Raw genomic sequence first — 144,179 nt, forward strand, 5'->3', positions numbered from 1 at the left:
CAATTTTGGCCACTGTGAGGGTTTAAAAAGTGGTTATTCAACATGAGGCCCTATCCAAATGAGATTTTGAATCATTTTTGGTAGAGCCCAAAAAATCAATTTTATGATGAAAAACGATGACCCCGGACCAGTCGAACGTACAAAAAATTGTCAATATTGATGAAATTTTAACATTTAATCTTTTGACTTTAAATTACTGTTGGATGTGAATTATTACTTTTTCAACTCAAATAAGTGTGTTTAAAGTAATTTCTGTGCCTGAAATTGGTCAAAATTGAAGCTTTTGAGTAAGCGAAAACTCTGTAAAAATGGCAATTTTGGTCACTGTGAGGGTTCAAAAAGTGGTTATTCAACATGAGGCCCGATCCAAATGAGATTTTGAATCATTTTTGGTAGAGCCCAATAAATCAATTTTATGATCAAAAACGATGACCCCCGACCAGTTGAACGTACAAAAAATTGTCAATATTGATGACATTTTAACATTTAATCTTTTGACTTTAAATGACTGTTGGATGTGAATTATTACTTTTTCAACTAAAATATGTGTGTTTAAAGTCATTTCTGTGCCTGAAATTGGTCAAAATTGAAGCTTCTGAGTAAGCAAAACTCTGTAAATATGACAAATTTGGTAACTGTGAGGGTTTAAAAAGTGGTTATAACATGAGGCCCGATCCAAATGACATTTTGAATTATTTTTGGTAGAGCCCAAAAAATCAATTTTATGATGAAAAACGATGACCCCGGACCAGTCGAACGTACAAAAAATTGTCAATATTGATGAAATTTTAACATTTAATCTTTTGACTTTAAATTACTGTTGGATGTGAATTATTACTTTTTCAACTCAAATAAGTGTGTTTAAAGTCATTTCTGTGCCTGAAATTGGTCAAAATTGAAGATTTTGAGTAAGCGAAAACTCTGTAAAAATGGCAATTTTGGTCACTGTGAGGGTTTAAAAAGTGGTTATTCAACATGAGGCCCGATCCAAATGACATTTTGAATTATTTTTGGTAGAGCCCAAAAAATCAATTTTATGATGAAAAACGATGACCCCGGACCAGTCGAACGTACAAAAAATTGTCAATATTGATGAAATTTTAACATTTCATCTTTTGACTTTAAATTACTGTTGGATGTGAATTATTACTTTTTCAACTCAAATAAGTGTGTTTAAAGTCATTTCTGTGCCTGAAATTGGTCAAAATTGAAGATTTTGAGTAAGCGAAAACTCTGTAAAAATGGCAATTTTGGTCACTGTGAGGGTTTAAAAAGTGGTTATTCAACATGAGGCCCGATCCAAATGACATTTTGAATTATTTTTGGTAGAGTCCCAAAAATCAATTTTATGATGAAAAACTATGACCCCGGACCAGTCGAACGTTCAAAAAAGTGGTCAATATTGATAAAATTTTAACATTTAATCTTTTGACTTTAAATGACTGTTGGATGTGAATTATTACTTTTTCAACTAAAATATGTGTATTTAAAGTCATTTCTGTGCCTGAAATTGGTCAAAATTGAAGCTTCTGAGTAAGCAAAACTCTGTAAATATGACAAATTTGGTAACTGTGAGGGTTTAAAAAGTGGTTATTCAACATGAGGCCCGATCCAAATGACATTTTGAATTATTTTTGGTAGAGCCCAAAAAATCAATTTTATGATGAAAAACGATGACCCCGGACCAGTCGAACGTACAAAAAATTGTCAATATTGATGACATTTTAACATTTAATCTTTTGACTTTAAATTACTGTTGGATGTGAATTATTACTTTTTCAACTCAAATAAGTGTGTTTAAAGTCATTTCTGTGCCTGAAATTGGTCAAAATTGAAGATTTTGAGTAAGCGAAAACTCTGTAAAAATGGCAATTTTGGTCACTGTGAGGGTTTAAAAAGTGGTTATTCAACATGAGGCCCGATCCAAATGACATTTTGAATTATTTTTGGTAGAGTCTCAAAAATCAATTTTATGATGAAAAACTATGACCCAGGACCAGTCGAACGTTCAAAAAAGTGGTCAATATTGATAAAATTTTAACATTTAATCTTTTGACTTTAAATTACTGTTGGATGTGAATGATTACTTTTTCAACTAAAATATGTGTGTTTAAAGTCATTTCTGTGCCTGAAATAGGTAAAAATTGAAGCTTCTGAGTAAGCAAAACTCTGTAATAAATGGCAATTTTGGTCACTGTGAGGGTTTAAAAAGTGGTTAATACAACATGAGGCCCGATCCAAATGACATTTTGAATCATTATTTGGTCGTCCAAAAAAAATCAATTTTATGATGAAAAACGATGACCCCGGACCAGTCGAACGTTCAAAAAATTGTCAATATTTATCAAATTTTAACATTTAATCTTTTGACTTTAAATTACTGTTGGATGTGAATTATTACTTTTTCAACTAAAATATGTGTGTTTAAAGTCATTTCTGTGCCTGAAATTGGACAAAATTGTAGCTTCTGAGTAAGCAAAACTCTGTAAAAATGGCAATTTTGGCCACTCTGAGGGTTTAAAAAGTGGTTATTCAACATGAGGCCCGATCCAAATGAGATTTTGAATCATTTTTGGTAGAGCCCAATAAATCAATTTTATGATGAAAAACGATGACCCCCGACCAGTTGAACGTACAAAAAATTGTCAATATTGATGACATTTTAACATTTAATCTTTTGACTTTAAATTACTGTTGGATGTGAATTATTACTTTTTCAACTGAAATAAGTGTGTTTAAAGCCATTTCTGTGCCTGAAATTGGTCAAAATTGAAGCTTTTGAGTAAGCGAAAACTCTGTAAAAATGGCAATTTTGGTCACTGTGAGGGTTTAAAAAGTGGTTATTCAACATGAGGTCCTTTCCAAATGAGATTTTGAATCATTTTTGGTAGATCCCAATAAATCAATTTTATGATGAAAAACGATGACCCCGGACCAGTCGAACGTACAAAAAATTGTCAATATTGATGAAATTTTAACATTTAATCTTTTGACTTTAAATGACTGTTGGATGTGAATTATTACTTTTTCAACTGAAATATGTGTGTTTAAAGTCATTTCTGTGCCTGAAATTGGTCAAAATTGAAGCTTCTGAGTAAGCAAAACTCTGTAAATATGACAAATTTGGTAACTGTGAGGGTTTAAAAAGTGGTTATTCAACATGAGGCCCGATCCAAATGACATTTTGAATTATTTTGGTAGAGCCCAAAAAATCAATTTTATGATGAAAAACGATGACCCCGGACCAGTCGAACGTACAAAATATTGTCAATATTGATGAAATTTTAACATTTAATCTTTTGACTTTAAATTACTGTTGGATGTGAATTATTACTTTTTCAACTCAAATAAGTGTGTTTAAAGTCATTTCTGTGCCTGAAATTGGTCAAAATTGAAGATTTTGAGTAAGCGAAAACTCTGTAAAAATGGCAATTTTGGTCACTGTGAGGGTTTAAAAAGTGGTTATTCAACATGAGGCCCGATCCAAATGACATTTTGAATTATTTTTGGTAGAGTCCCAAAAATCAATTTTATGATGAAAAACTATGACCCCGGACCAGTCGAACGTTAAAAAAAGTGGTCAATATTGATAAAATTTTAACATTTAATCTTTTGACTTTAAATTACTGTTGGATGTGAATTATTACTTTTTCAACTAAAATATGTGTGTTTAAAGTCATTTCTGTGCCTGAAATAGGTCAAAATGGAAGCTTCTGAGTAAGCAAAACTCTGTAATAAATGGCAATTTTGGTCAATGTGAGGGTTTAAAAAGTAGTTATTCAACATGAGGCCCGATCCAAATGACATTTGGAATCATGTTTGGTAGAGTCCAAAAAATCAATTTTATGATGAAGAACGATGACCCCGGACCAGTCTAACGTTCAAAAAAGTGGTCAATATTGATGAAATTTTAACATTTAATCTTTTGACTTTAAATGACTGTTGGATGTGAAGTATTACTTTTTCAACTAAAATAAGTGTGTTTAAAGTGATTTCTGTGCATGAAATTGGTCAAAATTGAAGCTTCTGAGTAAGCAAAACTCTGTAAATATGACAATTTTGGTAACTGTGAGGGTTTAAAAAGTGGTTATTCTACATGTGGCCCGATCCAAATGACATTTTGAATCATTTTTGGTAGAGCCCAAAAAATGAATTTTATGATGAAAAACGATGACCCCGGACCAGTCGAACGTTAAAAAAAGTGGACAATATTGATGAAATTTTAAATTTTAATCTTTTGACTTTAAATGACTGTTGGATGTGAATTATTACTTTTTCAACTAACATAAGTGTGTTTAAAGTGATTTCTGTGCCTGAAATTGGACAAAATAGAAGCTTCTGAGTAAGCAAAACTCTGTAAAAATGGCAATTTTGGCCACTGTGAGGGTTTAAAAAGTGGTTATTCAACATGAGGCCCTATCCAAATGAGATTTTGAATCATTTTTGGTAGAGCCCAAAAAATCAATTTTATGATGAAAAACGATGACCCCGGACCAGTCGAACGTACAAAAAATTGTCAATATTGATGAAATTTTAACATTTAATCTTTTGACTTTAAATTACTGTTGGATGTGAATTATTACTTTTTCAACTCAAATAAGTGTGTTTAAAGTAATTTCTGTGCCTGAAATTGGTCAAAATTGAAGCTTTTGAGTGAGCGAAAACTCTGTAAAAATGGCAATTTTGGTCACTGTGAGGGTTCAAAAAGTGGTTATTCAACATGAGGCCCGATCCAAATGACATTTTGAATCATTTTTGGTAGAGCCCAAAAAATCAATTTTATGATGAAAAACGATGACCCCGGACCAGTTGAACGTTCAAAAAAGTGGACAATATTGATGAAATTTTAAAATGTAATCTTCTGACTTTAAATGACTGTTGGATGTGAATTATTACTTTTTCAACTAAAATTAGTGTGTTTAAAATGATTTCTGTGCCTGAAATTGGTCAAAATTGAAGCTTCTGAGTAAGCTAAACTCTGTAAATATGACATTTTTGGTAACTGTGAGGGTTTAAAAAGTGGTTATTCTACATGAGGCCCGATCCAAATGACATTTTGAATCATTTTTGGTAGAGCCCAAAAAATCAATTTTATGATGAAAAACGATGACCCCGGACCAGTCGAACGTACAAAAAATTGTCAATATTGATGAAATTTTAACATTTAATCTTTTGACTTTAAATTACTGTTGGATGTGAATTATTACTTTTTCAACTCAAATAAGTGTGTTTAAAGTAATTTCTGTGCCTGAAATTGGTCAAAATTGAAGATTTTGAGTAAGCAAAACTCTGTAAAAATGGCAATTTTGGCCACTGTGAGGGTTTAAAAAGTGGTTATTCAACATGAGGCCCAATCCAAATGAGATTTTGAATCATTTTTGGTAGAGCCCAAAAAATCAATTTTATGATGAAAAACGATGACCCCGGACCAGTCGAACGTACAAAAAATTGTCAATGTTGATGAAATTTTAACATTTAATCTTTTGACTTTAAATGACTGTTGGATGTGAATTATTACTTTTTCAACTAAAATATGTGTGTTTAAAGTCAATTCTGTGCCTGAAATTGGTCAAAATTGAAGCTTCTGAATAAGCAAATTTCTGTAAATATGACAAATTTGGTAACTGTGAGGGTTTAAAAAGTGGTTATTCAACATGAGGCCCTATCCAAATGACATTTTGAATTATTTTTGGTAGAGTCCCAAAAATCAATTTTATGATGAAAAACTATGACCCCGGACCAGTCGAACGTTAAAAAAAGTGGTCAATATTGATAAAATTTTAACATTTAATCTTTTGACTTTAAATTACTGTTGGATGTGAATTATTACTTTTTCAACTAAAATATGTGTGTTTAAAGTCATTTCTGTGCCTGAAATAAGTCAAAATTGAATCTGAGTAAGCAAAACTCTGTAATAAATGGCAATTTTGGTCAATGTGAGGGTTTAAAAAGTAGTTATTCAACATGAGGCCCGATCCAAATGACATTTGGAATCATGTTTGGTAGAGTCCAAAAAATCAATTTTATGATGAAAAACGATGACCCCGGACCAGTCTAACGTTCAAAAAAGTGGTCAATATTGATGAAATTTTAACATTTAATCTTTTGACTTTAAATGACTGTTGGATGTGAAGTATTACTTTTTCAACTCAAATAAGTGTGTTTAAAGTGATTTCTGTGCATGAAATTGGTCAAAATTGAAGCTTCTGAGTAAGCAAAACTCTGTAAATATGACAATTTTGGTAACTGTGAAGGTTTAAAAAGTGGTTATTCTACATGTGGCCCGATCCAAATGACATTTTGAATCATTTTTGGTAGAGCCCTAAAAATCAATTTTATGATGAAAAACGATGACCCCGGACCAGTTCAACGTTCAAAAAAGTGGACAATATTGATGAAATTTTAAAATTTAATCTTTTGACTTTAAATGACTGTTGGATGTGAATTATTACTTTTTCAACTAACATAAGTGTGTTTAAAGTGATTTCTGTGCCTGAAATTGGACAAAATAGAAGCTTCTGAGTAAGCAAAACTCTGTAAAAATGGCAATTTTGGCCACTGTGAGGGTTTAAAAAGTGGTTATTCAACATGAGGCCCTATCCAAATGAGATTTTGAATCATTTTTGGTAGAGCCCAAAAAATCTATTTTATGATGAAAAACGATGACCCCGGACCAGTCGAACGTACAAAAAATTGTCAATATTGATGAAATGTTAACATTTAATCTTTTGACTTTAAATTACTGTTGGATGTGAATTATTACTTTTTCAACTCAAATAAGTGTGTTTAAAGTCATTTCTGTGCCTGAAATTGGTCAAAATTGAAGCTTTTGAGTAAGCGAAAACTCTGTAAAAATGGCAATTTTGGTCACTGTGAGGGTTTAAAAAGTGGTTATTCAACATGAGGTCCTTTCCAAATGAGATTTTGAATCATTTTTGGTAGAGCCCAAAAAATCAATTTTATGATGAAAAACGATGACCCCGGACCAGTCGAACGTACAAAAAATTGTCAATATTGATGAAATTTTAACATTTAATCTTTTGACTTTAAATTACTGTTGGATGTGAATTATTACTTTTTCAACTCAAATAAGTGTGTTTAAAATGATTTCTGTGCCTGAAATTGGTCAAAATTGAAGCTTCTGTGTAAGCTAAACTCTGTAAATATGACATTTTTGGTAACTGTGAGGGTTTAAAAAGTGGTTATTCTACATGAGGCCCGATCCAAATGACATTTTGAATCATTTTTGGTAGAGCCCAAAAAATCAATTTTATGATGAAAAACGATGACCCCGGACCAGTCGAACGTACAAAAAATTGTCAATATTGATGAAATTTTAACATTTAATCTTTTGACTTTAAATTACTGTTGGATGTGAATTATTACTTTTTCAACTCAAATAAGTGTGTTTAAAGTCATTTCTGTGCCTGAAATTGGTCAAAATTGAAGATTTTGAGTAAGCAAAACTCTGTAAAAATGGCAATTTTGGCCACTGTGAGGGTTTAAAAAGTGGTTATTCAACATGAGGCCCAATCCAAATGAGATTTTGAATCATTTTTGGTAGAGCCCAAAAAATCAATTTTATGATGAAAAACGATGACCCCGGACCAGTCGAACGTACAAAAAATTGTCAATGTTGATGAAATTTTAACATTTAATCTTTTGACTTTAAATGACTGTTGGATGTGAATTATTACTTTTTCAACTAAAATATGTGTGTTTAAAGTCAATTCTGTGCCTGAAATTGGTCAAAATTGAAGCTTCTGAATAAGCAAAACTCTGTAAATATGACAAATTTGGTAACTGTGAGGGTTTAAAAAGTGGTTATTCAACATGAGGCCCTATCCAAATGACATTTTGAATTATTTTTGGTAGAGTCCCAAAAATCAATTTTATGATGAAAAACTATGACCCCGGACCAGTCGAACGTTAAAAAAAGTGGTCAATATTGATAAAATTTTAACATTTAATCTTTTGACTTTAAATTACTGTTGGATGTGAATTATTACTTTTTCAACTAAAATATGTGTGTTTAAAGTCATTTCTGTGCCTGAAATAAGTCAAAATTGAAGCTTCTGAGTAAGCAAAACTCTGTAATAAATGGCAATTTTGGTCAATGTGAGGGTTTAAAAAGTAGTTATTCAACATGAGGCCCGATCCAAATGACATTTGGAATCATGTTTGGTAGAGTCCAAAAAATCAATTTTATGATGAAAAACGATGACCCCGGACCAGTCTAACGTTCAAAAAAGTGGTCAATATTGATGAAATTTTAACATTTAATCTTTTGACTTTAAATGACTGTTGGATGTGAAGTATTACTTTTTCAACTAAAATAAGTGTGTTTAAAGTGATTTCTGTGCATGAAATTGGTCAAAATTGAAGCTTCTGAGTAAGCAAAACTCTGTAAATATGACAATTTTGGTAACTGTGAAGGTTTAAAAAGTGGTTATTCTACATGTGGCCCGATCCAAATGACATTTTGAATCATTTTTGGTAGAGCCCTAAAAATCAATTTTATGATGAAAAACGATGACCCCGGACCAGTTGAACGTTCAAAAAAGTGGACAATATTGATGAAATTTTAAAATTTAATCTTTTGACTTTAAATGACTGTTGGATGTGAATTATTACTTTTTCAACTAACATAAGTGTGTTTAAAGTGATTTCTGTGCCTGAAATTGGACAAAATAGAAGCTTCTGAGTAAGCAAAACTCTGTAAAAATGGCAATTTTGGCCACTGTGAGGGTTTAAAAAGTGGTTATTCAACATGAGGCCCTATCCAAATGAGATTTTGAATCATTTTTGGTAGAGCCCAAAAAATCTATTTTATGATGAAAAACGATGACCCCGGACCAGTCGAACGTACAAAAAATTGTCAATATTGATGAAATGTTAACATTTAATCTTTTGACTTTAAATTACTGTTGGATGTGAATTATTACTTTTTCAACTCAAATAAGTGTGTTTAAAGTCATTTCTGTGCCTGAAATTGGTCAAAATTGAAGCTTTTGAGTAAGCGAAAACTCTGTAAAAATGGCAATTTTGGTCACTGTGAGGGTTTAAAAAGTGGTTATTCAACATGAGGTCCTTTCCAAATGAGATTTTGAATCATTTTTGGTAGAGCCCAAAAAATCAATTTTATGATGAAAAACGATGACCCCGGACCAGTCGAACGTACAAAAAATTGTCAATATTGATGAAATTTTAACATTTAATCTTTTGACTTTAAATTACTGTTGGATGTGAATTATTACTTTTTCAACTCAAATAAGTGTGTTTAAAGTCATTTCTGTGCCTGAAATTGGTCAAAATTGAAGCTTTTGAGTAAGCGAAAACTCTGTAAAAATGGCAATTTTGGTCACTGTGAGGGTTTAAAAAGTGGTTATTCAACATGAGGCCCGATCCAAATGACATTTTGAATCATTTTTGGTAGAGGCCAAAAAATCAATTTTATGATGAAAATCGATGACCCCGGACCAGTCGAACGTACAAAATATTGTCAATATTGATGAAATTTTAACATTTAATCTTTTGACTTTAAATTACTGTTGGATGTGATTTATTACTTTTTCAACTCAAATAAGTGTGTTTAAAGTCATTTCTGTGCCTGAAATTGGTCAAAATTGAAGATTTTGAGTAAGCGAAAACTCTGTAAAAATGGCAATTTTGGTCACTGTGAGGGTTTAAAAAGTGGTTATTTAACATGAGGCCCGATCCAAATGACATTTTGAATTATTTTTGGTAGAGTCCCAAAAATCAATTTTATGATGAAAAACTATGACCCCGGACCAGTCGAACGTTAAAAAAAGTGGTCAATATTGATAAAATTTTAACATTTAATCTTTTGACTTTAAATTACTGTTGGATGTGAATTATTACTTTTTCAACTAAAATATGTGTGTTTAAAGTCATTTCTGTGCCTGAAATAGGTCAAAATTGAAGCTTCTGAGTAAGCAAAACTCTGTAATAAATGGCAATTTTGGTCAATGTGAGGGTTTAAAAAGTAGTTATTCAACATGAGGCCCGATCCAAATGACATTTGGAATCATGTTTGGTAGAGTCCAAAAAATCAATTTTATGATGAAAAACGATGACCCCGGACCAGTCTAACGTTCAAAAAAGTGGTCAATATTGATGAAATGTTAACATTTAATCTTTTGACTTTAAATGACTGTTGGATGTGAAGTATTACTTTTTCAACTAAAATAAGTGTGTTTAAAGTGATTTCTGTGCATGAAATTGGTCAAAATTGAAGCTTCTGAGTAAGCAAAACTCTGTAAATATGACAATTTTGGTAACTGTGAGGGTTTAAAAAGTGGTTATTCTACATGTGGCCCGATCCAAATGACATTTTGAATCATTTTTGGTAGAGCCCAAAAAATCAATTTTATGATGAAAAACGATGACCCCGGACCAGTTGAACGTTCAAAAAAGTGGACAATATTGATGAAATTTTAAAATTTAATCTTTTGACTTTAAATGACTGTTGAATGTGAATTATTACTTTTTCATCTAACATAAGTGTGTTTAAAGTGATTTCTGTGCCTGAAATTGGACAAAATAGAAGCTTCTGAGTAAGCAAAACTCTGTAAAAATGGCAATTTTGGCCACTGTGAGGGTTTAAAAAGTGGTTATTCAACATGAGGCCCTATCCAAATGAGATTTTGAATCATTTTTGGTAGAGCCCAAAAAATCTATTTTATGATGAAAAACGATGACCCCGGACCAGTCGAACGTACAAAAAATTGTCAATATTGATGAAATTTTAACATTTAATCTTTTGACTTTAAATTACTGTTGGATGTGAATTATTACTTTTTCAACTCAAATAAGTGTGTTTAAAGTCATTTCTGTGCCTAAAATTGGTCAAAATTGAAGCTTTTGAGTAAGCGAAAACTCTGTAAAAATGGCAATTTTGGTCACTGTGAGGGTTTAAAAAGTGGTTATTCAACATGAGGTCCTTTCCAAATGAGATTTTGAATCATTTTTGGTAGAGCCCAAAAAATCAATTTTATGATGAAAAACGATGACCCCGGACCAGTCGAACGTACAAAAAATTGTCAATATTGATGAAATTTTTACATTTAATCTTTTGACTTTAAATTACTGTTGGATGTGAATTATTACTTTTTCAACTCAAATAAGTGTGTTTAAAGTAATTTCTGTGCCTGAAATTGGTCAAAATTGAAGCTTTTGAGTAAGCGAAAACTCTGTAAAAATGACAATTTTGGTCACTGTGAGGGTTTAAAAAGTGGTTATTCAACATGAGGCCCGATCCAAATGACATTTTGAATCATTTTTGGTAGAGCCCAAAAAATCAATTTTATGATGAAAAACGATGACCCCGGACCAGTTGAACGTTCAAAAAAGTGGACAATATTGATGAAATTTTAAAATTTAATCTTCTGACTTTGAATGACTGTTGGATGTGAATTATTACTTTTTTAACTAAAATTAGTGTGTTTAAAGTGATTTCTGTGCCTGAAATTGGTCAAAATTGAAGCTTCTGAGTAAGCTAAACTCTGTAAATATGACATTTTTGGTAACTGTGAGGGTTTAAAAAGTGGTTATTCTACATGAGGCCCGATCCAAATGACATTTTGAATCATTTTTGGTAGAGCCCAAAAAATCAATTTTATGATGAAAAACGATGACCCCGGACCAGTCGAACGTACAAAAAATTGTCAATATTGATGAAATTTTAACATTTAATCTTTTGACTTTAAATTACTGTTGGATGTGAATTATTACTTTTTCAACTCAAATAAGTGTGTTTAAAGTCATTTCTGTGCCTGAAATTGGTCAAAATTGAAGATTTTGAGTAAGCGAAAACTCTGTAAAAATGGCAATTTTGGTCACTGTGAGGGTTTAAAAAGTGGTTATTCAACATGAGGCCCGATCCAAATGACATTTTGAATTATTTTTGGTAGAGTCCCAAAAATCGATTTTATGATGAAAAACTATGACCCCGGACCAGTCGAACGTTAAAAAAAGTGGTCAATATTGATAAAATTTTAACATTTAATCTTTTGACTTTAAATTACTGTTGGATGTGAATTATTACTTTTTCAACTAAAATATGTGTGTTTAAAGTCATTTCTGTGCCTGAAATAGGTCAAAATTGAAGCTTCTGAGTAAGCAAAACTCTGTAATAAATGGCAATTTTGGTCAATGTGAGGGTTTAAAAAGTAGTTATTCAACATGAGGCCCGATCCAAATGACATTTGGAATCATGTTTGGTAGAGTCCAAAAAATCAATTTTATGATGAAAAACGATGACCCCGGACCAGTCTAACGTTCAAAAAAGTGGTCAATATTGATGAAATTTTAACATTTAATCTTTTGACTTTAAATGACTGTTGGATGTGAAGTATTACTTTTTCAACTAAAATAAGTGTGTTTAAAGTGATTTCTGTGCATGAAATTGGTCAAAATTGAAGCTTCTGAGTAAGCAAAACTCTGTAAATATGACAATTTTGGTAACTGTGAGGGTTTAAAAAGTGGTTATTCTACATGTGGCCCGATCCAAATGACATTTTGAATCATTTTTGGTTGTCCAAAAAAAATCAATTTTATGATGAAAAACGATGACCCCGGACCAGTCGAACGTACAAAAAATTGTCAATATTGATGAAATTTTAACATTTAATCTTTTGACTTTAAATTACTGTTGGATGTGAATTATTACTTTTTCAACTGAAATATGTGTGTTTAAAGTCATTTCTGTGCCTGAAATTGGTCAAAATTGAAGCTTCTGAGTAAGCAAAACTCTGTAAATATGACAAATTTGGTAACTGTGAGGGTTTAAAAAGTGGTTATTCAACATGAGGCCCGATCCAAATGACATTTTGAATTATTTTGGTAGAGCCCAAAAAATCAATTTTATGATGAAAAACGATGACCCCGGACCAGTCGAACGTACAAAATATTGTCAATATTGATGAAATTTTAACATTTAATCTTTTAAATTTAAATTACTGTTGGATGTGAATTATTACTTTTTCAACTCAAATAAGTGTGTTTAGTCATTTCTGTGCCTGAAATTGGTCAAAATTGAAGATTTTGAGTAAGCGAAAACTCTGTAAAAATGGCAATTTTGGTCACTGTGAGGGTTTAAAAAGTGGTTATTCAACATGAGGCCCGATCCAAATGACATTTTGAATTATTTTTGGTAGAGTCCCAAAAATCAATTTTATGATGAAAAACTATGACCCCGGACCAGTCGAACGTTAAAAAAAGTGGTCAATATTGATAAAATTTTAACATTTAATCTTTTGACTTTAAATTACTGTTGGATGTGAATTATTACTTTTTCAACTAAAATATGTGTGTTTAAAGTCATTTCTGTGCTGAAATAGGTCAAAATGGAAGCTTCTGAGTAAGCAAAACTCTGTAATAAATGGCAATTTTGGTCAATGTGAGGGTTTAAAAAGTAGTTATTCAACATGAGGCCCGATCCAAATGACATTTGGAATCATGTTTGGTAGAGTCCAAAAAATCAATTTTATGATGAAGAACGATGACCCCGGACCAGTCTAACGTTCAAAAAAGTGGTCAATATTGATGAAATTTTAACATTTAATCTTTTGACTTTAAATGACTGTTGGATGTGAAGTATTACTTTTTCAACTAAAATAAGTGTGTTTAAAGTGATTTCTGTGCATGAAATTGGTCAAAATTGAAGCTTCTGAGTAAGCAAAACTCTGTAAATATGACAATTTTGGTAACTGTGAGGGTTTAAAAAGTGGTTATTCTACATGTGGCCCGATCCAAATGACATTTTGAATCATTTTTGGTAGAGCCCAAAAAATCAATTTTATGATGAAAAACGATGACCCCGGACCAGTCGAACGTTAAAAAAAGTGGACAATATTGATGAAATTTTAAATTTTAATCTTTTGACTTTAAATGACTGTTGGATGTGAATTATTACTTTTTCAACTAACATAAGTGTGTTTAAAGTGATTTCTGTGCCTGAAATTGGACAAAATAGAAGCTTCTGAGTAAGCAAAACTCTGTAAAAATGGCAATTTTGGCCACTGTGAGGGTTTAAAAAGTGGTTATTCAACATGAGGCCCTATCCAAATGAGATTTTGAATCATTTTTGGTAGAGCCAAAAAAATCAATTTTATGATGAAAAACGATGACCCCGGACCAGTCGAACGTACAAAAAATTGTCAATATTGATGAAATTTTAACATTTAATCTTTTGACTTTAAATTACTGTTGGATGTGAATTATTACTTTTTCAACTCAAATAAGTGTGTTTAAAGTAATTTCTGTGCCTGAAATTGGTCAAAATTGAAGCTTTTGAGTAAGCGAAAACTCTGTAAAAATGGCAATTTTGGTCACTGTGAGGGTTCAAAAAGTGGTTATTCAACATGAGGCCCGATCCAAATGAGATTTTGAATCATTTTTGGTAGAGCCCAATAAATCAATTTTATGATGAAAAACGATGACCCCCGACCAGTTGAACGTACAAAAAATTGTCAATATTGATGACATTTTAACATTTAATCTTTTGACTTTAAATTACTGTTGGATGTGAATTATTACTTTTTCAACTCAAATAAGTGTGTTTAAAGTCATTTCTGTGCCTGAAATTGGTCAAAATTGAAGCTTTTGAGTAAGCGAAAACTCTGTAAAAATGGCAATTTTGGTCACTGTGAGGGTTTAAAAAGTGGTTATTCAACATGAGGCCCGATCCAAATGACATTTTGAATTATTTTTGGTAGAGTCTCAAAAATCAATTTTATGATGAAAAACTATGACCCCGGACCAGTCGAACGTTCAAAAAAGTGGTCAATATTGATAAAATTTTAACATTTAATCTTTTGACTTTAAATTACTGTTGGATGTGAATGATTACTTTTTCAACTAAAATATGTGTGTTTAAAGTCATTTCTGTGCCTGAAATAGGTCAAAATTGAAGCTTCTGAGTAAGCAAAACTCTGTAATAAATGGCAATTTTGGTCACTGTGAGGGTTTAAAAAGTGGTTAATTCAACATGAGGCCCGATCCAAATGAGATTTTGAATCATTTTTGGTAGAGCCCAATAAATCAATTTTATGATGAAAAACGATGACCCCCGACCAGTTGAACGTACAAAAAATTGTCAATATTGATGAAATTTTAACATTTAATCTTTTGACTTTAAATGACTGTTGGATGTGAATTATTACTTTTTCAACTAAAATATGTGTGTTTAAAGTCATTTCTGTGCCTGAAATTGGTCAAAATTGAAGCTTCTGAGTAAGCAAAACTCTGTAAATATGACAAATTTGGTAACTGTGAGGGTTTAAAAAGTGGTTATTTAACATGAGGCCCGATCCAAATGACATTTTGAATTATTTTTGGTAGAGCCCAAAAAATCAATTTTATGATGAAAAACGATGACCCCGGACCAGTCGAACGTACAAAAAATTGTCAATATTGATGAAATTTAACATTTAATCTTTTGACTTTAAATTACTGTTGGATGTGAATTATTACTTTTTCAACTCAAATAAGTGTGTTTAAAGTCATTTCTGTGCCTGAAATTGGTCAAAATTGAAGATTTTGAGTAAGCGAAAACTCTGTAAAAATGGCAATTTTGGTCACTGTGAGGGTTTAAAAAGTCGTTATTCAACATGAGGCCCGATCCAAATGACATTTTGAATTATTTTTGGTAGAGTCCCAAAAATCAATTTTATGATGAAAAACTATGACCCCGGACCAGTCGAACGTTCAAAAAAGTGGTCAATATTGATAAAATTTTAACATTTAATCTTTTGACTTTAAATGACTGTTGGATGTGAATTATTACTTTTTCAACTAAAATATGTGTGTTTAAAGTCATTTCTGTGCCTGAAATTGGTCAAAATTGAAGCTTCTGAGTAAGCAAAACTCTGTAAATATGACAAATTTGGTAACTGTGAGGGTTTAAAAAGTGGTTATTCAACATGAGGCCCGATCCAAATGACATTTTGAATTATTTTTGGTAGAGCCCAAAAAAATCAATTTTATGATGAAAAACGATGACCCCGGACCAGTCGAACGTACAAAAAATTGTCAATATTGATGAAATTTTAACATTTAATCTTTTGACTTTAAATTACTGTTGGATGTGAATTATTACATTTTCAACTCAAATAAGTGTGTTTAAAGTCATTTCTGTGCCTGAAATTGGTCAAAATTGAAGATTTTGAGTAAGCGAAAACTCTGTAAAAATGGCAATTTTGGTCACTGTGAGGGTTTAAAAAGTGGTTATTCAACATGAGGCCCGATCCAAATGACATTTTGAATTATTTTTGGTAGAGTCCCAAAAATCAATTTTATGATGAAAAACTATGACCCCGGACCAGTCGAACGTTAAAAAAAGTGGTCAATATTGATAAAATTTTAACATTTAATCTTTTGACTTTAAATTACTGTTGGATGTGAATTATTACTTTTTCAACTAAAATATGTGTGTTTAAAGTCATTTCTGTGCCTGAAATAGGTCAAAATGGAAGCTTCTGAGTAAGCAAAACTCTGTAATAAATGGCAATTTTGGTCAATGTGAGGGTTTAAAAAGTAGTTATTCAACATGAGGCCCGATCCAAATGACATTTGGAATCATGTTTGGTAGAGTCCAAAAAATCAATTTTATGATGAAGAACGATGACCCCGGACCAGTCTAACGTTCAAAAAAGTGGTCAATATTGATGAAATTTTAACATTTAATCTTTTGACTTTAAATGACTGTTGGATGTGAAGTATTACTTTTTCAACTAAAATAAGTGTGTTTAAAGTGATTTCTGTGCATGAAATTGGTCAAAATTGAAGCTTCTGAGTAAGCAAAACTCTGTAAATATGACAATTTTGGTAACTGTGAGGGTTTAAAAAGTGGTTATTCTACATGTGGCCCGATCCAAATGACATTTTGAATCATTTTTGGTAGAGCCCAAAAAATCAATTTTATGATGAAAAACGATGACCCCGGACCAGTCGAACGTTAAAAAAAGTGGACAATATTGATGAAATTTTAAATTTTAATCTTTTGACTTTAAATGACTGTTGGATGTGAATTATTACTTTTTCAACTAACATAAGTGTGTTTAAAGTGATTTCTGTGCCTGAAATTGGACAAAATAGAAGCTTCTGAGTAAGCAAAACTCTGTAAAAATGGCAATTTTGGCCACTGTGAGGGTTTAAAAAGTGGTTATTCAACATGAGGCCCTATCCAAATGAGATTTTGAATCATTTTTGGTAGAGCCCAAAAAATCAATTTTATGATGAAAAACGATGACCCCGGACCAGTCGAACGTACAAAAAATTGTCAATATTGATGAAATTTTTACATTTAATCTTTTGACTTTAAATTACTGTTGGATGTGAATTATTACTTTTTCAACTCAAATAAGTGTGTTTAAAGTAATTTCTGTGCCTGAAATTGGTCAAAATTGAAGCTTTTGAGTGAGCGAAAACTCTGTAAAAATGGCAATTTTGGTCACTGTGAGGGTTCAAAAAGTGGTTATTCAACATGAGGCCCGATCAAATGACATTTTGAATCATTTTTGGTAGAGCCCAAAAAATCAATTTTATGATGAAAAACGATGACCCCGGACCAGTTGAACGTTCAAAAAAGTGGACAATATTGATGAAATTTTAAAATGTAATCTTCTGACTTTAAATGACTGTTGGATGTGAATTATTACTTTTTCAACTAAAATTAGTGTGTTTAAAATGATTTCTGTGCCTGAAATTGGTCAAAATTGAAGCTTCTGAGTAAGCTAAACTCTGTAAATATGACATTTTTGGTAACTGTGAGGGTTTAAAAAGTGGTTATTCTACATGAGGCCCGATCCAAATGACATTTTGAATCATTTTTGGTAGAGCCCAAAAAATCAATTTTATGATGAAAAACGATGACCCCGGACCAGTCGAACGTACAAAAAATTGTCAATATTGATGAAATCTTAACATTTAATCTTTTGACTTTAAATTACTGTTGGATGTGAATTATTACTTTTTCAACTCAAATAAGTGTGTTTAAAGTCATTTCTGTTCCTGAAATTGGTCAAAATTGAAGATTTTGAGTAAGCAAAACTCTGTAAAAATGGCAATTTTGGCCACTGTGAGGGTTTAAAAAGTGGTTATTCAACATGAGGCCCAATCCAAATGAGATTTTGAATAATTTTTGGTAGAGCCCAATAAATCAATTTTATGATGAAAAACGATGACCCCGGACCAGTCGAACGTACAAAAAATTGTCAATGTTGATGAAATTTTAACATTTAATCTTTTGACTTTAAATGACTGTTGGATGTGAATTATTACTTTTTCAACTAAAATATGTGTGTTTAAAGTCAATTCTGTGCCTGAAATTGGTCAAAATTGAAGCTTCTGAATAAGCAAAACTCTGTAAATATGACAAATTTGGTAACTGTGAGGGTTTAAAAAGTGGTTATTCAACATGAGGCCCGATCCAAATGACATTTTGAATTATTTTTGGTAGAGTCTCGAAAATCAATTTTATGATGAAAAACTATGACCCCGGACCAGTCGAACGTTCAAAAAAGTGGTCAATATTGATAAAATTTTAACATTTAATCTTTTGACTTTAAATTACTGTTGGATGTGAATGATTACTTTTTCAACTAAAATATGTGTGTTTAAAGTCATTTCTGTGCCTGAAATAGGTCAAAATTGAAGCTTCTGAGTAAGCAAAACTCTGTAATAAATGGCAATTTTGGTCACTGTGAGGGTTTAAAAAGTGGTTAATTCAACATGAGGCCCGATCCAAATGACATTTTGAATCATTATTTGGTCGTCCAAAAAAAATCAATTTTATGATGAAAAACGATGACCCCGGACCAGTCGAACGTTCAAAAAATTGTCAATATTTATCACATTTTAACATTTAATCTTTTGACTTTAAATTACTGTTGGATGTGAATTATTACTTTTTCAACTAAAATATGTGTGTTTAAAGTCATTTCTGTGCCTGAAATTGGACAAAATTGTAGCTTCTGAGTAAGCAAAACTCTGTAAAAATGGCAATTTTGGCCACTGTGAGGGTTTAAAAAGTGGTTATTCAACATGAGGCCCGATCCAAATGAGATTTTGAATCATTTTTGGTAGAGCCCAATAAATCAATTTTATGATCAAAAACGATGACCCCCGACCAGTTGAACGTACAAAAAATTGTCAATATTGATGACATTTTAACATTTAATCTTTTGACTTTAAATGACTGTTGGATGTGAATTATTACTTTTTCAACTAAAATATGTGTGTTTAAAGTCATTTCTGTGCCTGAAATTGGTCAAAATTGAAGCTTCTGAGTAAGCAAAACTCTGTAAATATGACAAATTTGGTAACTGTGAGGGTTTAAAAAGTGGTTATAACATGAGGCCCGATCCAAATGACATTTTGAATTATTTTTGGTAGAGCCCAAAAAATCAATTTTATGATGAAAAACGATGACCCCGGACCAGTCGAACGTACAAAAAATTGTCAATATTGATGAAATTTTAACATTTAATCTTTTGACTTTAAATTACTGTTGGATGTGAATTATTACTTTTTCAACTCAAATAAGTGTGTTTAAAGTCATTTCTGTGCCTGAAATTGGTCAAAATTGAAGATTTTGAGTAAGCGAAAACTCTGTAAAAATGGCAATTTTGGTCACTGTGAGGGTTTAAAAAGTGGTTATTCAACATGAGGCCCGATCCAAATGACATTTTGAATTATTTTTGGTAGAGCCCAAAAAATCAATTTTATGATGAAAAACGATGACCCCGGACCAGTCGAACGTACAAAAAATTGTCAATATTGATGAAATTTTAACATTTCATCTTTTGACTTTAAATTACTGTCGGATGTGAATTATTACTTTTTCAACTCAAATAAGTGTGTTTAAAGTCATTTCTGTGCCTGAAATTGGTCAAAATTGAAGATTTTGAGTAAGCGAAAACTCTGTAAAAATGGCAATTTTGGTCACTGTGAGGGTTTAAAAAGTGGTTATTCAACATGAGGCCCGATCCAAATGACATTTTGAATTATTTTTGGTAGAGTCCCAAAAATCAATTTTATGATGAAAAACTATGACCCCGGACCAGTCGAACGTTCAAAAAAGTGGTCAATATTGATAAAATTTTAACATTTAATCTTTTGACTTTAAATGACTGTTGGATGTGAATTATTACTTTTTCAACTAAAATATGTGTATTTAAAGTCATTTCTGTGCCTGAAATTGGTCAAAATTGAAGCTTCTGAGTAAGCAAAACTCTGTAAATATGACAAATTTGGTAACTGTGAGGGTTTAAAAAGTGGTTATTCAACATGAGGCCCGATCCAAATGACATTTTGAATTATTTTTGGTAGAGCCCAAAAAATCAATTTTATGATGAAAAACGATGACCCCGGACCAGTCGAACGTACAAAAAATTGTCAATATTGATGAAATTTTAACATTTAATCTTTTGACTTTAAATTACTGTTGGATGTGAATTATTACTTTTTCAACTCAAATAAGTGTGTTTAAAGTCATTTCTGTGCCTGAAATTGGTCAAAATTGAAGATTTTGAGTAAGCGAAAACTCTGTAAAAATGGCAATTTTGGTCACTGTGAGGGTTTAAAAAGTGGTTATTCAACATGAGGCCCGATCCAAATGACATTTTGAATTATTTTTGGTAGAGTCTCAAAAATCAATTTTATGATGAAAAACTATGACCCAGGACCAGTCGAACGTTCAAAAAAGTGGTCAATATTGATAAAATTTTAACATTTAATCTTTTGACTTTAAATTACTGTTGGATGTGAATGATTACTTTTTCAACTAAAATATGTGTGTTTAAAGTCATTTCTGTGCCTGAAATAGGTAAAAATTGAAGCTTCTGAGTAAGCAAAACTCTGTAATAAATGGCAATTTTGGTCACTGTGAGGGTTTAAAAAGTGGTTAATACAACATGAGGCCCGATCCAAATGACATTTTGAATCATTATTTGGTCGTCCAAAAAAAATCAATTTTATGATGAAAAACGATGACCCCGGACCAGTCGAACGTTCAAAAAATTGTCAATATTTATCAAATTTTAACATTTAATCTTTTGACTTTAAATTACTGTTGGATGTGAATTATTACTTTTTCAACTAAAATATGTGTGTTTAAAGTCATTTCTGTGCCTGAAATTGGACAAAATTGTAGCTTCTGAGTAAGCAAAACTCTGTAAAAATGGCAATTTTGGCCACTCTGAGGGTTTAAAAAGTGGTTATTCAACATGAGGCCCGATCCAAATGAGATTTTGAATCATTTTTGGTAGAGCCCAATAAATCAATTTTATGATGAAAAACGATGACCCCCGACCAGTTGAACGTACAAAAAATTGTCAATATTGATGACATTTTAACATTTAATCTTTTGACTTTAAATTACTGTTGGATGTGAATTATTACTTTTTCAACTGAAATAAGTGTGTTTAAAGCCATTTCTGTGCCTGAAATTGGTCAAAATTGAAGCTTTTGAGTAAGCGAAAACTCTGTAAAAATGGCAATTTTGGTCACTGTGAGGGTTTAAAAAGTGGTTATTCAACATGAGGCCCGATCCAAATGACATTTTGAATTATTTTTGGTAGAGTCTCAAAAATCAATTTTATGATGAAAAACTATGACCCCGGACCAGTCGAACGTTCAAAAAAGTGGTCAATATTGATAAAATTTTAACATTTAATCTTTTGACTTTAAATTACTGTTGGATGTGAATGATTACTTTTTCAACTAAAATATGTGTGTTTAAAGTCATTTCTGTGCCTGAAATAGGTCAAAATTGAAGCTTCTGAGTAAGCAAAACTCTGTAATAAATGGCAATTTTGGTCACTGTGAGGGTTTAAAAAGTGGTTAATTCAACATGAGGCCCGATCCAAATGAGATTTTGAATCATTTTTGGTAGAGCCCAATAAATCAATTTTATGATGAAAAACGATGACCCCCGACCAGTTGAACGTACAAAAAATTGTCAATATTGATGAAATTTTAACATTTAATCTTTTGACTTTAAATGACTGTTGGATGTGAATTATTACTTTTTCAACTAAAATATGTGTGTTTAAAGTCATTTCTGTGCCTGAAATTGGTCAAAATTGAAGCTTCTGAGTAAGCAAAACTCTGTAAATATGACAAATTTGGTAACTGTGAGGGTTTAAAAAGTGGTTATTTAACATGAGGCCCGATCCAAATGACATTTTGAATTATTTTTGGTAGAGCCCAAAAAATCAATTTTATGATGAAAAACGATGACCCCGGACCAGTCGAACGTACAAAAAATTGTCAATATTGATGAAATTTAACATTTAATCTTTTGACTTTAAATTACTGTTGGATGTGAATTATTACTTTTTCAACTCAAATAAGTGTGTTTAAAGTCATTTCTGTGCCTGAAATTGGTCAAAATTGAAGATTTTGAGTAAGCGAAAACTCTGTAAAAATGGCAATTTTGGTCACTGTGAGGGTTTAAAAAGTGGTTATTCAACATGAGGCCCGATCCAAATGACATTTTGAATTATTTTTGGTAGGTCCCAAAAATCAATTTTATGATGAAAAACTATGACCCCGGACCAGTCGAACGTTCAAAAAAGTGGTCAATATTGATAAAATTTTAACATTTAATCTTTTGACTTTAAATGACTGTTGGATGTGAATTATTACTTTTTCAACTAAAATATGTGTGTTTAAAGTCATTTCTGTGCCTGAAATTGGTCAAAATTGAAGCTTCTGAGTAAGCAAAACTCTGTAAATATGACAAATTTGGTAACTGTGAGGGTTTAAAAAGTGGTTATTCAACATGAGGCCCGATCCAAATGACATTTTGAATTATTTTTGGTAGAGCCCAAAAAAATCAATTTTATGATGAAAAACGATGACCCCGGACCAGTCGAACGTACAAAAAATTGTCAATATTGATGAAATTTTAACATTTAATCTTTTGACTTTAAATTACTGTTGGATGTGAATTATTACATTTTCAACTCAAATAAGTGTGTTTAAAGTCATTTCTGTGCCTGAAATTGGTCAAAATTGAAGATTTTGAGTAAGCGAAAACTCTGTAAAAATGGCAATTTTGGTCACTGTGAGGGTTTAAAAAGTGGTTATTCAACATGAGGCCCGATCCAAATGACATTTTGAATTATTTTTGGTAGAGTCCCAAAAATCAATTTTATGATGAAAAACTATGACCCCGGACCAGTCGAACGTTAAAAAAAGTGGTCAATATTGATAAAATTTTAACATTTAATCTTTTGACTTTAAATTACTGTTGGATGTGAATTATTACTTTTTCAACTAAAATATGTGTGTTTAAAGTCATTTCTGTGCCTGAAATAGGTCAAAATGGAAGCTTCTGAGTAAGCAAAACTCTGTAATAAATGGCAATTTTGGTCAATGTGAGGGTTTAAAAAGTAGTTATTCAACATGAGGCCCGATCCAAATGACATTTGGAATCATGTTTGGTAGAGTCCAAAAAATCAATTTTATGATGAAGAACGATGACCCCGGACCAGTCTAACGTTCAAAAAAGTGGTCAATATTGATGAAATTTTAACATTTAATCTTTTGACTTTAAATGACTGTTGGATGTGAAGTATTACTTTTTCAACTAAAATAAGTGTGTTTAAAGTGATTTCTGTGCATGAAATTGGTCAAAATTGAAGCTTCTGAGTAAGCAAAACTCTGTAAATATGACAATTTTGGTAACTGTGAGGCTTTAAAAAGTGGTTATTCTACATGTGGCCCGATCCAAATGACATTTTGAATCATTTTTGGTAGAGCCCAAAAAATCAATTTTATGATGAAAAACGATGACCCCGGACCAGTCGAACGTTAAAAAAAGTGGACAATATTGATGAAATTTTAAATTTTAATCTTTTGACTTTAAATGACTGTTGGATGTGAATTATTACTTTTTCAACTAACATAAGTGTGTTTAAAGTGATTTCTGTGCCTGAAATTGGACAAAATAGAAGCTTCTGAGTAAGCAAAACTCTGTAAAAATGGCAATTTTGGCCACTGTGAGGGTTTAAAAAGTGGTTATTCAACATGAGGCCCTATCCAAATGAGATTTTGAATCATTTTTGGTAGAGCCCAAAAAATCAATTTTATGATGAAAAACGATGACCCCGGACCAGTCGAACGTACAAAAAATTGTCAATATTGATGAAATTTTAACATTTAATCTTTTGACTTTAAATTACTGTTGGATGTGAATTATTACTTTTTCAACTCAAATAAGTGTGTTTAAAGTAATTTCTGTGCCTGAAATTGGTCAAAATTGAAGCTTTTGAGTGAGCGAAAACTCTGTAAAAATGGCAATTTTGGTCACTGTGAGGGTTCAAAAAGTGGTTATTCAACATGAGGCCCGATCAAATGACATTTTGAATCATTTTTGGTAGAGCCCAAAAAATCAATTTTATGATGAAAAACGATGACCCCGGACCAGTTGAACGTTCAAAAAAGTGGACAATATTGATGAAATTTTAAAATGTAATCTTCTGACTTTAAATGACTGTTGGATGTGAATTATTACTTTTTCAACTAAAATTAGTGTGTTTAAAATGATTTCTGTGCCTGAAATTGGTCAAAATTGAAGCTTCTGAGTAAGCTAAACTCTGTAAATATGACATTTTTGGTAACTGTGAGGGTTTAAAAAGTGGTTATTCTACATGAGGCCCGATCCAAATGACATTTTGAATCATTTTTGGTAGAGCCCAAAAAATCAATTTTATGATGAAAAACGATGACCCCGGACCAGTCGAACGTACAAAAAATTGTCAATATTGATGAAATCTTAACATTTAATCTTTTGACTTTAAATTACTGTTGGATGTGAATTATTACTTTTTCAACTCAAATAAGTGTGTTTAAAGTCATTTCTGTTCCTGAAATTGGTCAAAATTGAAGATTTTGAGTAAGCAAAACTCTGTAAAAATGGCAATTTTGGCCACTGTGAGGGTTTAAAAAGTGGTTATTCAACATGAGGCCCAATCCAAATGAGATTTTGAATAATTTTTGGTAGAGCCCAATAAATCAATTTTATGATGAAAAACGATGACCCCGGACCAGTCGAACGTACAAAAAATTGTCAATGTTGATGAAATTTTAACATTTAATCTTTTGACTTTAAATGACTGTTGGATGTGAATTATTACTTTTTCAACTAAAATATGTGTGTTTAAAGTCAATTCTGTGCCTGAAATTGGTCAAAATTGAAGCTTCTGAATAAGCAAAACTCTGTAAATATGACAAATTTGGTAACTGTGAGGGTTTAAAAAGTGGTTATTCAACATGAGGCCCGATCCAAATGACATTTTGAATTATTTTTGGTAGAGTCTCGAAAATCAATTTTATGATGAAAAACTATGACCCCGGACCAGTCGAACGTTCAAAAAAGTGGTCAATATTGATAAAATTTTAACATTTAATCTTTTGACTTTAAATTACTGTTGGATGTGAATGATTACTTTTTCAACTAAAATATGTGTGTTTAAAGTCATTTCTGTGCCTGAAATAGGTCAAAATTGAAGCTTCTGAGTAAGCAAAACTCTGTAATAAATGGCAATTTTGGTCACTGTGAGGGTTTAAAAAGTGGTTAATTCAACATGAGGCCCGATCCAAATGACATTTTGAATCATTATTTGGTCGTCCAAAAAAAATCAATTTTATGATGAAAAACGATGACCCCGGACCAGTCGAACGTTCAAAAAATTGTCAATATTTATCACATTTTAACATTTAATCTTTTGACTTTAAATTACTGTTGGATGTGAATTATTACTTTTTCAACTAAAATATGTGTGTTTAAAGTCATTTCTGTGCCTGAAATTGGACAAAATTGTAGCTTCTGAGTAAGCAAAACTCTGTAAAAATGGCAATTTTGGCCACTGTGAGGGTTTAAAAAGTGGTTATTCAACATGAGGCCCGATCCAAATGAGATTTTGAATCATTTTTGGTAGAGCCCAATAAATCAATTTTATGATCAAAAACGATGACCCCCGACCAGTTGAACGTACAAAAAATTGTCAATATTGATGACATTTTAACATTTAATCTTTTGACTTTAAATGACTGTTGGATGTGAATTATTACTTTTTCAACTAAAATATGTGTGTTTAAAGTCATTTCTGTGCCTGAAATTGGTCAAAATTGAAGCTTCTGAGTAAGCAAAACTCTGTAAATATGACAAATTTGGTAACTGTGAGGGTTTAAAAAGTGGTTATAACATGAGGCCCGATCCAAATGACATTTTGAATTATTTTTGGTAGAGCCCAAAAAATCAATTTTATGATGAAAAACGATGACCCCGGACCAGTCGAACGTACAAAAAATTGTCAATATTGATGAAATTTTAACATTTAATCTTTTGACTTTAAATTACTGTTGGATGTGAATTATTACTTTTTCAACTCAAATAAGTGTGTTTAAAGTCATTTCTGTGCCTGAAATTGGTCAAAATTGAAGATTTTGAGTAAGCGAAAACTCTGTAAAAATGGCAATTTTGGTCACTGTGAGGGTTTAAAAAGTGGTTATTCAACATGAGGCCCGATCCAAATGACATTTTGAATTATTTTTGGTAGAGCCCAAAAAATCAATTTTATGATGAAAAACGATGACCCCGGACCAGTCGAACGTACAAAAAATTGTCAATATTGATGAAATTTTAACATTTCATCTTTTGACTTTAAATTACTGTCGGATGTGAATTATTACTTTTTCAACTCAAATAAGTGTGTTTAAAGTCATTTCTGTGCCTGAAATTGGTCAAAATTGAAGATTTTGAGTAAGCGAAAACTCTGTAAAAATGGCAATTTTGGTCACTGTGAGGGTTTAAAAAGTGGTTATTCAACATGAGGCCCGATCCAAATGACATTTTGAATTATTTTTGGTAGAGTCCCAAAAATCAATTTTATGATGAAAAACTATGACCCCGGACCAGTCGAACGTTCAAAAAAGTGGTCAATATTGATAAAATTTTAACATTTAATCTTTTGACTTTAAATGACTGTTGGATGTGAATTATTACTTTTTCAACTAAAATATGTGTATTTAAAGTCATTTCTGTGCCTGAAATTGGTCAAAATTGAAGCTTCTGAGTAAGCAAAACTCTGTAAATATGACAAATTTGGTAACTGTGAGGGTTTAAAAAGTGGTTATTCAACATGAGGCCCGATCCAAATGACATTTTGAATTATTTTTGGTAGAGCCCAAAAAATCAATTTTATGATGAAAAACGATGACCCCGGACCAGTCGAACGTACAAAAAATTGTCAATATTGATGAAATTTTAACATTTAATCTTTTGACTTTAAATTACTGTTGGATGTGAATTATTACTTTTTCAACTCAAATAAGTGTGTTTAAAGTCATTTCTGTGCCTGAAATTGGTCAAAATTGAAGATTTTGAGTAAGCGAAAACTCTGTAAAAATGGCAATTTTGGTCACTGTGAGGGTTTAAAAAGTGGTTATTCAACATGAGGCCCGATCCAAATGACATTTTGAATTATTTTTGGTAGAGTCTCAAAAATCAATTTTATGATGAAAAACTATGACCCAGGACCAGTCGAACGTTCAAAAAAGTGGTCAATATTGATAAAATTTTAACATTTAATCTTTTGACTTTAAATTACTGTTGGATGTGAATGATTACTTTTTCAACTAAACTATGTGTGTTTAAAGTCATTTCTGTGCCTGAAATAGGTAAAAATTGAAGCTTCTGAGTAAGCAAAACTCTGTAATAAATGGCAATTTTGGTCACTGTGAGGGTTTAAAAAGTGGTTAATACAACATGAGGCCCGATCCAAATGACATTTTGAATCATTATTTGGTCGTCCAAAAAAAATCAATTTTATGATGAAAAACGATGACCCCGGACCAGTCGAACGTTCAAAAAATTGTCAATATTTATCAAATTTTAACATTTAATCTTTTGACTTTAAATTACTGTTGGATGTGAATTATTACTTTTTCAACTAAAATATGTGTGTTTAAAGTCATTTCTGTGCCTGAAATTGGACAAAATTGTAGCTTCTGAGTAAGCAAAACTCTGTAAAAATGGCAATTTTGGCCACTCTGAGGGTTTAAAAAGTGGTTATTCAACATGAGGCCCGATCCAAATGAGATTTTGAATCATTTTTGGTAGAGCCCAATAAATCAATTTTATGATGAAAAACGATGACCCCCGACCAGTTGAACGTACAAAAAATTGTCAATATTGATGACATTTTAACATTTAATCTTTTGACTTTAAATTACTGTTGGATGTGAATTATTACTTTTTCAACTGAAATAAGTGTGTTTAAAGCCATTTCTGTGCCTGAAATTGGTCAAAATTGAAGCTTTTGAGTAAGCGAAAACTCTGTAAAAATGGCAATTTTGGTCACTGTGAGGGTTTAAAAAGTGGTTATTCAACATGAGGTCCTTTCCAAATGAGATTTTGAATCATTTTTGGTAGATCCCAATAAATCAATTTTATGATGAAAAACGATGACCCCGGACCAGTCGAACGTACAAAAAATTGTCAATATTGATGAAATTTTAACATTTAATCTTTTGACTTTAAATGACTGTTGGATGTGAATTATTACTTTTTCAACTGAAATATGTGTGTTTAAAGTCATTTCTGTGCCTGAAATTGGTCAAAATTGAAGCTTCTGAGTAAGCAAAACTCTGTAAATATGACAAATTTGGTAACTGTGAGGGTTTAAAAAGTGGTTATTCAACATGAGGCCCGATCCAAATGACATTTTGAATTATTTTGGTAGAGCCCAAAAAATCAATTTTATGATGAAAAACGATGACCCCGGACCAGTCGAACGTACAAAATATTGTCAATATTGATGAAATTTTAACATTTAATCTTTTGACTTTAAATTACTGTTGGATGTGAATTATTACTTTTTCAACTCAAATAAGTGTGTTTAAAGTCATTTCTGTGCCTGAAATTGGTCAAAATTGAAGATTTTGAGTAAGCGAAAACTCTGTAAAAATGGCAATTTTGGTCACTGTGAGGGTTTAAAAAGTGGTTATTCAACATGAGGCCCGATCCAAATGACATTTTGAATTATTTTTGGTAGAGTCCCAAAAATCAATTTTATGATGAAAAACTATGACCCCGGACCAGTCGAACGTTAAAAAAAGTGGTCAATATTGATAAAATTTTAACATTTAATCTTTTGACTTTAAATTACTGTTGGATGTGAATTATTACTTTTTCAACTAAAATATGTGTGTTTAAAGTCATTTCTGTGCCTGAAATAGGTCAAAATGGAAGCTTCTGAGTAAGCAAAACTCTGTAATAAATGGCAATTTTGGTCAATGTGAGGGTTTAAAAAGTAGTTATTCAACATGAGGCCCGATCCAAATGACATTTGGAATCATGTTTGGTAGAGTCCAAAAAATCAATTTTATGATGAAGAACGATGACCCCGGACCAGTCTAACGTTCAAAAAAGTGGTCAATATTGATGAAATTTTAACATTTAATCTTTTGACTTTAAATGACTGTTGGATGTGAAGTATTACTTTTTCAACTAAAATAAGTGTGTTTAAAGTGATTTCTGTGCATGAAATTGGTCAAAATTGAAGCTTCTGAGTAAGCAAAACTCTGTAAATATGACAATTTTGGTAACTGTGAGGGTTTAAAAAGTGGTTATTCTACATGTGGCCCGATCCAAATGACATTTTGAATCATTTTTGGTAGAGCCCAAAAAATGAATTTTATGATGAAAAACGATGACCCCGGACCAGTCGAACGTTAAAAAAAGTGGACAATATTGATGAAATTTTAAATTTTAATCTTTTGACTTTAAATGACTGTTGGATGTGAATTATTACTTTTTCAACTAACATAAGTGTGTTTAAAGTGATTTCTGTGCCTGAAATTGGACAAAATAGAAGCTTCTGAGTAAGCAAAACTCTGTAAAAATGGCAATTTTGGCCACTGTGAGGGTTTAAAAAGTGGTTATTCAACATGAGGCCCTATCCAAATGAGATTTTGAATCATTTTTGGTAGAGCCCAAAAAATCAATTTTATGATGAAAAACGATGACCCCGGACCAGTCGAACGTACAAAAAATTGTCAATATTGATGAAATTTTAACATTTAATCTTTTGACTTTAAATTACTGTTGGATGTGAATTATTACTTTTTCAACTCAAATAAGTGTGTTTAAAGTAATTTCTGTGCCTGAAATTGGTCAAAATTGAAGCTTTTGAGTGAGCGAAAACTCTGTAAAAATGGCAATTTTGGTCACTGTGAGGGTTCAAAAAGTGGTTATTCAACATGAGGCCCGATCCAAATGACATTTTGAATCATTTTTGGTAGAGCCCAAAAAATCAATTTTATGATGAAAAACGATGACCCCGGACCAGTTGAACGTTCAAAAAAGTGGACAATATTGATGAAATTTTAAAATGTAATCTTCTGACTTTAAATGACTGTTGGATGTGAATTATTACTTTTTCAACTAAAATTAGTGTGTTTAAAATGATTTCTGTGCCTGAAATTGGTCAAAATTGAAGCTTCTGAGTAAGCTAAACTCTGTAAATATGACATTTTTGGTAACTGTGAGGGTTTAAAAAGTGGTTATTCTACATGAGGCCCGATCCAAATGACATTTTGAATCATTTTTGGTAGAGCCCAAAAAATCAATTTTATGATGAAAAACGATGACCCCGGACCAGTCGAACGTACAAAAAATTGTCAATATTGATGAAATTTTAACATTTAATCTTTTGACTTTAAATTACTGTTGGATGTGAATTATTACTTTTTCAACTCAAATAAGTGTGTTTAAAGTAATTTCTGTGCCTGAAATTGGTCAAAATTGAAGATTTTGAGTAAGCAAAACTCTGTAAAAATGGCAATTTTGGCCACTGTGAGGGTTTAAAAAGTGGTTATTCAACATGAGGCCCAATCCAAATGAGATTTTGAATCATTTTTGGTAGAGCCCAAAAAATCAATTTTATGATGAAAAACGATGACCCCGGACCAGTCGAACGTACAAAAAATTGTCAATGTTGATGAAATTTTAACATTTAATCTTTTGACTTTAAATGACTGTTGGATGTGAATTATTACTTTTTCAACTAAAATATGTGTGTTTAAAGTCAATTCTGTGCCTGAAATTGGTCAAAATTGAAGCTTCTGAATAAGCAAATTTCTGTAAATATGACAAATTTGGTAACTGTGAGGGTTTAAAAAGTGGTTATTCAACATGAGGCCCTATCCAAATGACATTTTGAATTATTTTTGGTAGAGTCCCAAAAATCAATTTTATGATGAAAAACTATGACCCCGGACCAGTCGAACGTTAAAAAAAGTGGTCAATATTGATAAAATTTTAACATTTAATCTTTTGACTTTAAATTACTGTTGGATGTGAATTATTACTTTTTCAACTAAAATATGTGTGTTTAAAGTCATTTCTGTGCCTGAAATAAGTCAAAATTGAATCTGAGTAAGCAAAACTCTGTAATAAATGGCAATTTTGGTCAATGTGAGGGTTTAAAAAGTAGTTATTCAACATGAGGCCCGATCCAAATGACATTTGGAATCATGTTTGGTAGAGTCCAAAAAATCAATTTTATGATGAAAAACGATGACCCCGGACCAGTCTAACGTTCAAAAAAGTGGTCAATATTGATGAAATTTTAACATTTAATCTTTTGACTTTAAATGACTGTTGGATGTGAAGTATTACTTTTTCAACTCAAATAAGTGTGTTTAAAGTGATTTCTGTGCATGAAATTGGTCAAAATTGAAGCTTCTGAGTAAGCAAAACTCTGTAAATATGACAATTTTGGTAACTGTGAAGGTTTAAAAAGTGGTTATTCTACATGTGGCCCGATCCAAATGACATTTTGAATCATTTTTGGTAGAGCCCTAAAAATCAATTTTATGATGAAAAACGATGACCCCGGACCAGTTGAACGTTCAAAAAAGTGGACAATATTGATGAAATTTTAAAATTTAATCTTTTGACTTTAAATGACTGTTGGATGTGAATTATTACTTTTTCAACTAACATAAGTGTGTTTAAAGTGATTTCTGTGCCTGAAATTGGACAAAATAGAAGCTTCTGAGTAAGCAAAACTCTGTAAAAATGGCAATTTTGGCCACTGTGAGGGTTTAAAAAGTGGTTATTCAACATGAGGCCCTATCCAAATGAGATTTTGAATCATTTTTGGTAGAGCCCAAAAAATCTATTTTATGATGAAAAACGATGACCCCGGACCAGTCGAACGTACAAAAAATTGTCAATATTGATGAAATGTTAACATTTAATCTTTTGACTTTAAATTACTGTTGGATGTGAATTATTACTTTTTCAACTCAAATAAGTGTGTTTAAAGTCATTTCTGTGCCTGAAATTGGTCAAAATTGAAGCTTTTGAGTAAGCGAAAACTCTGTAAAAATGGCAATTTTGGTCACTGTGAGGGTTTAAAAAGTGGTTATTCAACATGAGGTCCTTTCCAAATGAGATTTTGAATCATTTTTGGTAGAGCCCAAAAAATCAATTTTATGATGAAAAACGATGACCCCGGACCAGTCGAACGTACAAAAAATTGTCAATATTGATGAAATTTTAACATTTAATCTTTTGACTTTAAATTACTGTTGGATGTGAATTATTACTTTTTCAACTCAAATAAGTGTGTTTAAAATGATTTCTGTGCCTGAAATTGGTCAAAATTGAAGCTTCTGTGTAAGCTAAACTCTGTAAATATGACATTTTTGGTAACTGTGAGGGTTTAAAAAGTGGTTATTCTACATGAGGCCCGATCCAAATGACATTTTGAATCATTTTTGGTAGAGCCCAAAAAATCAATTTTATGATGAAAAACGATGACCCCGGACCAGTCGAACGTACAAAAAATTGTCAATATTGATGAAATTTTAACATTTAATCTTTTGACTTTAAATTACTGTTGGATGTGAATTATTACTTTTTCAACTCAAATAAGTGTGTTTAAAGTCATTTCTGTGCCTGAAATTGGTCAAAATTGAAGATTTTGAGTAAGCAAAACTCTGTAAAAATGGCAATTTTGGCCACTGTGAGGGTTTAAAAAGTGGTTATTCAACATGAGGCCCAATCCAAATGAGATTTTGAATCATTTTTGGTAGAGCCCAAAAAATCAATTTTATGATGAAAAACGATGACCCCGGACCAGTCGAACGTACAAAAAATTGTCAATGTTGATGAAATTTTAACATTTAATCTTTTGACTTTAAATGACTGTTGGATGTGAATTATTACTTTTTCAACTAAAATATGTGTGTTTAAAGTCAATTCTGTGCCTGAAATTGGTCAAAATTGAAGCTTCTGAATAAGCAAAACTCTGTAAATATGACAAATTTGGTAACTGTGAGGGTTTAAAAAGTGGTTATTCAACATGAGGCCCTATCCAAATGACATTTTGAATTATTTTTGGTAGAGTCCCAAAAATCAATTTTATGATGAAAAACTATGACCCCGGACCAGTCGAACGTTAAAAAAAGTGGTCAATATTGATAAAATTTTAACATTTAATCTTTTGACTTTAAATTACTGTTGGATGTGAATTATTACTTTTTCAACTAAAATATGTGTGTTTAAAGTCATTTCTGTGCCTGAAATAAGTCAAAATTGAAGCTTCTGAGTAAGCAAAACTCTGTAATAAATGGCAATTTTGGTCAATGTGAGGGTTTAAAAAGTAGTTATTCAACATGAGGCCCGATCCAAATGACATTTGGAATCATGTTTGGTAGAGTCCAAAAAATCAATTTTATGATGAAAAACGATGACCCCGGACCAGTCTAACGTTCAAAAAAGTGGTCAATATTGATGAAATTTTAACATTTAATCTTTTGACTTTAAATGACTGTTGGATGTGAAGTATTACTTTTTCAACTAAAATAAGTGTGTTTAAAGTGATTTCTGTGCATGAAATTGGTCAAAATTGAAGCTTCTGAGTAAGCAAAACTCTGTAAATATGACAATTTTGGTAACTGTGAAGGTTTAAAAAGTGGTTATTCTACATGTGGCCCGATCCAAATGACATTTTGAATCATTTTTGGTAGAGCCCTAAAAATCAATTTTATGATGAAAAACGATGACCCCGGACCAGTTGAACGTTCAAAAAAGTGGACAATATTGATGAAATTTTAAAATTTAATCTTTTGACTTTAAATGACTGTTGGATGTGAATTATTACTTTTTCAACTAACATAAGTGTGTTTAAAGTGATTTCTGTGCCTGAAATTGGACAAAATAGAAGCTTCTGAGTAAGCAAAACTCTGTAAAAATGGCAATTTTGGCCACTGTGAGGGTTTAAAAAGTGGTTATTCAACATGAGGCCCTATCCAAATGAGATTTTGAATCATTTTTGGTAGAGCCCAAAAAATCTATTTTATGATGAAAAACGATGACCCCGGACCAGTCGAACGTACAAAAAATTGTCAATATTGATGAAATGTTAACATTTAATCTTTTGACTTTAAATTACTGTTGGATGTGAATTATTACTTTTTCAACTCAAATAAGTGTGTTTAAAGTCATTTCTGTGCCTGAAATTGGTCAAAATTGAAGCTTTTGAGTAAGCGAAAACTCTGTAAAAATGGCAATTTTGGTCACTGTGAGGGTTTAAAAAGTGGTTATTCAACATGAGGTCCTTTCCAAATGAGATTTTGAATCATTTTTGGTAGAGCCCAAAAAATCAATTTTATGATGAAAAACGATGACCCCGGACCAGTCGAACGTACAAAAAATTGTCAATATTGATGAAATTTTAACATTTAATCTTTTGACTTTAAATTACTGTTGGATGTGAATTATTACTTTTTCAACTCAAATAAGTGTGTTTAAAGTCATTTCTGTGCCTGAAATTGGTCAAAATTGAAGCTTTTGAGTAAGCGAAAACTCTGTAAAAATGGCAATTTTGGTCACTGTGAGGGTTTAAAAAGTGGTTATTCAACATGAGGCCCGATCCAAATGACATTTTGAATCATTTTTGGTAGAGGCCAAAAAATCAATTTTATGATGAAAAACGATGACCCCGGACCAGTCGAACGTACAAAATATTGTCAATATTGATGAAATTTTAACATTTAATCTTTTGACTTTAAATTACTGTTGGATGTGAATTATTACTTTTTCAACTAAAATATGTGTGTTTAAAGTCATTTCTGTGCCTGAAATTGGACAAAATTGTAGCTTCTGAGTAAGCAAAACTCTGTAAAAATGGCAATTTTGGCCACTCTGAGGGTTTAAAAAGTGGTTATTCAACATGAGGCCCGATCCAAATGAGATTTTGAATCATTTTTGGTAGAGCCCAATAAATCAATTTTATGATGAAAAACGATGACCCCCGACCAGTTGAACGTACAAAAAATTGTCAATATTGATGACATTTTAACATTTAATCTTTTGACTTTAAATTACTGTTGGATGTGAATTATTACTTTTTCAACTGAAATAAGTGTGTTTAAAATGATTTCTGTGCCTGAAATTGGTCAAAATTGAAGCTTCTGTGTAAGCTAAACTCTGTAAATATGACATTTTTGGTAACTGTGAGGGTTTAAAAAGTGGTTATTCAACATGAGGCCCGATCCAAATGACATTTTGAATCATTTTTGGTAGAGCCCAATAAATCAATTTTATGATCAAAAACGATGACCCCCGACCAGTTGAACGTACAAAAAATTGTCAATATTGATGACATTTTAACATTTAATCTTTTGACTTTAAATGACTGTTGGATGTGAATTATTACTTTTTCAACTAAAATATGTGTGTTTAAAGTCATTTCTGTGCCTGAAATTGGTCAAAATTGAAGCTTCTGAGTAAGCAAAACTCTGTAAATATGACAAATTTGGTAACTGTGAGGGTTTAAAAAGTGGTTATAACATGAGGCCCGATCCAAATGACATTTTGAATTATTTTTGGTAGAGCCCAAAAAATCAATTTTATGATGAAAAACGATGACCCCGGACCAGTCGAACGTACAAAAAATTGTCAATATTGATGAAATTTTAACATTTAATCTTTTGACTTTAAATTACTGTTGGATGTGAATTATTACTTTTTCAACTCAAATAAGTGTGTTTAAAGTCATTTCTGTGCCTGAAATTGGTCAAAATTGAAGATTTTGAGTAAGCGAAAACTCTGTAAAAATGGCAATTTTGGTCACTGTGAGGGTTTAAAAAGTGGTTATTCAACATGAGGCCCGATCCAAATGACATTTTGAATTATTTTTGGTAGAGCCCAAAAAATCAATTTTATGATGAAAAACGATGACCCCGGACCAGTCGAACGTACAAAAAATTGTCAATATTGATGAAATTTTAACATTTCATCTTTTGACTTTAAATTACTGTCGGATGTGAATTATTACTTTTTCAACTCAAATAAGTGTGTTTAAAGTCATTTCTGTGCCTGAAATTGGTCAAAATTGAAGATTTTGAGTAAGCGAAAACTCTGTAAAAATGGCAATTTTGGTCACTGTGAGGGTTTAAAAAGTGGTTATTCAACATGAGGCCCGATCCAAATGACATTTTGAATTATTTTTGGTAGAGTCCCAAAAATCAATTTTATGATGAAAAACTATGACCCCGGACCAGTCGAACGTTCAAAAAAGTGGTCAATATTGATAAAATTTTAACATTTAATCTTTTGACTTTAAATGACTGTTGGATGTGAATTATTACTTTTTCAACTAAAATATGTGTATTTAAAGTCATTTCTGTGCCTGAAATTGGTCAAAATTGAAGCTTCTGAGTAAGCAAAACTCTGTAAATATGACAAATTTGGTAACTGTGAGGGTTTAAAAAGTGGTTATTCAACATGAGGCCCGATCCAAATGACATTTTGAATTATTTTTGGTAGAGCCCAAAAAATCAATTTTATGATGAAAAACGATGACCCCGGACCAGTCGAACGTACAAAAAATTGTCAATATTGATGAAATTTTAACATTTAATCTTTTGACTTTAAATTACTGTTGGATGTGAATTATTACTTTTTCAACTCAAATAAGTGTGTTTAAAGTCATTTCTGTGCCTGAAATTGGTCAAAATTGAAGATTTTGAGTAAGCGAAAACTCTGTAAAAATGGCAATTTTGGTCACTGTGAGGGTTTAAAAAGTGGTTATTCAACATGAGGCCCGATCCAAATGACATTTTGAATTATTTTTGGTAGAGTCTCAAAAATCAATTTTATGATGAAAAACTATGACCCAGGACCAGTCGAACGTTCAAAAAAGTGGTCAATATTGATAAAATTTTAACATTTAATCTTTTGACTTTAAATTACTGTTGGATGTGAATGATTACTTTTTCAACTAAAATATGTGTGTTTAAAGTCATTTCTGTGCCTGAAATAGGTAAAAATTGAAGCTTCTGAGTAAGCAAAACTCTGTAATAAATGGCAATTTTGGTCACTGTGAGGGTTTAAAAAGTGGTTAATACAACATGAGGCCCGATCCAAATGACATTTTGAATCATTATTTGGTCGTCCAAAAAAAATCAATTTTATGATGAAAAACGATGACCCCGGACCAGTCGAACGTTCAAAAAATTGTCAATATTTATCAAATTTTAACATTTAATCTTTTGACTTTAAATTACTGTTGGATGTGAATTATTACTTTTTCAACTAAAATATGTGTGTTTAAAGTCATTTCTGTGCCTGAAATTGGACAAAATTGTAGCTTCTGAGTAAGCAAAACTCTGTAAAAATGGCAATTTTGGCCACTCTGAGGGTTTAAAAAGTGGTTATTCAACATGAGGCCCGATCCAAATGAGATTTTGAATCATTTTTGGTAGAGCCCAATAAATCAATTTTATGATGAAAAACGATGACCCCCGACCAGTTGAACGTACAAAAAATTGTCAATATTGATGACATTTTAACATTTAATCTTTTGACTTTAAATTACTGTTGGATGTGAATTATTACTTTTTCAACTGAAATAAGTGTGTTTAAAGCCATTTCTGTGCCTGAAATTGGTCAAAATTGAAGCTTTTGAGTAAGCGAAAACTCTGTAAAAATGGCAATTTTGGTCACTGTGAGGGTTTAAAAAGTGGTTATTCAACATGAGGTCCTTTCCAAATGAGATTTTGAATCATTTTTGGTAGATCCCAATAAATCAATTTTATGATGAAAAACGATGACCCCGGACCAGTCGAACGTACAAAAAATTGTCAATATTGATGAAATTTTAACATTTAATCTTTTGACTTTAAATGACTGTTGGATGTGAATTATTACTTTTTCAACTGAAATATGTGTGTTTAAAGTCATTTCTGTGCCTGAAATTGGTCAAAATTGAAGCTTCTGAGTAAGCAAAACTCTGTAAATATGACAAATTTGGTAACTGTGAGGGTTTAAAAAGTGGTTATTCAACATGAGGCCCGATCCAAATGACATTTTGAATTATTTTGGTAGAGCCCAAAAAATCAATTTTATGATGAAAAACGATGACCCCGGACCAGTCGAACGTACAAAATATTGTCAATATTGATGAAATTTTAACATTTAATCTTTTGACTTTAAATTACTGTTGGATGTGAATTATTACTTTTTCAACTCAAATAAGTGTGTTTAAAGTCATTTCTGTGCCTGAAATTGGTCAAAATTGAAGATTTTGAGTAAGCGAAAACTCTGTAAAAATGGCAATTTTGGTCACTGTGAGGGTTTAAAAAGTGGTTATTCAACATGAGGCCCGATCCAAATGACATTTTGAATTATTTTTGGTAGAGTCCCAAAAATCAATTTTATGATGAAAAACTATGACCCCGGACCAGTCGAACGTTAAAAAAAGTGGTCAATATTGATAAAATTTTAACATTTAATCTTTTGACTTTAAATTACTGTTGGATGTGAATTATTACTTTTTCAACTAAAATATGTGTGTTTAAAGTCATTTCTGTGCCTGAAATAGGTCAAAATGGAAGCTTCTGAGTAAGCAAAACTCTGTAATAAATGGCAATTTTGGTCAATGTGAGGGTTTAAAAAGTAGTTATTCAACATGAGGCCCGATCCAAATGACATTTGGAATCATGTTTGGTAGAGTCCAAAAAATCAATTTTATGATGAAGAACGATGACCCCGGACCAGTCTAACGTTCAAAAAAGTGGTCAATATTGATGAAATTTTAACATTTAATCTTTTGACTTTAAATGACTGTTGGATGTGAAGTATTACTTTTTCAACTAAAATAAGTGTGTTTAAAGTGATTTCTGTGCATGAAATTGGTCAAAATTGAAGCTTCTGAGTAAGCAAAACTCTGTAAATATGACAATTTTGGTAACTGTGAGGGTTTAAAAAGTGGTTATTCTACATGTGGCCCGATCCAAATGACATTTTGAATCATTTTTGGTAGAGCCCAAAAAATGAATTTTATGATGAAAAACGATGACCCCGGACCAGTCGAACGTTAAAAAAAGTGGACAATATTGATGAAATTTTAAATTTTAATCTTTTGACTTTAAATGACTGTTGGATGTGAATTATTACTTTTTCAACTAACATAAGTGTGTTTAAAGTGATTTCTGTGCCTGAAATTGGACAAAATAGAAGCTTCTGAGTAAGCAAAACTCTGTAAAAATGGCAATTTTGGCCACTGTGAGGGTTTAAAAAGTGGTTATTCAACATGAGGCCCTATCCAAATGAGATTTTGAATCATTTTTGGTAGAGCCCAAAAAATCAATTTTATGATGAAAAACGATGACCCCGGACCAGTCGAACGTACAAAAAATTGTCAATATTGATGAAATTTTAACATTTAATCTTTTGACTTTAAATTACTGTTGGATGTGAATTATTACTTTTTCAACTCAAATAAGTGTGTTTAAAGTAATTTCTGTGCCTGAAATTGGTCAAAATTGAAGCTTTTGAGTGAGCGAAAACTCTGTAAAAATGGCAATTTTGGTCACTGTGAGGGTTCAAAAAGTGGTTATTCAACATGAGGCCCGATCCAAATGACATTTTGAATCATTTTTGGTAGAGCCCAAAAAATCAATTTTATGATGAAAAACGATGACCCCGGACCAGTTGAACGTTCAAAAAAGTGGACAATATTGATGAAATTTTAAAATGTAATCTTCTGACTTTAAATGACTGTTGGATGTGAATTATTACTTTTTCAACTAAAATTAGTGTGTTTAAAATGATTTCTGTGCCTGAAATTGGTCAAAATTGAAGCTTCTGAGTAAGCTAAACTCTGTAAATATGACATTTTTGGTAACTGTGAGGGTTTAAAAAGTGGTTATTCTACATGAGGCCCGATCCAAATGACATTTTGAATCATTTTTGGTAGAGCCCAAAAAATCAATTTTATGATGAAAAACGATGACCCCGGACCAGTCGAACGTACAAAAAATTGTCAATATTGATGAAATTTTAACATTTAATCTTTTGACTTTAAATTACTGTTGGATGTGAATTATTACTTTTTCAACTCAAATAAGTGTGTTTAAAGTAATTTCTGTGCCTGAAATTGGTCAAAATTGAAGATTTTGAGTAAGCAAAACTCTGTAAAAATGGCAATTTTGGCCACTGTGAGGGTTTAAAAAGTGGTTATTCAACATGAGGCCCAATCCAAATGAGATTTTGAATCATTTTTGGTAGAGCCCAAAAAATCAATTTTATGATGAAAAACGATGACCCCGGACCAGTCGAACGTACAAAAAATTGTCAATGTTGATGAAATTTTAACATTTAATCTTTTGACTTTAAATGACTGTTGGATGTGAATTATTACTTTTTCAACTAAAATATGTGTGTTTAAAGTCAATTCTGTGCCTGAAATTGGTCAAAATTGAAGCTTCTGAATAAGCAAATTTCTGTAAATATGACAAATTTGGTAACTGTGAGGGTTTAAAAAGTGGTTATTCAACATGAGGCCCTATCCAAATGACATTTTGAATTATTTTTGGTAGAGTCCCAAAAATCAATTTTATGATGAAAAACTATGACCCCGGACCAGTCGAACGTTAAAAAAAGTGGTCAATATTGATAAAATTTTAACATTTAATCTTTTGACTTTAAATTACTGTTGGATGTGAATTATTACTTTTTCAACTAAAATATGTGTGTTTAAAGTCATTTCTGTGCCTGAAATAAGTCAAAATTGAATCTGAGTAAGCAAAACTCTGTAATAAATGGCAATTTTGGTCAATGTGAGGGTTTAAAAAGTAGTTATTCAACATGAGGCCCGATCCAAATGACATTTGGAATCATGTTTGGTAGAGTCCAAAAAATCAATTTTATGATGAAAAACGATGACCCCGGACCAGTCTAACGTTCAAAAAAGTGGTCAATATTGATGAAATTTTAACATTTAATCTTTTGACTTTAAATGACTGTTGGATGTGAAGTATTACTTTTTCAACTCAAATAAGTGTGTTTAAAGTGATTTCTGTGCATGAAATTGGTCAAAATTGAAGCTTCTGAGTAAGCAAAACTCTGTAAATATGACAATTTTGGTAACTGTGAAGGTTTAAAAAGTGGTTATTCTACATGTGGCCCGATCCAAATGACATTTTGAATCATTTTTGGTAGAGCCCTAAAAATCAATTTTATGATGAAAAACGATGACCCCGGACCAGTTGAACGTTCAAAAAAGTGGACAATATTGATGAAATTTTAAAATTTAATCTTTTGACTTTAAATGACTGTTGGATGTGAATTATTACTTTTTCAAATAACATAAGTGTGTTTAAAGTGATTTCTGTGCCTGAAATTGGACAAAATAGAAGCTTCTGAGTAAGCAAAACTCTGTAAAAATGGCAATTTTGGCCACTGTGAGGGTTTAAAAAGTGGTTATTCAACATGAGGCCCTATCCAAATGAGATTTTGAATCATTTTTGGTAGAGCCCAAAAAATCTATTTTATGATGAAAAACGATGACCCCGGACCAGTCGAACGTACAAAAAATTGTCAATATTGATGAAATGTTAACATTTAATCTTTTGACTTTAAATTACTGTTGGATGTGAATTATTACTTTTTCAACTCAAATAAGTGTGTTTAAAGTCATTTCTGTGCCTGAAATTGGTCAAAATTGAAGCTTTTGAGTAAGCGAAAACTCTGTAAAAATGGCAATTTTGGTCACTGTGAGGGTTTAAAAAGTGGTTATTCAACATGAGGTCCTTTCCAAATGAGATTTTGAATCATTTTTGGTAGAGCCCAAAAAATCAATTTTATGATGAAAAACGATGACCCCGGACCAGTCGAACGTACAAAAAATTGTCAATATTGATGAAATTTTAACATTTAATCTTTTGACTTTAAATTACTGTTGGATGTGAATTATTACTTTTTCAACTCAAATAAGTGTGTTTAAAATGATTTCTGTGCCTGAAATTGGTCAAAATTGAAGCTTCTGTGTAAGCTAAACTCTGTAAATATGACATTTTTGGTAACTGTGAGGGTTTAAAAAGTGGTTATTCTACATGAGGCCCGATCCAAATGACATTTTGAATCATTTTTGGTAGAGCCCAAAAAATCAATTTTATGATGAAAAACGATGACCCCGGACCAGTCGAACGTACAAAAAATTGTCAATATTGATGAAATTTTAACATTTAATCTTTTGACTTTAAATTACTGTTGGATGTGAATTATTACTTTTTCAACTCAAATAAGTGTGTTTAAAGTCATTTCTGTGCCTGAAATTGGTCAAAATTGAAGATTTTGAGTAAGCAAAACTCTGTAAAAATGGCAATTTTGGCCACTGTGAGGGTTTAAAAAGTGGTTATTCAACATGAGGCCCAATCCAAATGAGATTTTGAATCATTTTTGGTAGAGCCCAAAAAATCAATTTTATGATGAAAAACGATGACCCCGGACCAGTCGAACGTACAAAAAATTGTCAATGTTGATGAAATTTTAACATTTAATCTTTTGACTTTAAATGACTGTTGGATGTGAATTATTACTTTTTCAACTAAAATATGTGTGTTTAAAGTCAATTCTGTGCCTGAAATTGGTCAAAATTGAAGCTTCTGAATAAGCAAAACTCTGTAAATATGACAAATTTGGTAACTGTGAGGGTTTAAAAAGTGGTTATTCAACATGAGGCCCTATCCAAATGACATTTTGAATTATTTTTGGTAGAGTCCCAAAAATCAATTTTATGATGAAAAACTATGACCCCGGACCAGTCGAACGTTAAAAAAAGTGGTCAATATTGATAAAATTTTAACATTTAATCTTTTGACTTTAAATTACTGTTGGATGTGAATTATTACTTTTTCAACTAAAATATGTGTGTTTAAAGTCATTTCTGTGCCTGAAATAAGTCAAAATTGAAGCTTCTGAGTAAGCAAAACTCTGTAATAAATGGCAATTTTGGTCAATGTGAGGGTTTAAAAAGTAGTTATTCAACATGAGGCCCGATCCAAATGACATTTGGAATCATGTTTGGTAGAGTCCAAAAAATCAATTTTATGATGAAAAACGATGACCCCGGACCAGTCTAACGTTCAAAAAAGTGGTCAATATTGATGAAATTTTAACATTTAATCTTTTGACTTTAAATGACTGTTGGATGTGAAGTATTACTTTTTCAACTAAAATAAGTGTGTTTAAAGTGATTTCTGTGCATGAAATTGGTCAAAATTGAAGCTTCTGAGTAAGCAAAACTCTGTAAATATGACAATTTTGGTAACTGTGAAGGTTTAAAAAGTGGTTATTCTACATGTGGCCCGATCCAAATGACATTTTGAATCATTTTTGGTAGAGCCCTAAAAATCAATTTTATGATGAAAAACGATGACCCCGGACCAGTTGAACGTTCAAAAAAGTGGACAATATTGATGAAATTTTAAAATTTAATCTTTTGACTTTAAATGACTGTTGGATGTGAATTATTACTTTTTCAACTAACATAAGTGTGTTTAAAGTGATTTCTGTGCCTGAAATTGGACAAAATAGAAGCTTCTGAGTAAGCAAAACTCTGTAAAAATGGCAATTTTGGCCACTGTGAGGGTTTAAAAAGTGGTTATTCAACATGAGGCCCTATCCAAATGAGATTTTGAATCATTTTTGGTAGAGCCCAAAAAATCTATTTTATGATGAAAAACGATGACCCCGGACCAGTCGAACGTACAAAAAATTGTCAATATTGATGAAATGTTAACATTTAATCTTTTGACTTTAAATTACTGTTGGATGTGAATTATTACTTTTTCAACTCAAATAAGTGTGTTTAAAGTCATTTCTGTGCCTGAAATTGGTCAAAATTGAAGCTTTTGAGTAAGCGAAAACTCTGTAAAAATGGCAATTTTGGTCACTGTGAGGGTTTAAAAAGTGGTTATTCAACATGAGGTCCTTTCCAAATGAGATTTTGAATCATTTTTGGTAGAGCCCAAAAAATCAATTTTATGATGAAAAACGATGACCCCGGACCAGTCGAACGTACAAAAAATTGTCAATATTGATGAAATTTTAACATTTAATCTTTTGACTTTAAATTACTGTTGGATGTGAATTATTACTTTTTCAACTCAAATAAGTGTGTTTAAAGTCATTTCTGTGCCTGAAATTGGTCAAAATTGAAGCTTTTGAGTAAGCGAAAACTCTGTAAAAATGGCAATTTTGGTCACTGTGAGGGTTTAAAAAGTGGTTATTCAACATGAGGCCCGATCCAAATGACATTTTGAATCATTTTTGGTAGAGGCCAAAAAATCAATTTTATGATGAAAAACGATGACCCCGGACCAGTCGAACGTACAAAATATTGTCAATATTGATGAAATTTTAACATTTAATCTTTTGACTTTAAATTACTGTTGGATGTGATTTATTACTTTTTCAACTCAAATAAGTGTGTTTAAAGTCATTTCTGTGCCTGAAATTGGTCAAAATTGAAGATTTTGAGTAAGCGAAAACTCTGTAAAAATGGCAATTTTGGTCACTGTGAGGGTTTAAAAAGTGGTTATTTAACATGAGGCCCGATCCAAATGACATTTTGAATTATTTTTGGTAGAGTCCCAAAAATCAATTTTATGATGAAAAACTATGACCCCGGACCAGTCGAACGTTAAAAAAAGTGGTCAATATTGATAAAATTTTAACATTTAATCTTTTGACTTTAAATTACTGTTGGATGTGAATTATTACTTTTTCAACTAAAATATGTGTGTTTAAAGTCATTTCTGTGCCTGAAATAGGTCAAAATTGAAGCTTCTGAGTAAGCAAAACTCTGTAATAAATGGCAATTTTGGTCAATGTGAGGGTTTAAAAAGTAGTTATTCAACATGAGGCCCGATCCAAATGACATTTGGAATCATGTTTGGTAGAGTCCAAAAAATCAATTTTATGATGAAAAACGATGACCCCGGACCAGTCTAACGTTCAAAAAAGTGGTCAATATTGATGAAATGTTAACATTTAATCTTTTGACTTTAAATGACTGTTGGATGTGAAGTATTACTTTTTCAACTAAAAAAAGTGTGTTTAAAGTGATTTCTGTGCATGAAATTGGTCAAAATTGAAGCTTCTGAGTAAGCAAAACTCTGTAAATATGACAATTTTGGTAACTGTGAGGGTTTAAAAAGTGGTTATTCTACATGTGGCCCGATCCAAATGACATTTTGAATCATTTTTGGTAGAGCCCAAAAAATCAATTTTATGATGAAAAACGATGACCCCGGACCAGTTGAACGTTCAAAAAAGTGGACAATATTGATGAAATTTTAAAATTTAATCTTTTGACTTTAAATGACTGTTGAATGTGAATTATTACTTTTTCATCTAACATAAGTGTGTTTAAAGTGATTTCTGTGCCTGAAATTGGACAAAATAGAAGCTTCTGAGTAAGCAAAACTCTGTAAAAATGGCAATTTTGGCCACTGTGAGGGTTTAAAAAGTGGTTATTCAACATGAGGCCCTATCCAAATGAGATTTTGAATCATTTTTGGTAGAGCCCAAAAAATCTATTTTATGATGAAAAACGATGACCCCGGACCAGTCGAACGTACAAAAAATTGTCAATATTGATGAAATTTTAACATTTAATCTTTTGACTTTAAATTACTGTTGGATGTGAATTATTACTTTTTCAACTCAAATAAGTGTGTTTAAAGTCATTTCTGTGCCTAAAATTGGTCAAAATTGAAGCTTTTGAGTAAGCGAAAACTCTGTAAAAATGGCAATTTTGGTCACTGTGAGGGTTTAAAAAGTGGTTATTCAACATGAGGTCCTTTCCAAATGAGATTTTGAATCATTTTTGGTAGAGCCCAAAAAATCAATTTTATGATGAAAAACGATGACCCCGGACCAGTCGAACGTACAAAAAATTGTCAATATTGATGAAATTTTTACATTTAATCTTTTGACTTTAAATTACTGTTGGATGTGAATTATTACTTTTTCAACTCAAATAAGTGTGTTTAAAGTAATTTCTGTGCCTGAAATTGGTCAAAATTGAAGCTTTTGAGTAAGCGAAAACTCTGTAAAAATGGCAATTTTGGTCACTGTGAGGGTTTAAAAAGTGGTTATTCAACATGAGGCCCGATCCAAATGACATTTTGAATCATTTTTGGTAGAGCCCAAAAAATCAATTTTATGATGAAAAACGATGACCCCGGACCAGTTGAACGTTCAAAAAAGTGGACAATATTGATGAAATTTTAAAATTTAATCTTCTGACTTTAAATGACTGTTGGATGTGAATTATTACTTTTTTAACTAAAATTAGTGTGTTTAAAGTGATTTCTGTGCCTGAAATTGGTCAAAATTGAAGCTTCTGAGTAAGCTAAACTCTGTAAATATGACATTTTTGGTAACTGTGAGGGTTTAAAAAGTGGTTATTCTACATGAGGCCCGATCCAAATGACATTTTGAATCATTTTTGGTAGAGCCCAAAAAATCAATTTTATGATGAAAAACGATGACCCCGGACCAGTCGAACGTACAAAAAATTGTCAATATTGATGAAATTTTAACATTTAATCTTTTGACTTTAAATTACTGTTGGATGTGAATTATTACTTTTTCAACTCAAATAAGTGTGTTTAAAGTCATTTCTGTGCCTGAAATTGGTCAAAATTGAAGATTTTGAGTAAGCGAAAACTCTGTAAAAATGGCAATTTTGGTCACTGTGAGGGTTTAAAAAGTGGTTATTCAACATGAGGCCCGATCCAAATGACATTTTGAATTATTTTTGGTAGAGTCCCAAAAATCGATTTTATGATGAAAAACTATGACCCCGGACCAGTCGAACGTTAAAAAAAGTGGTCAATATTGATAAAATTTTAACATTTAATCTTTTGACTTTAAATTACTGTTGGATGTGAATTATTACTTTTTCAACTAAAATATGTGTGTTTAAAGTCATTTCTGTGCCTGAAATAGGTCAAAATTGAAGCTTCTGAGTAAGCAAAACTCTGTAATAAATGGCAATTTTGGTCAATGTGAGGGTTTAAAAAGTAGTTATTCAACATGAGGCCCGATCCAAATGACATTTGGAATCATGTTTGGTAGAGTCCAAAAAATCAATTTTATGATGAAAAACGATGACCCCGGACCAGTCTAACGTTCAAAAAAGTGGTCAATATTGATGAAATTTTAACATTTAATCTTTTGACTTTAAATGACTGTTGGATGTGAAGTATTACTTTTTCAACTAAAATAAGTGTGTTTAAAGTGATTTCTGTGCATGAAATTGGTCAAAATTGAAGCTTCTGAGTAAGCAAAACTCTGTAAATATGACAATTTTGGTAACTGTGAGGGTTTAAAAAGTGGTTATTCTACATGTGGCCCGATCCAAATGACATTTTGAATCATTTTTGGTTGTCCAAAAAAAATCAATTTTATGATGAAAAACGATGACCCCGGACCAGTCGAACGTACAAAAAATTGTCAATATTGATGAAATTTTAACTTTTAATCTTTTGACTTTAAATTACTGTTGGATGTGAATTATTACTTTTTCAACTCAAATAAGTGTGTTTAAAGTAATTTCTGTGCCTGAAATTGGTCAAAATTGAAGCTTTTGAGTAAGCGAAAACTCTGTAAAAATGGCAATTTTGGCCACTGTGAGGGTTTAAAAAGTGGTTATTCAACATGAGGCCCGATCCAAATGACATTTTGAATAATTTTTGGTAGAGCCCAAAAAATCAATTTTATGATGAAAAACGATGACCCCGGACCAGTTGAACGTTCAAAAAAGTGGACAATATTGATGAAATTTTAAAATTTAATCTTCTGACTTTAAATGACTGTTGGGTGTGAATTATTACTTTTTCAACTAAAATTAGTGAGTTTAAAGTGATTTCTGTGCCTGAAATTGGTCAAAATTGAAGCTTCTGAGTAAGCTAAACTCTGTAAAAATGGCAATTTTGGCCACTGTGAGGGTTTAAAAAGTGGTTATTCAACATGAGGCCCTATCCAAATGAGATTTTGAATCATTTTTGGTAGAGCCCAAAAAATCAATTTTATGATGAAAAACGATGACCCCGGACCAGTCGAACGTACAAAAAATTGTCAATATTGATGAAATTTTAACATTTAATCTTTTGACTTTAAATTACTGTTGGATGTGAATTATTAATTTTTCAACTAAAATATGTGTGTTTAAAATCATTTCTGTTCCTGAAATTGGTCAAAATTGAAGCTTCTGAGTAAGCAAAACTCTGTAATAAATGGCAATTTTGGTCACTGTGAGGGTTTAAAAAGTGGTTATTCAACATGAGGCCCGATCCAAATGACATTTTGAATCATTTTTGGTTGTCCAAAAAAAATCAATTTTATGATGAAAAACGATGACCCCGGACCAGTCGAACGTTCAAAAAATTGTCAATATTGATCAAATTTTAATATTTAATCTTTTGACTTTAAATTACTGTTGGATGTGAATTATTACTTTTTCAACTCAAATAAGTGTGTTTAAAGTAATTTCTGTGCCTGAAATTAGTCAAAATTGAAGCTTTTGAGTAAGCGATAACTCTGTAAAAATGGCAATTTTGGTCACTGTGAGGGTTTAAAAAGTGGTTATTCAACATGAGGCCCGATCCAAATGACATTTTGAATCATTTTTGGTAGAGGCCAAAAAATCAATTTTATGATGAAAAACGATTACCCTGGACCAGTCGAACGTACAAAAAATTGGCAATATTGATGACATTTTAACATTTAATCTTTTGACTTTAAATTACTGTTGGATGTGAATTATTACTTTTTCAACTAAAATATGTGTGTTTAAAGTCATTTCTGTGCCTGAAATCGGTCAAAATTGAAGCTTCTGAGTAAGCAAAACTCTGTAATAAATGACAATTTTGGTCAATGTGAGGGTTTAAAAAGTAGTTATTCAACATGAGGCCCGATCCAAATGACATTTGGAATCATGTTTGGTAGAGTCCAAAAAATCAATTTTATGATGAAAAACGATGACCAGTCGAACGTTAAAAAAATTGTCAATATTGATGAAATTTTAACATTTAATCTTTTGACTTTAAATGACTGTTGGATGTGAATTATTACTTTTTCAACTAAAATATGTGTATTTAAAGTCATTTCTGTGCCTGAAATTGGTCAAAATTGAAGCTTCTGAGTAAGCAAAACTCTGTAAATATGACAAATTTGGTAACTGTGAGGGTTTAAAAAGTGGTTATTCAACATGAGGCCCGATCCAAATGACATTTTGAATTATTTTTGGTAGAGCCTAAAAAATCAATTTTATGATGAAAAACGATGACCCGGGACCAGTCGAACATTCAAAAAAGTGGACAATATTGATGACATTTTAAAATTTAATCTTTTGACTTTAAATGACTGTTGGATGTGAATTATTACTTTTTCAACTAAAATTACTGTGTTTAAAGTGATTTCTGTGCCTGAAATTGGTCAAAATTGAAGCTTCTGAGTAAGCAAAACTCTGTAAAAATGGCAATTTTGGCTACTGTGAGGGTTTAAAAAGTGGTTATTCAACATGAGGCCCGATCCAAATGACATTTTGAATTATTTTTGGTAGAGCCCAAAAAATCAATTTTATGATGAAAAACGATGACCCCGGACCAGTCGAACGTTCAAAAAAGTGGACAATATTGATGAAATTTTAAAATTTAATCTTTTGACTTTAAATGACTGTGGATGTGAATTATTACTTTTTCAACCAACATAAGTGTGTTTAAAGTGATTTTTGTGCCTGAAATTTGAAAAAATTAAAGCTTCTGAGTAAGCAAAACTCTGTAAAAATGGCAATTTTGGCCACTGTGACGGTTTAAAAAGTGGTTATTCAACATGAGGCCCGATCCAAATGAGATTTTGAATCATTTTTGGTAGAGCCCAATAAATCAATTTTATGATGAAAAACGATGACCCCGGACCAGTCGAACGTACAAAAAATTGTCAATATTGATGAAATTTTAACATTTAATCTCTTGACTTTAAATGACTGTTGGATGTGAATTATTACTTTTTCAACTAAAATATGTGTGTTTAAAGTCATTTCTGTGCCTGAAATTGGTCAAAATTGAAGCTTCTGAGTAAGCAAAACTCTGTAAATATGACAATTTTGGTAACTGTGAGGGTTTAAAAAGTGGTTATTCTACATGAGGCCCGATCCAAATGAGATTTTGAATCATTTTTGGTAGAGCCCAATAAATCAATTTTATGATGAAAAACGATGACCCCGGACCAGTCGAACGTACAAAAAAGTGGTCAATATTGATGAAATTTTAACATTTAATCTTTTGACTTTAAATTACTGTTGGATGTGAAGTATTACTTTTTCAACTCAAATAAGTGTGTTTAAAGTGATTTCTGTGCATGAAATTGGTCAAAATTTAAGCTTCTGAGTAAGCAAAACTCTGTAAATATGACAATTTTGGTAACTGTGAGGGTTTAAAAAGTGGTTATTCTACATGAGGCCCGATCCAAATGACATTTTGAATCATTTTTGGTAGAGCCCAAAAAATCTATTTTATGATGAAAAACGATGACCCCGGACCAGTTGAACAGTCAAAAAAGTGGACAATATTGATGAAATTTTAAAATTTAATCTTTTGACTTTAAATGACTGTTGGATGTGAATTATTACTTTTTCAACTAACATAAGTGTGTTTAAAGTGATTTCTGTGCCTGAAATTGGACAAAATAGAAGCTTCTGAGTAAGCAAAACTCTGTAAAAATGGCAATTTTGGCCACTGTGAGGGTTTAAAAAGTGGTTATTCAACATGAGGCCCTATCCAAATGAGATTTTGAATCATTTTTGGTAGAGCCCAAAAAATCAATTTTATGATGAAAAACGATGACCCCGGACCAGTCGAACGTACAAAAAATTGTCAATATTGATGAAATTTTAACATTTAATCTTTTGACTTTAAATTACTGTTGGATGTGAATTATTACTTTTTCAACTCAAATAAGTGTGTTTGAAGTCATTTCTGTGCCTGAAATTGGTCAAAATTTAAGCTTTTGAGTAAGCGAAAACTCTGTAAAAATGGCAATTTTGGTCACTGTGAGGGTTTAAAAAGTGGTTATTCATTATGAGGCCCTTTCCAAATGAGATTTTGAATCATTTTTGGTAGAGGCCAAAAAATCTATTTTATGATGAAAAACGATGACCCTGGATCAGTCGAACGTACAAAATTAGTGGTCAATATTGATGAAATTTTAACATTTAATCTTTTGACTTTAAATGACTGTTGGATGTGAATTATTACTTTTTCAACTAAAATTAGTGTGTTTAAAGTGATTTCTGTGCCTGAAATTGGTCAAAATTGAAGCTTCTGAGTAAGCTAAACTCTGTAAATATGACATTTTTGGTAACTGTGAGGGTTTAAAAAGTGGTTATTCTACATGAGGCCCGATCCAAATGACATTTTGAATCATTTTTGGTAGAGCCCAAAAAATCAATTTTATGATGAAAAACGATGACCCCGGACCAGTCGAACGTACAAAAAATTGTCAATATTGATGAAATTTTAACACTTAATCTTTTGACTTTAAATTACTGTTGGATGTGAATTATTACTTTTTCAACTAAAATATGTGTGTTTAAAATCATTTCTGTTCCTGAAATTGGTCAAAATTGAAGCTTCTGAGTAAGCAAATCTCTGTAATAAATGGCAATTTTGGTCACTGTGAGGGTTTAAAAAGTGGTTATTCAACATGAGGCCCGATCCAAATGACATTTTGAATCATTTTTGGTTGTCCAAAAAAAAACAATTTTATGATGAAAAACGATGACCCCGGACCAGTCGAACGTTCAAAAAATTGTCAATATTGATCAAATTTTAATATTTAATCTTTTGACTTTAAATTACTGTTGGATGTGAATTATTACTTTTTCCACTCAAATAAGTGTGTTTAAAGTAATTTCTGTGCCTGAAATTGGTCAAAATTGAAGCTTTTGAGTAAGCGATAACTCTGTAAAAACGGCAATTTTGGTCACTGTGAGGGTTTAAAAAGTGGTTATTCAACATGAGGCCCGATCCAAATGACATTTTGAATTATTTTTGGTAGAGTCCCAAAAATCAATTTTATGATGAAAAACTATGACCCCGGACCAGTCGAACGTTCAAAAAAGTGGTCAATATTGATAAAATTTTAACATTTAATCTTTTGACTTTAAATTACTGTTGGATGTGAATTATTACTTTTTCAACTAAAATATGTGTGTTTAAAGTCATTTCTGTGCCTGAAATAGGTCAAAATTGAAGCTTCTGAGTAAGCAAAACTCTGTAATAAATGGCAATTTTGGTCAATGTGAGGGTTTAAAAAGTAGTTATTCAACATGAGGCCCGATCCAAATGAGATTTTGAATCATTTTTGGTAGAGCCCAAAAAATCAATTTTATAATGAAAAACGATCTCCGTGGCCTCAGCTTGGATGGACTTCACGCTTTCTATCGTGTCCTCACATATTCCAACCTCACCAGTCCATTTTTCAGGGCTCGCAACATACATTCGGCTCATCACATTCTTTGCAGTTTCCTTAGCGGTTTCATCAGCAAATGCATTTCCATGACCAACATCATCAGTCACCTTCTTGTGAGCACTACATTTCACGATCGCTATTTGCAGGGGCAACGTCAGTGATTCAAGAAGCTCATTCACCAACTGACCATGCTGAATCTTAGTTCCATGCGAAGTCAGGAACCCGCTTTCTCTCCACAATCGTCCAAAACTGTGAGCCACTCCAAATGCATACTGACTGTCAGTGTAGACAGTCACTCTCATTCCTTTAGACAACACACATGCTCTCGTAAGTGCTACTAGTTCTGCGGCTTGAGCTGAACCATGTGGTATTCGTGCAGTTTCAACGACTGTGTGCAAAGTTGTGACAGCATATGCTGCAGTCACATTCCCATTTGGGAGCTTAAAGCATGAACCATCTACTCATAATGTACCATCACATTCAGCAAGAGGAGTGTCGAACAAATCCACTCTCCCTTTTGTCTCTTCCTCTGTTGTGAGGAAACAATCGTGCTGTTCTAAAGCATCTGATTCTTCTGCAATTGGTAACAATGTGGCTAGGTTCAAGGTACTGCACCTTTTTATGTGCACATGGCTCGCTAGTAGCGTCAACTCGTAACTGGACAGTCGAGCACTCGTTAAGTGCTGTGTCTTGGTCCTATTTAGCAATGTGTCTACTGCATGCGGGACCATCACGATTAGTGTATTATTCATTACTAGACCAGCAGACTGTCGAATGGAAACAGCTGCTGCTGCTGTGGCCCTTAAACAACTTGGCAATGCTCGTGCTACCGGATCCAAAGTTGACGAAAAATAGGCGCATGGCCGCTGTCTATCTTCGAATAACTGAGTCAGCACAGACAATGCACAGCCCTCCTTCTCGTGGACATACAATGTGAAAGGCTTACTGTAGTTGGGGGTACCTAACACAGGGGCCGAACATAATGCTGTGCGTAATTCTAGAAAACTTTTCTGACACTCTTCAGACCAAGGAATGGGATTGGATGTATTTTTACACGTTAATGCCACCAAGGGTTTGGCCAATAACGAAAAATGTGTCTACAGTACGATGTAATGCCCAAGAAAGCACGTACTTCTCTCTGTGTTCTTGGCACACTCAATTTCGCTATTGCCTGAATTCTTTCTGGGGTCAGTTTCCTTCCCTCCTTCGACAAGAGATGACCTAAGTAGGTCACCTCTTGTCGGCAATATTGAAGTTTGGAAAGTGACACCTTGTGATGCAGATCACATAGATGACGCAATAATGACAATGTGGCCATTTTACAAATTTTCTCAGTATCCGCAGCGATGAGCAAATCGTCCACGTACTGTACGAGAGTGGCACCTTTAGGCAAAACAATCGTGTCAAGCTGGGCTTTCAGAGCTTGACTGTATATTGAGGGGCTTTCACAGTAGCCTTGAGGAGCGCGTTTAAAGCGGAAGCTTCGACCTCCTAGACTAAAGAAAAAAATATCCCTGCTTTCCTCAGCAATCGGGATACTGAAGAAAGCATTCTTCAGGTCAATCACCGAAAACCAGGAGGCAGAGGCTGGAATCATAGTGAATAATGTGGTAATGTCGGGGACAACTGGGAATTGTGGCACAACAATTCTATTCACCTCTCTAAGGTCAATCACGAATCTGTACACAGGTGGCTGAGAAGGGTCAGTTTGTTTTAAAACAGGCAGGACAGGACTATTGCAAACATTGCCTCGTGTTTCTTCAATCACATCCTTTTCAATCAATTCGTAAACAATTGCTAGCAAAGCTTTTTCACCCTCATTAGATATTCTGTATTGGGGAATTCGTGGCATTTTGACATTTGACTTCAATGTTACAACATATGGTGGAATTTCTAAAAGATCTACATCATTCGGACCAGTAGCCCAAAGAATATCTGGGAGAATCGACAATTCTGCTGGAAGTGCATCTCTCGACAAATAAATGGGAGAAACCACTTTCTTACCTAAAGTAAGTTGTACTCCTGAAGGAGAACAGTACAAAGTCGCATATAATCTTTTTAGCAAATCTAATCCTAGCAAATTTTCACCACAACCTGTTGTCAAAATAAGGGGTGCTTCGAATTCACAAGGACCAACAGAAAGAGATAAAGGGTCAGAAATCGGATTTCTAACTGGGGCGCCAGAAAAACCTACAGAAACGTTCATTTCGCCAGACAAAGGTGCGCCAGGGAGTTTGGAGTGCATAATAGAACTCTTTGTAGCACCAGTATCCAACAGAAAAGGTTCTGACACACCTGATGTAATCACCTCAACGTAAGGTCCGCTCTGATCTACTGGAACTGAAACAACTCCCTCTCTTTGTCTATGGCTGTCCTAGCAATCCTCATTCTCCCACTGCTCATTTTCTGTGTAATACTCATCAACGTAGTATTGAGCTGTCCTGTCCGATACGTTATTTTGCTGATCAAACCTGTTCATAGAGTTTTGTGGTGGAAGGGGACGTGTGTCCTGTCGTTTCCACGCCCTCTACCTCTAGGCGCTTGCTGACTGCCACGACCTCTTACACCAGAAATTCCATTTGCACGTTGTGATAGGGCAGGACAGTTATACTTGTAATGACCCTCCTGTTTGCAATATAAACACTGGTTAGGACCTACAGGGGGTTGAGTGTAATCGAATCTTTGCAAGTTTCTCTGATATTGTTGAGGCTGCTGAAAAGTATTCTGGTAGTGATTCTGGCCATTATTATGTTGATTACCACCACCACGTGGCGGATAGGCTTGCTGTAGCAAAACCTTAGTTTTGAGTTCTCTAGTTTTCTTTTCTACTTTATCTTTCTCATCTTTGTCTCTATTCTCGTAGTACTGTGCAGTAGCTAATATCTGGGCTGAAGATGAGACTGCCCAAGAACTTTCTGAATCTTTCAATTTTCTACACAATTCTGGAAGCAGATTGTGCACGAATTTATCGACAAACAATCTCTGACCACCTTCTGTGGTCATATCTTGACCGCTGTGGTCAATGAATGTTTCTTCAAATCTGGTGAAGAAATCTGAAACAGTTTCTTCTTTCTTTTGCTTGCATGCAGACAACTTATCCCAATTTACGCGTATTGCAGGCATTATCGTTTTCATGTAATCTACTATTCTACCAGGTAGTTCTGCTATCAAAGGTTCGGGTTTGGCACCACCAACTTGGCGGGCATCTGCAGCAGTAATATTAGCCCACGTGTCACCTAATTCCTGGTCATGATCTACATGACGAATTTTACCCCATAAAGGCTGTGGAACAACGTTCCCAAATAGCATATCGATATCGGCCAAATTCATTATACATGACCCAGCAGTTTGTGACAATTCTTTATAGTACCCTGCAGGATTTTTACGCGGATCTGGTAATGTTTGTTTGAGTGCTAAAACTTCAGCTCGCTTCCATGGGACATGTACCCATACACGCTGGAAGTGTGGCAAAACAGGTGGGACAGCAGTCGCGTCACCCTCTCTCCACTGTGGGGGAACTTCTCTCATAGGGTATTGTCGTGCCTTTTTCCTACTGGATGTATTACATTCAGATGGTGACCCAGAACTGTTTCCCTTACTCCGATATGATAATAACATTTCAACTGCCTTCTCCACATCTGGACCTACAATCATACCCTCTCCGAACTTAAACCGTACACAACACATTTCTTGTGGGATGCATTCTTGATCATTGTCTTCCAAATCCTCGCCAAGAAAGACACACATCTGTTCAAAAACATATCTCTGTGTCGCTGCTTCCCATTGATGGAAGACTTCCATGACAGACTGTACATCATATTTTGCAGTGTCCATGACCCATTTCCGAGCTAAACTATTCAGGGAATCTCTCTCTTGATAATCAGGCAGTTGACTTCGCAACTGTCTTCTTCCTATGTTAGGGGTCGTAGCAGGCGACCCGAAAAGAGGTAAAAGAAGATTAGTAACATGCTGGCCATTTTCTGCCGAATGGAAGGTGAAACTGAAGGACAAACAGATGGAAAAACGGGGTGAGATAAGGCGGGAGTAGAGATGGCAGAAGAGGTATCAGGGAAAATAGAGGTGGTACTAGGCAGAATCGTAGAGGGAGCATTAGGAGATGTAAAAAGTACAGTAGGCAAAATCGTAGAAAACACAGGTGAAACAGGAGTGGTCGGTGGGCCTGGAGGAGGCTGCACCGAAGAAGTAGGAGCCAGCTGAAGAACAGCTGGTGTGTGCTGTGGAAGAGCAGGAGGCGCAGCTTGTGCAACTAAAGGTTGCGGGGGTGCTGTGGCATTCTGCGCATAGGGGGGTGGTGAAGTTAATAATTGCGACATTAATGGGTCTTTTTCACGCTCTTTTGCTGCCTCTTGCTGAAGATACGGCAAAACTGGGTAACACTTATCTATTGCCATTTTACGTTGCCTGTGCAACTGTTCATTTATCTGCTCTTCCTCATTATCATTAAACTGCACGGCAGCTTGCATTACCGAAAGTCCCCCTTCTCTCTTATTTTTCTTAGCTAATTTAATTTCTTTTTGTTTGGCGAAAAGAGTCAAACATCGCCGGCCGGGCTTTCTTTTTAAAGAGTTTAACTTCAAGGTTGTCTAATATTTCAGAATCAAAGCTACCATATTGGGGCCATTTTAAAACACCATCTTTCCTAGTGTATTTAATCCATACTTCGTTGTAAACGATGGGGCCTACCCCATGTTTAACATATAGCTCGTAAGTCGGAGTTCCAACTGGAGGAACCGGACATGAGTCCTCCAATCGGGAGTCCCTAATATTACCAAGACAAAATAAATTCCCAAGTCTAAGACTAAGCATCCTCGCTCTCTAGTCTAGTTCCAAAACTTCAAAGTATTATCGATTACGATATTTCTCGTGAATTCACGAGTCCTTCGCTTATGGTGCTTGCAAGTACCAATACAAAACCTTTTTGTATCCCAAAGATACCACAAAGTAAGTCCAACTAAGGACTGGGAGACGCTCCACTTATACTTAACTGAAAATATCGATGGCGTCACCAGAAGACTCGTCTCAGTGTTTCGCTCTACCAAAAACTTCAAGGGTCCAACATCAGGGCGATAGCCAGGGCAGCAGTCCTTGTAGCCGTCGGGAAGCGGTGAACCTCGCAGCAAAGACCTTCGGACCACGTCGACATGCAGGGGTCGATGAGGTGGTGGGCCCTCCTCCGGAATTTCCACACGAAGCTCCTCACGATCTTCAGGCTGACTGGTACTACTGGAATCGCCCCAAACGCTGGGCGCCAACTGAGGTACTGGGTTTTTAAGAACCGGCACAGAACCGGTAACCCAGCGGTGTCAGGGAATCAACACCCAGAGACCTCGGGTTCTTCCTGATTCAGACCTACAGAAACTCAGAGTCTTCCAGGTGAAGTCAAAGATTAGTTTATTGGCTGCAACCAAGGTAACAGGGTCCTAGAAGTACAATACGGGTATATTCTCAGGAGACTGCACACTTTCACGAAGTCAGGCTTCTCTCTTTATACGTGATATTCGGCCTTGGGCAAACATTCTTTGAATTCGTGGTATTTCATTTATAGTTACTGGTTACAAAAGAAAAGCAGAGTCATGATGACATGTACATATTTCACGTCGTGCTGCCCATAACAAATCATCCGGCAAGGCCCAACATTTCATCAGATATCGCTGGACCCCCAATAAAAACGGTCACCTCCCCATCATAAAGCAAGTGAAGAAAAGGAATGGAGGAAAGATGTGAGCGAGATATGGCAGGTGTGCGCGCTGAAATGGTTTTATGGCTGGTTGAGCCTAGATGCTATCTTGCTCGGCCAGTGGGAGGGAACTGACCTAACGAGTTCGGCCTGGGGCAATGGTTCTAACTTGTACTGAGGTCAGGGGGAAGTTGATTAAGGAGTATGTGTCCTTGTGGAATCAAATTCAACTGGATTAAGGCGTATGTAAAGGGCAACATATAAATGGGAGCCAAGGGTTCAGAATGTAAATGACGATTTCGAGGTGAAATCGTCACTCGAACACGCCGAAAATACATGTACATGATGTACTCGTCATTCTCGGTCTTTTGATACCAAATTCGTCATATTTCGACGAAGTTTTATTTCGCGAGTCCCGAACTTATTATATGTATCCAGATTTTCAGAACCACAAGTACTGATCCTGTAAGGCGTTTCCAACTCCACTTACAAGTGAAACTTGCTAAAATGTGCCTGGCTGCTCTTCACTAAAAAGCTGGTCCTGCATACATTTTTAGCATACGTTTGCTCCTGCTGGGTCAGCCGAGCTGCAAATTTCTACCTAACCACCTGCTATCATGAGAGACATCAGGGCTGCATCTTTTGAGCCCAGTACTGAGCCTGAAAGGCGTTTCCAACCCCACTTACAAGTGAATATTACTAAAATGTGCCTGGCTCCACTTCACTGAAAAGCTGGTTCTGCATAAATTTTTAGCATACGTTTGCTCCTGCTGGGTCAGCCAAGCAGCGAATTTCTACTTAACCACCTGCTATCATGTGAGACATCAGGGCTGCATCTTTTGAGCCCAGTACTGATCCTGAAAGGCGTTAACAACCCCACTTACAAGTGAAACGTGCTAAAATGTGCCTGGCTGCTCTTCACTGAAAAGCTTGGTTCTGCATACATTTTTGGCATACATTTGCTCTTGCTGCGTCAGCCGAGCAGCAAATTTCTACTTAACCACGTGCTATCATGAGAGACATCAGGGCTGCATCTTTTGAGCCCAGTACTGAGCCTGAAAGGCGTTTCCAACCCCACTTACAAGTGAAACTTGCTAAAATGTGCCTGGCTGCTCTTCACTGAAAATCTGGTTCTGCATACATTTTTAGCATACGTTTGCTCCTGCTGGGTCAGCCGAGCAGCGAATTCCTACTTAACCACCTGCTATCATGAGAGATATCAGGACTGCATCTTTTGAGCCCAGTGCTGAGCCTGAAAGGCGTTTCCAACCCCACTTACAAGTGAAACTTGCTAAAATGTGCCTGGCTGCTCTTCACTGAAAATCTGGTTCTGCATACATTTTTAGCATACGTTTGCTCCTGCTGGGTCAGCCGAGCAGCGAATTTCTACTTAACCACCTGCTATCATTAGAGATATCAGGGCTGCATCTTTTGAGCCCAGTACTGAGCCTGAAAGGCGTTTCCAACCCCACTTACAAGTGAAACTTGCTAAAATGTGCCTGGCTGCTCGTCACTGAAAAGCTTGGTTCTGCATACATTTTTGGCATATGTTTGCTCCTGCTGGGTCAGCCGGGCAGCGATTTCTACTTAACCACCTGCTATCATGAGAGACATAAGGGCTGCATCTTTTGAGCCCAGTATTGAGCCTGAAAGGCGTTTCCAACTCCACTTACAAGTGAAACTTGCTAAAATGTGCCTGGCTGCTCTTCACTGAAAAGCTGGTTCTGCATACATTTTTGGCATACGTTTGTTTCTGCTGGGTCAGCCGAGCAGCAAATGTCTACTTAACCACCTGCTATCATGAGAGACATCAGGGCTGCATCTTTGGAGCCCAGTACTGAGCCTGAAAGGTGTTTCCAACCCCACTTACAAGTGAAACTTGCTAAAATGTGCCTGGCTGCTCTTCACTGAAAGGCTGGTTCTGCATACATTTTTGGCATACGTTTGCTCCTGCTGAGTCAGCCGAGCAGCGAATTTCTACTTTCTACTTCTGCTATCATGAGAGACATGAGGGCTGCATCTTTTGAGCCCAGTATTGAGCCTGAAAGGCGTTTCCAACCCCACGTACAAGTGAAACTTGCTAAAATGTGCCTGGCTGCTCTTCACTGAAAAGCTGGTTCTGCATACATTTTTGGCATACGTTTGCTCCTGCTGGGTCAGCCGAGCAGCGATTTCTACTTAACCACCTGCTATCATGAGAGGCATCAGGGCTGCATCTTTTGAGCCCAGTACTGAGCCTGTAAGGCGTTTCCAACCCCACTTACAAGTGAAACTTGCTAAAATGTGCCTGGCTGCTCTTCACTGAAAAGCTGGTTCTGCATAAATTTTTGGCATACGTTTGCTCCTGCTGGGTCAGCCGAGCAGTGATTTCTACTTAACCACCTGCTATCATGAGAGACATCAGGGCTGCATGTTTTGAGCCCAGTAGTGAGCCTGAAAGGCGTTTCCAACCCCACTTACAAGTGAAACTTGCTAAATTGTACCTGGCTCCACTTCACTGAAAATCTGGTTCTGCATACATTTTTGGCATACGTTTGCTCCTGCTGGGTCAGCCGAGCAGCGAATTTCTACTTAACCACCTGCTATCATGAGAGACATCAGGGCTGCATCTTTTGAGCCCAGTACTGATCCTGAAAGGCGTTTACAACCCCACTTACAAGTGAAACGTGCTAAAATGTGCCTGGCTGCTCTTCACTGAAAAGCTTGGTTCTGCATACCATTTTTGGCATACGTTTGCTCTTGCTGGGTCAGCCGAGCAGCAAATTTCTACTTAACCACGGACTATCATGAGAGACATCAGGTTGCATCTTTTGAGCCCAGTACTCAGCCTGAAAGGCGTTTCCAACCCCACTTACAAGTATAACTTGCTAAAATGTGCCTGGCTGCTCTTCACTGAAAAGCTGGTTCTGCATACATTTTTGGCATACGTTTGCTCCTGCTGGGTCAGCCGAGCAGCAAATGTCTACTTAACCACCTGCTATCATGAGAGACATCAGGGCTGCATCTTTTGAGCCCAGTACTGAGCCTGAAAGGTGTTTCCAACCCCACTTACAAGTGAAACTTGCTAAAATGTGCCTGCTCTTCACTGAAAATCTGGTTCTGCATAAATTTTTAGCATACGTTTGCTCCTGCTGGGTCAGCCGAGCAGCGAATTTCTACTTTCTACTTCTGCTATGATGAGAGACATCAGGGCTGCATCTTTTGAGCCCAGTACTGAGCCTGACAGGCGTTTCCAACCCCACTTACAAGTGAAAATTACAAAAATGTGCCTGGCTCCACTTTACTGAAAAGCTGGTTCTGCATACATTTTTAGCATACGTTTGCTCCTGCTGGGTCAGCCAAGCAGCAAATTTCTACTTAACCACCTGCTATCATGAGAGACATCAGGGCTGCATGTTTTGAGCCCAGTAGTGAGCCTGAAAGGCGTTTCCAAACCCACTTAAAAGTGAAACTTGCTAAAATGTGCCTGGCTCAGCTTCACTGAAAATCTGGTTCTGCATACATTTTTGGCATACGTTTGCTCCTGCTGGGTCAGCCGAGCAGCGAATTTCTACTTAACCACCTGCTATCATGAGAGACATCAGGGCTGCATCTTTTGAGCCCAGTACTGATCCTGAAAGGCGTTTACAACCCCACTTACAAGTGAAACGTGCTAAAATGTGCCTGGCTGCTCTTCACTGAAAAGCTTCGTTCTGCATACATTTTTGGCATACGTTTGCTCTTGCTGGATCAGCCGAGCAGCAAATTTCTACTTAACCACGTGCTATCATGAGAGACATAAGGGCTGCATGTTTTGAGCCCAGTACTGAGCCTGAAAAGCATTTCCAACCCCACTTACAAGTGAAACTTGCAAAAATATGCCTGGCTGCTCTTCACTAAAAAGCTGGTTCTGCATACATTTTTGGCATATGTTTGCTCATGCTGCGTCAGCCGAGCAGAAAATTTCTACTTAACCACCTGCTATCACGAGAGACATCAGGGCTGCATGTTTTGAGCCCAGTATTGAGCCTGAAAGGCGTTTCCAACCCCACTTACAAGTGAAACTTGCTAAAATGTGCCTGGCTGCTCTTCACTGAAAAGATGGTTTTGCATACATTTTTAGCATACGTTTGCTCCTGCTGGGTCAGCCGAGCAGCAAATTTCTACTTAACCACGTGCTATCATGAGAGACATCAGGGCTGCATCTTTTGAGCCCAGTACTGATCCTGAAAGGCGTTTACAACCCCACTTACAAGTGAAATGTGCTAAAATGTGCCTGGCTGCTCTTCACTGAAAAGCTTGGTTCTGCATACATTTTTGGCATACGTTTGCTCTTGCTGGGTCAACCGAGCAGCAAATTTCTACTTAACCACGTGCTATCATGAGAGACATAAGGGCTGCATGTTTTGAGCCCAGTACTGAGCCTGAAAAGCGTTTCCAACCCCACTTACAAGTGAAACTTGCTAAAATGTGCCTGGCTGCTCTTCACTGAAAAGCTGGTTCTGCACACATTTTTGGCATACGTTTGCTCCTGCTGGGTCAGTCGAGCAGCAAATTTCTACTTAACCACCTGCTATCATGAGAGGCATCAGGGCTGCATCTTTTGAGCCCAGTACTGAGCCTGAAAGGCGTTTTAAACCCCACTTACAAGTGAAACTTGCTAAAATGTGCCTGGCTCCACTTCACTGAAAAGCTGGTTCCGCATACATTTTTGGCATACGTTTGCTCCTGCTGGGTCAGCCGAGCAGCAAATGTCTACTTAACCACCTGCTATCATGAGAGACATCAGGGCTGCATCTTTTGAGCCTAGTACTGAGCCTGAAAGGCGTTTCCAACCCCACTTACAAGTGAAACTTGCTAAAATGTGCCTGGCTGCTCTTCACTGAAAAGCTGGTTCTGCATACATTTTTAGCATACGTTTGCTCCTGCTGGGTCAGCCGAGCAGCAAATTTCTACTTAACCACCTGCTATCATGAGAGATATCAGGGCTGCATCTTTTGAGCCCAGTACTGAGCCTGAAAGGCGTTTCCAACCCCACTTACAAGTGAAACTTGCTAAAATGTGCCTGGCTGCTCTTCACTGAAAATCTGGTTCTGCATACATTTTTAGCATACGTTTGCTCCTGCTGGGTCAGCGGAGCAGCGAATTTCTACTTAACCACCTGCTATCATGAGAGATATCAGGGCTGCATCTTTTGAGCCCAGTAAGGAGCCTGAAAGGCGTTTCCAACCCCACTTACAAGTGAAACTTGCTAAAATGTGCCTGGCTGCTCTTCACTGAAAAGCTTGGTTCTGCATACATTTTTGGCATATGTTTGCTCCTGCTGGGTCAGCCGGGCAGCGATTTCTACTTAACCACCTGCTATCCTGAGAGACATAAGGGCTGCATCTTTTGAGCCCAGTAGTGAGCCTGAAAGGCGTTTCCAACCCCACTTACAAGTGAAACTTGCTAAAATGTTCCCGGCTCTACTTCACTGAAAAGCTGGTTCTGCATACATTTTTGGCATACGTTTGCTCCTGCTGGGTCAGCCCAGCAGAAAATTTCTACTTAACCACCTGCTATCATGAGAGACATAAGGGCTGCATGTTTTGAGCCCAGTACTGAGCCTGAAAAAGGTTTCCAACGCCACTTACAAGTGAAACTTGCTAAAATGTGCCTGGCTGCTCTTCACTGAAAAGCTGGTTCTGCATACATTTTTGGCATACGTTTGCTCCTGCTGGGTCAGCCGAGCAGCAAATTTCTACTTAACCACCTGCTATCATGAGAGACATCAGGGCTGCATCTTTTGAGCCCAGTACTGAGCCTGAAAGGCGTTTCCAACTCCACTTACAAGTGAAACTTGCTAAAATGTGCCTGGCTGCTCTTCACTAAAAAGCTGGTTCTGCATACATTTTTAGCATACGTTTGCTCCTGCTGGGTCAGCCGAGCTGCAAATTTCTACCTAACCACCTGCTATCATGAGAGACATCAGGGCTGCATCTTTTGAGCCCAGTACTGAGCCTGAAAGGCGTTTCCAACCCCACTTACAAGTGAAAATTACTAAAATGTGCCTGGCTCCACTTCACTGAAAAGCTGGTTCTGCATACATTTTTAGCATACGTTTGCTCCTGCTGGGTCAGCCGAGCAGCAAATTTCTACTTAACCACCTGCTATCATGAGAGACATCAGGGCTGCATGTTTTGAGCCCAGTAGTGAGCCTGAAAGGCGTTTCCAACCCCACTTACAAGTGAAACTTGCTAAAATGTGCCTGGCTGCTCTTCACTGAAAAGCTGGTTTTGCATACATTTTCAGCAGACGTTTGCTCCTGCTGGGTCAGCCGAGCAGCAAATTTCTACTTAACCACGTGCTATCATGAGAGACATCAGGGCTGCATGTTTTGAGCCCAGTACTGAGCCTGAAAGGCGTTTCCAACCCCACTTACAAGTGAAACGTGCTAAAATGTGCCTGGCTGCTCTTCACTGAAAAGCTTGGTTCTGCATACATTTTTGGCATACGTTTGCTCTTGCTGGGTCAGCCGAGCAGCAAATTTCTACTTAACCACGTGCTATCATGAGAGACATCAGGGCTGCATGTTTTGAGCCCAGTACTGAGCCTGAAAGGCGTTTCCAACCCCACTTACAAGTGAAACTTGCTAAAATGTGCCTGGCTCCACTTCACTGAAAAGCTGGTTCCGCATACATTTTTGGCATACGTTTGCTCCTGCTGGGTCAGCCGAGCAGCAAATGTCTACTTAACCACCTGCTATCATGGCTGCATCAGGGCTGCATCTTTTGAGCCCAGTACTGAGCCTGAAAGGCGTTTACAACCCCACTTACAAGTGAAACGTGCTAAAATGTGCCTGGCTGCTCTTCACTGAAAAGCTTGGTTCTGCATACATTTTTGGCATACGTTTGCTCTTGCTGGGTCAGCCGAGCAGCAAATTTCTACTTAACCACGTGCTATCATGAGAGACATCAGGGCTGCATCTTTTGAGCCCAGTACTGAGCCTGAAAGGCGTTTCCAACCCCACTTACAAGTGAAACTTGCTAAAATGTGCCTGGCTCCACTTCACTGAAAAGCTGGTTCCGCATACATTTTTGGCATACGTTTGCTCCTGCTGGGTCAGCCGAGCAGCAAATGTCTACTTAACCACCTGCTATCATGAGAGACATCAGGGCTGCATCTTTTGAGCCCAGTACTGAGCCTGAAAGGCGTTTCCAACCCCACTTACAAGTGAAACTTGCTAAAATGTGCCTGGCTGCTCTTCACTGAAAAGCTGGTTCTGCATACATTTTTAGCATACGTTTGCTCCTGCTGGGTCAGCCGAGCAGCAAATTTCTACTTAAGCACCTGCTATCATGAGAGACATAAGGGCTGCATCTTTTGAGCCCAGTACTGATCCTGAAAGGCGTTTACAACCCCACTTACAAGTGAAACGTGCTAAAATGTGCCTGGCTGCTCTTCACTGAAAAGCTTCGTTCTGCATACATTTTTGGCATACGTTTGCTCTTGCTGGATCAGCCGAGCAGCAAATTTCTACTTAACCACGTGCTATCATGAGAGACATAAGGGCTGCATGTTTTGAGCCCAGTACTGAGCCTGAAAAGCATTTCCAACCCCACTTACAAGTGAAACTTGCTAAAATGTGCCTGGCTGCTCTTCACTGAAAAGCTGGTTCTGCATACATTTTTGGCATACGTTTTCTCCTGCTGGATCAGTCGAGCAGCAAATTTCTACTTAACCACCTGCTATCATGAGAGGCATCAGGGCTGCATCTTTTGAGCCCAGTACTGAGCCTGTAAGGCGTTTCCAACTCCACTTACAAGTGAAACTTGCTAAAATGTTCCCGGCTCTACTTCACTGAAAAGCTGGTTCTGCATACATTTTTAGCATACGTTTGCTCCTGCTGGGTCAGCGGAGCAGCGAATTTCTACTTAACCACCTGCTATCATGAGAGATATCAGGGCTGCATCTTTTGAGCCCAGTAAGGAGCCTGAAAGGCGTTTCCAACCCCACTTACAAGTGAAACTTGCTAAAATGTGCCTGGCTGCTCTTCACTGAAAAGCTTGGTTCTGCATACATTTTTGGCATATGTTTGCTCCTGCTGGGTCAGCCGGGCAGCGATTTCTACTTAACCACCTGCTATCCTGAGAGACATAAGGGCTGCATCTTTTGAGCCCAGTAGTGAGCCTGAAAGGCGTTTCCAACCCCACTTACAAGTGAAACTTGCTAAAATGTTCCCGGCTCTACTTCACTGAAAAGCTGGTTCTGCATACATTTTTGGCATACGTTTGCTCCTGCTGGGTCAGCCCAGCAGAAAATTTCTACTTAACCACCTGCTATCATGAGAGACATAAGGGCTGCATGTTTTGAGCCCAGTACTGAGCCTGAAAAAGGTTTCCAACCCCACTTACAAGTGAAACTTGCTAAACTGTGCCTGGCTGCTCTTCACTGAAAAGCTGGTTCTGCATACATTTTTGGCATACGTTTGCTCCTGCTGGGTCAGCCGAGCAGCGATTTCTACTTAACCACCTGCTATCATGAGAGGCATCAGGGCTGCATCTTTTGAGCCCAGTACTGAGCCTGTAAGGCGTTTCCAACTCCACTTACAAGTGAAACTTGCTAAACTGTGCCTGGCTGCTCTTCACTAAAAAGCTGGTTCTGCATACATTTTTAGCATACGTTTGCTCCTGCTGGGTCAGCCGAGCTGCAAATTTCTACCTAACCACCTGCTATCATGAGAGACATCAGGGCTGCATCTTTTGAGCCCAGTACTGAGCCTGAAAGGCGTTTCCAACCCCACTTACAAGTGAAAATTACTAAAATGTGCCTGGCTCCACTTCACTGAAAAGCTGGTTCTGCATACATTTTTAGCATACGTTTGCTCCTGCTGGGTCAGCCGAGCAGCAAATTTCTACTTAACCACCTGCTATCATGAGAGACATCAGGGCTGCATGTTTTGAGCCCAGTAGTGAGCCTGAAAGGCGTTTCCAACCCCACTTACAAGTGAAACTTGCTAAAATGTGCCTGGCTGCTCTTCACTGAAAAGCTGGTTTTGCATACATTTTCAGCATACGTTTGCTCCTGCTGGGTCAGCCGAGCAGCAAATTTCTACTTAACCACCTGCTATCATGAGAGACATCAGGGCTCATTGTTTTGAGCCCAGTAGTGAGCCTGAAAGGCGTTTCCAACCCCACTTACAAGTGAAACTTGCTAAAATGTGCCTGGCTCCACTTCACTGAAAATCTGGTTCTGCATACATTTTTGGCATACGTTTGCTCCTGCTGGGTCAGCCGAGCAGCGAATTTCTACTTAACCACCTGCTATCATGAGAGACATCAGGGCTGCATCTTTTGAGCCCAGTACTGATCCTGAAAGGCGTTTACAACCCCACTTACAAGTGAAACGTGCTAAAATGTGCCTGGCTGCTCTTCACTGAAAAGCTTGGTTCTGCATACATTTTTGGCATACGTTTGCTCTTGCTGGGTCAGCTGAGCAGCAAATTTCTACTTAACCACGTGCTATCATGAGAGACATCAGGGCTGCATCTTTTGAGCCCAGTACTGAGCCTGAAAGGCGTTTCCAACCCCACTTACAAGTGAAACTTGCTAAAATGTGCCTGGCTCCACTTCACTGAAAAGCTGGTTCCGCATACATTTTTGGCATACGTTTGCTCCTGCTGGGTCAGCCGAGCAGCAAATGTCTACTTAACCACCTGCTATCATGAGAGACATCAGGGCTGCATCTTTTGAGCCCAGTACTGAGCCTGAAAGGCGTTTCCAACCCCACTTACAAGTGAAACTTGCTAAAATGTGCCTGGCTGCTCTTCACTGAAAAGCTGGTTCTGCATACATTTTTAGCATACGTTTGCTCCTGCTGGGTCAGCCGAGCAGCAAATTTCTACTTAAGCACCTGCTATCATGAGAGACATAAGGGCTGCATCTTTTGAGCCCAGTACTGATCCTGAAAGGCGTTTACAACCCCACTTACAAGTGAAACGTGCTAAAATGTGCCTGGCTGCTCTTCACTGAAAAGCTTCGTTCTGCATACATTTTTGGCATACGTTTGCTCTTGCTGGATCAGCCGAGCAGCAAATTTCTACTTAACCACGTGCTATCATGAGAGACATAAGGGCTGCATGTTTTGAGCCCAGTACTGAGCCTGAAAAGCATTTCCAACCCCACTTACAAGTGAAACTTGCTAAAATGTGCCTGGCTGCTCTTCACTGAAAAGCTGGTTCTGCATACATTTTTGGCATACGTTTTCTCCTGCTGGGTCAGTCGAGCAGCAAATTTCTACTTAACCACCTGCTATCATGAGAGGCATCAGGGCTGCATCTTTTGAGCCCAGTACTGAGCCTGTAAGGCGTTTCCAACTCCACTTACAAGTGAAACTTGCTAAAATGTGCCTGGCTGCTCTTCACTGAAAAGCTGGATCTGCATACATTTTTAGCATACGTTTGCTCCTGCTGGGTCAGCCGAGCAGCGAATTTCTACTTTCTACTTCTGCTATGATGAGAGACATCAGGGCTGCATCTTTTGAGCCCAGTATTGAGCCTGAAAGGCATTTACAACCCCACTTACAAGTGAAACTTGCAAAAATATGCCTGGCTGCTCTTCACTAAAAAGCTGGTTCTGCATACATTTTTGGCATATGTTTGCTCCTGCTGCGTCAGCCGAGCAGAAAATTTCTACTTAACCACCTGCTATCACGAGAGACATCAGGGCTGCATGTTTTGAGCCCAGTATTGAGCCTGAAAGGCGTTTCCAACCCCACTTACAAGTGAAACTTGCTAAAATGTGCCTGGCTGCTCTTCACTGAAAAGATGGTTTTGCATACATTTTTAGCATACGTTTGCTCCTGCTGGGTCAGCCGAGCAGCACATTTCTACTTAACCACCTGCTATCATGAGAGACATCAGGGCTGCATGTTTTGAGCCCAGTAGTGAGCCTGAAAGGCGTTTCCAAACCCACTTAAAAGTGAAACTTGCTAAAATGTGCCTGGCTCAGCTTCACTGAAAATCTGGTTCTGCATACATTTTTGGCATACGTTTGCTCCTGCTGGGTCAGCCGAGCAGCGAATTTCTACTTAACCACCTGCTATCATGAGAGACATCAGGGCTGCATCTTTTGAGCCCAGTACTGATCCTGAAAGGCGTTTACAACCCCACTTACAAGTGAAACGTGCTAAAATGTGCCTGGCTGCTCTTCACTGAAAAGCTTCGTTCTGCATACATTTTTGGCATACGTTTGCTCTTGCTGGATCAGCCGAGCAGCAAATTTCTACTTAACCACGTGCTATCATGAGAGACATAAGGGCTGCATGTTTTGAGCCCAGTACTGAGCCTGAAAAGCATTTCCAACCCCACTTACAAGTGAAACTTGCAAAAATATGCCTGGCTGCTCTTCACTAAAAAGCTGGTTCTGCATACATTTTTGGCATATGTTTGCTCATGCTGCGTCAGCCGAGCAGAAAATTTCTACTTAACCACCTGCTATCACGAGAGACATCAGGGCTGCATGTTTTGAGCCCAGTATTGAGCCTGAAAGGCGTTTCCAACCCCACTTACAAGTGAAACTTGCTAAAATGTGCCTGGCTGCTCTTCACTGAAAAGATGGTTTTGCATACATTTTTAGCATACGTTTGCTCCTGCTGGGTCAGCCGAGCAGCAAATTTCTACTTAACCACGTGCTATCATGAGAGACATCAGGGCTGCATCTTTTGAGCCCAGTACTGATCCTGAAAGGCGTTTACAACCCCACTTACAAGTGAAATGTGCTAAAATGTGCCTGGCTGCTCTTCACTGAAAAGCTTGGTTCTGCATACATTTTTGGCATACGTTTGCTCTTGCTGGGTCAACCGAGCAGCAAATTTCTACTTAACCACGTGCTATCATGAGAGACATAAGGGCTGCATGTTTTGAGCCCAGTACTGAGCCTGAAAAGCGTTTCCAACCCCACTTACAAGTGAAACTTGCTAAAATGTGCCTGGCTGCTCTTCACTGAAAAGCTGGTTCTGCACACATTTTTGGCATACGTTTGCTCCTGCTGGGTCAGTCGAGCAGCAAATTTCTACTTAACCACCTGCTATCATGAGAGGCATCAGGGCTGCATCTTTTGAGCCCAGTACTGAGCCTGAAAGGCGTTTTAAACCCCACTTACAAGTGAAACTTGCTAAAATGTGCCTGGCTCCACTTCACTGAAAAGCTGGTTCCGCATACATTTTTGGCATACGTTTGCTCCTGCTGGGTCAGCCGAGCAGCAAATGTCTACTTAACCACCTGCTATCATGAGAGACATCAGGGCTGCATCTTTTGAGCCTAGTACTGAGCCTGAAAGGCGTTTCCAACCCCACTTACAAGTGAAACTTGCTAAAATGTGCCTGGCTGCTCTTCACTGAAAAGCTGGTTCTGCATACATTTTTAGCATACGTTTGCTCCTGCTGGGTCAGCCGAGCAGCAAATTTCTACTTAACCACCTGCTATCATGAGAGATATCAGGGCTGCATCTTTTGAGCCCAGTACTGAGCCTGAAAGGCGTTTCCAACCCCACTTACAAGTGAAACTTGCTAAAATGTGCCTGGCTGCTCTTCACTGAAAATCTGGTTCTGCATACATTTTTAGCATACGTTTGCTCCTGCTGGGTCAGCGGAGCAGCGAATTTCTACTTAACCACCTGCTATCATGAGAGATATCAGGGCTGCATCTTTTGAGCCCAGTAAGGAGCCTGAAAGGCGTTTCCAACCCCACTTACAAGTGAAACTTGCTAAAATGTGCCTGGCTGCTCTTCACTGAAAAGCTTGGTTCTGCATACATTTTTGGCATATGTTTGCTCCTGCTGGGTCAGCCGGGCAGCGATTTCTACTTAACCACCTGCTATCCTGAGAGACATAAGGGCTGCATCTTTTGAGCCCAGTAGTGAGCCTGAAAGGCGTTTCCAACCCCACTTACAAGTGAAACTTGCTAAAATGTTCCCGGCTCTACTTCACTGAAAAGCTGGTTCTGCATACATTTTTGGCATACGTTTGCTCCTGCTGGGTCAGCCCAGCAGAAAATTTCTACTTAACCACCTGCTATCATGAGAGACATAAGGGCTGCATGTTTTGAGCCCAGTACTGAGCCTGAAAAAGGTTTCCAACGCCACTTACAAGTGAAACTTGCTAAAATGTGCCTGGCTGCTCTTCACTGAAAAGCTGGTTCTGCATACATTTTTGGCATACGTTTGCTCCTGCTGGGTCAGCCGAGCAGCAAATTTCTACTTAACCACCTGCTATCATGAGAGACATCAGGGCTGCATCTTTTGAGCCCAGTACTGAGCCTGAAAGGCGTTTCCAACTCCACTTACAAGTGAAACTTGCTAAAATGTGCCTGGCTGCTCTTCACTAAAAAGCTGGTTCTGCATACATTTTTAGCATACGTTTGCTCCTGCTGGGTCAGCCGAGCTGCAAATTTCTACCTAACCACCTGCTATCATGAGAGACATCAGGGCTGCATCTTTTGAGCCCAGTACTGAGCCTGAAAGGCGTTTCCAACCCCACTTACAAGTGAAAATTACTAAAATGTGCCTGGCTCCACTTCACTGAAAAGCTGGTTCTGCATACATTTTTAGCATACGTTTGCTCCTGCTGGGTCAGCCGAGCAGCAAATTTCTACTTAACCACCTGCTATCATGAGAGACATCAGGGCTGCATGTTTTGAGCCCAGTAGTGAGCCTGAAAGGCGTTTCCAACCCCACTTACAAGTGAAACTTGCTAAAATGTGCCTGGCTGCTCTTCACTGAAAAGCTGGTTTTGCATACATTTTCAGCAGACGTTTGCTCCTGCTGGGTCAGCCGAGCAGCAAATTTCTACTTAACCACGTGCTATCATGAGAGACATCAGGGCTGCATGTTTTGAGCCCAGTACTGAGCCTGAAAGGCGTTTCCAACCCCACTTACAAGTGAAACGTGCTAAAATGTGCCTGGCTGCTCTTCACTGAAAAGCTTGGTTCTGCATACATTTTTGGCATACGTTTGCTCTTGCTGGGTCAGCCGAGCAGCAAATTTCTACTTAACCACGTGCTATCATGAGAGACATCAGGGCTGCATGTTTTGAGCCCAGTACTGAGCCTGAAAGGCGTTTCCAACCCCACTTACAAGTGAAACTTGCTAAAATGTGCCTGGCTCCACTTCACTGAAAAGCTGGTTCCGCATACATTTTTGGCATACGTTTGCTCCTGCTGGGTCAGCCGAGCAGCAAATGTCTACTTAACCACCTGCTATCATGGCTGCATCAGGGCTGCATCTTTTGAGCCCAGTACTGAGCCTGAAAGGCGTTTACAACCCCACTTACAAGTGAAACGTGCTAAAATGTGCCTGGCTGCTCTTCACTGAAAAGCTTGGTTCTGCATACATTTTTGGCATACGTTTGCTCTTGCTGGGTCAGCCGAGCAGCAAATTTCTACTTAACCACGTGCTATCATGAGAGACATCAGGGCTGCATCTTTTGAGCCCAGTACTGAGCCTGAAAGGCGTTTCCAACCCCACTTACAAGTGAAACTTGCTAAAATGTGCCTGGCTCCACTTCACTGAAAAGCTGGTTCCGCATACATTTTTGGCATACGTTTGCTCCTGCTGGGTCAGCCGAGCAGCAAATGTCTACTTAACCACCTGCTATCATGAGAGACATCAGGGCTGCATCTTTTGAGCCCAGTACTGAGCCTGAAAGGCGTTTCCAACCCCACTTACAAGTGAAACTTGCTAAAATGTGCCTGGCTGCTCTTCACTGAAAAGCTGGTTCTGCATACATTTTTAGCATACGTTTGCTCCTGCTGGGTCAGCCGAGCAGCAAATTTCTACTTAAGCACCTGCTATCATGAGAGACATAAGGGCTGCATCTTTTGAGCCCAGTACTGATCCTGAAAGGCGTTTACAACCCCACTTACAAGTGAAACGTGCTAAAATGTGCCTGGCTGCTCTTCACTGAAAAGCTTCGTTCTGCATACATTTTTGGCATACGTTTGCTCTTGCTGGATCAGCCGAGCAGCAAATTTCTACTTAACCACGTGCTATCATGAGAGACATAAGGGCTGCATGTTTTGAGCCCAGTACTGAGCCTGAAAAGCATTTCCAACCCCACTTACAAGTGAAACTTGCTAAAATGTGCCTGGCTGCTCTTCACTGAAAAGCTGGTTCTGCATACATTTTTAGCATACGTTTGCTCCTGCTGGGTCAGCCGAGCAGCAAATTTCTACTTAAGCACCTGCTATCATGAGAGACATAAGGGCTGCATCTTTTGAGCCCAGTACTGATCCTGAAAGGCGTTTACAACCCCACTTACAAGTGAAACGTGCTAAAATGTGCCTGGCTGCTCTTCACTGAAAAGCTTCGTTCTGCATACATTTTTGGCATACGTTTGCTCTTGCTGGATCAGCCGAGCAGCAAATTTCTACTTAACCACGTGCTATCATGAGAGACATAAGGGCTGCATGTTTTGAGCCCAGTACTGAGCCTGAAAAGCATTTCCAACCCCACTTACAAGTGAAACTTGCTAAAATGTGCCTGGCTGCTCTTCACTGAAAAGCTGGTTCTGCATACATTTTTGGCATACGTTTTCTCCTGCTGGATCAGTCGAGCAGCAAATTTCTACTTAACCACCTGCTATCATGAGAGGCATCAGGGCTGCATCTTTTGAGCCCAGTACTGAGCCTGTAAGGCGTTTCCAACTCCACTTACAAGTGAAACTTGCTAAAATGTTCCCGGCTCTACTTCACTGAAAAGCTGGTTCTGCATACATTTTTAGCATACGTTTGCTCCTGCTGGGTCAGCGGAGCAGCGAATTTCTACTTAACCACCTGCTATCATGAGAGATATCAGGGCTGCATCTTTTGAGCCCAGTAAGGAGCCTGAAAGGCGTTTCCAACCCCACTTACAAGTGAAACTTGCTAAAATGTGCCTGGCTGCTCTTCACTGAAAAGCTTGGTTCTGCATACATTTTTGGCATATGTTTGCTCCTGCTGGGTCAGCCGGGCAGCGATTTCTACTTAACCACCTGCTATCCTGAGAGACATAAGGGCTGCATCTTTTGAGCCCAGTAGTGAGCCTGAAAGGCGTTTCCAACCCCACTTACAAGTGAAACTTGCTAAAATGTTCCCGGCTCTACTTCACTGAAAAGCTGGTTCTGCATACATTTTTGGCATACGTTTGCTCCTGCTGGGTCAGCCCAGCAGAAAATTTCTACTTAACCACCTGCTATCATGAGAGACATAAGGGCTGCATGTTTTGAGCCCAGTACTGAGCCTGAAAAAGGTTTCCAACCCCACTTACAAGTGAAACTTGCTAAAATGTGCCTGGCTGCTCTTCACTGAAAAGCTGGTTCTGCATACATTTTTGGCATACGTTTGCTCCTGCTGGGTCAGCCGAGCAGCGATTTCTACTTAACCACCTGCTATCATGAGAGGCATCAGGGCTGCATCTTTTGAGCCCAGTACTGAGCCTGTAAGGCGTTTCCAACTCCACTTACAAGTGAAACTTGCTAAACTGTGCCTGGCTGCTCTTCACTAAAAAGCTGGTTCTGCATACATTTTTAGCATACGTTTGCTCCTGCTGGGTCAGCCGAGCTGCAAATTTCTACCTAACCACCTGCTATCATGAGAGACATCAGGGCTGCATCTTTTGAGCCCAGTACTGAGCCTGAAAGGCGTTTCCAACCCCACTTACAAGTGAAAATTACTAAAATGTGCCTGGCTCCACTTCACTGAAAAGCTGGTTCTGCATACATTTTTAGCATACGTTTGCTCCTGCTGGGTCAGCCGAGCAGCAAATTTCTACTTAACCACCTGCTATCATGAGAGACATCAGGGCTGCATGTTTTGAGCCCAGTAGTGAGCCTGAAAGGCGTTTCCAACCCCACTTACAAGTGAAACTTGCTAAAATGTGCCTGGCTGCTCTTCACTGAAAAGCTGGTTTTGCATACATTTTCAGCATACGTTTGCTCCTGCTGGGTCAGCCGAGCAGCAAATTTCTACTTAACCACCTGCTATCATGAGAGACATCAGGGCTCATTGTTTTGAGCCCAGTAGTGAGCCTGAAAGGCGTTTCCAACCCCACTTACAAGTGAAACTTGCTAAAATGTGCCTGGCTCCACTTCACTGAAAATCTGGTTCTGCATACATTTTTGGCATACGTTTGCTCCTGCTGGGTCAGCCGAGCAGCGAATTTCTACTTAACCACCTGCTATCATGAGAGACATCAGGGCTGCATCTTTTGAGCCCAGTACTGATCCTGAAAGGCGTTTACAACCCCACTTACAAGTGAAACGTGCTAAAATGTGCCTGGCTGCTCTTCACTGAAAAGCTTGGTTCTGCATACATTTTTGGCATACGTTTGCTCTTGCTGGGTCAGCTGAGCAGCAAATTTCTACTTAACCACGTGCTATCATGAGAGACATCAGGGCTGCATCTTTTGAGCCCAGTACTGAGCCTGAAAGGCGTTTCCAACCCCACTTACAAGTGAAACTTGCTAAAATGTGCCTGGCTCCACTTCACTGAAAAGCTGGTTCCGCATACATTTTTGGCATACGTTTGCTCCTGCTGGGTCAGCCGAGCAGCAAATGTCTACTTAACCACCTGCTATCATGAGAGACATCAGGGCTGCATCTTTTGAGCCCAGTACTGAGCCTGAAAGGCGTTTCCAACCCCACTTACAAGTGAAACTTGCTAAAATGTGCCTGGCTGCTCTTCACTGAAAAGCTGGTTCTGCATACATTTTTAGCATACGTTTGCTCCTGCTGGGTCAGCCGAGCAGCAAATTTCTACTTAAGCACCTGCTATCATGAGAGACATAAGGGCTGCATCTTTTGAGCCCAGTACTGATCCTGAAAGGCGTTTACAACCCCACTTACAAGTGAAACGTGCTAAAATGTGCCTGGCTGCTCTTCACTGAAAAGCTTCGTTCTGCATACATTTTTGGCATACGTTTGCTCTTGCTGGATCAGCCGAGCAGCAAATTTCTACTTAACCACGTGCTATCATGAGAGACATAAGGGCTGCATGTTTTGAGCCCAGTACTGAGCCTGAAAAGCATTTCCAACCCCACTTACAAGTGAAACTTGCTAAAATGTGCCTGGCTGCTCTTCACTGAAAAGCTGGTTCTGCATACATTTTTGGCATACGTTTTCTCCTGCTGGGTCAGTCGAGCAGCAAATTTCTACTTAACCACCTGCTATCATGAGAGGCATCAGGGCTGCATCTTTTGAGCCCAGTACTGAGCCTGTAAGGCGTTTCCAACTCCACTTACAAGTGAAACTTGCTAAAATGTGCCTGGCTGCTCTTCACTGAAAAGCTGGATCTGCATACATTTTTAGCATACGTTTGCTCCTGCTGGGTCAGCCGAGCAGCGAATTTCTACTTTCTACTTCTGCTATGATGAGAGACATCAGGGCTGCATCTTTTGAGCCCAGTATTGAGCCTGAAAGGCATTTACAACCCCACTTACAAGTGAAACTTGCAAAAATATGCCTGGCTGCTCTTCACTAAAAAGCTGGTTCTGCATACATTTTTGGCATATGTTTGCTCCTGCTGCGTCAGCCGAGCAGAAAATTTCTACTTAACCACCTGCTATCACGAGAGACATCAGGGCTGCATGTTTTGAGCCCATTATTGAGCCTGAAAGGCGTTTCCAACCCCACTTACAAGTGAAACTTGCTAAAATGTGCCTGGCTGCTCTTCACTGAAAAGATGGTTTTGCATACATTTTTAGCATACGTTTGCTCCTGCTGGGTCAGCCGAGCAGCACATTTCTACTTAACCACCTGCTATCATGAGAGACATCAGGGCTGCATGTTTTGAGCCCAGTAGTGAGCCTGAAAGGCGTTTCCAAACCCACTTAAAAGTGAAACTTGCTAAAATGTGCCTGGCTCAGCTTCACTGAAAATCTGGTTCTGCATACATTTTTGGCATACGTTTGCTCCTGCTGGGTCAGCCGAGCAGCGAATTTCTACTTAACCACCTGCTATCATGAGAGACATCAGGGCTGCATCTTTTGAGCCCAGTACTGATCCTGAAAGGCGTTTACAACCCCACTTACAAGTGAAACGTGCTAAAATGTGCCTGGCTGCTCTTCACTGAAAAGCTTCGTTCTGCATACATTTTTGGCATACGTTTGCTCTTGCTGGATCAGCCGAGCAGCAAATTTCTACTTAACCACGTGCTATCATGAGAGACATAAGGGCTGCATGTTTTGAGCCCAGTACTGAGCCTGAAAAGCATTTCCAACCCCACTTACAAGTGAAACTTGCAAAAATATGCCTGGCTGCTCTTCACTAAAAAGCTGGTTCTGCATACATTTTTGGCATATGTTTGCTCATGCTGCGTCAGCCGAGCAGAAAATTTCTACTTAACCACCTGCTATCACGAGAGACATCAGGGCTGCATGTTTTGAGCCCAGTATTGAGCCTGAAAGGCGTTTCCAACCCCACTTACAAGTGAAACTTGCTAAAATGTGCCTGGCTGCTCTTCACTGAAAAGATGGTTTTGCATACATTTTTAGCATACGTTTGCTCCTGCTGGGTCAGCCGAGCAGCAAATTTCTACTTAACCACGTGCTATCATGAGAGACATCAGGGCTGCATCTTTTGAGCCCAGTACTGATCCTGAAAGGCGTTTACAACCCCACTTACAAGTGAAATGTGCTAAAATGTGCCTGGCTGCTCTTCACTGAAAAGCTTGGTTCTGCATACATTTTTGGCATACGTTTGCTCTTGCTGGGTCAACCGAGCAGCAAATTTCTACTTAACCACGTGCTATCATGAGAGACATAAGGGCTGCATGTTTTGAGCCCAGTACTGAGCCTGAAAAGCGTTTCCAACCCCACTTACAAGTGAAACTTGCTAAAATGTGCCTGGCTGCTCTTCACTGAAAAGCTGGTTCTGCACACATTTTTGGCATACGTTTGCTCCTGCTGGGTCAGTCGAGCAGCAAATTTCTACTTAACCACCTGCTATCATGAGAGGCATCAGGGCTGCATCTTTTGAGCCCAGTACTGAGCCTGAAAGGCGTTTTAAACCCCACTTACAAGTGAAACTTGCTAAAATGTGCCTGGCTCCACTTCACTGAAAAGCTGGTTCCGCATACATTTTTGGCATACGTTTGCTCCTGCTGGGTCAGCCGAGCAGCAAATGTCTACTTAACCACCTGCTATCATGAGAGACATCAGGGCTGCATCTTTTGAGCCTAGTACTGAGCCTGAAAGGCGTTTCCAACCCCACTTACAAGTGAAACTTGCTAAAATGTGCCTGGCTGCTCTTCACTGAAAAGCTGGTTCTGCATACATTTTTAGCATACGTTTGCTCCTGCTGGGTCAGCCGAGCAGCAAATTTCTACTTAACCACCTGCTATCATGAGAGATATCAGGGCTGCATCTTTTGAGCCCAGTACTGAGCCTGAAAGGCGTTTCCAACCCCACTTACAAGTGAAACTTGCTAAAATGTGCCTGGCTGCTCTTCACTGAAAATCTGGTTCTGCATACATTTTTAGCATACGTTTGCTCCTGCTGGGTCAGCGGAGCAGCGAATTTCTACTTAACCACCTGCTATCATGAGAGATATCAGGGCTGCATCTTTTGAGCCCAGTAAGGAGCCTGAAAGGCGTTTCCAACCCCACTTACAAGTGAAACTTGCTAAAATGTGCCTGGCTGCTCTTCACTGAAAAGCTTGGTTCTGCATACATTTTTGGCATATGTTTGCTCCTGCTGGGTCAGCCGGGCAGCGATTTCTACTTAACCACCTGCTATCCTGAGAGACATAAGGGCTGCATCTTTTGAGCCCAGTAGTGAGCCTGAAAGGCGTTTCCAACCCCACTTACAAGTGAAATTGGACAAAATTGAAGCTTCTGAGTAAGCAAAACTCTGTAAAAATGGCAATTTTGGCCACTGTGAGGGTTTAAAAAGTGGTTATTCAACATGAGGCCCGATCCAAATGACATTTTGAATTCTTTTTGGTAGAGACCAAAAAATCAATTTTATGATGAAAAACGATGACCCCGGACCAGTCGAACGTTCAAAAAAGTGGACAATATTGATGAAATTTTAAAATGTAATCTTTTGACTTTAAATGACTGTTGGATGTGAATTATTACTTTTTCAACTAACATAAGTGTGTTTAAAGTGATTTCTGTGCCTGAAATCGGTCAAAATTGAAGCTTCTGAGTAAGCAAAACTTTGTATTAAATGGCAATTTTGGCCACTGTGAGGGTTTAAAAAGTGGTTATTCAACATGAGGCCCGATCCAAATGACATTTTGAATCATTTTTGGTAGTCCAAAAAAAATCAATTTTATGATGAAAAACGATGACCCCGGACCAGTCCAACGTTCAAAAAATTGTCAATATTGATCAAATTTTAACATTTAATCTTTTGACTTTAAATTACTATTGGATGTGAATTATTACTTTTTCAACTCAAATAAGTGTGTTTAAAGTCATTTCTGTGCCTGAAATTGGTCAAAATTTAAGCTTCTGAGTAAGCCAAACTATGTAAATATGACAATTTTGGTAACTGTGAGGGTTTAAAGAGTGGTTATTCTACATGAGGCCCGATCCAAATGACATTTTGAATCATTTTTGGTAGAGCCCAAAAAATCATTTTTTTGATGAAAAACGATGACCCCGGACCAGTCGAACGTACAAAAAATTGTCAATATTGATGAAATTTTAACATTTAATCTTTTGACTTTAAATTACTGTTGGATGTGAATTATTACTTTTTCAACTAAAATATGTGTGTTTAAAGTCATTTCTGTTCCTGAAATTGGTCAAAATTGAAGCTTCTGAGTAAGCAAAACTCTGTAATAAATGGCAATTTTGGTCACTGTGAGGGTTTAAAAAGTGGTTATTCAACATGAGGCCCGATCCAAATGACATTTTGAATCATTTTTGGTAGTCCAAAAAAAATCAATTTTATGATGAAAAACGATGACCCCGGACCAGTCGAACGTTCAAAAAAGTGGACAATATTGATGAAATTTTAAAATTTAATCTTTTGACTTTAAATGACTGTTGGATGTGAATTATTACTTTTTCAACTAACATAAGTGTGATTAAAGTGATTTCTGTGCCTGAAATTGGACAAAATTGAAGCTTCTGAGTAAGCAAAACTCTGTAAAAATGGCAATTTTGGCCACTGTGAGGGTTTAAAAAGTCGTTATTCAACATGAGGCCCGATCCAAATGAGATTTTGAATCATTTTTGGTAGAGCCCAAAAAATCAATTTTATGATGAAAAACGATGACCCCGGACCAGTCGAACGTACAAAAAATTGTCAATATTGATGAAATTTTAACATTTAATCTTTTGACTTTAAATTACTGTTGGATGTGAATTATTACTTTTTCAACTCAAATAAGTGTGTTTAAAGTCATTTCTGTGCCTGAAATTGGTCAAAATTGAAGCTTCTGAGTAAGCAAAACTCTGTAATAAATGGCAATTTTGGTCAATGTGAGGGTTTAAAAAGTAGTTATTCAACATGAGGCCCGATCCAAATGACATTTGGATCATGTTTGGTAGAGTCCAAAAAATCAATTTTATGATGAAAAACGATGACCCCGGACCAGTCGAACGTTCAAAAAAGTGGTCAATATTGATGAAATTTTAACATTCAATCTTTTGACTTTAAATGACTGTTGGGTGTGAATTATTACTTTTTCAACTAAAATTAGTGTGTTTAAAGTGATTTCTGTGCCTGAAATTGGTCAAAATTGAAGCTTCTGAGTAAGCAAAACTCTGTAATAAATGGCAATTTTGGTCACTGTGAGGGTTTAAAAAGTGGTTATTCAACATGAGGCCCGATCCAAATGACATTTTGAATCATTTTTGGTAGTCCAAAAAAAATCAATTTTATGATGAAAAACGATGACCCCGAACCAGTCGAACGTTCAAAAAATTGTCAATATTGATCAAATTTTAACATTTAATCTTTTGACTTTAAATTACTATTGGATGTGAATTATTACTTTTTCAACTCAAATAAGTGTGTTTAAAGTCATTTCTGTGCCTGAAATTGGTCAAAATTGAAGCTTCTGAGTAAGCCAAACTATGTAAATATGACAATTTTGGTCACTGTGAGGGTTTAAAAAGTAGTTATTCAACATGAGGCCCGATCCAAATGACATTTGGAATCATATTTGGTAGAGTCCAAAAAATCAATTTTATGATGAAAAACGATGACCCCGGACCAGTCGAACGTTCAAAAAAGTGGTCAATATTGATGAAATTTTAACATTTAATCTTTTTACTTTAAATGACTGTTGGATGTGAATTATTACTTTTTCAACTAAAATTAGTGTGTTTAAAGTGATTTCTGTGCCTGAAATTGGTCAAAATTGAAGCTTCTGAGTAAGCAAAACTCTGTAATAAATGGCAATTTTGGTCACTGTGAGGGTTTAAAAAGTGGTTATTCAACATGAGGCCCGATCCAAATGACATTTTGAATCATTTTTGGTAGTCCAAAAAAAATCAATTTTATGATGAAAAACGATGACCCCGGACAAGTCCAACGTTCAAAAAATTTTCAATATTGATCAAATTTTAACATTTAATCTTTTGACTATAAATTACTATTGGATGTGAATTATTACTTTTTCAACTCAAATAAGTGTGTTTAAAGTCATTTCTGTGCCTAAAATTGGTCAAAATTGAAGCTTCTGAGTAAGCCAAACTCTGTAAAAATGGCAATTTTGGTAACTGTGAGGGTTTAAAAAGTGGTTATTCTACATGAGGCCCGATCCAAATGACATTTTGAATCATTTTTGGTAGTCCAAAAAAATTCAATTTTATGATGAAAAACGATGACCCCGGACCAGTCCAACGTTCAAAAAATTGTCAATATTGATCACATTTTAACATTTAATCTTTTGACTTTAAATTACTATTGGATGTGAATTATTACTTTTTCAACTCAAATAAGTGTTTTTAAAGTCATTTCTGTGCCTGAAATTGGTCAAAATTGAAGCTTCTGAGTAAGCCAAACTCTGTAAATATGACAATTTTGGTAACTGTGAGGGTTTAAAAAGTGGTTATTCTACATGAGGCCCGATCCAAATGACATTTTGAATCATTTTTGGTAGAGCCCAAAAAATCAATTTTATGATGAAAAACGATGACCCCGGACCAGTCGAACATACAAAAAATTGTCAATATTGATGAAATTTTAACATTTAATCTTTTGACTTTAAATTACTGTTGGATGTGAATTATTACTTTTTCAACTCAAATAAGTGTGTTTAAAGTCATTTCTGTGCCTGAAATTGGTCAAAATTGAAGCTTTTGAGTAAGCGAAAACTCTGTAAAAATGGCAATTTTGGTCACTGTGAGGATTTAAAAAGTGGTTATTCAACATGAGGCCCGATCCAAATGACATTTTGAATCATTTTTGGTAGTCCAAAAAAAATCAATTTTATGATGAAAAACGATAACCCCGGACCAGTCGAACGTTCAAAAAATTGTCAACATTGATCAAATTTTAACATTTAATCTTTTGACTTTAAATTACTGTTGGATGTGAATTATTACTTTTTCAACTAAAATAAGTGTGTTTAAAGTCATTTCTGTGCCTGAAATTGGTCAAAATTGAAGCTCTGAGTAAGCAAAACTCTGTAAATATGACAAATTTGGTAACTGTGAGGGTTTAAAAAGTGGTTATTCAACATGAGGCCTGATCCAAATGACATTTTGAATTATTTTTGGTAGAGCACAAAAAATCTATTTTATGATGAAAAACGATGACCCCGGACCAGTCGAACGTTCAAAAAAGTGGACAATATTGATGAAATTTTAAAATTTAATCCTTTGACTTTAAATGACTGTTGGATGTGAATTATTACTTTTTCAACTAACATAAGTGTGTTTAAAGTGATTTCTGTGCCTGAAATTGGACAAAATTGAAGCTTCTGAGTAAGCAAAACTCTGTAAAAATGGCAATTTTGGCCACTGTGAGGGTTTAAAAAGTGGTTATTCAACATGAGGCCCGATCCAAATGACATTTTGAATTATTTTTGGTAAAGGCCAAAAAATCAATTTTATGATGAAAAACGATGACCCCGGACCAGTCGAACGTTCAAAAAAGTGGACAATATTGATGAAATTTTAAAATTTAATCTTTTGACTTTAAATGACTGTTGGATGTGAATTATTACTTTTTCAACTAACATAAGTGTGTTTAAAGTGATTTCTGTGCCTGAAATCGGTCAAAATTGAAGCTTCTGAGTAAGCAAAACTCTGTATTAAATGGCAATTTTGGCCACTGTGAGGGTTTAAAAAGTGGTTATTCAACATGAGGCCCGATCCAAATGACATTTTGAATCATTTTTGGTAGTCCAAAAAAATCAATTTTATGATGAAAAACGATGACCCCGGACCAGTCGAACGTTCAAAAAATTGTCAATAAACAATGACATTTTGAATCATTTTTGGTAGAGCCCAAAAAATCAATTTTATGATGAAAAACGATGACCCCGGACCAGTCGAACGTACAAAAAATTGTCAATATTGATGAAATTTTAACATTTAATCTTTTGACTTTAAATTACTGTTGGATGTGAATTATTACTTTTTCAACAAAAATTAGTGTGTTTAAAGTGATTTCTGTGCCTGAAATTGGTCAAAATTGAAGCTTCTGAGTAAGCAAAACTCTGTAATAAATGGCAATTTTGGTCACTGTGAGGGTTTAAAAAGTGGTTATTCAACATGAGGCCCGATCCAAATGACATTTTGAATCATTTTTGGTAGTCCAAAAAAAATCAATTTTATGATGAAAAACGATGACCCCGGACCAGTCCAACGTTCAAAAAATTGTCAATATTGATCAAATTTTAACATTTAATCTTTTGACTTTAAATTACTATTGGATGTGAATTATTACTTTTTCAACTCAAATAAGTGTGTTTAAAGTCATTTCTGTGCCTGAAATTGGTCAAAATTGAAGCTTCTGAGTGAGCCAAACTTTGTAAATATGACAATTTTGGTAACTGTGAGGGTTTAACCCCTTCCACGCTCATGACGAGCTGGGCTCGTCATGAGGTAGCCTCCTCGCACGCTCATGACGAGCCCAGCTCGTCATGAATAAAGGGAATATGCAAATCTCAGCACAGGAGGGGAATATGCTGAGCATCGATCTGGTTAAAGAGTGGCTAAAATGTTCCCGGCTCTACTTCACTGAAAAGCTGGTTCTGCATACATTTTTGGCATACGTTTGCTCCTGCTGGGTCAGCCCAGCAGAAAATTTCTACTTAACCACCTGCTATCATGAGAGACATAAGGGCTGCATGTTTTGAGCCCAGTACTGAGCCTGAAAAAGGTTTCCAACGCCACTTACAAGTGAAACTTGCTAAAATGTGCCTGGCTGCTCTTCACTGAAAAGCTGGTTCTGCATACATTTTTGGCATACGTTTGCTCCTGCTGGGTCAGCCGAGCAGCAAATTTCTACTTAACCACCTGCTATCATGAGAGACATCAGGGCTGCATCTTTTGAGCCCAGTACTGAGCCTGAAAGGCGTTTCCAACTCCACTTACAAGTGAAACTTGCTAAAATGTGCCTGGCTGCTCTTCACTAAAAAGCTGGTTCTGCATACATTTTTAGCATACGTTTGCTCCTGCTGGGTCAGCCGAGCTGCAAATTTCTACCTAACCACCTGCTATCATGAGAGACATCAGGGCTGCATCTTTTGAGCCCAGTACTGAGCCTGAAAGGCGTTTCCAACCCCACTTACAAGTGAAAATTACTAAAATGTGCCTGGCTCCACTTCACTGAAAAGCTGGTTCTGCATACATTTTTAGCATACGTTTGCTCCTGCTGGGTCAGCCGAGCAGCAAATTTCTACTTAACCACCTGCTATCATGAGAGACATCAGGGCTGCATGTTTTGAGCCCAGTAGTGAGCCTGAAAGGCGTTTCCAACCCCACTTACAAGTGAAACTTGCTAAAATGTGCCTGGCTGCTCTTCACTGAAAAGCTGGTTTTGCATACATTTTCAGCAGACGTTTGCTCCTGCTGGGTCAGCCGAGCAGCAAATTTCTACTTAACCACGTGCTATCATGAGAGACATCAGGGCTGCATGTTTTGAGCCCAGTACTGAGCCTGAAAGGCGTTTCCAACCCCACTTACAAGTGAAACGTGCTAAAATGTGCCTGGCTGCTCTTCACTGAAAAGCTTGGTTCTGCATACATTTTTGGCATACGTTTGCTCTTGCTGGGTCAGCCGAGCAGCAAATTTCTACTTAACCACGTGCTATCATGAGAGACATCAGGGCTGCATGTTTTGAGCCCAGTACTGAGCCTGAAAGGCGTTTCCAACCCCACTTACAAGTGAAACTTGCTAAAATGTGCCTGGCTCCACTTCACTGAAAAGCTGGTTCCGCATACATTTTTGGCATACGTTTGCTCCTGCTGGGTCAGCCGAGCAGCAAATGTCTACTTAACCACCTGCTATCATGGCTGCATCAGGGCTGCATCTTTTGAGCCCAGTACTGAGCCTGAAAGGCGTTTACAACCCCACTTACAAGTGAAACGTGCTAAAATGTGCCTGGCTGCTCTTCACTGAAAAGCTTGGTTCTGCATACATTTTTGGCATACGTTTGCTCTTGCTGGGTCAGCCGAGCAGCAAATTTCTACTTAACCACGTGCTATCATGAGAGACATCAGGGCTGCATCTTTTGAGCCCAGTACTGAGCCTGAAAGGCGTTTCCAACCCCACTTACAAGTGAAACTTGCTAAAATGTGCCTGGCTCCACTTCACTGAAAAGCTGGTTCCGCATACATTTTTGGCATACGTTTGCTCCTGCTGGGTCAGCCGAGCAGCAAATGTCTACTTAACCACCTGCTATCATGAGAGACATCAGGGCTGCATCTTTTGAGCCCAGTACTGAGCCTGAAAGGCGTTTCCAACCCCACTTACAAGTGAAACTTGCTAAAATGTGCCTGGCTGCTCTTCACTGAAAAGCTGGTTCTGCATACATTTTTAGCATACGTTTGCTCCTGCTGGGTCAGCCGAGCAGCAAATTTCTACTTAAGCACCTGCTATCATGAGAGACATAAGGGCTGCATCTTTTGAGCCCAGTACTGATCCTGAAAGGCGTTTACAACCCCACTTACAAGTGAAACGTGCTAAAATGTGCCTGGCTGCTCTTCACTGAAAAGCTTCGTTCTGCATACATTTTTGGCATACGTTTGCTCTTGCTGGATCAGCCGAGCAGCAAATTTCTACTTAACCATGTGCTATCATGAGAGACATAAGGGCTGCATGTTTTGAGCCCAGTACTGAGCCTGAAAAGCATTTCCAACCCCACTTACAAGTGAAACTTGCTAAAATGTGCCTGGCTGCTCTTCACTGAAAAGCTGGTTCTGCATACATTTTTGGCATACGTTTTCTCCTGCTGGATCAGTCGAGCAGCAAATTTCTACTTAACCACCTGCTATCATGAGAGGCATCAGGGCTGCATCTTTTGAGCCCAGTACTGAGCCTGTAAGGCGTTTCCAACTCCACTTACAAGTGAAACTTGCTAAAATGTTCCCGGCTCTACTTCACTGAAAAGCTGGTTCTGCATACATTTTTAGCATACGTTTGCTCCTGCTGGGTCAGCGGAGCAGCGAATTTCTACTTAACCACCTGCTATCATGAGAGATATCAGGGCTGCATCTTTTGAGCCCAGTAAGGAGCCTGAAAGGCGTTTCCAACCCCACTTACAAGTGAAACTTGCTAAAATGTGCCTGGCTGCTCTTCACTGAAAAGCTTGGTTCTGCATACATTTTTGGCATATGTTTGCTCCTGCTGGGTCAGCCGGGCAGCGATTTCTACTTAACCACCTGCTATCCTGAGAGACATAAGGGCTGCATCTTTTGAGCCCAGTAGTGAGCCTGAAAGGCGTTTCCAACCCCACTTACAAGTGAAACTTGCTAAAATGTTCCCGGCTCTACTTCACTGAAAAGCTGGTTCTGCATACATTTTTGGCATACGTTTGCTCCTGCTGGGTCAGCCCAGCAGAAAATTTCTACTTAACCACCTGCTATCATGAGAGACATAAGGGCTGCATGTTTTGAGCCCAGTACTGAGCCTGAAAAAGGTTTCCAACCCCACTTACAAGTGAAACTTGCTAAAATGTGCCTGGCTGCTCTTCACTGAAAAGCTGGTTCTGCATACATTTTTGGCATACGTTTGCTCCTGCTGGGTCAGCCGAGCAGCGATTTCTACTTAACCACCTGCTATCATGAGAGGCATCAGGGCTGCATCTTTTGAGCCCAGTACTGAGCCTGTAAGGCGTTTCCAACTCCACTTACAAGTGAAACTTGCTAAACTGTGCCTGGCTGCTCTTCACTAAAAAGCTGGTTCTGCATACATTTTTAGCATACGTTTGCTCCTGCTGGGTCAGCCGAGCTGCAAATTTCTACCTAACCACCTGCTATCATGAGAGACATCAGGGCTGCATCTTTTGAGCCCAGTACTGAGCCTGAAAGGCGTTTCCAACCCCACTTACAAGTGAAAATTACTAAAATGTGCCTGGCTCCACTTCACTGAAAAGCTGGTTCTGCATACATTTTTAGCATACGTTTGCTCCTGCTGGGTCAGCCGAGCAGCAAATTTCTACTTAACCACCTGCTATCATGAGAGACATCAGGGCTGCATGTTTTGAGCCCAGTAGTGAGCCTGAAAGGCGTTTCCAACCCCACTTACAAGTGAAACTTGCTAAAATGTGCCTGGCTGCTCTTCACTGAAAAGCTGGTTTTGCATACATTTTCAGCATACGTTTGCTCCTGCTGGGTCAGCCGAGCAGCAAATTTCTACTTAACCACCTGCTATCATGAGAGACATCAGGGCTCATTGTTTTGAGCCCAGTAGTGAGCCTGAAAGGCGTTTCCAACCCCACTTACAAGTGAAACTTGCTAAAATGTGCCTGGCTCCACTTCACTGAAAATCTGGTTCTGCATACATTTTTGGCATACGTTTGCTCCTGCTGGGTCAGCCGAGCAGCGAATTTCTACTTAACCACCTGCTATCATGAGAGACATCAGGGCTGCATCTTTTGAGCCCAGTACTGATCCTGAAAGGCGTTTACAACCCCACTTACAAGTGAAACGTGCTAAAATGTGCCTGGCTGCTCTTCACTGAAAAGCTTGGTTCTGCATACATTTTTGGCATACGTTTGCTCTTGCTGGGTCAGCTGAGCAGCAAATTTCTACTTAACCACGTGCTATCATGAGAGACATCAGGGCTGCATCTTTTGAGCCCAGTACTGAGCCTGAAAGGCGTTTCCAACCCCACTTACAAGTGAAACTTGCTAAAATGTGCCTGGCTCCACTTCACTGAAAAGCTGGTTCCGCATACATTTTTGGCATACGTTTGCTCCTGCTGGGTCAGCCGAGCAGCAAATGTCTACTTAACCACCTGCTATCATGAGAGACATCAGGGCTGCATCTTTTGAGCCCAGTACTGAGCCTGAAAGGCGTTTCCAACCCCACTTACAAGTGAAACTTGCTAAAATGTGCCTGGCTGCTCTTCACTGAAAAGCTGGTTCTGCATACATTTTTAGCATACGTTTGCTCCTGCTGGGTCAGCCGAGCAGCAAATTTCTACTTAAGCACCTGCTATCATGAGAGACATAAGGGCTGCATCTTTTGAGCCCAGTACTGATCCTGAAAGGCGTTTACAACCCCACTTACAAGTGAAACGTGCTAAAATGTGCCTGGCTGCTCTTCACTGAAAAGCTTCGTTCTGCATACATTTTTGGCATACGTTTGCTCTTGCTGGATCAGCCGAGCAGCAAATTTCTACTTAACCACGTGCTATCATGAGAGACATAAGGGCTGCATGTTTTGAGCCCAGTACTGAGCCTGAAAAGCATTTCCAACCCCACTTACAAGTGAAACTTGCTAAAATGTGCCTGGCTGCTCTTCACTGAAAAGCTGGTTCTGCATACATTTTTGGCATACGTTTTCTCCTGCTGGGTCAGTCGAGCAGCAAATTTCTACTTAACCACCTGCTATCATGAGAGGCATCAGGGCTGCATCTTTTGAGCCCAGTACTGAGCCTGTAAGGCGTTTCCAACTCCACTTACAAGTGAAACTTGCTAAAATGTGCCTGGCTGCTCTTCACTGAAAAGCTGGATCTGCATACATTTTTAGCATACGTTTGCTCCTGCTGGGTCAGCCGAGCAGCGAATTTCTACTTTCTACTTCTGCTATGATGAGAGACATCAGGGCTGCATCTTTTGAGCCCAGTATTGAGCCTGAAAGGCATTTACAACCCCACTTACAAGTGAAACTTGCAAAAATATGCCTGGCTGCTCTTCACTAAAAAGCTGGTTCTGCATACATTTTTGGCATATGTTTGCTCCTGCTGCGTCAGCCGAGCAGAAAATTTCTACTTAACCACCTGCTATCACGAGAGACATCAGGGCTGCATGTTTTGAGCCCAGTATTGAGCCTGAAAGGCGTTTCCAACCCCACTTACAAGTGAAACTTGCTAAAATGTGCCTGGCTGCTCTTCACTGAAAAGATGGTTTTGCATACATTTTTAGCATACGTTTGCTCCTGCTGGGTCAGCCGAGCAGCACATTTCTACTTAACCACGTGCTATCATGAGAGACATCAGGCTGCATCTTTTGAGCCCAGTACTGATCCTGAAAGGCGTTTACAACCCCACTTACAAGTGAAATGTGCTAAAATGTGCCTGGCTGCTCTTCACTGAAAAGCTTGGTTCTGCATACATTTTTGGCATACGTTTGCTCTTGCTGGGTCAACCGAGCAGCAAATTTCTACTTAACCACGTGCTATCATGAGAGACATAAGGGCTGCATGTTTTGAGCCCAGTTCTGAGCCTGAAAAGCGTTTCCAACCCCACTTACAAGTGAAACTTGCTAAAATGTGCCTGGCTGCTCTTCACTGAAAAGCTGGTTCTGCACACATTTTTGGCATACGTTTGCTCCTGCTGGGTCAGTCGAGCAGCAAATTTCTACTTAACCACCTGCTATCATGAGAGGCATCAGGGCTGCATCTTTTGAGCCCAGTACTGAGCCTGAAAGGCGTTTTAAACCCCACTTACAAGTGAAACTTGCTAAAATGTGCCTGGCTCCACTTCACTGAAAAGCTGGTTCCGCATACATTTTTGGCATACGTTTGCTCCTGCTGGGTCAGCCGAGCAGCAAATGTCTACTTAACCACCTGCTATCATGAGAAACATCAGGGCTGCATCTTTTGAGCCTAGTACTGAGCCTGAAAGGCGTTTCCAACCCCACTTACAAGTGAAACTTGCTAAAATGTGCCTGGCTGCTCTTCACTGAAAAGCTGGTTCTGCATACATTTTTAGCATACGTTTGCTCCTGCTGGGTCAGCCGAGCAGCAAATTTCTACTTAACCACCTGCTATCATGAGAGATATCAGGGCTGCATCTTTTGAGCCCAGTACTGAGCCTGAAAGGCGTTTCCAACCCCACTTACAAGTGAAACTTGCTAAAATGTGCCTGGCTGCTCTTCACTGAAAATCTGGTTCTGCATACATTTTTAACATACGTTTGCTCCTGCTGGGTCAGCGGAGCAGCGAATTTCTACTTAACCACCTGCTATCATGAGAGATATCAGGGCTGCATCTTTTGAGCCCAGTAAGGAGCCTGAAAGGCGTTTCCAACCCCACTTACAAGTGAAACTTGCTAAAATGTGCCTGGCTGCTCTTCACTGAAAAGCTTGGTTCTGCATACATTTTTGGCATATGTTTGCTCCTGCTGGGTCAGCCGGGCAACGATTTCTACTTAACCACCTGCTATCCTGAGAGACATAAGGGCTGCATCTTTTGAGCCCAGTAGTGAGCCTGAAAGGCGTTTCCAACCCCACTTACAAGTGAAACTTGCTAAAATGTTCCCGGCTCTACTTCACTGAAAAGCTGGTTCTGCATACATTTTTGGCATACGTTTGCTCCTGCTGGGTCAGCCGAGCAGCGATTTCTACTTAACCACCTGCTATCATGAGAGGCATCAGGGCTGCATCTTTTGAGCCCAGTACTGAGCCTGTAAGGCGTTTCCAACTCCACTTACAAGTGAAACTTGCTAAACTGTGCCTGGCTCCACTTCACTGAAAAGCTGGTTCTGCATACATTTTTAGCATACGTTTGCTCCTGCTGGGTCAGCCGAGCAGCAAATTTCTACTTAACCACCTGCTATCATGAGAGACATCAGGGCTGCATGTTTTGAGCCCAGTAGTGAGCCTGAAAGGCGTTTCCAACCCCACTTACAAGTGAAACTTGCTAAAATGTGCCTGGCTGCTCTTCACTGAAAAGCTGGTTTTGCATACATTTTCAGCATACGTTTGCTCCTGCTGGGTCAGCCGAGCAGCAAATTTCTACTTAACCACCTGCTATCATGAGAGACATCAGGGCTCATTGTTTTGAGCCCAGTAGTGAGCCTGAAAGGCGTTTCCAACCCCACTTACAAGTGAAACTTGCTAAAATGTGCCTGGCTCCACTTCACTGAAAATCTGGTTCTGCATACATTTTTGGCATACGTTTGCTCCTGCTGGGTCAGCCGAGCAGCGAATTTCTACTTAACCACCTGCTATCATGAGAGACATCAGGGCTGCATCTTTTGAGCCCAGTACTGATCCTGAAAGGCGTTTACAACCCCACTTACAAGTGAAACGTGCTAAAATGTGCCTGGCTGCTCTTCACTGAAAAGCTTGGTTCTGCATACATTTTTTGCATACGTTTGCTCTTGCTGGGTCAGCCGAGCAGCAAATTTCTACTTAACCACGTGCTATCATGAGAGACATCAGGGCTGCATCTTTTGAGCCCAGTACTGAGCCTGAAAGGCGTTTCCAACCCCACTTACAAGTGAAACTTGCTAAAATGTGCCTGGCTCCACTTCACTGAAAAGCTGGTTCCGCATACATTTTTGGCATACGTTTGCTCCTGCTGGGTCAGCCGAGCAGCAAATGTCTACTTAACCACCTGCTATCATGAGAGACATCAGGGCTGCATCTTTTGAGCCCAGTACTGAGCCTGAAAGGCGTTTCCAACCCCACTTACAAGTGAAACTTGCTAAAATGTGCCTGGCTGCTCTTCACTGAAAAGCTGGTTCTGCATACATTTTTAGCATACGTTTGCTCCTGCTGGGTCAGCCGAGCAGCAAATTTCTACTTAAGCACCTGCTATCATGAGAGACATAAGGGCTGCATCTTTTGAGCCCAGTACTGATCCTGAAAGGCGTTTACAACCCCACTTACAAGTGAAACGTGCTAAAATGTGCCTGGCTGCTCTTCACTGAAAAGCTTCGTTCTGCATACATTTTTGGCATACGTTTGCTCTTGCTGGATCAGCCGAGCAGCAAATTTCTACTTAACCACGCGCTATCATGAGAGACATAAGGGCTGCATGTTTTGAGCCCAGTACTGAGCCTGAAAAGCATTTCCAACCCCACTTACAAGTGAAACTTGCTAAAATGTGCCTGGCTGCTCTTCATTGAAAAGCTGGTTCTGCATACATTTTTGGCATACGTTTTCTCCTGCTGGGTCAGTCGAGCAGCAAATTTCTACTTAACCACCTGCTATCATGAGAGGCATCAGGGCTGCATCTTTTGAGCCCAGTACTGAGCCTGTAAGGCGTTTCCAACTCCACTTACAAGTGAAACTTGCTAAAATGTGCCTGGCTGCTCTTCACTGAAAAGCTGGTTCTGCATACATTTTTAGCATACGTTTGCTCCTGCTGGGTCAGCCGAGCAGCAAATTTCTACTTAACCACCTGCTATCATGAGAGATATCAGGGCTGCATCTTTTGAGCCCAGTACTGAGCCTGAAAGGCGTTTCCAACCCCACTTACAAGTGAAACTTGCTAAAATGTGCCTGGCTGCTCTTCACTGAAAATCTGGTTCTGCATACATTTTTAACATACGTTTGCTCCTGCTGGGTCAGCGGAGCAGCGAATTTCTACTTAACCACCTGCTATCATGAGAGATATCAGGGCTGCATCTTTTGAGCCCAGTAAGGAGCCTGAAAGGCGTTTCCAACCCCACTTACAAGTGAAACTTGCTAAAATGTGCCTGGCTGCTCTTCACTGAAAAGCTTGGTTCTGCATACATTTTTGGCATATGTTTGCTCCTGCTGGGTCAGCCGGGCAGCGATTTCTACTTAACCACCTGCTATCCTGAGAGACATAAGGGCTGCATCTTTTGAGCCCAGTAGTGAGCCTGAAAGGCGTTTCCAACCCCACTTACAAGTGAAACTTGCTAAAATGTTCCCGGCTCTACTTCACTGAAAAGCTGGTTCTGCATACATTTTTGGCATACGTTTGCTCCTGCTGGGTCAGCCGAGCAGCGATTTCTACTTAACCACCTGCTATCATGAGAGGCATCAGGGCTGCATCTTTTGAGCCCAGTACTGAGCCTGTAAGGCGTTTCCAACTCCACTTACAAGTGAAACTTGCTAAACTGTGCCTGGCTCCACTTCACTGAAAAGCTGGTTCTGCATACATTTTTAGCATACGTTTGCTCCTGCTGGGTCAGCCGAGCAGCAAATTTCTACTTAACCACCTGCTATCATGAGAGACATCAGGGCTGCATGTTTTGAGCCCAGTAGTGAGCCTGAAAGGCGTTTCCAACCCCACTTACAAGTGAAACTTGCTAAAATGTGCCTGGCTGCTCTTCACTGAAAAGCTGGTTTTGCATACATTTTCAGCATACGTTTGCTCCTGCTGGGTCAGCCGAGCAGCAAATTTCTACTTAACCACCTGCTATCATGAGAGACATCAGGGCTCATTGTTTTGAGCCCAGTAGTGAGCCTGAAAGGCGTTTCCAACCCCACTTACAAGTGAAACTTGCTAAAATGTGCCTGGCTCCACTTCACTGAAAATCTGGTTCTGCATACATTTTTGGCATACGTTTGCTCCTGCTGGGTCAGCCGAGCAGCGAATTTCTACTTAACCACCTGCTATCATGAGAGACATCAGGGCTGCATCTTTTGAGCCCAGTACTGATCCTGAAAGGCGTTTACAACCCCACTTACAAGTGAAACGTGCTAAAATGTGCCTGGCTGCTCTTCACTGAAAAGCTTGGTTCTGCATACATTTTTTGCATACGTTTGCTCTTGCTGGGTCAGCCGAGCAGCAAATTTCTACTTAACCACGTGCTATCATGAGAGACATCAGGGCTGCATCTTTTGAGCCCAGTACTGAGCCTGAAAGGCGTTTCCAACCCCACTTACAAGTGAAACTTGCTAAAATGTGCCTGGCTCCACTTCACTGAAAAGCTGGTTCCGCATACATTTTTGGCATACGTTTGCTCCTGCTGGGTCAGCCGAGCAGCAAATGTCTACTTAACCACCTGCTATCATGAGAGACATCAGGGCTGCATCTTTTGAGCCCAGTACTGAGCCTGAAAGGCGTTTCCAACCCCACTTACAAGTGAAACTTGCTAAAATGTGCCTGGCTGCTCTTCACTGAAAAGCTGGTTCTGCATACATTTTTAGCATACGTTTGCTCCTGCTGGGTCAGCCGAGCAGCAAATTTCTACTTAAGCACCTGCTATCATGAGAGACATAAGGGCTGCATCTTTTGAGCCCAGTACTGATCCTGAAAGGCGTTTACAACCCCACTTACAAGTGAAACGTGCTAAAATGTGCCTGGCTGCTCTTCACTGAAAAGCTTCGTTCTGCATACATTTTTGGCATACGTTTGCTCTTGCTGGATCAGCCGAGCAGCAAATTTCTACTTAACCACGTGCTATCATGAGAGACATAAGGGCTGCATGTTTTGAGCCCAGTACTGAGCCTGAAAAGCATTTCCAACCCCACTTACAAGTGAAACTTGCTAAAATGTGCCTGGCTGCTCTTCATTGAAAAGCTGGTTCTGCATACATTTTTGGCATACGTTTTCTCCTGCTGGGTCAGTCGAGCAGCAAATTTCTACTTAACCACCTGCTATCATGAGAGGCATCAGGGCTGCATCTTTTGAGCCCAGTACTGAGCCTGTAAGGCGTTTCCAACTCCACTTACAAGTGAAACTTGCTAAAATGTGCCTGGCTGCTCTTCACTGAAAAGCTGGATCTGCATACATTTTTAGCATACGTTTGCTCCTGCTGGGTCAGCCGAGCAGCGAATTTCTACTTTCTACTTCTGCTATGATGAGAGACATCAGGGCTGCATCTTTTGAGCCCAGTATTGAGCCTGAAAGGCATTTACAACCCCAATTACAAGTGAAACTTGCAAAAATATGCCTGGCTGCTCTTCACTAAAAAGCTGGTTCTGCATACATTTTTGGCATATGTTTGCTCCTGCTGCGTCAGCCGAGCAGAAAATTTCTACTTAACCACCTGCTATCACGAGAGACATCAGGGCTGCATGTTTTGAGCCCAGTATTGAGCCTGAAAGGCGTTTTCAACCCCACTTACAAGTGAAACTTGCTAAAATGTGCCTGGCTGCTCTTCACTGAAAAGATGGTTTTGCATACATTTTTAGCATAGGTTTGCTGCTGCTGGGTCAGCCGAGCAGCAAATTTCTACTTAACCACGTGCTATCATGAGAGACATCAGGGCTGCATCTTTTGAGCCCAGTACTGATCCTGAAAGGCGTTTACAACCCCACTTACAAGTGAAATGTGCTAAAATGTGCCTGGCTGCTCTTCACTGAAAAGCTTGGTTCTGCATACATTTTTGGCATACGTTTGCTCTTGCTGGGTCAACCGAGCAGCAAATTTCTACTTAACCACGTGCTATCATGAGAGACATAAGGGCTGCATGTTTTGAGCCCAGTACTGAGCCTGAAAAGCGTTTCCAACCCCACTTACAAGTGAAACTTGCTAAAATGTGCCTGGCTGCTCTTCACTGAAAAGCTGGTTCTGCACACATTTTTGGCATACGTTTGCTCCTGCTGGGTCAGTCGAGCAGCAAATTTCTACTTAACCACCTGCTATCATGAGAGGCATCAGGTCTGCATCTTTTGAGCCCAGTACTGAGCCTGAAAGGCGTTTTAAACCCCGCTTACAAGTGAAACTTGCTAAAATGTGCCTGGCTCCACTTCACTGAAAAGCTGGTTCCGCATACATTTTTGGCATACGTTTGCTCCTGCTGGGTCAGCCGAGCAGCAAATGTCTACTTAACCACCTGCTATCATGAGAGACATCAGGGCTGCATCTTTTGAGCCTAGTACTGAGCCTGAAAGGCGTTTCCAACCCCACTTACAAGTGAAACTTGCTAAAATGTGCCTGACTGCTCTTCACTGAAAAGCTGGTTCTGCATACATTTTTAGCATACGTTTGCTCCTGCTGGGTCAGCCGAGCAGCAAATTTCTACTTAACCACCTGCTATCATGAGAGATATCAGGGCTGCATCTTTTGAGCCCAGTACTGAGCCTGAAAGGCGTTTCCAACCCCACTTACAAGTGAAACTTGCTAAAATGTGCCTGGCTGCTCTTCACTGAAAATCTGGTTCTGCATACATTTTTAGCATACGTTTGCTCCTGCTGGGTCAGCGGAGCAGCGAATTTCTACTTAACCACCTGCTATCATGAGAGATATCAGGGCTGCATCTTTTGAGCCCAGTAAGGAGCCTGAAAGGCGTTTCCAACCCCACTTACAAGTGAAACTTGCTAAAATGTGCCTGGCTGCTCTTCACTGAAAAGCTTGGTTCTGCATACATTTTTGGCATATGTTTGCTCCTGCTGGGTCAGCCGGGCAGCGATTTCTACTTAACCACCTGCTATCCTGAGAGACATAAGGGCTGCATCTTTTGAGCCCAGTAGTGAGCCTGAAAGGCGTTTCCAACCCCACTTACAAGTGAAACTTGCTAAAATGTTCCCGGCTCTACTTCACTGAAAAGCTGGTTCTGCATACATTTTTGGCATACGTTTGCTCCTGCTGGGTCAGCCCAGCAGAAAATTTCTACTTAACCACCTGCTATCATGAGAGACATAAGGGCTGCATGTTTTGAGCCCAGTACTGAGCCTGAAAAAGGTTTCCAACCCCACTTACAAGTGAAACTTGCTAAAATGTGCCTGGCTGCTCTTCACTGAAAAGCTGGTTCTGCATACATTTTTGGCATACGTTTGCTCCTGCTGGGTCAGCCGAGCAGCGATTTCTACTTAACCACCTGCTATCATGAGAGGCATCAGGGCTGCATCTTTTGAGCCCAGTACTGAGCCTGTAAGGCGTTTCCAACTCCACTTACAAGTGAAACTTGCTAAACTGTGCCTGGCTGCTCTTCACTAAAAAGCTGGTTCTGCATACATTTTTAGCATACGTTTGCTCCTGCTGGGTCAGCCGAGCTGCAAATTTCTACCTAACCACCTGCTATCATGAGAGACATCAGGGCTGCATCTTTTGAGCCCAGTACTGAGCCTGAAAGGCGTTTCCAACCCCACTTACAAGTGAAAATTACTAAAATGTGCCTGGCTCCACTTCACTGAAAAGCTGGTTCTGCATACATTTTTAGCATACGTTTGCTCCTGCTGGGTCAGCCGAGCAGCAAATTTCTACTTAACCACCTGCTATCATGAGAGACATCAGGGCTGCATGTTTTGAGCCCAGTAGTGAGCCTGAAAGGCGTTTCCAACCCCACTTACAAGTGAAACTTGCTAAAATGTGCCTGGCTGCTCTTCACTGAAAAGCTGGTTTTGCATACATTTTCAGCATACGTTTGCTCCTGCTGGGTCAGCCGAGCAGCAAATTTCTACTTAACCACCTGCTATCATGAGAGACATCAGGGCTCATTGTTTTGAGCCCAGTAGTGAGCCTGAAAGGCGTTTCCAACCCCACTTACAAGTGAAACTTGCTAAAATGTGCCTGGCTCCACTTCACTGAAAATCTGGTTCTGCATACATTTTTGGCATACGTTTGCTCCTGCTGGGTCAGCCGAGCAGCGAATTTCTACTTAACCACCTGCTATCATGAGAGACATCAGGGCTGCATCTTTTGAGCCCAGTACTGAGCCTGAAAGGCGTTTCCAACCCCACTTACAAGTGAAACGTGCTAAAATGTGCCTGGCTCCACTTCACTGAAAAGCTGGTTCCGCATACATTTTTGGCATACGTTTGCTCCTGCTGGGTCAGCCGAGCAGCAAATGTCTACTTAACCACCTGCTATCATGAGAGACATCAGGGCTGCATCTTTTGAGCCCAGTACTGAGCCTGAAAGGCGTTTCCAACCCCACTTACAAGTGAAACTTGCTAAAATGTGCCTGGCTGCTCTTCACTGAAAAGCTGGTTCTGCATACATTTTTAGCATACGTTTGCTCCTGCTGGGTCAGCCGAGCAGCAAATTTCTACTTAAGCACCTGCTATCATGAGAGACATAAGGGCTGCATCTTTTGGGCCCAGTACTGATCCTGAAAGGCGTTTACAACCCCACTTACAAGTGAAACGTGCTAAAATGTGCCTGGCTGCTCTTCACTGAAAAGCTTCGTTCTGCATACATTTTTGGCATACGTTTGCTCTTGCTGGATCAGCCGAGCAGCAAATTTCTACTTAACCACGTGCTATCATGAGAGACATAAGGGCTGCATGTTTTGAGCCCAGTACTGAGCCTGAAAAGCATTTCCAACCCCACTTACAAGTGAAACTTGCTAAACTGTGCCTGGCTGCTCTTCACTAAAAAGCTGGTTCTGCATACATTTTTAGCATACGTTTGCTCCTGCTGGGTCAGCCGAGCTGCAAATTTCTACCTAACCACCTGCTATCATGAGAGACATCAGGGCTGCATCTTTTGAGCCCAGTACTGAGCCTGAAAGGCGTTTCCAACCCCACTTACAAGTGAAAATTACTAAAATGTGCCTGGCTCCACTTCACTGAAAAGCTGGTTCTGCATACATTTTTAGCATACGTTTGCTCCTGCTGGGTCAGCCGAGCAGCAAATTTCTACTTAACCACCTGCTATCATGAGAGACATCAGGGCTGCATGTTTTGAGCCCAGTAGTGAGCCTGAAAGGCGTTTCCAACCCCACTTACAAGTGAAACTTGCTAAAATGTGCCTGGCTGCTCTTCACTGAAAAGCTGGTTTTGCATACATTTTCAGCATACGTTTGCTCCTGCTGGGTCAGCCGAGCAGCAAATTTCTACTTAACCACCTGCTATCATGAGAGACATCAGGGCTCATTGTTTTGAGCCCAGTAGTGAGCCTGAAAGGCGTTTCCAACCCCACTTACAAGTGAAACTTGCTAAAATGTGCCTGGCTCCACTTCACTGAAAATCTGGTTCTGCATACATTTTTGGCATACGTTTGCTCCTGCTGGGTCAGCCGAGCAGCGAATTTCTACTTAACCACCTGCTATCATGAGAGACATCAGGGCTGCATCTTTTGAGCCCAGTACTGAGCCTGAAAGGCGTTTCCAACCCCACTTACAAGTGAAACGTGCTAAAATGTGCCTGGCTCCACTTCACTGAAAAGCTGGTTCCGCATACATTTTTGGCATACGTTTGCTCCTGCTGGGTCAGCCGAGCAGCAAATGTCTACTTAACCACCTGCTATCATGAGAGACATCAGGGCTGCATCTTTTGAGCCCAGTACTGAGCCTGAAAGGCGTTTCCAACCCCACTTACAAGTGAAACTTGCTAAAATGTGCCTGGCTGCTCTTCACTGAAAAGCTGGTTCTGCATACATTTTTAGCATACGTTTGCTCCTGCTGGGTCAGCCGAGCAGCAAATTTCTACTTAAGCACCTGCTATCATGAGAGACATAAGGGCTGCATCTTTTGAGCCCAGTACTGATCCTGAAAGGCGTTTACAACCCCACTTACAAGTGAAACGTGCTAAAATGTGCCTGGCTGCTCTTCACTGAAAAGCTTCGTTTTGCATACATTTTTGGCATACGTTTGCTCTTGCTGGATCAGCCGAGCAGCAAATTTCTACTTAACCACGTGCTATCATGAGAGACATAAGGGCTGCATGTTTTGAGCCCAGTACTGAGCCTGAAAAGCATTTCCAACCCCACTTACAAGTGAAACTTGCTAAAATGTGCTTGGCTGCTCTTCACTGAAAAGCTGGTTCTGCATACATTTTTGGCATACGTTTTCTCCTGCTGGGTCAGTCGAGCAGCAAATTTCTACTTAACCACCTGCTATCATGAGAGGCATCAGGGCTGCATCTTTTGAGCCCAGTACTGAGCCTGTAAGGCATTTCCAACCCACTTACAAGTGAAACTTGCTAAAATGTGCCTGGCTGCTCTTCACTGAAAAGCTGGATCTGCATACATTTTTAGCATACGTTTGCTCCTGCTGGGTCAGCCGAGCAGCGAATTTCTACTTTCTACTTCTGCTATGATGAGAGACATCAGGGCTGCATCTTTTGAGCCCAGTATTGAGCCTGAAAGGCATTTACAACCCCACTTACAAGTGAAACTTGCAAAAATATGCCTGGCTGCTCTTCACTAAAAAGCTGGTTCTGCATACATTTTTGGCATATGTTTGCTCCTGCTGCGTCAGCCGAGCAGAAAATTTCTACTTAACCACCTGCTATCACGAGAGACATCAGGGCTGCATGTTTTGAGCCCAGTATTGAGCCTGAAAGGCGTTTCCAACCCCACTTACAAGTGAAACTTGCTAAAATGTGCCTGGCTGCTCTTCACTGAAAAGATGGTTTTGCATACATTTTTAGCATACGTTTGCTCCTGCTGGGTCAGCCGAGCAGCAAATTTCTACTTAACCACGTGCTATCATGAGAGACATCAGGGCTGCATCTTTTGAGCCCAGTACTGATCCTGAAAGGCGTTTACAACCCCACTTACAAGTGAAATGTGCTAAAATGTGCCTGGCTGCTCTTCACTGAAAAGCTTGGTTCTGCATACATTTTTGGCATACGTTTGCTCTTGCTGGGGCAACCGAGCAGCAAATTTCTACTTAACCACGTGCTATCATGAGAGACATAAGGGCTGCATGTTTTGAGCCCAGTACTGAGCCTGAAAAGCGTTTCCAACCCCACTTACAAGTGAAACTTGCTAAAATGTGCCTGGCTGCTCTTCACTGAAAAGCTGGTTCTGCACACATTTTTGGCATACGTTTGCTCCTGCTGGGTCAGTCGAGCAGCAAATTTCTACTTAACCACCTGCTATCATGAGAGGCATCAGGGCTGCATCTTTTGAGCCCAGTACTGAGCCTGAAAGGCGTTTTAAACCCCACTTACAAGTGAAACTTGCTAAAATGTGCCTGGCTCCACTTCACTGAAAAGCTGGTTCCGCATACATTTTTGGCATACGTTTGCTCCTGCTGGGTCAGCCGAGCAGCAAATGTCTACTTAACCACCTGCTATCATGAGAGACATCAGGGCTGCATCTTTTGAGCCTAGTACTGAGCCTGAAAGGCGTTTCCAACCCCACTTACAAGTGAAACTTGCTAAAATGTGCCTGGCTGCTCTTCACTGAAAAGCTGGTTCTGCATACATTTTTAGCATACGTTTGCTCCTGCTGGGTCAGCCGAGCAGCAAATTTCTACTTAACCACCTGCTATCATGAGAGATATCAGGGCTGCATCTTTTGAGCCCAGTACTGAGCCTGAAAGCCGTTTCCAACCCCACTTACAAGTGAAACTTGCTAAAATGTGCCTGGCTGCTCTTCACTGAAAATCTGGTTCTGCATACATTTTTAGCATACGTTTGCTCCTGCTGGGTCAGCGGAGCAGCGAATTTCTACTTAACCACCTGCTATCATGAGAGATATCAGGGCTGCATCTTTTGAGCCCAGTAAGGAGCCTGAAAGGCGTTTCCAACCCCACTTACAAGTGAAACTTGCTAAAATGTGCCTGGCTGCTCTTCACTCAAAAGCTTGGTTCTGCATACATTTTTGGCATATGTTTGCTCCTGCTGGGTCAGCCGGGCAGCGATTTCTACTTAACCACCTGCTATCCTGAGAGACATAAGGGCTGCATCTTTTGAGCCCAGTAGTGAGCCTGAAAGGCGTTTCCAACCCCACTTACAAGTGAAACTTGCTAAAATGTTCCCGGCTCTACTTCACTGAAAAGCTGGTTCTGCATACATTTTTGGCATACGTTTGCTCCTGCTGGGTCAGCCCAGCAGAAAATTTCTACTTAACCACCTGCTATCATGAGAGACATAAGGGCTGCATGTTTTGAGCCCAGTACTGAGCCTGAAAAAGGTTTCCAACCCCACTTACAAGTGAAACTTGCTAAAATGTGCCTGGCTGCTCTTCACTGAAAAGCTGGTTCTGCATACATTTTTGGCATACGTTTGTTTCTGCTGGGTCAGCCGAGCAGCAAATTTCTACTTAACCACCTGCTATCATGAGAGACATCAGGGCTGCATGTTTCGAGCCCAGTACTGAGCCTGAAAGGCGTTTCCAACCCCACTTACAAGTGAAACTTGCTAAAATGTGCCTGGCTGCTCTTCACTGAAAAGCTGGTTCTGCATACATTTTTAGCATACGTTTGCTCCTGCTGGGTCAGCCGAGCTGCAAATTTCTACCTAACCACCTGATATCATGAGAGACATCAGGGCTTCATCTTTTGAGCCCAGTACTGAGCCTGAAAGGCGTTTCCAACCCCACTTACAAGTGAAAATTACTAAAATGTGCCTGGCTCCACTTCACTGAAAAGCTGGTTCTGCATACATTTTTAGCATACGTTTGCTCCTGCTGGGTCAGCCGAGCAGCAAATTTCTACTTAACCACCTGCTATCATGAGAGACATCAGGGCTGCATCTTTTGAGCCCAGTAAGGAGCCTGAAAGGCGTTTCCAACCCCACTTACAAGTGAAATGTGCTAAAATGTGCCTGGCTGCTCTTCACTGAAAAGCTTGGTTCTGCATACATTTTTGGCATACGTTTGCTCTTGCTGGGTCAACCGAGCAGCAAATGTCTACTTAACCACCTGCTATCATGAGAGACATAAGGGCTGCATGTTTTGAGCCCAGTACTGAGCCTGAAAAGCGTTTCCAACCCCACTTACAAGTGAAACTTGCTAAAATGTGCCTGGCTGCTCTTCACTGAAAAGCTGGTTCTGCATACATTTTTAGCATACGTTTGCTCCTGCTGGGTCAGCCGAGCAGCAAATTTCTACTTAACCACCTGCTATCATGAGAGATATCAGGGCTGCATCTTTTGAGCCCAGTAAGGAGCCTGAAAGGCGTTTCCAACCCCACTTACAAGTGAAACTTGCTAAAATGTGCCTGGCTGCTCTTCACTGAAAAGCTTGGTTCTGCATACATTTTTGGCATATGTTTGCTCCTGCTGGGTCAGCCGGGCAGCGATTTCTACTTAACCACCTGCTATCCTGAGAGACATAAGGGCTGCATCTTTTGAGCCCAGTAGTGAGCCTGAAAGGCGTTTCCAACCCCACTTACAAGTGAAACTTGCTAAAATGTTCCCGGCTCTACTTCACTGAAAAGCTGGTTCTGCATACATTTTTGGCATACGTTTGCTCCTGCTGGGTCAGCCCAGCAGAAAATTTCTACTTAACCACCTGCTATCATGAGAGACATAAGGGCTGCATGTTTTGAGCCCAGTACTGAGCCTGAAAAAGGTTTCCAACCCCACTTACAAGTGAAACTTGCTAAAATGTGCCTGGCTGCTCTTCACTGAAAAGCTGGTTCTGCATACATTTTTGGCATACGTTTGTTTCTGCTGGGTCAGCCGAGCAGCAAATTTCTACTTAACCACCTGCTATCATGAGAGACATCAGGGCTGCATGTTTTGAGCCCAGTACTGAGCCTGAAAGGCGTTTCCAACCCCACTTACAAGTGAAACTTGCTAAAATGTGCCTGGCTGCTCTTCACTGAAAAGCTGGTTCTGCATACATTTTTAGCATACGTTTGCTCCTGCTGGGTCAGCCGAGCTGCAAATTTCTACCTAACCACCTGCTATCATGAGAGACATCAGGGCTTCATCTTTTGAGCCCAGTACTGAGCCTGAAAGGCGTTTCCAACCCCACTTACAAGTGAAAATTACTAAAATGTGCCTGGCTCCACTTCACTGAAAAGCTGGTTCTGCATACATTTTTAGCATACGTTTGCTCCTCCTGCTGGGTCAGCCGAGCAGCAAATTTCTACTTAACCACCTGCTATCATGAGAGACATCAGGGCTGCATGTTTTGAGCCCAGTAGTGAGCCTGAAAGGCGTTTCCAACCCCACTTACAAGTGAAACTTGCTAAAATGTGCCTGGCTGCTCTTCACTGAAAAGCTGGTTTTGCATACATTTTCAGCATACGTTTGCTCCTGCTGGGTCAGCCGAGCAGCAAATTTCTACTTAACCACCTGCTATCATGAGAGATATCAGGGCTGCATCTTTTGAGCCCAGTAAGGAGCCTGAAAGGCGTTTCCAACCCCACTTACAAGTGAAATGTGCTAAAATGTGCCTGGCTGCTCTTCACTGAAAAGCTTGGTTCTGCATACATTTTTGGCATACGTTTGCTCTTGCTGGGTCAACCGAGCAGCAAATGTCTACTTAACCACCTGCTATCATGAGAGACATAAGGGCTGCATGTTTTGAGCCCAGTACTGAGCCTGAAAAGCGTTTCCAACCCCACTTACAAGTGAAACTTGCTAAAATGTGCCTGGCTGCTCTTCACTGAAAAGCTGGTTCTGCATACATTTTTAGCATACGTTTGCTCCTGCTGGGTCAGCCGAGCAGCAAATTTCTACTTAACCACCTGCTATCATGAGAGATATCAGGGCTGCATCTTTTGAGCCCAGTACTGAGCCTGAAAGGCGTTTCCAACCCCACTTACAAGTGAAACTTGCTAAAATGTGCCTGGCTGCTCTTCACTGAAAATCTGGTTCTGCATACATTTTTAGCATACGTTTGCTCCTGCTGGGTCAGCGGAGCAGCGAATTTCTACTTAACCACCTGCTATCATGAGAGATATCAGGGCTGCATCTTTTGAGCCCAGTAGGAGCCTGAAAGGCGTTTCCAACCCCACTTACAAGTGAAACTTGCTAAAATGTGCCTGGCTGCTCTTCACTGAAAAGCTTGGTTCTGCATACATTTTTGGCATATGTTTGCTCCTGCTGGGTCAGCCGGGCAGCGATTTCTACTTAACCACCTGCTATCCTGAGAGACATAAGGGCTGCATCTTTTGAGCCCAGTAGTGAGCCTGAAAGGCGTTTCCAACCCCACTTACAAGTGAAACTTGCTAAAATGTTCCCGGCTCTACTTCACTGAAAAGCTGGTTCTGCATACATTTTTGGCATACGTTTGCTCCTGCTGGGTCAGCCCAGCAGAAAATTTCTACTTAACCACCTGCTATCATGAGAGACATAAGGGCTGCATGTTTTGAGCCCAGTACTGAGCCTGAAAAAGGTTTCCAACCCCACTTACAAGTGAAACTTGCTAAAATGTGCCTGGCTGCTCTTCACTGAAAAGCTGGTTCTGCATACATTTTTGGCATACGTTTGTTTCTGCTGGGTCAGCCGAGCAGCAAATTTCTACTTAACCACCTGCTATCATGAGAGACATCAGGGCTGCATGTTTTGAGCCCAGTACTGAGCCTGAAAGGCGTTTCCAACCCCACTTACAAGTGAAACTTGCTAAAATGTGCCTGGCTGCTCTTCACTGAAAAGCTGGTTCTGCATACATTTTTGGCATACGTTTGTTTCTGCTGGGTCAGCCGAGCAGCAAATTTCTACTTAACCACCTGCTATCATGAGAGACATCAGGGCTGCATGTTTTGAGCCCAGTACTGAGCCTGAAAGGCGTTTCCAACCCCACTTACAAGTGAAACTTGCTAAAATGTGCCTGGCTGCTCTTCACTGAAAAGTTGGTTCTGCATACATTTTTGGCATACGTTTGCTCCTGCTGGGTCAGCCGAGCAGCGATTTCTACTTAACCACCTGCTATCATGAGAGGCATCAGGGCTGCATCTTTTGAGCCCAGTACTGAGCCTGTAAGGCGTTTCCAACTCCACTTACAAGTGAAACTTGCTAAAATGTGCCTGGCTGCTCTTCACTAAAAAGCTGGTTCTGCATACATTTTTAGCATACGCTTGCTCCTGCTGGGTCAGCCGAGCTGCAAATTTCTACCTAACCACCTGCTATCATGAGAGACATCAGGGCTGCATCTTTTGAGCCCAGTACTGAGCCTGAAAGGTGTTTCCAACCCCACTTACAAGTGAAAATTACTAAAATGTGCCTGGCTCCACTTCACTGAAAAGCTGGTTCTGCATACATTTTTGGCATACGTTTGCTCCTGCTGGGTCAGCCGAGCAGCGAATTTCTACTTAACCACCTGCTATCATGAGAGACATCAGGGCTGCATCTTTTGAGCCCAGTACTGATCCTGAAAGGCGTTTACAACCCCACTTACAAGTGAAACGTGCTAAAATGTGCCTGGCTGCTCTTCACTGAAAAGCTTGGTTCTGCATACATTTTTGGCATACGTTTGCTCTTGCTGGGTCAGCCGAGCAGCAAATTTCTACTTAACCACGTGCTATCATGAGAGACATCAGGGCTGCATCTTTTGAGCCCAGTACTGAGCCTGAAAGGCGTTTCCAACCCCACTTACAAGTGAAACTTGCTAAAATGTGCCTGGCTCCACTTCACTGAAAAGCTGGTTCCGCATACATTTTTGGCATACGTTTGCTCCTGCTGGGTCAGCCGAGCAGCAAATGTCTACTTAACCACCTGCTATCATGAGAGACATCAGGGCTGCATCTTTTGAGCCCAGTACTGAGCCTGAAAGGCGTTTCCAACCCCACTTACAAGTGAAACTTGCTAAAATGTGCCTGGCTGCTCTTCACTGAAAAGCTGGTTCTGCATACATTTTTAGCATACGTTTGCTCCTGCTGGGTCAGCCGAGCAGCAAATTTCTACTTAACCACCTGCTATCATGAGAGATATCAGGGCTGCATCTTTTGAGCCCAGTAGGAGCCTGAAAGGCGTTTCCAACCCCACTTACAAGTGAAACTTGCTAAAATGTGCCTGGCTGCTCTTCACTGAAAAGCTGGTTCTGCATACATTTTTGGCATACGTTTGTTTCTGCTGGGTCAGCCGAGCAGCAAATTTCTACTTAACCACCTGCTATCATGAGAGACATCAGGGCTGCATGTTTTGAGCCCAGTACTGAGCCTGAAAGGCGTTTCCAACCCCACTTACAAGTGAAACTTGCTAAAATGTGCCTGGCTGCTCTTCACTGAAAAGTTGGTTCTGCATACATTTTTGGCATACGTTTGCTCCTGCTGGGTCAGCCGAGCAGCGATTTCTACTTAACCACCTGCTATCATGAGAGGCATCAGGGCTGCATCTTTTGAGCCCAGTACTGAGCCTGTAAGGCGTTTCCAACTCCACTTACAAGTGAAACTTGCTAAAATGTGCCTGGCTGCTCTTCACTAAAAAGCTGGTTCTGCATACATTTTTAGCATACGCTTGCTCCTGCTGGGTCAGCCGAGCTGCAAATTTCTACCTAACCACCTGCTATCATGAGAGACATCAGGGCTGCATCTTTTGAGCCCAGTACTGAGCCTGAAAGGTGTTTCCAACCCCACTTACAAGTGAAAATTACTAAAATGTGCCTGGCTCCACTTCACTGAAAAGCTGGTTCTGCATACATTTTTGGCATACGTTTGCTCCTGCTGGGTCAGCCGAGCAGCGAATTTCTACTTAACCACCTGCTATCATGAGAGACATCAGGGCTGCATCTTTTGAGCCCAGTACTGATCCTGAAAGGCGTTTACAACCCCACTTACAAGTGAAACGTGCTAAAATGTGCCTGGCTGCTCTTCACTGAAAAGCTTGGTTCTGCATACATTTTTGGCATACGTTTGCTCTTGCTGGGTCAGCCGAGCAGCAAATTTCTACTTAACCACGTGCTATCATGAGAGACATCAGGGCTGCATCTTTTGAGCCCAGTACTGAGCCTGAAAGGCGTTTCCAACCCCACTTACAAGTGAAACTTGCTAAAATGTGCCTGGCTCCACTTCACTGAAAAGCTGGTTCCGCATACATTTTTGGCATACGTTTGCTCCTGCTGGGTCAGCCGAGCAGCAAATGTCTACTTAACCACCTGCTATCATGAGAGACATCAGGGCTGCATCTTTTGAGCCCAGTACTGAGCCTGAAAGGCGTTTCCAACCCCACTTACAAGTGAAACTTGCTAAAATGTGCCTGGCTGCTCTTCACTGAAAAGCTGGTTCTGCATACATTTTTAGCATACGTTTGCTCCTGCTGGGTCAGCCGAGCAGCAAATTTCTACTTAACCACCTGCTATCATGAGAGATATCAGGGCTGCATCTTTTGAGCCCAGTAAGGAGCCTGAAAGGCGTTTCCAACCCCACTTACAAGTGAAACTTGCTAAAATGTGCCTGGCTGCTCTTCACTGAAAAGCTTGGTTCTGCATACATTTTTGGCATATGTTTGCTCCTGCTGGGTCAGCCGGGCAGCGATTTCTACTTAACCACCTGCTATCCTGAGAGACATAAGGGCTGCATCTTTTGAGCCCAGTAGTGAGCCTGAAAGGCATTTCCAACCCCACTTACAAGTGAAACTTGCTAAAATGTTCCCGGCTCTACTTCACTGAAAAGCTGGTTCTGCATACATTTTTGGCATACGTTTGCTCCTGCTGGGTCAGCCCAGCAGAAAATTTCTACTTAACCACCTGCTATCATGAGAGACATAAGGGCTGCATCTTTTGAGCCCAGTACTGAGCCTGTAAGGCGTTTCCAACTCCACTTACAAGTGAAACTTGCTAAAATGTGCCTGGCTGCTCTTCACTAAAAAGCTGGTTCTGCATACATTTTTAGCATACGTTTGCTCCTGCTGGGTCAGCCGAGCTGCAAATTTCTACCTAACCACCTGCTATCATGAGAGACATCAGGGCTGCATCTTTTGAGCCCAGTACTGAGCCTGAAAGGCGTTTCCAACCCCACTTACAAGTGAAAATTACTAAAATGTGCCTGGCTGCTCTTCACTGAAAATCTGGTTCTGCATACATTTTTTTGCATACGTTTGCTCCTGCTGGGTCAGCGGAGCAGCGAAATTCTACTTAACCACCTGCTATCATGAGAGATATCAGGGCTGCATCTTTTGAGCCCAGTAAGGAGCCTGAAAGGCGTTTCCAACCCCACTTACAAGTGAAACTTGCTAAAATGTGCCTGGCTGCTCTTCACTGAAAAGCTTGGTTCTGCATACATTTTTGGCATATGTTTGCTCCTGCTGGGTCAGCCGGGCAGCGATTTCTACTTAACCACCTGCTATCCTGAGAGACATAAGGGCTGCATCTTTTGAGCCAAGTAGTGAGCCTGAAAGGCGTTTCCAACCCCACTTACAAGTGAAACTTGCTAAAATGTGCCTGGCTGCTCTTCACTGAAAATCTGGTTCTGCATACATTTTTAGCATACGTTTGCTCCTGCTGGGTCAGCGGAGCAGCGAATTTCTACTTAACCACCTGCTATCATGAGAGATATCAGGGCTGCATCTTTTGAGCCCAGTAGGAGCCTGAAAGGCGTTTCCAACCCCACTTACAAGTGAAACTTGCTAAAATGTGCCTGGCTGCTCTTCACTGAAAAGCTTGGTTCTGCATACATTTTTGGCATATGTTTGCTCCTGCTGGGTCAGCCGGGCAGCGATTTCTACTTAACCACCTGCTATCCTGAGAGACATAAGGGCTGCATCTTTTGAGCCCAGTAGTGAGCCTGAAAGGCGTTTCCAACCCCACTTACAAGTGAAACTTGCTAAAATGTTCCCGGCTCTACTTCACTGAAAAGCTGGTTCTGCATACATTTTTGGCATACGTTTGCTCCTGCTGGGTCAGCCCAGCAGAAAATTTCTACTTAACCACCTGCTATCATGAGAGACATAAGGGCTGCATGTTTTGAGCCCAGTACTGAGCCTGAAAAAGGTTTCCAACCCCACTTACAAGTGAAACTTGCTAAAATGTGCCTGGCTGCTCTTCACTGAAAAGCTGGTTCTGCATACATTTTTGGCATACGTTTGTTTCTGCTGGGTCAGCCGAGCAGCAAATTTCTACTTAACCACCTGCTATCATGAGAGACATCAGGGCTGCATGTTTTGAGCCCAGTACTGAGCCTGAAAGGCGTTTCCAACCCCACTTACAAGTGAAACTTGCTAAAATGTGCCTGGCTGCTCTTCACTGAAAAGCTGGTTCTGCATACATTTTTGGCATACGTTTGTTTCTGCTGGGTCAGCCGAGCAGCAAATTTCTACTTAACCACCTGCTATCATGAGAGACATCAGGGCTGCATGTTTTGAGCCCAGTACTGAGCCTGAAAGGCGTTTCCAACCCCACTTACAAGTGAAACTTGCTAAAATGTGCCTGGCTGCTCTTCACTGAAAAGTTGGTTCTGCATACATTTTTGGCATACGTTTGCTCTTGCTGGGTCAGCCGAGCAGCAAATTTCTACTTAACCACGTGCTATCATGAGAGACATCAGGGCTGCATGTTTTGAGCCCAGTACTGAGCCTGAAAGGCGTTTCCAACCCCACTTACAAGTGAAAATTACTAAAATGTGCCTGGCTGCTCTTCACTGAAAATCTGGTTCTGCATACATTTTTTTGCATACGTTTGCTCCTGCTGGGTCAGCGGAGCAGCGAAATTCTACTTAACCACCTGCTATCATGAGAGATATCAGGGCTGCATCTTTTGAGCCCAGTAAGGAGCCTGAAAGGCGTTTCCAACCCCACTTACAAGTGAAACTTGCTAAAATGTGCCTGGCTGCTCTTCACTGAAAAGCTTGGTTCTGCATACATTTTTGGCATATGTTTGCTCCTGCTGGGTCAGCCGGGCAGCGATTTCTACTTAACCACCTGCTATCCTGAGAGACATAAGGGCTGCATCTTTTGAGCCAAGTAGTGAGCCTGAAAGGCGTTTCCAACCCCACTTACAAGTGAAACTTGCTAAAATGTGCCTGGCTGCTCTTCACTGAAAATCTGGTTCTGCATACATTTTTAGCATACGTTTGCTCCTGCTGGGTCAGCGGAGCAGCGAATTTCTACTTAACCACCTGCTATCATGAGAGATATCAGGGCTGCATCTTTTGAGCCCAGTAGGAGCCTGAAAGGCGTTTCCAACCCCACTTACAAGTGAAACTTGCTAAAATGTGCCTGGCTGCTCTTCACTGAAAAGCTTGGTTCTGCATACATTTTTGGCATATGTTTGCTCCTGCTGGGTCAGCCGGGCAGCGATTTCTACTTAACCACCTGCTATCCTGAGAGACATAAGGGCTGCATCTTTTGAGCCCAGTAGTGAGCCTGAAAGGCGTTTCCAACCCCACTTACAAGTGAAACTTGCTAAAATGTTCCCGGCTCTACTTCACTGAAAAGCTGGTTCTGCATACATTTTTGGCATACGTTTGCTCCTGCTGGGTCAGCCCAGCAGAAAATTTCTACTTAACCACCTGCTATCATGAGAGACATAAGGGCTGCATGTTTTGAGCCCAGTACTGAGCCTGAAAAAGGTTTCCAACCCCACTTACAAGTGAAACTTGCTAAAATGTGCCTCGCTGCTCTTCACTGAAAAGCTGGTTCTGCATACATTTTTGGCATACGTTTGCTCCTGCTGGGTCAGCCGAGCAGCAAATGTCTACTTAACCACCTGCTATCATGAGAGACATCAGGGCTGCATCTTTTGAGCCCAGTACTGAGCCTGAAAGGCGTTTCCAACCCCACTTACAAGTGAAACTTGCTAAAATGTGCCTGGCTGCTCTTCACTGAAAAGTTGGTTCTGCATACATTTTTGGCATACGTTTGCTCCTGCTGGGTCAGCCGAGCAGCGATTTCTACTTAACCACCTGCTATCATGAGAGGCATCAGGGCTGCATCTTTTGAGCCCAGTACTGAGCCTGTAAGGCGTTTCCAACTCCACTTACAAGTGAAACTTGCTAAAATGTGCCTGGCTGCTCTTCACTAAAAAGCTGGTTCTGCATACATTTTTAGCATACGCTTGCTCCTGCTGGGTCAGCCGAGCTGCAAATTTCTACCTAACCACCTGCTATCATGAGAGACATCAGGGCTGCATCTTTTGAGCCCAGTACTGAGCCTGAAAGGTGTTTCCAACCCCACTTACAAGTGAAAATTACTAAAATGTGCCTGGCTCCACTTCACTGAAAAGCTGGTTCTGCATACATTTTTGGCATACGTTTGCTCCTGCTGGGTCAGCCGAGCAGCGAATTTCTACTTAACCACCTGCTATCATGAGAGACATCAGGGCTGCATCTTTTGAGCCCAGTACTGATCCTGAAAGGCGTTTACAACCCCACTTACAAGTGAAACGTGCTAAAATGTGCCTGGCTGCTCTTCACTGAAAAGCTTGGTTCTGCATACATTTTTGGCATACGTTTGCTCTTGCTGGGTCAGCCGAGCAGCAAATTTCTACTTAACCACGTGCTATCATGAGAGACATCAGGGCTGCATCTTTTGAGCCCAGTACTGAGCCTGAAAGGCGTTTCCAACCCCACTTACAAGTGAAACTTGCTAAAATGTGCCTGGCTCCACTTCACTGAAAAGCTGGTTCCGCATACATTTTTGGCATACGTTTGCTCCTGCTGGGTCAGCCGAGCAGCAAATGTCTACTTAACCACCTGCTATCATGAGAGACATCAGGGCTGCATCTTTTGAGCCCAGTACTGAGCCTGAAAGGCGTTTCCAACCCCACTTACAAGTGAAACTTGCTAAAATGTGCCTGGCTGCTCTTCACTGAAAAGCTGGTTCTGCATACATTTTTAGCATACGTTTGCTCCTGCTGGGTCAGCCGAGCAGCAAATTTCTACTTAACCACCTGCTATCATGAGAGATATCAGGGCTGCATCTTTTGAGCCCAGTAAGGAGCCTGAAAGGCGTTTCCAACCCCACTTACAAGTGAAACTTGCTAAAATGTGCCTGGCTGCTCTTCACTGAAAAGCTTGGTTCTGCATACATTTTTGGCATATGTTTGCTCCTGCTGGGTCAGCCGGGCAGCGATTTCTACTTAACCACCTGCTATCCTGAGAGACATAAGGGCTGCATCTTTTGAGCCCAGTAGTGAGCCTGAAAGGCATTTCCAACCCCACTTACAAGTGAAACTTGCTAAAATGTTCCCGGCTCTACTTCACTGAAAAGCTGGTTCTGCATACATTTTTGGCATACGTTTGCTCCTGCTGGGTCAGCCCAGCAGAAAATTTCTACTTAACCACCTGCTATCATGAGAGACATAAGGGCTGCATCTTTTGAGCCCAGTACTGAGCCTGTAAGGCGTTTCCAACTCCACTTACAAGTGAAACTTGCTAAAATGTGCCTGGCTGCTCTTCACTAAAAAGCTGGTTCTGCATACATTTTTAGCATACGTTTGCTCCTGCTGGGTCAGCCGAGCTGCAAATTTCTACCTAACCACCTGCTATCATGAGAGACATCAGGGCTGCATCTTTTGAGCCCAGTACTGAGCCTGAAAGGCGTTTCCAACCCCACTTACAAGTGAAAATTACTAAAATGTGCCTGGCTGCTCTTCACTGAAAATCTGGTTCTGCATACATTTTTTTGCATACGTTTGCTCCTGCTGGGTCAGCGGAGCAGCGAAATTCTACTTAACCACCTGCTATCATGAGAGATATCAGGGCTGCATCTTTTGAGCCCAGTAAGGAGCCTGAAAGGCGTTTCCAACCCCACTTACAAGTGAAACTTGCTAAAATGTGCCTGGCTGCTCTTCACTGAAAAGCTTGGTTCTGCATACATTTTTGGCATATGTTTGCTCCTGCTGGGTCAGCCGGGCAGCGATTTCTACTTAACCACCTGCTATCCTGAGAGACATAAGGGCTGCATCTTTTGAGCCAAGTAGTGAGCCTGAAAGGCGTTTCCAACCCCACTTACAAGTGAAACTTGCTAAAATGTTCCCGGCTCTACTTCACTGAAAAGCTGGTTCTGCATACATTTTTGGCATACGTTTGCGCCTGCTGGGTCAGCCCAGCAGAAAATTTCTACTTAACCACCTGCTATCATGAGAGACATAAGGGCTGCATGTTTTGAGCCCAGTACTGAGCCTGAAAAACGTTTCCAACCCCACTTACAAGTGAAACTTGCTCAAATGTGCCTGGCTGCTCTTCACTGAAAAGCTGGTTCTGCATACATTTTTGGCATACGTTTGCTCCTTGGGTCAGCCGAGCAGCGATTTCTACTTAACCACCTGCTATCATGAGAGGCATCAGGGCTGCATCTTTTGAGCCCAGTACTGAGCCTGAAAGGCGTTTCCAACCCCACTTACAAGTGAAACTTGCTAAAATGTGCCTGGCTGCTCTTCACTGAAAAGCTGGTTCTGCATACATTTTTAGCATACGTTTGCTCCTGCTGGGTCAGCCGAGCAGCAAATTTCTACTTAACCACCTGCTATCATGAGAGATATCAGGGCTGCATCTTTTGAGCCCAGTACTGAGCCTGAAAGGCGTTTCCAACCCCACTTACAAGTGAAACTTGCTAAAATGTGCCTGGCTGCTCTTCACTGAAAATCTGGTTCTGCATACATTTTTTTGCATACGTTTGCTCCTGCTGGGTCAGCGGAGCAGCGAAATTCTACTTAACCACCTGCTATCATGAGAGATATCAGGGCTGCATCTTTTGAGCCCAGTAAGGAGCCTGAAAGGCGTTTCCAACCCCACTTACAAGTGAAACTTGCTAAAATGTGCCTGGCTGCTCTTCACTGAAAAGCTTGGTTCTGCATAAATTTTTGGCATATGTTTGCTCCTGCTGGGTCAGCCGGGCAGCGATTTCTACTTAACCACCTGCTATCCTGAGAGACATAAGGGCTGCATCTTTTGAGCCCAGTAGTGAGCCTGAAAGGCGTTTCCAACCCCACTTACAAGTGAAACTTGCTAAAATGTTCCCGGCTCTACTTCACTGAAAAGCTGGTTCTGCATACATTTTTGGCATACGTTTGCTCCTGCTGGGTCAGCCCAGCAGAAAATTTCTACTTAACCACCTGCTATCATGAGAGACATAAGGGCTGCATGTTTTGAGCCCAGTACTGAGCCTGAAAAACTTTTCCAACCCCACTTACAAGTGAAACTTGCTCAAATGTGCCTGGCTGCTCTTCACTGAAAAGCTGGTTCTGCATACATTTTTGGCATACGTTTGCTCCTGCTGGGTCAGCCGAGCTGCAAATTTCTACCTAACCACCTGCTATCATGAGAGACATCAGGGCTGCATCTTTTGAGCCCAGTACTGAGCCTGAAAGGCGTTTCCAACCCCACTTACAAGTGAAACTTGCTAAAATGTGCCTGGCTGCTCTTCACTGAAAAGCTGGTTCCGCATACATTTTTGGCATACGTTTGCTCCTGCTGGGTCAGCCGAGCAGCAAATGTCTACTTAACCACCTGCTATCATGAGAGACATCAGGGCTGCATCTTTTGAGCCCAGTACTGAGCCTGAAAGGCGTTTCCAACCCCACTTACAAGTGAAACTTGCTAAAATGTGCCTGGCTGCTCTTCACTGAAAAGCTGGTTCTGCATACATTTTTAGCATACGTTTGCTCCTGCTGGGTCAGCCGAGCAGCAAATTTCTACTTAACCACCTGCTATCATGAGAGATATCAGGGCTGCATCTTTTGAGCCCAGTACTGAGCCTGAAAGGCGTTTCCAACCCCACTTACAAGTGAAACTTGCTAAAATGTGCCTGGCTGCTCTTCACTGAAAAGCTGGTTCTGCATACATTTTTAGCATACGTTTGCTCCTGCTGGGTCAGCCGAGCAGCAAATTTCTACTTAACCACCTGCTATCATGAGAGATATCAGGGCTGCATCTTTTGAGCCCAGTACTGAGCCTGAAAGGCGTTTCCAACCCCACTTACAAGTGAAACTTGCTAAAATGTGCCTGGCTGCTCTTCACTGAAAATCTGGTTCTGCATACATTTTTAGCATACGTTTGCTCCTGCTGGGTCAGCGGAGCAGCGAATTTCTACTTAACCACCTGCTATCATGAGAGATATCAGGGCTGCATCTTTTGAGCCCAGTAAGGAGCCTGAAAGGCGTTTCCAACCCCACTTACAAGTGAAACTTGCTAAAATGTGCCTGGCTGCTCTTCACTGAAAAGCTTGGTTCTGCATACATTTTTGGCATATGTTTGCTCCTGCTGGGTCAGCCGGGCAGCGATTTCTACTTAACCACCTGCTATCCTGAGAGACATAAGGGCTGCATCTTTTGAGCCCAGTAGTGAGCCTGAAAGGCGTTTCCAACCCCACTTACAAGTGAAACTTGCTAAAATGTGCCTGGCTGCTCTTCACTGAAAAGCTGGTTTTGCATACATTTTCAGCATACGTTTGCTCCTGCTGGGTCAGCCGAGCAGCAAATTTCTACTTAACCACCTGCTATCATGAGAGACATCAGGGCTGCATCTTTTGAGCCCAGTAGTGAGCCTGAAAGGCGTTTCCAACCCCACTTACAAGTGAAACTTGCTAAAATGTGCCTGGCTCCACTTCACTGAAAATCTGGTTCTGCATACATTTTTGGCATACGTTTGCTCCTGCTGGGTCAGCCGAGCAGCGAATTTCTACTTAACCACCTGCTATCATGAGAGATATCAGGGCTGCATCTTTTGAGCCCAGTAAGGAGCCTGAAAGGCGTTTCCAACCCCACTTACAAGTGAAACTTGCTAAAATGTGCCTGGCTGCTCTTCACTGAAAAGCTTGGTTCTGCATACATTTTTGGCATATGTTTGCTCCTGCTGGGTCAGCCGGGCAGCGATTTCTACTTAACCACCTGCTATCCTGAGAGACATAAGGGCTGCATCTTTTGAGCCCAGTAGTGAGCCTGAAAGGCGTTTCCAACCCCACTTACAAGTGAAACTTGCTAAAATGTGCCTGGCTGCTCTTCACTGAAAAGCTGGTTTTGCATACATTTTCAGCATACGTTTGCTCCTGCTGGGTCAGCCGAGCAGCAAATTTCTACTTAACCACCTGCTATCATGAGAGACATCAGGGCTCATTGTTTTGAGCCCAGTAGTGAGCCTGAAAGGCGTTTCCAACCCCACTTACAAGTGAAACTTGCTAAAATGTGCCTGGCTCCACTTCACTGAAAATCTGGTTCTGCATACATTTTTGGCATATGTTTGCTCCTGCTGGGTCAGCCGGGCAGCGATTTCTACTTAACCACCTGCTATCCTGAGAGACATAAGGGCTGCATCTTTTGAGCCCAGTAGTGAGCCTGAAAGGCGTTTCCAACCCCACTTACAAGTGAAACTTGCTAAAATGTTCCCGGCTCTACTTCACTGAAAAGCTGGTTCTGCATACATTTTTGGCATACGTTTGCTCCTGCTGGGTCAGCCCAGCAGAAAATTTCTACTTAACCACCTGCTATCATGAGAGACATAAGGGCTGCATGTTTTGAGCCCAGTACTGAGCCTGAAACACTTTTCCAACCCCACTTACAAGTGAAACTTGCTCAAATGTGCCTGGCTGCTCTTCACTGAAAAGCTTGGTTCTGCATACATTTTTGGCATACGTTTGCTCCTGCTGGGTCAGCCGAGCAGCGATTTCTACTTAACCACCTGCTATCATGAGAGGCATCAGGGCTGCATCTTTTGAGCCCAGTACTGAGCCTGTAAGGCGTTTCCAACTCCACTTACAAGTGAAACTTGCTAAAATGTGCCTGGCTGCTCTTCACTAAAAAGCTGGTTCTGCATACATTTTTAGCATACGTTTGCTCCTGCTGGGTCAGCCGAGCTGCAAATTTCTACCTAACCACCTGCTATCATGAGAGACATCAGGGCTGCATCTTTTGAGCCCAGTACTGAGCCTGAAAGGCGTTTCCAACCCCACTTACAAGTGAAACTTGCTAAAATGTGCCTGGCTGCTCTTCACTGAAAAGCTGGTTCCGCATACATTTTTGGCATATGTTTGCTCCTGCTGGGTCAGCCGGGCAGCGATTTCTACTTAACCACCTGCTATCCTGAGAGACATAAGGGCTGCATCTTTTGAGCCCAGTAGTGAGCCTGAAAGGCGTTTCCAACCCCACTTACAAGTGAAACTTGCTAAAATGTGCCTGGCTGCTCTTCACTGAAAAGCTGGTTTTGCATACATTTTCAGCATACGTTTGCTCCTGCTGGGTCAGCCGAGCAGCAAATTTCTACTTAACCACCTGCTATCATGAGAGACATCAGGGCTCATTGTTTTGAGCCCAGTAGTGAGCCTGAAAGGCGTTTCCAACCCCACTTACAAGTGAAACTTGCTAAAATGTGCCTGGCTCCACTTCACTGAAAATCTGGTTCTGCATACATTTTTGGCATACGTTTGCTCCTGCTGGGTCAGCCGAGCAGCGAATTTCTACTTAACCACCTGCTATCATGAGAGATATCAGGGCTGCATCTTTTGAGCCCAGTAAGGAGCCTGAAAGGCGTTTCCAACCCCACTTACAAGTGAAACTTGCTAAAATGTGCCTGGCTGCTCTTCACTGAAAAGCTTGGTTCTGCATACATTTTTGGCATATGTTTGCTCCTGCTGGGTCAGCCGGGCAGCGATTTCTACTTAACCACCTGCTATCCTGAGAGACATAAGGGCTGCATCTTTTGAGCCCAGTAGTGAGCCTGAAAGGCGTTTCCAACCCCACTTACAAGTGAAACTTGCTAAAATGTTCCCGGCTCTACTTCACTGAAAAGCTGGTTCTGCATACATTTTTGGCATACGTTTGCTCCTGCTGGGTCAGCCCAGCAGAAAATTTCTACTTAACCACCTGCTATCATGAGAGACATAAGGGCTGCATGTTTTGAGCCCAGTACTGAGCCTGAAAAACTTTTCCAACCCCACTTACAAGTGAAACTTGCTCAAATGTGCCTGGCTGCTCTTCACTGAAAAGCTGGTTCTGCATACATTTTTGGCATACGTTTGCTCCTTGGGTCAGCCGAGCAGCGATTTCTACTTAACCACCTGCTATCATGAGAGGCATCAGGGCTGCATCTTTTGAGCCCAGTACTGAGCCTGTAAGGCGTTTCCAACTCCACTTACAAGTGAAACTTGCTAAAATGTGCCTGGCTGCTCTTCACTGAAAAGCTGGTTCCGCATACATTTTTGGCATACGTTTGCTCCTGCTGGGTCAGCCGAGCAGCAAATGTCTACTTAACCACCTGCTATCATGAGAGACATCAGGGCTGCATCTTTTGAGCCCAGTACTGAGCCTGAAAGGCGTTTCCAACCCCACTTACAAGTGAAACTTGCTAAAATGTGCCTGGCTGCTCTTCACTGAAAAGCTGGTTCCGCATACATTTTTGGCATACGTTTGCTCCTGCTGGGTCAGCCGAGCAGCAAATGTCTACTTAACCACCTGCTATCATGAGAGACATCAGGGCTCATTGTTTTGAGCCCTAGTGAGCCTGAAAGGCGTTTCCAACCCCACTTACAAGTGAAACTTGCTAAAATGTGCCTGGCTCCACTTCACTGAAAATCTGGTTCTGCATACATTTTTGGCATACGTTTGCTCCTGCTGGGTCAGCCGAGCAGCGAATTTCTACTTAACCACCTGCTATCATGAGAGATATCAGGGCTGCATCTTTTGAGCCCAGTAAGGAGCCTGAAAGGCGTTTCCAACCCCACTTACAAGTGAAACTTGCTAAAATGTGCCTGGCTGCTCTTCACTGAAAAGCTTGGTTCTGCATACATTTTTGGCATATGTTTGCTCCTGCTGGGTCAGCCGGGCAGCGATTTCTACTTAACCACCTGCTATCCTGAGAGACATAAGGGCTGCATCTTTTGAGCCCAGTAGTGAGCCTGAAAGGCGTTTCCAACCCCACTTACAAGTGAAACTTGCTAAAATGTGCCTGGCTGCTCTTCACTGAAAAGCTGGTTTTGCATACATTTTCAGCATACGTTTGCTCCTGCTGGGTCAGCCGAGCAGCAAATTTCTACTTAACCACCTGCTATCATGAGAGACATCAGGGCTCATTGTTTTGAGCCCAGTAGTGAGCCTGAAAGGCGTTTCCAACCCCACTTACAAGTGAAACTTGCTAAAATGTGCCTGGCTCCACTTCACTGAAAATCTGGTTCTGCATACATTTTTGGCATATGTTTGCTCCTGCTGGGTCAGCCGGGCAGCGATTTCTACTTAACCACCTGCTATCCTGAGAGACATAAGGGCTGCATCTTTTGAGCCCAGTAGTGAGCCTGAAAGGCGTTTCCAACCCCACTTACAAGTGAAACTTGCTAAAATGTTCCCGGCTCTACTTCACTGAAAAGCTGGTTCTGCATACATTTTTGGCATACGTTTGCTCCTGCTGGGTCAGCCCAGCAGAAAATTTCTACTTAACCACCTGCTATCATGAGAGACATAAGGGCTGCATGTTTTGAGCCCAGTACTGAGCCTGAAAAACTTTTCCAACCCCACTTACAAGTGAAACTTGCTCAAATGTGCCTGGCTGCTCTTCACTGAAAAGCTGGTTCTGCATACATTTTTGGCATACGTTTGCTCCTTGGGTCAGCCGAGCAGCGATTTCTACTTAACCACCTGCTATCATGAGAGGCATCAGGGCTGCATCTTTTGAGCCCAGTACTGAGCCTGTAAGGCGTTTCCAACTCCACTTACAAGTGAAACTTGCTAAAATGTGCCTGGCTGCTCTTCACTGAAAAGCTGGTTCCGCATACATTTTTGGCATACGTTTGCTCCTGCTGGGTCAGCCGAGCAGCAAATGTCTACTTAACCACCTGCTATCATGAGAGACATCAGGGCTGCATCTTTTGAGCCCAGTACTGAGCCTGAAAGGCGTTTCCAACCCCACTTACAAGTGAAACTTGCTAAAATGTGCCTGGCTGCTCTTCACTGAAAAGCTGGTTCCGCATACATTTTTGGCATACGTTTGCTCCTGCTGGGTCAGCCGAGCAGCAAATGTCTACTTAACCACCTGATATCATGAGAGACATCAGGGCTGCATCTTTTGAGCCCAGTACTGAGCCTGAAAGGCGTTTCCAACCCCACTTACAAGTGAAACTTGCTAAAATGTGCCTGGCTGCTCTTCACTGAAAAGCTTGGTTCTGCATACATTTTTGGCATATGTTTGCTCCTGCTGGGTCAGCCGGGCAGCGATTTCTACTTAACCACCTGCTATCCTGAGAGACATAAGGGCTGCATCTTTTGAGCCCAGTAGTGAGCCTGAAAGGCGTTTCCAACCCCACTTACAAGTGAAACTTGCTAAAATGTGCCTGGCTCCACTTCACTGAAAATCTGGTTCTGCATACATTTTTGGCATACGTTTGCTCCTGCTGGGTCAGCCGAGCAGCGAATTTCTACTTAACCACCTGCTATCATGAGAGATATCAGGGCTGCATCTTTTGAGCCCAGTAAGGAGCCTGAAAGGCGTTTCCAACCCCACTTACAAGTGAAACTTGCTAAAATGTGCCTGGCTGCTCTTCACTGAAAAGCTTGGTTCTGCATACATTTTTGGCATATGTTTGCTCCTGCTGGGTCAGCCGGGCAGCGATTTCTACTTAACCACCTGCTATCCTGAGAGACATAAGGGCTGCATCTTTTGAGCCCAGTAGTGAGCCTGAAAGGCGTTTCCAACCCCACTTACAAGTGAAACTTGCTAAAATGTTCCCGGCTCTACTTCACTGAAAAGCTGGTTCTGCATACATTTTTGGCATACGTTTGCTCCTGCTGGGTCAGCCCAGCAGAAAATTTCTACTTAACCACCTGCTATCATGAGAGACATAAGGGCTGCATGTTTTGAGCCCAGTACTGAGCCTGAAAAACTTTTCCAACCCCACTTACAAGTGAAACTTGCTCAAATGTGCCTGGCTGCTCTTCACTGAAAAGCTGGTTCTGCATACATTTTTGGCATACGTTTGCTCCTTGGGTCAGCCGAGCAGCGATTTCTACTTAACCACCTGCTATCATGAGAGGCATCAGGGCTGCATCTTTTGAGCCCAGTACTGAGCCTGTAAGGCGTTTCCAACTCCACTTACAAGTGAAACTTGCTAAAATGTGCCTGGCTGCTCTTCACTAAAAAGCTGGTTCTGCATACATTTTTAGCATACGTTTGCTCCTGCTGGGTCAGCCGAGCTGCAAATTTCTACCTAACCACCTGCTATCATGAGAGACATCAGGGCTGCATCTTTTGAGCCCAGTACTGAGCCTGAAAGGCGTTTCCAACCCCACTTACAAGTGAAACTTGCTAAAATGTGCCTGGCTGCTCTTCACTGAAAAGCTTGGTTCTGCATACATTTTTGGCATATGTTTGCTCCTGCTGGGTCAGCCGGGCAGCGATTTCTACTTAACCACCTGCTATCCTGAGAGACATAAGGGCTGCATCTTTTGAGCCCAGTAGTGAGCCTGAAAGGCGTTTCCAACCCCACTTACAAGTGAAACTTGCTAAAATGTGCCTGGCTGCTCTTCACTGAAAAGCTGGTTTTGCATACATTTTCAGCATACGTTTGCTCCTGCTGGGTCAGCCGAGCAGCAAATTTCTACTTAACCACCTGCTATCATGAGAGACATCAGGGCTCATTGTTTTGAGCCCAGTAGTGAGCCTGAAAGGCGTTTCCAACCCCACTTACAAGTGAAACTTGCTAAAATGTGCCTGGCTCCACTTCACTGAAAATCTGGTTCTGCATACATTTTTGGCATACGTTTGCTCCTGCTGGGTCAGCCGAGCAGCGAATTTCTACTTAACCACCTGCTATCATGAGAGATATCAGGGCTGCATCTTTTGAGCCCAGTAAGGAGCCTGAAAGGCGTTTCCAACCCCACTTACAAGTGAAACTTGCTAAAATGTGCCTGGCTGCTCTTCACTGAAAAGCTTGGTTCTGCATACATTTTTGGCATATGTTTGCTCCTGCTGGGTCAGCCGGGCAGCGATTTCTACTTAACCACCTGCTATCCTGAGAGACATAAGGGCTGCATCTTTTGAGCCCAGTAGTGAGCCTGAAAGGCGTTTCCAACCCCACTTACAAGTGAAACTTGCTAAAATGTGCCTGGCTGCTCTTCACTGAAAAGCTGGTTTTGCATACATTTTCAGCATACGTTTGCTCCTGCTGGGTCAGCCGAGCAGCAAATTTCTACTTAACCACCTGCTATCATGAGAGACATCAGGGCTCATTGTTTTGAGCCCAGTAGTGAGCCTGAAAGGCGTTTCCAACCCCACTTACAAGTGAAACTTGCTAAAATGTGCCTGGCTCCACTTCACTGAAAATCTGGTTCTGCATACATTTTTGGCATATGTTTGCTCCTGCTGGGTCAGCCGGGCAGCGATTTCTACTTAACCACCTGCTATCCTGAGAGACATAAGGGCTGCATCTTTTGAGCCCAGTAGTGAGCCTGAAAGGCGTTTCCAACCCCACTTACAAGTGAAACTTGCTAAAATGTTCCCGGCTCTACTTCACTGAAAAGCTGGTTCTGCATACATTTTTGGCATACGTTTGCTCCTGCTGGGTCAGCCCAGCAGAAAATTTCTACTTAACCACCTGCTATCATGAGAGACATAAGGGCTGCATGTTTTGAGCCCAGTACTGAGCCTGAAAAACTTTTCCAACCCCACTTACAAGTGAAACTTGCTCAAATGTGCCTGGCTGCTCTTCACTGAAAAGCTGGTTCTGCATACATTTTTGGCATACGTTTGCTCCTTGGGTCAGCCGAGCAGCGATTTCTACTTAACCACCTGCTATCATGAGAGGCATCAGGGCTGCATCTTTTGAGCCCAGTACTGAGCCTGTAAGGCGTTTCCAACTCCACTTACAAGTGAAACTTGCTAAAATGTGCCTGGCTGCTCTTCACTAAAAAGCTGGTTCTGCATACATTTTTAGCATACGTTTGCTCCTGCTGGGTCAGCCGAGCTGCAAATTTCTACCTAACCACCTGCTATCATGAGAGACATCAGGGCTGCATCTTTTGAGCCCAGTACTGAGCCTGAAAGGCGTTTCCAACCCCACTTACAAGTGAAACTTGCTAAAATGTGCCTGGCTGCTCTTCACTGAAAAGCTGGTTCCGCATACATTTTTGGCATACGTTTGCTCCTGCTGGGTCAGCCGAGCAGCAAATGTCTACTTAACCACCTGCTATCATGAGAGACATCAGGGCTGCATCTTTTGAGCCCAGTACTGAGCCTGAAAGGCGTTTCCAACCCCACTTACAAGTGAAACTTGCTAAAATGTGCCTGGCTGCTCTTCACTGAAAAGCTTGGTTCTGCATACATTTTTAGCATACGTTTGCTCCTGCTGGGTCAGCGGAGCAGCGAATTTCTACTTAACCACCTGCTATCATGAGAGATATCAGGGCTGCATCTTTTGAGCCCAGTAAGGAGCCTGAAAGGCGTTTCCAACCCCACTTACAAGTGAAACTTGCTAAAATGTGCCTGGCTGCTCTTCACTGAAAAGCTTGGTTCTGCATACATTTTTGGCATATGTTTGCTCCTGCTGGGTCAGCCGGGCAGCGATTTCTACTTAACCACCTGCTATCCTGAGAGACATAAGGGCTGCATCTTTTGAGCCCAGTAGTGAGCCTGAAAGGCGTTTCCAACCCCACTTACAAGTGAAACTTGCTAAAATGTGCCTGGCTGCTCTTCACTGAAAAGCTGGTTTTGCATACATTTTCAGCATACGTTTGCTCCTGCTGGGTCAGCCGAGCAGCGAATTTCTACTTAACCACCTGCTATCATGAGAGACATCAGGGCTGCATCTTTTGAGCCCAGTACTGATCCTGAAAGGCGTTTCCAACCCCACTTACAAGTGAAACTTGCTAAAATGTGCCTGGCTGCTCTTCACTGAAAAGCTGGTTTTGCATACATTTTCAGCATACGTTTGCTCCTGCTGGGTCAGCCGAGCAGCGAATTTCTACTTAACCACCTGCTATCATGAGAGACATCAGGGCTGCATCTTTTGAGCCCAGTACTGATCCTGAAAGGCGTTTACAACCCCACTTACAAGTGAAACTTGCTAAAATGTGCCTGGCTGCTCTTCACTGAAAAGCTGGTTCTGCATACATTTTTAGCATACGTTTGCTCCTGCTGGGTCAGCCGAGCAGCAAATTTCTACTTAAGCACCTGCTATCATGAGAGACATAAGGGCTGCATCTTTTGAGCCCAGTACTGATCCTGAAAGGCGTTTACAACCCCACTTACAAGTGAAACGTGCTAAAATGTGCCTGGCTGCTCTTCACTGAAAAGCTTCGTTCTGCATACATTTTTGGCATACGTTTGCTCTTGCTGGATCAGGCGAGCAACAAATTTCTACTTAACCACGTGCTATCATGAGAGACATAAGGGCTGCATGTTTTGAGCCCAGTACTGAGCCTGAAAAGCATTTCCAACCCCACTTACAAGTGAAACTTGCTAAAATGTGCCTGACTGCTCTTCACTGAAAAGCTGGTTCTGCATACATTTTTGGCATACGTTTTCTCCTTGGGTCAGTCGAGCAGCAAATTTCTACTTAACCACCTGCTATCATGAGAGGCATCAGGGCTGCATCTTTTGAGCCCAGTACTGAGCCTGTAAGGCGTTTCCAACTCCACTTACAAGTGAAACTTGCTAAAATGTGCCTGGCTGCTCTTCACTGAAAAGCTGGATCTGCATACATTTTTAGCATACGTTTGCTCCTGCTGGGTCAGCCGAGCAGCGAATTTCTACTTTCTACTTCTGCTATGATGAGAGACATCAGGGCTGCATCTTTTGAGCCCAGTATTGAGCCTGAAAGGCATTTACAACCCCACTTACAAGTGAAACTTGCAAAAATATGCCTGGCTGCTCTTCACTAAAAAGCTGGTTCTGCATACATTTTTGGCATATGTTTGCTCCTGCTGCGTCAGCCGAGCAGAAAATTTCTACTTAACCACCTGCTATCACGAGAGACATCAGGCTGCATGTTTTGAGCCCAGTATTGAGCCTGAAAGGCGTTTCCAACCCCACTTACAAGTGAAACTTGCTAAAATGTGCCTGGCTGCTCTTCACTGAAAAGATGGTTTTGCATACATTTTTAGCATACGTTTGCTCCTGCTGGGTCAGCCGAGCAGCAAATTTCTACTTAACCACGTGCTATCATGAGAGACATCAGGGCTGCATCTTTTGAGCCCAGTACTGATCCTGAAAGGCGTTTACAACCCCACTTACAAGTGAAATGTGCTAAAATGTGCCTGGCTGCTCTTCACTGAAAAGCTTGGTTCTGCATACATTTTTGGCATACGTTTGCTCTTGCTGGGTCAACCGAGCAGCAAATTTCTACTTAACCACGTGCTATCATGAGAGACATAAGGGCTGCATGTTTTGAGCCCAGTACTGAGCCTGAAAAGCGTTTCCAACCCCACTTACAAGTGAAACTTGCTAAAATGTGCCTGGCTGCTCTTCACTGAAAAGCTGGTTCTGCACACATTTTTGGCATACGTTTGCTCCTGCTGGGTCAGTCGAGCAGCAAATTTCTACTTAACCACCTGCTATCATGAGAGGCATCAGGGCTGCATCTTTTGAGCCCAGTACTGAGCCTGAAAGGCGTTTTAAACCCCACTTACAAGTGAAACTTGCTAAAATGTGCCTGGCTCCACTTCACTGAAAAGCTGGTTCCGCATACATTTTTGGCATACGTTTGCTCCTGCTGGGTCAGCCGAGCAGCAAATGTCTACTTAACCACCTGCTATCATGAGAGACATCAGGGCTGCATCTTTTGAGCCTAGTACTGAGCCTGAAAGGCGTTTCCAACCCCACTTACAAGTGAAACTTGCTAAAATGTGCCTGGCTCCACTTCACTGAAAATCTGGTTCTGCATACATTTTTGGCATACGTTTGCTCCTGCTGGGTCAGCCGAGCAGCGAATTTCTACTTAACCACCTGCTATCATGAGAGACATCAGGGCTGCATCTTTTGAGCCCAGTACTGATCCTGAAAGGCGTTTCCAACCCCACTTACAAGTGAAACTTGCTAAAATGTGCCTGGCTCCACTTCACTGAAAAGCTGGTTCCGCATACATTTTTGGCATACGTTTGCTCCTGCTGGGTCAGCCGAGCAGCAAATGTCTACTTAACCACCTGCTATCTTGGCTGCATCAGGGCTGCATCTTTTGAGCCCAGTACTGAGCCTGAAAGGCGTTTCCAACCCCACTTACAAGTGAAACTTGCTAAAATGTGCCTGGCTGCTCTTCACTGAAAAGCTGGTTCTGCATACATTTTTAGCATACGTTTGCTCCTGCTGGGTCAGCCGAGCAGCAAATTTCTACTTAACCACCTGCTATCATGAGAGATATCAGGGCTGCATCTTTTGAGCCCAGTACTGAGCCTGAAAGGCGTTTCCAACCCCACTTACAAGTGAAACTTGCTAAAATGTGCCTGGCTGCTCTTCACTGAAAATCTGGTTCTGCATACATTTTTAGCATACGTTTGCTCCTGCTGGGTCAGCGGAGCAGCGAATTTCTACTTAACCACCTGCTATCATGAGAGATATCAGGGCTGCATCTTTTGAGCCCAGTAAGGAGCCTGAAAGGCGTTTCCAACCCCACTTACAAGTGAAACTTGCTAAAATGTGCCTGGCTGCTCTTCACTGAAAAGCTTGGTTCTGCATACATTTTTGGCATATGTTTGCTCCTGCTGGGTCAGCCGGGCAGCGATTTCTACTTAACCACCTGCTATCCTGAGACACATAAGGGCTGCATCTTTTGAGCCCAGTAGTGAGCCTGAAAGGCGTTTCCAACCCCACTTACAAGTGAAAATTGCTAAAATGTTCCCGGCTCTACTTCACTGAAAAGCTGGTTCTGCATACATTTTTGGCATACGTTTGCTCCTGCTGGGTCAGCCCAGCAGAAAATTTCTACTTAACCACCTGCTATCATGAGAGAATAAGGGCTGCATGTTTTGAGCCCAGTACTGAGCCTGAAAAAGGTTTCCAACCCCACTTACAAGTGAAACTTGCTAAAATGTGCCTGGCTGCTCTTCACTGAAAAGCTGGTTCTGCATACATTTTTGGCATACGTTTGTTTCTGCTGGGTCAGCCGAGCAGCAAATTTCTACTTAACCACCTGCTATCATGAGAGACATCAGGGCTGCATGTTTTGAGCCCAGTACTGAGCCTGAAAGACGTTTCCAACCCCACTTACAAGTGAAACTTGCTAAAATGTGCCTGGCTGCTCTTCACTGAAAAGCTGGTTCTGCATACATTTTTGGCATACGTTTGCTCCTGCTGGGTCAGTCGAGCAGCGATTTCTACTTAACCACCTGCTATCATGAGAGGCATCAGGGCTGCATCTTTTGAGCCCAGTACTGAGCCTGTAAGGCGTTTCCAACTCCACTTACAAGTGAAACTTGCTAAACTGTGCCTGGCTGCTCTTCACTAAAAAGCTGGTTCTGCATACATTTTTAGCATACGTTTGCTCCTGCTGGGTCAGCCGAGCTGCAAATTTCTACCTAACCACCTGCTATCATGAGAGACATCAGGGCTGCATCTTTTGAGCCCAGTACTGAGCCTGAAAGGCGTTTCCAACCCCACTTACAAGTGAAAATTACTAAAATGTGCCTGGCTCCACTTCACTGAAAAGCTGGTTTTGCATACATTTTCAGCATACGTTTGCTCCTGCTGGGTCAGCCGAGCAGCAAATTTCTACTTAACCACCTGCTATCATGAGAGACATCAGGGCTCATTGTTTTGAGCCCAGTAGTGAGCCTGAAAGGCGTTTCCAACCCCACTTACAAGTGAAACTTGCTAAAATGTGCCTGGCTCCACTTCACTGAAAAGCTGGTTCTGCATACATTTTTGGCATACGTTTTTGCTCCTGCTGGGTCAGCCAAGCAGCGATTTCTACTTAACCACCTGCTATCATGAGAGGCATCAGGGCTGCATCTTTTGAGCCCAGTACTGAGCCTGTAAGGCGTTTCCAACTCCACTTACAAGTGAAACTTGCTAAACTGTGCCTGGCTGCTCTTCACTAAAAAGCTGGTTCTGCATACATTTTTAGCATACGTTTGCTCCTGCTGGGTCAGCCGAGCTGCAAATTTCTACCTAACCACCTGCTATCATGAGAGACATCAGGGCTGCATCTTTTGAGCCCAGTACTGAGCCTGAAAGGCGTTTCCAACCCCACTTACAAGTGAAAATTACTAAAATGTGCCTGGCTCCACTTCACTGAAAAGCTGGTTCTGCATACATTTTTAGCATACGTTTGCTCCTGCTGGGTCAGCCGAGCAGCAAATTTCTACTTAACCACCTGCTATCATGAGAGACATCAGGGCTGCATGTTTTGAGCCCAGTAGTGAGCCTGAAAGGCGTTTCCAACCCCACTTACAAGTGAAACTTGCTAAAATGTGCCTGGCTGCTCTTCACTGAAAAGCTGGTTTTGCATACATTTTCAGCATACGTTTGCTCCTGCTGGGTCAGCCGAGCAGCAAATTTCTACTTAACCACGTGCTATCATGAGAGACATAAGGGCTGCATGTTTTGAGCCCAGTACTGAGCCTGAAAAGCGTTTCCAACCCCACTTACAAGTGAAACTTGCTAAAATGTGCCTGGCTGCTCTTCACTGAAAAGCTGGTTCTGCACACATTTTTGGCATACGTTTGCTCCTGCTGGGTCAGTCGAGCAGCAAATTTCTACTTAACCACCTGCTATCATGAGAGGCATCAGGGCTGCATCTTTTGAGCCCAGTACTGAGCCTGAAAGGCGTTTTAAACCCCACTTACAAGTGAAACTTGCTAAAATGTGCCTGGCTCCACTTCACTGAAAAGCTGGTTCCGCATACATTTTTGGCATACGTTTGCTCCTGCTGGGTCAGCCGAGCAGCAAATGTCTACTTAACCACCTGCTATCATGAGAGACATCAGGGCTGCATCTTTTGAGCCTAGTACTGAGCCTGAAAGGCGTTTCCAACCCCACTTACAAGTGAAACTTGCTAAAATGTGCCTGGCTGCTCTTCACTGAAAAGCTGGTTCTGCATACATTTTTAGCATACGTTTGCTCCTGCTGGGTCAGCGGAGCAGCGAATTTCTACTTAACCACCTGCTATCATGAGAGATATCAGGGCTGCATCTTTTGAGCCCAGTAAGGAGCCTGAAAGGCGTTTCCAACCCCACTTACAAGTGAAACTTGCTAAAATGTGCCTGGCTGCTCTTCACTGAAAAGCTTGGTTCTGCATACATTTTTGGCATATGTTTGCTACTGCTGGGTCAGCCGGGCAGCGATTTCTACTTAACCACCTGCTATCCTGAGAGACATAAGGGCTGCATCTTTTGAGCCCAGTAGTGAGCCTGAAAGGCGTTTCCAACCCCACTTACAAGTGAAACTTGCTAAAATGTTCCCGGCTCTACTTCACTGAAAAGCTGGTTCTGCATACATTTTTGGCATACGTTTGTTTCTGCTGGGTCAGCCGAGCAGCAAATTTCTACTTAACCACCTGCTATCATGAGAGACATCAGGGCTGCATGTTTTGAGCCCAGTACTGAGCCTGAAAGGCGTTTCCAACCCCACTTACAAGTGAAACTTGCTAAAATGTGCCTGGCTGCTCTTCACTGAAAAGCTGGTTCTGCATACATTTTTGGCATACGTTTGCTCCTGCTGGGTCAGCCGAGCAGCGATTTCTACTTAACCACCTGCTATCATGAGAGGCATCAGGGCTGCATCTTTTGAGCCCAGTACTGAGCCTGTAAGGCGTTTCCAACTCCACTTACAAGTGAAACTTGCTAAAATGTGCCTGGCTGCTCTTCACTAAAAAGCTGGTTCTGCATACATTTTTAGCATACGCTTGCTCCTGCTGGGTCAGCCGAGCTGCAAATTTCTACCTAACCACCTGCTATCATGAGAGACATAAGGGCTGCATCTTTTGAGCCCAGTACTGAGCCTGAAAGGCGTTTCCAACCCCACTTACAAGTGAAAATTACTAAAATGTGCCTGGCTCCACTTCACTGAAAAGCTGGTTCTGCATACATTTTTAGCATACGTTTGCTCCTGCTGGGTCAGCCGAGCAGCAAATTTCTACTCCTTATCTTAAATCGCCCTCCTAGCGGAAATACCTATTACTTAGGATAAATACCCTAGTAATTAACCCAAACCCTAAATAGGTCATTTAACCCCTTAGCCTAACTCCCAAAAAAAAAAAAAAAGAATATAAAAAGCCTAATACATAACAAAAAAAAAAAAAATAGAGAGACACTTTATTTTAAGGATTTTGTCTGCTTATATAGTTAATACTAATTTAATCTACCCTTATTTACCTATGTCTGACTTAGATTCAGACGATGCAGTGGCTAGCTCCCCTAACCACAATAGCGATGCATTTAAAACCTTCCTACAGAGGGAAATGAGGACCTGTATGCTGGATACCTTCAGGGAGGTCATGTCCAATAAAAGATTGCTTTTGCTTGATGACACTCCACGTGATTCTGATTACTCTAAGCCCCAAAAAAAATCCAGACACTGCCCAAGCACTGATGGAGGTCGTGACACCTCGCACGTCATGGGAGGTCCAAGCACCTCACAAGGTTTGGGAGGCCCTAGCGCCTCAAATGGTAAGGTTGCCCCTCGCGGCACACTAAGGTTGGGTGTCCCTAGCGGCACAAATTTGACAGGTGTCCCAAGCGGCACATACATTGACAGTGCTCGTGTGGATCCTAGTTCAGATGAAGACGAGTTCTTCAATGAACCAGACGATGAATTCGTGCTCCACCTCGATGAGGGAGACTTGGACGACTTGGATCTTAACACATTTTCAGAGGCAGACTCCTCACCCTCTTCAAAGGACGCGGTCCTTGACCCCCTAGGTGGAGAAATGTTCTCCCCAACCAACATATCTCACCCCAACAGCTCCAGGTGGTATCCACATGACCATGCCGCAAAGTTCGTGACTAAATGGCTCAGAAACTCTCTCGAGTTACAGTCTCGCAACACTATGAGGTCTGAATGCCCCAGACCCTACATAGAGGATAAGGTGTGCCAAACCCCTAACCTAGACCCTGACCTTATAAAGTTTCTATTCAAATTCGGCAAGGACCCCAGGAGAGGCCTTGAAAGGGCTCTTAAAGCCTGTCAGGATCGCCTCCTCGACCTTTTAGGCCCCCTTACTAGAATCCTCGACCTAGCTGAGGAATCCCACATCTCTAACACTCCCCTCGATACCAACCTAATCAGGGGATGGAGCCAAAGGGCAATTGTACTCCTTGGTAACGCAAACTCTTCGCTTAACATCGAAAGAAGGAGGACCGTCCTCAATAGAATAAACCCCAAACTTGGCGATCTCGCAGAGAAAGAGCCCTCCTCCAAGCCTAATGGCCTCCTCTTTGGAGAGGACATGATTAAGACACTCGGTAAATATGTCGCGACCTTTACCGCTCTGGACAGAGCTCAAATTAATATAAAAAGGGTTTTCCCTACAAACCTTTTTGGCCAGGCCGGAAGAGGGGCCGCTCTTCCGGCCGTGGAAACTTTCGGCCCTTCTCATCTGGAAGAGGAAGAGGCTCTACCGGCAGAGGCTTCTACCCCTCCAACAATAAGCAATACTACCCACCAAGAGGAAGAGGTTCGCGAGGAAGAGGTTTCCCCCCCGTGGTGCCTCCAACAACGCTACTCAAAGTAAGTGCTCCTCTTTCTTCTTCCCCTCCCAAGGTCGGGGGCAGGCTCAAACATTTTCTTCACGTTTGGGAGTCCTTGACACAAGACCCCTGGGTTCTAGAAACAGTCCAAGGGTTCAAAATAGAATTCTTAGAGATCCCATATCAATACGTCACTCCGAACCCCCTTGTTCTTCCTCTAGAACACCTAGAAATTGTCAAAGAAGAGGTTTCTTCTATGTTAAAGAAGGGCGCAATAATAGAGGTACCTTGGTCTCAGAAAAACTTTGTAAGCACCCTCTTCTTAGTCGAGAAAAAGGACATGGGTTGGCGCCCAGTAATAAACCTTCGGGAGGTAAACAAATACCTCATCTATCGGCATTTCAAGATGGAGGGCATCCACCTTCTCAGGGATCTCCTCCTTCAAGGAGACTGGTTAGTCAAATTGGACCTAAAGGATGCCTATTTCACCATACCCATGGCTGTAGAACATCAACCCTTTCTCCAATTCATTTGGGACAATCGCCTTTTTCAATTCCAGGCCCTTCCTTTCGGCCTTTCATCCGCACCTTGGTGTTTCACCAAGGTCATGAGAACGATCGTCTCCACCCTGAGAACCAGAGGTATCCGTCTCATTATTTACTTGGACGACATCCTCATCATGTCCCAATCTCATTCCCAGTTATTAAAGGATCTCCAGACCTCCATGAACCTCATAGAGGACCTCGGATTTATTATAAACAGGGAAAAGTCCATTCTTTCACCCTCCATATCTCTGGAGTTCCTAGGCTTCACCGTGGACACCTCCAGCTGTCTCCTCCTACTCCCAAAACAAAAAATTGCCAAAATCCGCAAGGAAATCAGATTCGTTCTGAGACAACAATCTCTCTCCCTCCGAGAATTGGCCAGACTTCTTGGTCTCCTTTCTTCCTCGATCCAAGCTATCTTCCCAGGTCCGCTCAACTACCGTGCCCTTCAGAGAGTGAAAGCCAATGCTCTCAGATCCGGCCTTTGGTACGGAGACCATGTTTCCCTGGACGAACAAGCCAGACTAGAACTTTCTTGGTGGCTGGACAATTTGGATGCGTGGAACGGAAGGGCTATCTTCGGTTCAACTCCGGATTTCGTTCTAGAGTAGGACGCCAGCCTTCACGGCTGGGGAGCACGCCTCCTCGACCAGGACACCGGTGGTGTCTGGACCCCCTCAGAATCTTCCCACCATATAAATTGCTTAGAGCTGACGGCTGGACTCTACACTCTGATGAGTTTCAGACACTCTCTCCAGGGCAGATCCGTTCTCCTGAAAATGGACAACGTCTCTGCAGTCTCTTATATCAACCGTCTCGGTGGCACGAGGTCTGCCGACCTATCAGACCTGGCCAAGAAACTTTGGATGTTCTGTTTGGAACACAAAATCTCTCTGAGGGCAGAATACCTCCCAGGGAAATCCAATATTTCAGCAGACTGGAACTCGAGATTCCTTCTAGACTTCAGCGATTGGAAACTCGATCCTCTGTTTTCAATTCCCTTTTCCACTCCTGGGGTCCCTTCGATGTGGACCTTTTCGCAAGCCGGCTGACCTTTCAACTTCCCCAGTACTTCAGCTGGATGCCAGACCCGGGTGCTCTGGCTGTGAACGCTTTCCTCCAACCTTGGGCTCCCCTCTGCCCTTACGCCTTTCCCCCCTTTGCGATGATCCAAAGGGTTCTGCAGAAGGTGAGACAGGAACAATGCTCCTTGGTCCTGATAACCCCCTTCTGGCCTTCTCAAGCATGGTTCCCCACTGCTCTGGAACTTTCTTGCGACATTCCCTTCCTGATTCCGGCTACTCAAGGGCTCCTTCTAAACGCAAACGGAGAAGATCACCACCTGGTTCTCTCAGGGAACCTGAACCTTCTTGCCTGGAAAGTGTCAGGCAATCTAACCCATTGTCTGGACTTTCGTCTTCGGCTCTCACTCTCCTTGGAGAATCTTGGGCACCCGGAACACACTACAGATATAATAACATCTGGAAAAAATGGTCTGGTTGGTGCTTGGAAAGGGACTTGGATCCCGTGGAAGCTCCTATCGTCAATATAGTCAATTTTCTGGTGGAACTCTTCGACAGTGGTCTTTCCTATAGATCTATTAACTGTTTTAGATCTGCAATCTCAGCTGGACACTCCCTTGTCAATCATAAGACGGTAGGTAAAAATGCTATAATTTGTAGAGTTCTTAAAAGTATCAGACTTAAAAGACCTCCTAGACCTAAATATCAATCTGTTTGGGATGTTAAACTTTTGCTCGACCTCTTTTGCTCCTGGCCTGATAACTCCCTTCTTAATAGGAAATGTCTTTCAATTATACTTGCCTCTCTGTTGTGCCTGATTTCCTGTCGCAGGGTATCCGACGTCAAAGCATTGGATATTTCTTATAGATGTTATGACATGTTTGGTGTTAAATTTGAAATTCATAGGAGAACTAAGACTATGTCTGATTTCATTTTTTATCCTCGTTTTGATTTCTGCAAAAAACTTTGTGTTGTTAATTGCATGAAAGAATATGACTCAAGAATGAAGGACCTTCGTCCACCTCATGCGAATCAACTTCTTATCTCCTATGTCAAACCATTTAAACTCATTTCATCTTGCTCCATTGCTAGATGGGTTAAGCTGGCCATGAACCTTGCTGGTATTGACCTTTCTAAATTCCAAGCTCACTCTCTAAGGAGCGCTATGTCCAGCAAATCCTTTTGGTCCGGTGGTAAGTTGAATGTAATCCTAAACTGTGCAGACTGGTCTAATGCTTCTACCTTTGCACATCATTACTGCAAACCCATAGAACATGTCTCATATGCTGTTCTTCAGGGCTACCAACATGCATAATGTAGCCTCCTGTCTTGTAATGAAATTGCGATTCTCCTATTAACATGACCAGAGAATCTGGATTTCATTAAAGACACGGAGGCTAACATTATCCCTCCCGTCCCTCCCTTGAGGGATATTGAGAATTGACTTGATTTATAATGTCCTTAATGATTCATACCTTCTAACCTTATGCTTTTCTTGTTGCTTCTTCCGAAGGTTACCTTGTGTCTTTCTTGACTCCCTCTATTTTCTTTCAGACAATTCGAATTGATGAATCTCCAAGGATTCTCCAGGCCTCTCCAAGGATCTTCCAAGTTTCATCATTACCTCCTTCAAGTTTCGAGATGCATTCTTCGTTCCTCCTGTCGTTCAAGGCATTTAAAAGAGGCTGATCTCTCCTGGCACACGCCTTTTATAGATACTGTGATGTCACCTTGTTCTTACTCTAAACCTTTGTGATGTAAGCGGCTGTGAGCTGCATTAAAAGGATTAATGCATAATGTATAATGTTAGCCTCCGTGTCTTTAATGAAATCCAGATTCTCTGGTCATGTTAATAGGAGAATCGCAATTTCTACTTAACCACCTGCTATCATGAGAGACATCAGGGCTGCATGTTTTGAGCCCAGTACTGAGCCTGAAAGGCGTTTCCAACCCCACTTACAAGTGAAACTTGCTAAAATGTGCCTGGCTGCTCTTCACTGAAAAGCTGGTTTTGCATACATTTTCAGCATACGTTTGCTCCTGCTGGGTCAGCCGAGCAGCAAATTTCTACTTAACCACGTGCTATCATGAGAGACATCAGGGCTGCATCTTTTGAGCCCAGTAAGGAGCCTGAAAGGCGTTTCCAACCCCACTTACAAGTGAAACTTGCTAAAATGTGCCTGGCTCCACTTCACTGAAAAGCTGGTTCTGCATACATTTTTAGCATACGTTTGCTCCTGCTGGGTCAGCCGGGCAGCGATTTCTACTTAACCACCTGCTATCCTGAGACACATCAGGGCTCATTGTTTTGAGCCCAGTAGTGAGCCTGAAAGGCGTTTCCAACCCCACTTACAAGTGAAAATTGCTAAAATGTTCCCGGCTCTACTTCACTGAAAAGCTGGTTCTGCATACATTTTTGGCATACGTTTGCTCCTGCTGGGTCAGCCCAGCAAAAAATTTCTACTTAACCACCTGCTATCATGAGAGAATAAGGGCTGCATGTTTTGAGCCCAGTACTGAGCCTGAAAAAGGTTTCCAACCCCACTTACAAGTGAAACTTGCTAAAATGTGCCTGGCTGCTCTTCACTGAAAAGCTGGTTCTGCATACATTTTTGGCATACGTTTGTTTCTGCTGGGTCAGCCGAGCAGCAAATTTCTACTTAACCACCTGCTATCATGAGAGACATCAGGGCTGCATGTTTTGAGCCCAGTACTGAGCCTGAAAGACGTTTCCAACCCCACTTACAAGTGAAACTTGCTAAACTGTGCCTGGCTGCTCTTCACTAAAAAGCTGGTTCTGCATACATTTTTAGCATACGTTTGCTCCTGCTGGGTCAGCCGAGCTGCAAATTTCTACCTAACCACCTGCTATCATGAGAGACATCAGGGCTGCATCTTTTGAGCCCAGTACTGAGCCTGAAAGGCGTTTCCAACCCCACTTACAAGTGAAAATTACTAAAATGTGCCTGGCTCCACTTCACTGAAAAGCTGGTTTTGCATACATTTTCAGCATACGTTTGCTCCTGCTGGGTCAGCCGAGCAGCAAATTTCTACTTAACCACCTGCTATCATGAGAGACATCAGGGCTCATTGTTTTGAGCCCAGTAGTGAGCCTGAAAGGCGTTTCCAACCCCACTTACAAGTGAAACTTGCTAAAATGTGCCTGGCTCCACTTCACTGAAAATCTGGTTCTGCATACATTTTTGGCATACGTTTGCTCCTGCTGGGTCAGCCGAGCAGCGAATTTCTACTTAACCACCTGCTATCATGAGAGACATCAGGGCTGCATCTTTTGAGCCCAGTACTGATCCTGAAAGGCGTTTACAACCCCACTTAGAAGTGAAACGTGCTAAAATGTGCCTGGCTCCACTTCACTGAAAAGCTGGTTCCGCATACATTTTTGGCATACGTTTGCTCCTGCTGGGTCAGCCGAGCAGCAAATTTCTACTTAACCACGTGCTATCATGAGAGACATCAGGGCTGCATCTTTTGAGCCCAGTACTGAGCCTGAAAGGCGTTTCCAACCCCACTTACAAGTGAAACTTGCTAAAATGTGCCTGGCTGCTCTTCACTGAAAAGCTGGTTCTGCATACATTTTTAGCATACGTTTGCTCCTGCTGGGTCAGCCGAGCAGCAAATTTCTACTTAACCACCTGCTATCATGAGAGATATCAGGGCTGCATGTTTTGAGCCCAGTACTGAGCCTGAAAGACGTTTCCAACCCCACTTACAAGTGAAACTTGCTAAAATGTGCCTGGCTGCTCTTCACTGAAAAGCTGGTTCTGCATACATTTTTGGCATACGTTTTTGCTCCTGCTGGGTCAGCCGAGCAGCGATTTTTACTTAACCACCTGCTATCATGAGAGGCATCAGGGCTGCATCTTTTGAGCCCAGTACTGAGCCTGTAAGGCGTTTCCAACTCCACTTACAAGTGAAACTTGCTAAACTGTGCCTGGCTGCTCTTCACTAAAAAGCTGGTTCTGCATACATTTTTAGCATACGTTTGCTCCTGCTGGGTCAGCCGAGCTGCAAATTTCTACCTAACCACCTGCTATCATGAGAGACATCAGGGCTGCATCTTTTGAGCCCAGTACTGAGCCTGAAAGGCGTTTCCAACCCCACTTACAAGTGAAAATTACTAAAATGTGCCTGGCTCCACTTCACTGAAAAGCTGGTTCTGCATACATTTTTAGCATACGTTTGCTCCTGCTGGGTCAGCCGAGCAGCAAATTTCTACTTAACCACCTGCTATCATGAGAGACATCAGGGCTGCATGTTTTGAGCCCAGTAGTGAGCCTGAAAGGCGTTTCCAACCCCACTTACAAGTGAAACTTGCTAAAATGTGCCTGGCTGCTCTTCACTGAAAAGCTGGTTTTGCATACATTTTCAGCATACGTTTGCTCCTGCTGGGTCAGCCGAGCAGCACATTTCTACTTAACCACCTGCTATCATGAGAGACATCAGGGCTCATTGTTTTGAGCCCAGTAGTGAGCCTGAAAGGCGTTTCCAACCCCACTTACAAGTGAAACTTGCTAAAATGTGCCTGGCTCCACTTCACTGAAAATCTGGTTCTGCATACATTTTTGGCATACGTTTGCTCCTGCTGGGTCAGCCGAGCAGCGAATTTCTACTTAACCACCTGCTATCATGAGAGACATCAGGGCTGCATCTTTTGAGCCCAGTACTGATCCTGAAAGGCGTTTACAACCCCACTTACAAGTGAAACGTGCTAAAATGTGCCTGGCTCCACTTCACTGAAAAGCTGGTTCCGCATACATTTTTGGCATACGTTTGCTCCTGCTGGGTCAGCCGAGCAGCAAATTTCTACTTAACCACGTGCTATCATGAGAGACATCAGGGCTGCATCTTTTGAGCCCAGTACTGAGCCTGAAAGGCGTTTCCAACCCCACTTACAAGTGAAACTTGCTAAAATGTGCCTGGCTGCTCTTCACTGAAAAGCTGGTTCTGCATACATTTTTAGCATACGTTTGCTCCTGCTGGGTCAGCCGAGAAGCAAATTTCTACTTAACCACCTGCTATCATGAGAGATATCAGGGCTGCATCTTTTGAGCCCAGTACTGAGCCTGAAAGGCGTTTCCAACCCCACTTACAAGTGAAACTTGCTAAAATGTGCCTGGCTGCTCTTCACTGAAAAGCTTGGTTCTGCATACATTTTCGGCATATGTTTGCTCCTGCTGGGTCAGCCGGGCAGCGATTTCTACTTAACCACCTGCTATCCTGAGACACATAAGGGCTGCATCTTTTGAGCCCAGTAGTGAGCCTGAAAGGCGTTTCCAACCCCACTTACAAGTGAAAATTGCTAAAATGTTCCCGGCTCTACTTCACTGAAAAGCTGGTTCTGCATACATTTTTGGCATACGTTTGCTCCTGCTGGGTCAGCCGAGCAGCGAATTTCTACTTAACACCACCTGCTATCATGAGAGACATCAGGGCTGCATCTTTTGAGCCCAGTACTGATCCTGAAAGGCGTTTACAACCCCACTTACAAGTGAAACGTGCTAAAATGTGCCTGGCTCCACTTCACTGAAAAGCTGGTTCCGCATACATTTTTGGCATACGTTTGCTCCTGCTGGGTCAGCCGAGCAGCAAATTTCTACTTAACCACGTGCTATCATGAGAGACATCAGGGCTGCATCTTTTGAGCCCAGTACTGAGCCTGAAAGACGTTTCCAACCCCACTTACAAGTGAAACTTGCTAAAATGTGCCTGGCTGCTCTTCACTGAAAAGCTGGTTCTGCATACATTTTTGGCATACGTTTGCTCCTGCTGGGTCAGCCGAGCAGCGATTTCTACTTAACCACCTGCTATCATGAGAGGCATCAGGGCTGCATCTTTTGAGCCCAGTACTGAGCTGTAAGGCGTTTCCAACTCCACTTACAAGTGAAACTTGCTAAACTGTGCCTGGCTGCTCTTCACTAAAAAGCTGGTTCTGCATACATTTTTAGCATACGTTTGCTCCTGCTGGGTCAGCCGAGCTGCAAATTTCTACCTAACCACCTGCTATCATGAGAGACATCAGGGCTGCATCTTTTGAGCCCAGTACTGAGCCTGAAAGGCGTTTCCAACCCCACTTACAAGTGAAAATTACTAAAATGTGCCTGGCTCCACTTCACTGAAAAGCTGGTTCTGCATACATTTTTAGCATACGTTTGCTCCTGCTGGGTCAGCCGAGCAGCAAATTTCTACTTAACCACCTGCTATCATGAGAGACATCAGGGCTGCATGTTTTGAGCCCAGTAGTGAGCCTAAAAGGCGTTTCCAACCCCACTTACAAGTGAAACTTGCTAAAATGTGCCTGGCTGCTCTTCACTGAAAAGCTGGTTTTGCATACATTTTCAGCATACGTTTGCTCCTGCTGGGTCAGCCGAGCAGCAAATTTCTACTTAACCACCTGCTATCATGAGAGAAATCAGGGCTCATTGTTTTGAGCCCAGTAGTGAGCCTGAAAGGCGTTTCCAACCCCACTTACAAGTGAAACTTGCTAAAATGTGCCTGGCTCCACTTCACTGAAAAGCTGGTTCTGCATACATTTTTGGCATACGTTTGCTCCTGCTGGGTCAGCCGAGCAGCGAATTTCTACTTAACCACCTGCTATCATGAGAGACATCAGGGCTGCATCTTTTGAGCCCAGTACTGATCCTGAAAGGCGTTTACAACCCCACTTACAAGTGAAACGTGCTAAAATGTGCCTGGCTCCACTTCACTGAAAAGCTGGTTCCGCATACATTTTTGGCATACGTTTGCTCCTGCTGGGTCAGCCGAGCAGCAAATTTCTACTTAACCACGTGCTATCATGAGAGACATCAGGGCTGCATCTTTTGAGCCCAGTACTGAGCCTGAAAGGCGTTTCCAACCCCACTTACAAGTGAAACTTGCTAAAATGTGCCTGGCTGCTCTTCACTGAAAAGCTGGTTCTGCATACATTTTTAGCATACGTTTGCTCCTGCTGGGTCAGCCGAGCAGCAAATTTCTACTTAACCACCTGCTATCATGAGAGATATCAGGGCTGCATGTTTTGAGCCCAGTACTGAGCCTGAAAGACGTTTCCAACCCCACTTACAAGTGAAACTTGCTAAAATGTGCCTGGCTGCTCTTCACTGAAAAGCTGGTTCTGCATACATTTTTGGCATACGTTTGCTCCTGCTGGGTCAGCCGAGCAGCGATTTCTACTTAACCACCTGCTATCATGAGAGGCATCAGGGCTGCATCTTTTGAGCCCAGTACTGAGCCTGTAAGGCGTTTCCAACTCCACTTACAAGTGAAACTTGCTAAACTTTGCCTGGCTGCTCTTCACTAAAAAGCTGGTTCTGCATACATTTTTAGCATACGTTTGCTCCTGCTGGGTCAGCCGAGCTGCAAATTTCTACCTAACCACCTGCTATCATGAGAGACATCAGGGCTGCATCTTTTGAGCCCAGTACTGAGCCTGAAAGGCGTTTCCAACCCCACTTACAAGTGAAAATTACTAAAATGTGCCTGGCTCCACTTCACTGAAAAGCTGGTTCTGCATACATTTTTAGCATACGTTTGCTCCTGCTGGGTCAGCCGAGCAGCAAATTTCTACTTAACCACCTGTTATCATGAGAGACATCAGGGCTGCATGTTTTGAGCCCAGTAGTGAGCCTGAAAGGCGTTTCCAACCCCACTTACAAGTGAAACTTGCTAAAATGTGCCTGGCTGCTCTTCACTGAAAAGCTGGTTTTGCATACATTTTCAGCATACGTTTGCTCCTGCTGGGTCAGCCGAGCAGCAAATTTCTACTTAACCACCTGTTATCATGAGAGACATCAGGGCTGCATGTTTTGAGCCCAGTAGTGAGCCTGAAAGGCGTTTCCAACCCCACTTACAAGTGAAACTTGCTAAAATGTGCCTGGCTGCTCTTCACTGAAAATCTGGTTCTGCATACATTTTTGGCATACGTTTGCTCCTGCTGGGTCAGCCGAGCAGCGAATTTCTACTTAACCACCTGCTATCATGAGAGACATCAGGGCTGCATCTTTTGAGCCCAGTACTGATCCTGAAAGGCGTTTACAACCCCACTTACAAGTGAAACGTGCTAAAATGTGCCTGGCTCCACTTCACTGAAAAGCTGGTTCCGCATACATTTTTGGCATACGTTTGCTCCTGCTGGGTCAGCCGAGCAGCAAATTTCTACTTAACCACGTGCTATCATGAGAGACATCAGGGCTGCATCTTTTGAGCCCAGTACTGAGCCTGAAAGGCGTTTCCAACCCCACTTACAAGTGAAACTTGCTAAAATGTGCCTGGCTGCTCTTCACTGAAAAGCTGGTTCTGCATACATTTTTAGCATACGTTTGCTCCTGCTGGGTCAGCCGAGCAGCAAATTTCTACTTAACCACCTGCTATCATGAGAGATATCAGGGCTGCATCTTTTGAGCCCAGTACTGAGCCTGAAAGGCGTTTCCAACCCCACTTACAAGTGAAACTTGCTAAAATGTGCCTGGCTGCTCTTCACTGAAAATCTGGTTCTGCATACATTTTTTTGCATACGTTTGCTCCTGCTGGGTCAGCGGAGCAGCGAAATTCTACTTAACCACCTGCTATCATGAGAGATATCAGGGCTGCATCTTTTGAGCCCAGTAAGGAGCCTGAAAGGCGTTTCCAACCCCACTTACAAGTGAAACTTGCTAAAATGTGCCTGGCTGCTCTTCACTGAAAAGCTTGGTTCTGCATACATTTTTGGCATATGTTTGCTCCTGCTGGGTCAGCCGGGCAGCGATTTCTACTTAACCACCTGCTATCCTGAGAGACATAAGGGCTGCATCTTTTGAGCCCAGTAGTGAGCCTGAAAGGCGTTTCCAACCCCACTTACAAGTGAAACTTGCTAAAATGTGCCTGGCTGCTCTTCATAAAAAGCTGGTTCTGCATACATTTTTAGCATACGTTTGCTCCTGCTGGGTCAGCCGAGCTGCAAATTTCTACCAACCACCTGCTATCATGAGAGACATCAGGGCTGCATCTTTTGAGCCCAGTACTGAGCCTGAAAGGCGTTTCCAACCCCACTTACAAGTGAAACTTGCTAAAATGTTCCCGGCTCTACTTCACTGAAAAGCTGGTTCTGCATACATTTTTGGCATACGTTTGCTCCTGCTGGGTCAGCCCAGCAGAAAATTTCTACTTAACCACCTGCTATCATGAGAGACATAAGGGCTGCATGTTTTGAGCCCAGTACTGAGCCTGAAAAACGTTTCCAACCCCACTTACAAGTGAAACTTGCTCAAATGTGCCTAGCTGCTCTTCACTGAAAAGCTGGTTCTGCATACATTTTTGGCATACGTTTGCTCCTTGGGTCAGCCGAGCAGCGATTTCTACTTAACCACCTGCTATCATGAGAGGCATCAGGGCTGCATCTTTTGAGCCCAGTACTGAGCCTGTAAGGCGTTTCCAACTCCACTTACAAGTGAAACTTGCTAAAATGTGCCTGGCTGCTCTTCATAAAAAGCTGGTTCTGCATACATTTTTAGCATACGTTTGCTCCTGCTGGGTCAGCCGAGCTGCTAATTTCTACCTAACCACCTGCTATCATGAGAGACATCAGGGCTGCATCTTTTGAGCCCAGTACTGAGCCTGAAAGGCGTTTCCAACCCCACTTACAAGTGAAACTTGCTAAAATGTGCCTGGCTGCTCTTCACTGAAAAGCTGGTTCCGCATACATTTTTGGCATACGTTTGCTCCTGCTGGGTCAGCCGAGCAGCAAATGTCTACTTAACCACCTGCTATCATGAGAGATATCAGGGCTGCATCTTTTG

The sequence above is a fragment of the Lissotriton helveticus genome, chromosome 4_1, assembly GCF_964261635.1.
Source record: "Lissotriton helveticus chromosome 4_1, aLisHel1.1, whole genome shotgun sequence".
Taxonomy (NCBI): Eukaryota; Metazoa; Chordata; class Amphibia; order Caudata; family Salamandridae; genus Lissotriton; species Lissotriton helveticus.